The 110,582-nt window shown below is 35.8% G+C and overlaps 2 protein-coding genes across 4 annotated transcripts; one reads left to right on the top strand and one right to left on the bottom strand.

The window, feature by feature from the left end:
• The first annotated feature begins 8,014 nt into the window (after window positions 1-8,014).
• LOC106067321 (uncharacterized) lies at window positions 8,015-21,695 on the top strand. 2 transcript variants are annotated; one of them, XM_056037231.1, is made up of 2 exons: window positions 8,015-8,354; window positions 18,502-21,695. In XM_056037231.1, the coding sequence occupies exon 2, from the start codon at window positions 18,901-18,903 to the stop codon at window positions 19,516-19,518; it is 618 nt and encodes a 205-aa protein (XP_055893206.1). In that variant the 5' UTR covers window positions 8,015-8,354; window positions 18,502-18,900; the 3' UTR covers window positions 19,519-21,695. The 2 variants fall into 2 exon arrangements, with proteins under 2 accessions (XP_055893206.1, XP_055893205.1); XM_056037230.1 differs by lacking the exon at window positions 8,015-8,354 and adding an exon at window positions 13,512-13,763.
• A 2,454-nt stretch (window positions 21,696-24,149) lies between these two features.
• On the bottom strand, window positions 24,150-85,280 carry LOC106066895 (E3 ubiquitin-protein ligase RNF128-like). Of its 2 annotated transcripts, none has more exons than XM_056037228.1 (6): window positions 84,519-85,280; window positions 82,220-82,479; window positions 74,646-74,717; window positions 59,826-59,908; window positions 51,694-51,790; window positions 24,150-32,307 (listed from the first exon to the last, which is right to left on the bottom strand). In XM_056037228.1, the coding sequence occupies exons 1-6, from the start codon at window positions 85,042-85,044 to the stop codon at window positions 31,636-31,638; spliced, it is 1,710 nt and encodes a 569-aa protein (XP_055893203.1). In that variant the 5' UTR covers window positions 85,045-85,280; the 3' UTR covers window positions 24,150-31,635. The 2 variants fall into 2 exon arrangements, with proteins under 2 accessions (XP_055893203.1, XP_055893204.1); XM_056037229.1 differs by lacking the exon at window positions 84,519-85,280 and adding an exon at window positions 84,017-84,155.
• Window positions 85,281-110,582: the final 25,302 nt, after the last annotated feature.

Here is a 110,582-nt window from a genome sequence, read left to right as displayed (position 1 = left end):
AAGTACCATACGGAAAATGGCCGGCTCCTCTACCACCAAAGCGAAAGCCACCTTGACCTGCAAATATATGTGGACGGGAGTGTCTCTCCAAAATAGGGCTCCACAGTCACATGAAAAAGTGTTCGAGATGAACCATAGTCGTTCTACGACTGAAGAAGGCTAACTCTAATATTATACGACTTTCTGTGGCACGTCTTTTGCTTGTTCTCCTTCAACCTTCAAACATGTATTTCTTCCCTTAAATTACGACAGATGACCCTGTGGTTAAATAAGAATCTCTTTAGCCTACACATCGAAACGATTCACCCACCGCCTTTTCTCACGGTGACATCATTACACCAGAAATACAGTCCACGATGTTCCACTGTGTATATTTTCGGAACTTCCTATGAAATAATTTTTATTATATTTCAATATGACCTCATACATTTTGATTTGAGTTACTATCTTTCAGTTTTCTTGTTTATTCGTACATATAGTTCTTTTATTTGTTTGATTATGTATGAAACATGGGCATGTAATGAACTGACTAATTTTAATGACCGTTTCACTTGCTAGGCAATCATAGCCATGTTTTGTGTCCGTTTTTGGGGTGCATGTCAAACATTGAACGAACTTGGAGAAGTAAAGATTCATGTTCTTTGTCAGTCGTGTGGATGGTCCCTGGTTTGAACCCTTCTCGCCCGCCCTCTTGTTGGAGGTTTGGGATCGGATGTTATAGTCTTCCATTCTGAAGGAACTCCAGAAACATGTCAAACAAAACAAAAATCTATTGCAAAATATTTTTTATTGAATACCACCACATTCCCTACCTACTGTACTGATGACACATAAAGACTAGAATGGATAACTTTCAAACAAATTGAATATATTTGATCATTTCGCTTAGTTAATTTCTCAAACACTCAAACAAATCACTATTTGCATATTCTTTACTTTAATGAACCATATATGAACCTGTCCCCCCTAAAGGGCCGGCCTTAGGCATAGGTAAACTACGCAGCCGCCAAGGGCCTCCGATAGGTGGGGGCCTCGCACAGGACTCAAAGATATTTTATTTTTAGAAAAAAAAAGCGACACGTGGACCACATCTGAAACAGCAGAAGTCAAATAGTCTCTAGGTCTAGCTCTAAGTGTCTGCTAGGATCCAAGGTTTATTCCTTCATGTTCCTTTTGGTGAAATGTCGAAACGTTATTTCTAGTCTGATGATCAATAATTATCTTTGCAGAACATAAGTGCTATCGTTGCTATATGAATTTAACTTATTTTTTGATTTAGATATAGATACAGGACGGTGTATCATTCTTTGCTTATTTTTCGGTCTTAAGTTTTTGTTTTTCTATTTCATATGGGGCCATCCTATTCACTTGCTTAGGGCCTCGAATTACCTAAGGCTGGCCCTGCAACCTAACGCTTTCATGTCAATTCTTTTTATAACTCGTTTTATCTAATTCCTAAGGTCAACCTAACCTTTCTGAACTGATACATATCGTTATTCCTATCAACTTTCTAATGCCTTCGTCTGGTGTCTTGATCTATTTCTACCTTCAAGAGCGCATAGATTTCAGTTAACAAATCAATCACTTATGGGTAGAAGCGGGTTAAAATCTATCGATTTGTACATTGCGGCCATAAACAGGTAGATCGCAGTCTACAGACAAGGGCGAACAAATAAATACAATCTCTTCATGCGGAGACAACTCTGTCTCGCTATCGCCCTGTTACTGTAGCCAGCCATTGACGTATTGACGTGGAAATATTGATATCATTCAAGTGACATGTTTACTGTTATGTGTTCCGCGCAGCGTTCCCCCACCACAGCATGTGTTATTATGGTCAGTGACGAATCAATTCTTCAATTGAAAGGACATAACAAAGTGTGTCGTTGCAGTTGGGCATCAAGTGGGAGAGATCGTATCTAGACCAATTGGGCATCAAATGGGAGAGATCGTATCTAGACCAATTGGGCATCAAGTGGGAGAGATCGTATCTAGACATTTTGGGCATCAAGTGGGAGAGATTGTATCTAGACAATTTGGGCATCAAGTGGGAGAGATCGTATCTAGACCAATTGGGCATCAAGTGGGAGAGATCGTATCTAGACCAATTGGGCATCAAGTATGAGAGATCGTATCTAGACCAATTGGGCATCAAGTATGAGAGATCGTATCTAGACCAATTGGGCATCAAGTGGGAGAGATCGTATCTAGACCAATTGGGCATCAAGTGGGAGAGATCGTATCTAGACAATTTGGGCATCAAGTGGGAGAGATCGTATCTAGACAATTTGGGGTGATAGAACTTTGGTGATACGTGGAATGCCTTGTGACAGAAAAACTTTTTAGCAAAAGAAAAAAACAACTAGTAAAGATTCTTTCAGACCTTGCCATCTATAATGCAGATAATGTAAAGGTCATCTGTTTCTATGGCCGACGCTTAAAGTAAGTAGCATGTGGCTAACACAACGGCCATCCACCTTTCGTTCCCTCAACAAATGTCAGGTACTTATTATAGTAGAGTGGACTCAAGGGCATCCTAAAAATATCCAAATTTAAAATCACCTTCTTTACCGAGATCAAACCCGAGACTGTTCGGTTCGGAAGCTAATCACTCTACCGCTTAGATCCCACCAAGAGAGAAAAGGAAATAAAAAAAAAAAAAAGTATCAAATGACAAAAAAAGTAGGAAGTCGGGCGTGGTGGTGGTGGTGGTGGGGGGGGGGGGAGACATTAGTTATTTAGTGAAATGTAAACATTGTCTTTCTAAAAATGTATAGGACAAAAATTTTTTTTTTCGGGGGGGGGGGGGGGGGGGGTTGTATGACGGAATATAAAAGGAAGTTGGTTTTTTGCAAACAAACAGATACCGACAAATCCACTAATTATGTATAATATTTTGACCAATTTAATAAGCTGTAAGCATACAAGGTTGAACAATAAAACTTTTTTACTTCTATTGTGTATTGTTCAGGGACTACACACTTTTGTATTTAACAAATGCTCAAATCACTATAGTATGTGTGCATATTTTAGAGTACTGTAGACCGTAGTAAGCAACTGCCATTGTTAATCACATCTTCACCAGATAGTCTAACATATTGTATAATATACAGTAAATCATATAAAGCAGCATATTAAAAATCTTAAAGTCTACGATATAGTACACCTTATAAATCTTTACTTTTTTAATTAGTCAATGTCTTTAAAAAAAAACTCTATAATTATTATATATACAAAAAGGTTGATATAACGGTCTTCAAGATATATAACCTTGTTGAAATACATACGGATTAGAATACCTGTCCCCCGACAACTATTGTAAGAACAAAACTAATAACACACATTCGTTATTTACAAGTTGGCAACTGATACGAGATGCCATTTAAATATTGTATCTATATTTTATTTTCTAAACATAATTAAAAGCGTCTCTATGTATGTCAGTGAGAAACTGACGTTGTTAATGGGGCACTTGGCGCGTTAGTGAACAAATTATTGATAACTAATGTTAAACAATAAATAACATTTTAACAAAAACAAATCAATAGGCCTACATAAACATACATTATATAATATTTACTGCCTTTAAAATAAACTGTGACAAACTTTTACTGCCACATTGTATCCTGAATGAAACCATTTCATAAGTCTTTATCAACTTAAAAATAACGTGTGGAGACTAAGTTCTTCCTAGGCCAAGATTTCTAGAAGTCGTGGTGTTATAGCAGGACTGATACGAGAATTTTATTTCCTGATAGAAGTGGCTGTTTCATGAACCCATGGGAACGATTACAATGAACTGAATTGATAAACAGATACAAGAAACTCTTCAAACAGTCATTCAAAGCTTGAAAAACTATGATTCCACCTAATAAAAAAAATCAGGACAACCTTTGTAAACCTCATTAACAATAGAAAGGAAACAGTTCTCCAATGGATCCCAGTGTAATGCATTGTTTTTCTTATCTTATAAAATACAGACGTTACTTCAAACAAGAAGATGATTACGTCCTTCGCATGTTCCTAGGTCAATCTAGTCATGCGTTGTAATCAATGACTTAAATTCTGCCAAGTCTTTGGTTTTCCCGACTGACTCAGGCAACTTATTTCATGCTCTAATAGCACTAGGGAAGAAGGAGTATTTGACAAATTTGTCCTAGCATATGGAACAAGGAATCTATCTCTTTGTGTCTTTCTAAGTATTTTATTAGTTTTGTTTTTGTATTTGAGGACTATGGTTTAAGGTTTTATTTATAATTGCTACTTTACTTTTAAGTCTTATAATCTGGAGGCTTTCTAAACTTTACTAAAGGTGTGACTCTAGTCAAATGTGAATATTCGATTGTTATGAGTCCCACTGCTCTATTTTGTCTGTGTGCTAGTTTCTTAATATTTTCTTGAGTTGAGGGGTCCCAAACAGAGGATGCATATTCTATTATTGGCCTAACCAAGGTTAAATAACAGTTTAGTTTTATGTTCTTATTTGATTTGTGGAAATTTCTTTTAATAAATCCTAATGCTATGTTTGATTTTTTAATGTTTCTGATGCAATCAATGAGTACAAGTAGGCGGATTTGATTGCATAGGTTGAATAGTTTCAGATGTCACCACAAGGAAGTCGTAACAGAGGTTATAAAAAGGGTTTTAAAAGTTGAAGTGGGGAAAGAGACAAGTGACAAAGACGTGTACATGAATGTGATCAATTCTTTCAATTACCATTATTTCTATTGTGTTTCTAAACGCATCTACTGTGAAGTTCAAAGCTGCATGCATAGTATTGTATACTGATAAAAGTTACATTCAGTTTTGTTTATAAGAAAACGAAGTTGGTTCAAGTTCCGTAAGGCACACCGCACTAATAATATAACATACTTTAATTGGTTTAATTATATTAATTGTCTGGAGCTAAATACCAAAGTCTGATTATCAAATGACAAAATAAACACACTTGCCAATTATAGGATAAAGAATAAACTCTGTCCAGAAGAAATGAAGAAAATAATAGTGAGTAGAAAAAAAAGAAGCAAAATTTTAAAAGAAAGCTTATCTAAGGGAAAAAACTCCACACTTACAACTATATATTTCAATAATGTAGAGGTTATTTCCCTTATTCGAAAATCAAACAAAATAATTAATTACCAATAGTAAATTGACTAATTCGTTATTTTTAAAAATTGATTCATGTTTTGATGGAAGTTTCGACTTGATTCGATACTGGGTGTATATGAAATAACATGTTCAATTATCTAAGGGGACGGAATTCTACATATTTAGCCATATCTGTCAATACTGAAGGATTAATTTTCCTTGTTGGTATAAAAAAAATTTGATTTGTGGCTAGTCACCTGAAAGTTTGGACTAGTAAAATTCGATTTGTGGCTAGTCACCTGAAAATGCCGACCATGTCGTTTAAAACTACATTCTGTATCGTGATGACGGAACAAGATACTGACCCCTACAGCACCCCAATAGAAGAACAACCACATGGAGCCTGGTCTTAGAATTACTGCGCTGTTTATCTGAAATATCTGTGCTAGTGATAACAATGAGAACGCAGAAGATAAAAAAAATAAATTCAAAGTCTCGCGATACATGCGCATTACCACTGGACCATCAATTTCAAAAACTAAATTGCGTTTTAAAAGAAACACGTTCTGTCAAGATCTGCAGCCACTTCAGTATTACTCTAGCATAAGCCTTCCCAACTATGCTAAGAAGTGAAATGCCTCTATCTGTTACAATCGGTGCGGTCGCCCTTATTTGTGTAAACTGTTACTATGTATATCCTTCAGTTCCTGGGGGACCATTCCTTGCTCCCAGCACAAACTTAGCAGTTCACGGAGTGGTTTGATTAGGGCATGCTTTCCAGCCTGAATGGCTTCTGCAGGAATAGAATCTCCTCCTGGTGCTTTCCCATGTGCAAGCACGTCAATGGCTGTGCTCAGTTCCTTTACTGAGGGCGTTTCGTCTAATTCGTTCAAAACTGAAAGTGGTGGGAAGTTAGACAAAGCATTTGTCGAGATGACATTTTCAATCTGGTAAAGTTCTGCATAGTGCTCTACCCATCGCTCCATTTGCAGTGCACGATCACTGATGATTGAGCCATCTTTTGACTTGAGCGGGGCGCACTTGCTGGTGTGAGGTCCAAAGGCTTTTTTTCATGCCCTCGTATAGTCCTCTGATGTTACCACAGTCAGCACAAGTTTGGATGCTTTCACATAAGTCCTGCAATTCTTTGGGCAGCGTTTCGAGTAGATCTGAGCACTTGTAAGTTGCTGGGGGTGGGATCCTTCTTGTAGTTTAGCACGGCTTCTCTCTTGTTTCTACTGGCAGTTTCCATTTCTGTCAGACTTGCTTCAAACCAGACATCATTTTTCTTTGTTTTGTTCCCAAAGACCAGCGATGATGTTTGGCACATAGCATCACTTATGGACGTCCAGGTTTTTTCTACCTCAGTCACTGAGAAGTTTTTAAAAGCTTCCTCTCATTTTTTTTGTAAATTCGATGCAAAAATCAGGATTGTTTGTGTTTGCAGTATTCAGGCATGCTTTTCTTTTTCTCTGTGATGTGTGGATCTTAGTAGGCAGCAGTCTTGTCTGGCAGGACACTAAAGTGTGATCAGTATCACAGTCCACACTTTGAAAGCCACGAGTCAGCAGTATGTTTCCAGTGTATACATTTATAAACTTCTAAATATATACTTACATATGTCTCTAAGACGGTGCGTAAAAAGTTCATGAACGTCTACTAGTTGTTTTATTTTAACTTAATGAATAGGGCAGTGTTTCCCAAACTGTCAAGATATGCGTACCCCTTCAATAGTTTTCGTAACTCTGAGTACCCCTCGCCCCCCCCCCCCCCAAAAAAAAAAAAAAAATTACTTAAAATAATAAACGAAATATAAAACTATTCATAAAAAATATAAATAAATGTTATACTATAAATAACAAAAATTTGCATCAATGAATAAGAGAAGCACAGTTAATGAGTTTCAACGCGTACCCCTTTAACTTTTTCCAGACCCAAAGGGGTACGCTTACCCCAGTTTGGGAAACACTGCAAGAAGGACAACATGGGAAATACCCGAAGGTTTTGTCTGTTCAAGATAAGATTTTCTAGTCCTCTAGCCAAATTAAAATCATTCATTTTTAATACTTTGAAAAATTACAACGGTCAAAGTAGAGTTTTACCATAGTGGCCAAATAACAAGTAATTCTTTTCCCAACAATATACATTAACTGTCCAATTTCTTGGCACATCTTTTTTTTAGTCTAGCATTCTTATCTTATCTTATAGATCACAGACGTTACATCAAAAAAAAGAAGATAATTACGTCTTAGGCTTTTTATGTGCTAATCTAGTCATGCATGTTAATCAGTGACTTAAACTCTGTTAGGTCATTGGTTTTCCTGGCTGATTCAGGCAACCCATTCCGTTTTCTTATGGCATTAGGGAAGAAGGAGCACTTGTATAAATTTGTCCTAGCAAATGTAATTTCACAAATGCTATTACCTTTTTGTCGGTCTGAGTATTTTATTTGTCGATATGGTTCAGTGTTTAATGTATAATTGCTACTTTACTCTTTCTTTATTCTTCTGTCCTGAAGTGTCATTAGTTATTAAGAGCAAATAATCGCTCTATAAACTATATAAACATGAATTCTTTTTTTTTATTATTTATTTTTGTATATTTTTCCCTAAATATTCATGCAAGATAATTAAAACGGGTCTAGACTGAAGCGAAAGTGTAATATATTTCAACAATGTTGACATTTTTATAACTCTATACATTGAAACATGAAGCTAGATCTAGTTTCAAATGTCGAACAGTGGAAGTGCCTGTTCTGTCCTTAGCTCCACTCAGTTTCACAACATAGCCCCCACAACACATACACAAACACACACACATACACACAAACATTTATGACTGGTTGAGATCGAAGATCGAACAGAAATCTCAACATTTGTTACCCCAGGTGGGAAGGGGAGGCGCTTGAATGGGTAACGTTTTAGATTTTACCATTGATCTCAGAAGGAGGGGGGGGGACCGTTAAGTCCTTAATATTTTATCTGCCCTGGAGGAGTGTCGGCTCGGATCGTCAACTAATAATTTCTATTGACATGAATAATAACGTGTGGCATGTCTTGTAGGTCGTGTGTCATTCGTCTGGACAACTTACGGACCTGGTTGAACAGTCAACTGAAACACAGTGCTTTCAAAAGTCACACTTTAAGCAAATCTTAGTTCAAACGAGAGATGTAGAATAGAAATGTATTTTAAAACATGTACTTTGTTGTTTCTGACTATACCAGAAGTCTGTTGACGTAATCACAGTTTGGGCTATTGACAAAACGGTAGGTAGATAATTTTTCTACATTCACTGTGTAAGGTAGATAAAATTATCTTCATTTCTTATGGGGGTGGGGGAGGGTAGGAAGGTGGACATGGGAAGAGGGTGAGATTTAATTCCAAGCTGCATTGGACATTGTAATACATTATACACAGCAACCTTTTTCTTTTAATTATATGAAAGTGTTCTTAGCAATTTTTAGCACGGCCAAATCAGTTTTGTAGCGTTGATTTAGTTGGCAATATTGATGTTTGATTTAGTTGGCAATATTGATGTTTGATTTAGTTGGCAATATTGATGTTTGATTTAGTTGGCAATATTGATGTTTGGTTTAGTTGGCAATATTGATGTTTGGTTTAGCGTCCTTGACATTGTTTAGTTTCTCGAGAAAATCTCCAATGCACTTCTTTTTACATAGTAATGAGAATGTATGAATTTATCTTCATTCATTGTATTCCACTCATGGGCGTAGCCAGGATTTTTTTTCGGGGGGGGGGGGGGGGGTTTGGGGGGTGAATTTTTTTCTCCACCCCCCCCCCCCCCGCGAAAAAAAAATTATATGTATTACATTCTGACCCTTCATTCTTTCGGAAGACGTTTATTGTGCCCTAGAATAGGTTCTTCCATGAGTTAGTGAAAAAATTGTAGATTCCCAGACATTACTAGCAAAGGGGTCTGGGGGAGCGCTTGGAGCTCCCCCAGCGCGGGGCGAAGCCCCGCCGCCAATCACTATTTCTGATATTGAAAACCAACAAAATGCATATTCTGAGGTATCTACAGTGCATTTTCCTGCTATTAAAAAGTTCTATTTCAAAAACCTAATGTGCTATTCTTACTGACTTAGACCCTCCCTCGTCGTTCGGCGCATTTGCCATCAAGCTGTTTCCATAAAATTGTGGACTCCCCGCCATTACTAGCAAGGGGGTCTGGGGGAGCGCCAGGAGCTCCCCAGCGCGGGGCGAAGCCCTGTCGCCAAGCACTATTTCTGGTATTGAAAGCCAACAAAATGCATATTCTGATGTATCTACAGTCCATTTTAATGCTATTAAAAAGTTTTATTTCAAAAACCTAATGTGCTATTCTTACTGACTTAGACCCTCCACGCCGTTCGGAGCATTTGACGTCAAGCAGTTTCCGTAAAAATCTGTCACTGGTAATGTCTGAAGCCTCTTCCCACCTACAATGAGGACCTCCATGAATGAGTGGCGTCAAGTTGTACTATGATATCATTGCAACTTTTCTTATGCGTAATTCATTTTGTCGGAGAACATGTCCCGCAAACCTCATGCGTCGTTCTCTCACAATCTTACTAAAGGGTCGACTCCCAGTTCGGCATAGGATTTCCTTGATTTAGATCCGATCTCTTTAACTGACTCCTAAAATCTGTCTTAGCCATCTTTGTTGAGCCACATTTAGTGTTTTTCAATTTCGTCAGATGACTATTCACTGCAGTTTATTAATGGAGCCCTGCCACTGGTAAAAATGTGTTACCTCTCTTGAATACGCTCTTGGAATTAAGTGACTGTAGTTTGCTTTAGATTTTATATCGAAAAGAGAAGTTTTATCGTCAAAATCTTCTGTTGGGGGTTTTCCACCTCAAAATGCTCTGTAGGGGAATCTTAGACTTCCCATCTGGAGGGGTTTTAAATTTAAAAAAAAAAAAGCCATCTGTAGAAGAAACTCAAAACCCCCGATTGGCTTGGCTACGCTCAAATAATTTTAGTGTGTAATTTGCTTTTTTTATATTGAAGATGTATATATCACCAAACCCCTCTGAATGGGGGTTTAAACTCAAAACCCCTTTCGGCAACGCTCATAGCATTTTGAGTGCGTAATTTGCTTTTTTTCTTACACTGAAGATGGCGGGGGGTTTAAACTCAAAACCCCTTTGACTACGCTCATAGATTTTAGAGTGAGTAATTTTCTTTTATTTATATTGAAGAGGTACTTTTTAGCTTCAAACTCCACTGAGGAGTTTAAACTCAAAACCCCATAGACTACACTCATAACATTTTGAGTGTATAATTTGCTTTTTTTTTTATTATTAAAGAGGTATTTCTTACCTCAAAACTGAGTCAAAACCCATTTAGCTACGCTCATAACATTTTGAGTGCGTAATTATCTTTTTTTATATTAAAGAGGGGGTTTATCGTAAATTTTAGACGGGGTTTTAAATCAAAATCTTCCTTAACTGTGCTCTTGGAATTAAGGGATTTTCGTTTGCATTTTTTTTTGTTTTGTTTTATAGAAGAGGGGGAGTTAACTGCAAAAAACCCAGGTAGGGGGTTGAAAACTCAAAACCCCTGGTAGGGGGTTTTTAAACTCAAAACCCCTAGTAGGGGTTTTTAAATTCGAACCGCTCTGGTAGGGGTTTTAAACTCGAACCCCCCCTGGTAGGGGGTTTTAAACTCAAAAGCCCTTTGGTTGTGCTAGGGCAAGTGATGGTTTAGTATTAAAATCTGACCTAATATAAACAAAATCAAAGCAAAAAATCAGTCACTAAATTCAGACTCCCCAAGGGGGGGGGGGATTTCATTTCGGGGGGGGGTTTGAACCCCAAGAACCCCCCCCCCCGGCTACGTCCATGATTCCACTTATCCAGATACTGATAACTTCCGTTTTTGTTTCCATGTGTATCACTCAACATTCTTCTTGGTAGCAAACTTCCTACTTTCCAATTTTTTTTAAATCTCAACTTTTGTATAGATCAGTGATGCTCAAACCACGACCCGCGAGCCATACCCTGCCCATGATAAGGTGCTATATATCCAAGCATATAATCCGCATAATTAAATTTTTGTTTCCTATAAACTATAAAAAGTTATTAGCGCACAATCGCTTTCATGAATATCTGTAAGTTCTTTTACATGTGGATCCCATGTCAATGCATGAGCACAAAGTTATCAAAGATTTACCACAAAAGTAATAATAATAGTAATAATAATAAAGTTCGTTTTCCTTTACCGAAGCTCGACCCTGGAAGTGACATAGAATTAGAATTAATAAATTTTCAAATAATAATAGTAATAATAATAATAAGCGATTATGGACTATACTAACAATATACCCTATTGTTATGTCAGCCGAGTGAATAATCACTACGGACTTTTGAAGTCCTTACCATTCCTAAGAATAGATACTCGTTACCTGTCAGAGGGCGGTACTGCTGTTGACCTGCCACATCGCCAGAAAATTTCTCAGTGGCCACTATTAAAGGGAGACTACAATGAATTTTGTTTCCCTTTAGCGAAGCTCGACCCTGGCAGTGCCAGAGAATGAAAATTAATTCATAACTATTCATAATAATAATGATACTAATAGAAATAATAAATAGTTTAAATACCTGTTTTTATTTACCTGTTATTAGCAGACGACAGGAAATGACCTTGAATTCCATTACAACTTAATGTTGTTGTTTTTCACAATTTTAACACCACCAAATGAATTTCTAGATTTTTAGGGTGCCTCTGAGTCAAGGCGGTGGTCGTTGTGCCGGCCACATGACACCCTGGTTAAACGTAAAGAAAGATGATGAATAACTTCATCTGTCCTATAGATCACAATGTTTGAAAAAGGGTGGGGGGCATATGTATATATGAAAAGATATTCTGATGACCAGATTTACAATTGTTATATTTTTTACAGCATATAAATATCCCAATTAATGTTTTCCAATTACCTGTATTGATTCTATGTGAGTGGTTACGATAATCAAAACAAAAGTGTTTTTTATTTTATTGTCACTTTTGAAGTACCTTATATCACCTGTGAATCAATCTTAGACAGCAATAAGTAATAATAGAATACCTTTGATCTTTTCATTTTGAAATGTTTTTACTAACATTGCCGTGCAATCGATAGTAAACATCAAAAGAGGTCTTAACAAAAAGAAAACATTTCTTTGATTTTCATTACAAATGATCATTATGTGATCTAATGGATGTGTTTTATGAAGAGATTGAGTCTTTAAACACTAAAAGTATCAAATTAATTTGTTCTCAATAATATTCATGTTGTGAAAATAGTGTCACACAGATTGAACTCTGGATACATGTATTTAACTTTTAGAGGTTTCCATCTACGGCGACAAACTTTTTGAATACCTCGTATTTCGGTGTATCTGGTGTACAGAATAAAGGAAACTGGGTTGCTGCCTGGTAGTGCGATATGCGCGCTGGACTGTTGTTCGGATTTGTCAATGGTCCCTGATTCATACCCTGCAATCCCCTGTTGTCCTGCGGGAGGCTTGGACTAGGAAGATAGTAATTTTCAACTCTGAAGGAACATCAGAAACATGTAAAGCATTTTGCAAACAACATTTAAGCTTTGTTGCTGTTTTTTTATTATAGTTATTTGATAATTGTTGTCCATTTTGTATCACTGTAAAATCATATTTTCTAAGTTCTTTCGTTTTTAGCTCATTATTTGTTTTATTTCATTGGCAACATTCAAATTCAACTTAGCGTCCTTGACCTTGTTTAGTTTCTCTTGTAAATTCCCATAGTCACAAAAAAAAAAATAATAAAGGCCCGTGTCAAAATGCAAACGCGAGACTGTGTGTCATAAAATAAGAAATAGTTACGCTGAAACAATTGAAAAAAAAATCTCTAAAATTAAAAATTAATTTTTGTTTTTGATGAGAAACTGCTATTACTAGTATTTAAGACAGACACTAAGAGACCTACAAAAAAGAAACTTCTATCAATTCGCTGTCCTGCTTCAAAACATAGGTGTGAAACACTAAACATATCTGATACTAAACAATGTAAAGTCAAGCTTTAACTATCAGTAAATCTTTTTTAGTTGGCACTTCGATCACCCTATAACAATATATGGTCCTTCTCTATGGACAAGAAAAAAAGCTGCCAACTCTGTTACATTGCAGGGCTTTAAATCTGCTGATCCGGTATGACAGAAGATCATAAACAAGGGTTTAATTTTTCTCAGCTGCTAAACTAATTAACTTTTCACAAGACCTATAGGCTTTGTATACTTAAAAGCTACGTGCGTCACACCGATCACAGCACGGACTATCCAGGAACAGATAACATTATAAGGACATATCGAAAGGGGGTTGGTCGTGGGGGGCATGACTAACTAATCGCGATCCTGACTCGGCGCTCGGGAATAGGGGGGGGGGAGAGAAACTTTTTGAAGGAGAATCTTTGAATGGGGCTAACCTGGGTGCTTCAGAAGTTGACATGAAAAAAAAAAAAAGGTTTAAATACCTGTGTGTGTTTACCTGGTGTTTACAGACGAGAGACGATTGGAAATGGCTTTGAATTCCATTACAGTTAATCAATAGGTAATTAGAAACCCTTAGACAACTACAGTGTTTAGAGATGGAAACTCCTGTTGCCGTTGAAGATTTAAACAGTTTATAATGTTGAGATGGAGTTTATTATATTTTACGGTAACGTCATTACTATTTTATTTAACTTATTTGGGCTGCCACATCTATCTATCAATCTATAAATCTATCTATCTATCTATCTATCTATCTATCTATCTATCTATCTATCTATCTATCTATCTATCTGTCTGTCTGTCTGTCTGTCTAGCTATCTAGCTATCTAGCTATCTAGCTATGATAATCTATCTATTTATGATAATCTATCTATTTATGATAATCTATCTATCTATAAATCTATCTCTTTCTATAAATCTATCTATCATCTAATCTATCTCTTTCCATAAATCTATCTATATATCTCTTTCTATAAATCTATTTATCTATCTATTTATCTATCTATTATATCTATCTATCTATCTATTTATCTATCTATTTATCTATCTATCTATCTATTTATCTATCTATTTATCTATCTATCTATCTATCTATCTATTTATCTATCTATTTATCTATCTATTTATCTATTTATCTATCTATTTATCTATCTATTTATCTATCTATCTATCTATCTATCTATTTATCTATCTATTTATCTATCTATCTATCTATTTATCTATCTATTTATCTATCTATTTATCTATCTATTTATCTATCTATTTATCTATCTATTTATCTATCTATCTATCTATTTATCTATCTATTTATCTATCTATTTATCTATCTATCTATCTATTTATCTATCTATTTATCTATCTATTTATCTATCTATTTATCTATCTATCTATCAAGGCTCGGATTTCAGTAAGTGGAGGTCAAGTGGCAAATGTTATTTTCAAGTGATTATATTTATTAATTCTGTATGTGTATATCTGTCGAGCTCATCTTGAATCTTCAAGCCTTAACACGACACACACATCAGACACACTTCAGACAGACACACACATCAGACAGACACACGCATCAGACAGACACACACATCGGACATACATCAGTGTGTACACCTCAGAGATGAATATTACTTGGGTATAGATCTGGTTATATTTTGATGGCTGTAGAAACTTATAATAATAATAAACGTTGTGGCCAAAGACTCGCAACATTGAATTTTATATCTCCTTAAATCAATATTACGTATGTAACAAGAAATACTTCGATAAAGTATCATAAGCCATTTTGTTTTGTTTGTTTCATTTATTTACACTTTATCTACTGAGCATCAATAAGGTTGTACGGTTACATAAGCAGATCCTCAGGGCTCGCAAAGACTTTTCTGCAAGGAACAGCACCAGGACAAAGAAAGAGATGCAAACAGATGGGAAGAAAACGTTAAGGAATTGAAACACATTCTCTGATAAATAGTCTTAATTCTGTCAAAGGGCAGGAATGGAGAAAGACGGTAAACGGATCATCATTGGTATTCCAACGGTCCAATAAACTAACGACAGGTAAAAGGGAACGTTATCAAAAGTAGTGAAGGCTACCCAAAAGTTTATCTGGTCTACAGACAGTGACATGGAAGCACATTTGTCAACTTGAACTGGCATATTTGTTAACTATTGACTGAAATATGGATATAGTAGATTTATCTATCAGAAAAGATTTTTTCTGGGACCTGGTTAGGTATTAAACATACGAAACTAATAACTCTTGATTTAAAGTTTTAAATGATTTTTGTCTTGAATTTTTACATAACATAAGGGATTTTTTAAAAAATATTTTAAATCCTTTTTACAAAACATGTCGCGGCCCTGATTAAACATTTTCGAGGAACGGAGTATAAGTATATACAACTATTTCAATGCAATGAAGCACAATGTTTAGGTATATAAGAGTACAGGGCCAACAGCATGTGTGGGTTTTAAAACTGCTAAATAAACTTTCTTTGCTTCACCTTTTGGCAGGCCATGAGAGAGATGTAATTGTGTTCGAATTTTAAACAATAAATGTTTCGAAATAGTGTAGCTCTCAAATATGAATTATATCAAGCTATTAAAGATATATCTTTTGCTTTTCTCTGGTTTGTGAGGAATGGATTGACATTATAGTTGTTTTCGGAAAAAGGTTACTAACTGGTGGTGTTTAAATCTGATAATTGTACTTTGCAGGAAATGTTTAGATGTTTAAAATTTAAAAAATATTTTTAAGTCTTAAGCAGTCGTGATCTTTTGTTTTCCTATGATTTTATGTTATTTTTTTGGTACTTTTGAGTTTTATTTGAATTGTATATCCTGTAGAACTGACTTTGTGAGTAGGAAATGTGATGTCAACACCCAATCCCAAACTATTAGAAGTTGCAACGTCAGCGAAACAAGGCCTAAGTCCTAATATTAGTCTTTGGATCACTTGTGTCAGACATATCATTCAAAGCTTGAGACTGTGTGGGTATTGGTTGAAAACTAAAATCTTGGCACTAATACTTGAAACACCTGAATACGTTATCAACTCTTTGGACCTGAAGGAATGTCTCTCTTTGAATGGCTTTACTTAGTGAAGAACTTGACCACGTCTCAGCCTAGTGACGTAATAACACGGGCTTTGACCCTTTCGTTTCTTAGCTTCACCGTTGTGTACAGATTAAGATTACATAACAGCAAACATTGGAAGTCCAAAGGGGTTAGGGAAGTTACCGAGACTAAAGCCAATAGGTCTACCCTGCGAGCTGTTTGAGATCAATCGATTGAACAGTGGTGTCCAGCCACTGCAAACATGTTGGTCACGCTTGGCCAAGGCCTACAATGAGTTTAGACCTGCTCAGTGCTATGCCTGTGTATGTTTAGCGTTCAGGAATAAAGATTTGCTTAGCAGATTTTGTTCACAGTGAATTTGTTATGCGGGTAGTGTGCAATCGATAGAAAAAGTAAGGCAACCTTGTCTCACACAAAATTTTAGTTTCAGACTTCAGTACATGTATACCAACAAAACCATTATTATCTATACATGACTTAATATTCCCTTAATCCTCTGTTAGTCTAGATGTTGAACTTTTATATCATGTAAATGTGGCGTGACTCACTTGAATTTCATGTATTTTAAAACAAACTCCCACCATCACATTGTCTCCTGTTTAGTTCTCTCCTTCCTCAGTCTAAACTCTTTTCCTTTCACTATTTCCTTTCTTCGAATTCTCTCTTGGTATTGTCCCTCTCTACCTCCTCCACTACATCTCTTTTCTTATATGTATCTCCCGCCCTCCTCTCTCTCTCTCTCTCTCTCTTTCCCCTCCCTCCCCCTCTCTCTCTCTTCCCCTCTCTCTCTCCCTCTCCCTCCCTCTCCCTCCCTCTCTCTCTCTCTTTCTCTTTCTTCCCCACTTACTTTTGCAGGCTATGCTTTGGTTATTGAAAGCAAGGCAAATTTCTGTTTCCGTTTCAGATCTATCAGTGTCACGTGACTCAACTGTTCACTTAACCACGTATTCAGCTTACCAAAACGTTACATTGGTTTCTTGTACCGGGACATGTTGATCCTAACAAAAGTACCATTAGCAACTGTTGCATTTCCTAGTTGGTTTTCATTTCGGAGAAGTGTTCCATTGGAAAGTTGTATTTGAGCAGAGCCGGAGCTAATCCAGTTCTAGTCGTGGTGCGATACGAAACTTGATTATTGAAAATAAATAAACGTATAGTATTCCATTCATAGTTGTTAATGTTAGTAAGATTCATAACAAACGAATATTCAAATTTGACTAGAGTAACACCTTTAGTAAAATCACTAAATTTAGAAAGCTTTCAGGATAGAATAAGAAGATGTAAGGTAGCAGTCATACACAAAGCACTGAACCATAATCTTCATATAAAATAACAAAAGCTAATAAAATACTCAGAAAGACACAGAGATAGAGAGAATTACTTACTCCATATGCTAGTTCAAATCTGTACAAAAACTCCTTCTTCCCTGGTGCTATTAGAGCATGGAATGGATTGTCTGTATCAACCAAGAAAACCAGCGAATTGGCATTAAGTCATTGATTAATGATTAGCATGCATGGCTAGATTGACCTACGGACACACGTAGGACGTAATCATCTTCTTTTTTTTTTTAAAGTAACGTCTGTATTTTATAAGATAAGGTCAGAATAATATTGAATTCACTAAAGAGCTATGGAGGCGCGGTGGCTGAGCGGTAAAGCGCTTGGCTTCCGAACCGGAGACCGGGGTTCGAATCCTGGTGAAGACTGGGATTTTTAATTTCGGATCTTCTGGCGCCTCTGAGTCCACCCAGCTCTAATGGGTACCTGACATTAGTTGGGGAAAAGTAAAGGCGGTTGGTCGTTGTGCTTGCCACATGACACCCTCGTTAACCGTAGGCCACAGAAACAGATGCCCTTTACATCATCTGCCCTATAGACCACAAGGTCTGAAAGGGGAACTTTACTTTACTTTTACACTAAAGAGCTATACATAAAGATTTTGTTTACTAAACATAGTCATGTGTACAGTGGCGTAGCCCGGAGGGGGGGGGGGCATGACCTTTTTAGGGGCCCCTGCATTTTGACATTCGACATCATGACTTGAGATAATGACGTAATATTAAATGTAAAAACAAATTTCATTTGCGGACCCCTCAAGTGGGGGCCCGGGAGGATTTTCAAATTTGGACCCCCCTCCCCAACCCTAGCTACGCCACTGTATGCGTAAATTCCTTGATAGAAAACTTGATATTTGTAGTTGAAGGTTTTTGTATAACACAATGTTATAATATTGTAAAGTGTTTGTTATAATAAAGTGTTATTAATAGGCAAGGTGCATACATTCAATGTATTAAATCATTTACATTTTCCTTTTTTTTTCTTTTATTAAAGAGGCATTACAAAAGAGGCTTCAAGTCACTTTCAGAAACATCGACAGATTATAGTCACGTTTGACTAGATCGTCATAAGGCTTCAATTCACTTTTTAACTAGATCTTTATGAGGCTTCAATTCACTTTTTAACTAGATCTTTATGACGCCTCGAGTCACGTTCTCTTCATGAGGCTTCAAGACTCGTTCAGCTAGCTCTTCGTGAGGCTTCCAGCTACGATTACTAACACCTTCACCTTTTTAGTTGCATATTAAACAGGCGTCTAGCTAGAATCACAAATTCAAAATAGAACACATCGATTAAAAGGCAGGACCAGAAGAATGAAGCGTCTTACTTTAAAACAAGTGTAACGCCAGGTCACGCACCAATTAAAGTGAAAGATGCATTCAACCTAAAACTATGTCAACGCCGCCGTCAATCTATTTCGACGCATCCTCTGCCATTACTTCATCTTCAGTCAAATCTACGCCGCCTGTTATATCTAGTCCCAAGACCATGTGCAGAAGATCCGCACTTGTGCCAAAGGTGGACTCGCAGCTTGGCCGGGTGGTCGAATTTCCAGATTTGCCAGAAATTCATTCTGAAAGAAAAATGTCAAATGATCGTGATCCGCATCCATGGAAACATCTAGCGACAAACCCCTCCTTCTTTGGTCATCGTGTAACAAAACCCAGAAGACTGGAATCGATCAATTTAAGAGGGTCAAAGTGCATGAGACGTTCCTCCTTAAACAAGGCGCATTCCAGCTCCAGCAAACGCTCCGACTCTGTCACAAACTATTCCAGCCATACGCCCGATTCTCAGGATGCCTTGACGAGCACGAGCACAGACAAACTTCTTAGGGACTCAACACCAGCAGAACCTGCCGGCATCCGCCTCAGAACTTCGTCTTCATTGACAGTCGAGGACCAGGAGATGCAATGGACTATTGAGAAATGTATGAACTGGATAGAGAAGCTTCCAGACAAATTTTCTGGCATGCATATAGTACAGGAAAGAGCCACTGTGTACAAATGAGCCACTGTGTACAAATGAGCCACGGTTTACAAATGAGCCACTGTGTACAAAAGAGCCACGGTGTACGAAAGAGCCACGGTGCACAATCATTGCGTAACTACGTGAGACGATGCTGATAGAGTTATGGTATAATGACAGACTAGCCTAAAGAAGTGGGAACTAGATTGGATGAGCCTAATTTTGAAAAAGAGAATTTTTGTTCGGAGTTCTTACGTTTGGCTTCTATTTAAAAGTCTATTCAGTGCTGGGGAAAACAAAATGAATTCTCAAGGAGCTCTTATTCGGGCAGCAATTTTTATATTACACTTTCGAGAAATGTTTCGAGCCTGTCCTTGACCTACATACATTTGTTTATGTCACATTGACAGCTTCAACGTGTTTATTTATATCAACAAGGCCTGTTCTGGAGCAAGGCATGCTACAGGTTTCGGTCCGTGCAAATGTGCAAAGCAATTCAGACATCAAACCAATTTTCACTTTTACAAAACTGAAGAGTCTAGCTTGCTCTGGGGATGTTAGGTGTCCAAACATTTCTGTGATATTCTTATATGTCAAATCAAGAATGTTCTGAACTAAAGCTTGACCACAGTTTTGAGCATTGGTACCCAGTCTCACCGTCATCATTTATGTCTTCCACGGTTCAAAGAGAAAAAGAAAAATTAAATTTCTGACCAAAAAAAAAACGAAACAAAATCAGGCTGCAATTATATTGTGTATTTCAGCAATCAACCAGATGAACTGTTATTATGTCATTGTTTTGTTTTAAAGTAATATATTGATATTGTATGAAAAATATGTATCAGCTGGCTGGGATAAATCATTTCTCATTGTTGACGATTCCAGGAATATATAATAATACAATAACAAACTCAGCTAGTCATAGCATAAGGTGTACATATGAATGTACAAAGAACTTGAAAACATTATCATAAGAGTAAGATACTGTGTGTATATGCGTCTTAACAAAGATCCTAAAATGAATAGGTACGACAGTCTAGACACAATGCCCTATCATTCTAATTCTAAACTAAGACATTATTCTATCGATACATAGAAAAAAAAATCATTCACAGCTAATCTGTGTGGTTGTTGTTTACATTGGAGTGTTTGGTGAAAATCCTGACTTCATACTATATTCAAAAGTTATATCAGTTGCTGATATGTAAAATAGGTCGTTGTAGGCTACTGACTTCTCAATCCCCTAGTAAACATCTCTAGCAATTAAAAAAAATATAAGCTACTTTACTTGCTCAATAGACATTTAGGGTAGATTGTTTAAGTCGCAAATAGCTTAGTTTTCTATCAAGGGTTGAATCGAATCATTATTAGGGCTAGTAATCGTCCTCTTAGTCCTAATAGAGTTCACCCTTCAGACCTTGCAATCTATACGGCAGATGATGTAAAGATTTCTGTGGCCCACGGTTAACGAGGGTGTCGTGTAGCCAGCACAACAACCAACCGCCTTTATTTTTCTCCAACTAATGTCAGGTACCCATTATGGCTTAGAGGACTCAAGGCTCCCAAGGATCCCAAAATTAAAAAATCCCAGTCTTCTCCAGGATTCGAACCCAGAAACTCCGATTCGGAAGCCAAGCGCTTTAGCACTCAAACACTCTCCTACTTAGTCCAAATAAGTAGATGATATTAGTTTGATGGTGAGAAAGTTTAAACTTGTCTTTGTCTAAACACCAGGTCTGCCTCGTCTGCCAGAGCTGCAAGCCACATAAACCTTTGAACTTGTCACCATGGAACACCCACATCAAATATAATCAAAAGTAATGTAAACGCTATGAACGAGTTATGTCGTTAGCTGTCCCTATAGCTAAACCAGGCAGTGTTGGCAGTATGCTGTAGTTGTACAGAACACTGAAAGAACCCTAGTCCTACATAGATTGAACGTAATGTTTCCTTTAGAGATCTAGTGATAATGTAGCTCGTTATTAAAAGCCAACAAAATAATCATAAAGTCAAACTTGGATCATGCAGTATGCATTCATTGTAGTGTGTCCTTGTGATTAGAAAGATCTTTATCTTAAAGTGATTTTCTTTTCAAATCTTTGTTATGTGATTTTATTGGACGACACACTCAACCTGAGTTTTTAAGTATTCACGTCGACTCGACACTTCAAAGATTTTTGGAGGTGTAATAGGCAAAAAATAAATCAGTAATGACTGAATTTTTTTTTAAAGTTATAATTTGTTTGTGTATAGGTCAGATGTGTGTGTGTATCATAAATTAAAAAAGCGAAAGATGCGTGTTGAAGGCTTTAGTCTAAAAGAAAATGAAAGATTAATAGATGTTATTGTGAACTGATGCTATTAAAATAGCTACAATAAGACTTTATCGATTACATTTAATGAATATTTTAAAGTTTCAAACTTATTATTGTCAATTTGAGTTGGGGCCCAGTGTTAACAAATGTAGTAAAGCCCACCTTTCAGACCTTGCGATCTACGAAGCAGATGCTTTTTTTTTGGCCAACGGTTAACAAGCAAAACGACCGACCGCCTTAACCTTCCCAAACTAAAGTCAGATATCCATTAGAGTTCGGTGGACTCAATGGCCTTCTTAAAATCCCGAAATCTAAAAATCCCAGTTTACAATTTAAAGTATTAATGTCAACTCGACACTTTAAAGACTTTTGGAGGTGGAAAAGGCAGTCTTCAACGAGATTCGAGCCCGGGACCTCTCGACACTTCAAGGACGAGCACTTTACCACTCAACCACCACAAAGGTAGAAGTTGCGTCAAACTTTTATTTTTATTTTCATTTGTATATGTAATAAAAATAAATAGATGAAAAAAACGGAAAATTAGATAATACAATTAATTTGTATGAACCCTCACGAACTAAGCAACAAATGAAGACCTGTATTTTCTAGAACAAAATTCATTACAATAATTGGGACACAGGACTTCATCCAGGATGTTCTTAAAGCGAAATGAAATCAATTGCTTAGCATCACTTGACTTTCCATTGTAACAGAGTAACTGTCAATGATCACATCTCATCTGTCCCTTGGCTTGCATCGTAACCAAATCCTTCCATACTTCCCGGTCAGTAGCTGTCCTTAGCAGGATATCAAGAGAGAGAAGCTGGTCCATTCTTTCACTCTGTCCAGACAACTTTTCTCTGGACGGCCTTTTCTTCCTTCTACTTTTACTAAAGCTTGAAGGATGACTTTTAACAGTAAGTCATGTCTTACAATACGATAAAACCAGCTCAACTTTCGTCTCAAAAATTGAGAATTTCCTTATTTTTTGCCAGCCAGAGTACAAACTCTTTTGTCTTCTTTTCCTGGTCTCTGATACCCAACATTTTATGTAGCATTTACTCTCAAAGACCTGAATTAATCTTTCAGTCTCAAACTTTCACAATCATGTAAATGTAGAGAAACCACCAACTAAGAATACAGTTTTAAGTTCACTTGAAAGCTGATGTTACTCTGATACATTTTTCATTATTTACTCATGATTGCTTAAGCCAACCTAAAATGGTATTTTAAAATCTCTTTTAGTGATCCACAATCTCTTTATGTTTGACTTTAAGGTATTTAAATAAGTCAACTTCTGATGTATGGCCATATGGAACTGCTCTCACCACAAACTAGTCAATTATTAAGATAACAAAATCAATCATCTTTTTTTTTTAATCATAGCACTCACTGTTACTTCCACTATTGTTGAAAACATGATACTTTAGCCTTTTTTTTCAAAATCACAAGCTATTTGAGCATATTGACACTAGAATATTGTGTATTTCTTTTTCATTCTTGATTTTAGTTAATTTTTTGTATATTTTAAAAAATTAAATTCTTTAACAAGTAGCCACGTGACTCGGCTCAGTCACAGCCCAGCAAGCAAGGAACCAATCCAGATAATTGAATGCTTCTCTTAGCTGTTGTATCTTATAATTGATAGATGTTCCTTCAAAGAAAAAGATAAATACGTCCTACGTAGATCCATGTGTCATATCTAGTCGTTAATTAGAGACTTAAACTCAGCCAAGTCGATGGTTTTCCTGGCTGATTCAGGCAACCCTTTCCATGCAAAAATGGCACTAAGGTAAGAGCATTTGTACGAATATGTATATAACATAGTATGAGAAATAAGCATCCTACTTTATAATCACGTGTTTCCCATACTGCGAGGCCTGAATAGGTGTTCCACGAACTAAATGAAAAATTAACTAGTAGACCATCACACGAATGAATCTCTCTAAAAAAAACTAAGCAAAGTGTTCCGCTAACTCGGGGGTTCTCAACCTGTGAGTCACGACCCCCTTAGGGGTCGACGATTTGCCAGGGGTCGCAGAAGAGTGAGGCGTTGTAAAAAGGGTCGCCGAGCTTAAAAGGTTGAGAACCGCTGCGCTAACTACTCTGAAAGTGAGAAGTGTTCCGTGTAGGACAGTTGTTTGGGAAACCCAGTTCTAATTAATACAAGCAAGGTGATAGTTGCACCTATTGGTCGCTCTACACCCTATCATTCATTAAGTTAGCTATTTGATATTGAATTTTATCTCGGTAAACAAAAAAAAGGTTAAATACCGGTACAGTGAATTTCGAGTTTAAACCTAGCCAAAGCATGGATTAACGATTGTCAAGAACAAAGTCAATGAACAAGTACATAAATCTGTTTTGAAAGAATTAATTTTATTTCCAATGCAACGACAGAACTGAGCAAGGACTTCTGAAGTCAAATACAAGTCAAAGTCATCAACGCCTTCAAAGTCATGAATCAACTCCAATCAAAAGTCAATTAAAACAACACACATTTCCACACACAATAAAGAGATATGCATTTTCTTTGTGGAGTCAGCTTGATCATTTGTCAGCGTTTTAAAAGTTAACCACAATTTTGCCACTAACAGCTAAGGATGGCTTTTTTTGTGTGTTGAAACACTGAGTTGTAAATAAAGTTGCCGAATAGCTTATCATGGCTAGACAACTACACAAACTATAGAAGGTAAAAGTTTGGAAGTAAATATATGAACGTTTTTAGACAAATTTGTTTTAAACACACAAAAAAAATTGCAGCATTTTTTTGAAGCTCTCCAATAAATTTTCCATTAAGTCAGATAATTCTTAAAGTTCCCCCTTTCAGACCTAGTGATCTTTAGGCCAAACGATATTAAGGTCATCTGTTTCTTTGACTAATGGTTGATGAGCCTTTACTTTCCCCAACTAGTCAGGTATCCATTAGAGATGGTTGGACTCTGATAGTTCTTCAAATGTACAATATATTTTTTCTTCCAGATTATTTTCCTTGATACATTTCTATCACTATATATATCGTCCAATGATAATCTTATTAGAGAGAACATTTCTTCTATACAAATTTCCAAATGCTAAACAAGTAGTTAAGGTTATCCAGGATTTTCAGAAATCTTCTGACACTATTTAATGACAACAAATGTTTAATCAAGAAACTGTGTCCAGTGAAACATTTTAGAATTTTCAACATTTTTTTGTTCCTACCTGAAACTTAAAAGAACTTCCCAACATATTAGTTGTAACAATGAGTTTTAGCCAATGTGTGGCATCATTGCTAGTCAGCTAGGCCAAGTGAACTGTGGAAGTGATTTCCATTGATAAATTTTTGTTGGGAATTGGGGTAACAGTATTGTAGCAAATCACAAAGAAGAATATTTATAATAGTGTACAATCTTATTCTATGGTATGTTGTGTAACTATAAATGCTAGAATTAGTCTTTTAACAAGTTAACAATAATGTCTGGGTAAAATGGAAAAAATGTACAATATGATGTTATTTGTTAAAAAAAAAGGATTTTATCCTCAAAAAGAAAACATGAATAGTTTTGGTATTGTTCTGTCAGGTAAAATTTGACAACTGTCCAGCAAACAAACAATTTAAGTAACGTATTCTTAATTCCATAGAATGTGAGTATTAGCAGACAGGGGCATGTGGCTGGTGTGCACACCACACACAACAATACAAATCAAAATGAAAAGGGGAGGTAAAGGACAAACAACATAACATACAGTGATATTCATGCTTGCTTCCCTTCATTGCCAGATTTTTATAAGTTTAATTTTGTAAACTTTAACTTTGATAAAGTCTATGCCACATTAAGAGATCTAGTGACAGTTTTAAACTCATATTTAGACACCATGTAAATATGGAATTCATTGACTACATTCTAATTTAAACAAATAATCTATTTTACAATATTTCCAACAAAATAGTCAAGGTCAGTACTATACATTTAGCCTCCAATTACTATGTGACCAAACACTGCACTCTTCAATAAGTAAGGGATGCTTTTTGTACATGTAGTCACACTACTAATGGAGGAAGGCCAATAAAACAAAACAACAACTTTCTACAGCTTATGAAGGAACATAAAAGATGTCATTAAAATGTACATTCTACATTCTTTCATCTGCACTTCATATTCCCCCCCCCCCTTCCTAAAAAAAAAAGGAATGCTTTGACACTAAATATTGAGCCTCCACATTTGACATATAGTTGCCATTGACCAAAGACTTCACATACCAATAACTACTGCAGCCTGAGAAATAGTCAGAATTTATGATTATGCTCAATTTAACATGAACATCTATTCTAAACAGCTTCATTAATGTCATACATTTGTTCAACATGAAAGTCAACCGAGTATCCTATTAAGAAATGATTATGCCAAAGTGGTAAATCTTTACAATTATCACATTTTTACCAAGAAATTCTTTCACAAACTCTAAAATATATTTCTCTATAGCTGGTGTAGTCCAACAGTGAAATACTGAATGAATCTGTTATTACAATGTTCAATGAAAACGTCTGTACACTGAATGGTCAAATGAAGCAAATCAAAGTAAAACACTGAACCTGAATGGCCTGACCTAGTGATCACAAAGATGAGGGGAACAATGAAGACAACTATTTACACTCAAATCAACTATTTAGTCCAGAAAAAGAAGCATGTTGACTGAAGCATGTACAAGAATCAAATCTATTGTGTAGAACATATGGACAATAAAAGATGATTTAATGAATTACTCTTATATAGCCTTCATGTTATAAGCATGCTCAGTGCACTCAGACCCAATCTCTTGTGTGGACCTACAGGGGGAGAGAGCATCCGAGAGAAGATGTCCATTTCCATGCTGTCATTAGGTACTCAACAAACATAAAACTCAGCTCGAGTCAGAATTCAACACAAGCCCCCTTGCTTGGTTGCTAAGTGGTTAATGCCACAATGTCCACAAATCATGGGATGTGGTACCCAAAAGAGATGACCCCACGCATCATTGGACATGTTACTCAAAAGAGATGACCCCACGCATCATTGGACATGTTACTCAAAAGAGATGACCCCACGCATCATTGGACATGTTACTCAAAAGAGATGACCCCACGCATCATTGGACATGTTACTCAAAAGAGATGACCCCACGCATTATTGGAGATGTTACTCAAAAGAGATGACCCCACGCATCATTGGACATGTTACTCAAAAGAGATGACCCCACGCATCATTGGACATGTTACTCAAAAGAGATGACCCCACGCATCATTGGACATGTTACTCAAAAGAGATGACCCCACGCATCATTGGACATGTTACTCAAAAGAGATGACCCCACGCATTATTGGACATGTTACTCAAAAGAGATGACCCCACGCATCATTGGACATGTTACTCAAAAGAGATGACCCCACACATCATTGGACATGTTACTCAAAAGAGATGACCCCACGCATCATTGGACATGTTACTCAAAAGAGATGACCCCACGCATTATTGGAGATGTTACTCAAAAGAGATGACCCCATGCATCATTGGACATGTTACTCAAAAGAGATGACCCCACGCATTATTGGAGATGTTACTCAAAAGAGATGACCCCACAACAAGGTCTAAGGAGCACATCCTAGTCATTCCTTGTATCAGGAAGATAACAATAGGAAGGTACTACTTGCTATGATTAGTCCACAAAAAACATTTAACTTTGTTCTCTATCTAACAATTGCAGCTTTTCAGCCAAAGAATCATTAAGTTCCTTGACATAAAAATGTATCATCACTTTAGAATTAAGAAAACATTTCTAATCATTTAATATTGACAAAAAGAAACAAATCCAGTGGAAACTGATGGAATAGCATGACCACAGTACATTATCTTGTAATGCAATTAACCGGTAAAATGTTAATAAGCAGAATGTCTAACTTAATTAATGATACTAAAATTTTTTATGTGATTTAACAAATTGCTCACTTATGTAGTATTTAACTTTTATATCATGTCTACAATACTATACTAAGATTAAAACATTCATTAAGATTGTAACACTATGTTTAAACTATTACCTGTAAAAGAATGATTGCATTGATCTTTGAAACCTCTAGAGCTGCCATTATCTCATAACAGTTTTTTTTTTCTTCAAACAATGTCATATGTTTGTAAAACATTTATTTTAACTTTGCCGAAGTGATACATAGGAGAGCAAGTCATAGGAAATGTTGAGCTTATTGTGATATCTTTAAACAATACATCAATAAAACTGATTTCTTCCAATGTCAATGAAGTAAAACAAAACAGTCAATTCAGCTAAGAGACTGGGAGTTACACTTACATCATTAAGTGACACAAACTCTGGAAATATTTAGTAGACCAATGCTGTGGTTGGGAAATGTTCAAACTAAGTCAAAACCTAAACACAACAGGGAATAACAGGGAATAAAGGTCGAACTATAAAATCCTGACGACAGTTTGAAATGCATACAATAAGTTCATACTCAATTTTTTTATTTGGAACATTTTTTCGGGCCATGGTGTGCTCATTTAGACTCAGAGGTGTAGTGAGGGGGCGCCACACCCCAGAGCGGCACCCATATTTCTAAGTGATGTTCATGGTAAATGGGGAAGTATCTTGACTTGGGTGTAAAGTTTGCTCACTACCCCTCTGTTCAGCCTCTCGAGTCATAATGAATCCATCTACCCCTATAGACCCATATGAGAAATTAAAATATATTATTTAGGTTAGCTTTTAAATCATTTTGAAAATAATTCCAAGAGTATAGGTCAGTGCACTATAGGATTATATAAGTTATGTCAAATTTTCCCATTTGTCTACTTAGATAAACATGTTAACGAAAGAAAAAAAGGAGTTTAGAAAGACACGGAACTGAAAAAGTAGTTGCATACAAAAATGTAAAATAAGTCATAGTTTCATAGTCAAGCAAGTGTATTGTGGTTTACTGTAGTTACTCCCCTGCAACTGTAGTGAAATAAAATGCTTCATTATTTGTACAGTGTTCAAGAAAGTACTTGACATTTCAATGCAAAATGAATTTTTTACATTTATTACACTTTTTGTCATTCTTGGCTTTATTTTATGCTCTTAATTCTTACCTATATTCAACTTGTGAAAAAAAAACTTCTTGAAATGTTGTACCCTACTACTGAAATGTTGTCTAAAGATACTGAAATGTTGTACCCTACTACTGAAATGTTGTCTAAAGATACTGAAATGTTGTACCCTACTGAAAAGTTTTCATGTTAATGAAACTTGTCTCTTTGTTCAACACATTTCTGATGTTCCAGGGATAAAGATTATTACATTCTAAGCCAAACATCTCACAGGAAGGTGGGAGAGAGGTGCAGGCAGGGTTCGAACTCCTCAAGAACAGGCTTCTTAAGCCTTTGCAGTATTGAGCTTTACAAATGTATTATATCTGTACTTACATATACATTGAAGGTCATTTTAGTATTTGATTGACACCAAAATTATTCTCACAATTAAAACAAAAACAATAACAAAAAACACGTATACTAAAAAAAAATATGTGATTTTCCAGTTCATTTAGGACAAAACAAATATTACATGCATATATTAAAAACAAAACTTGTGCACCTCAATTTAAGTCTGCTTTGATATATATATATACACTGTATGGCAAGCTTCAATTTAAACCACAGCCTTAAAAAAAAACAACTCTTGTCTAGGACAATCAGGTACTGACATTACTTCAAGTATACACCTCACAGAAAATCTTGTGAATGTACAGGAAAGGTTGTGGCATCAATGAGACTCCACACAAAGAAACACAATCCACAATACAGTCATCCCTCCAAATCACACTCCACTTTCTATTCTTCCATTCTCCTAGCACATTGGCAATGCAAGATGCAAGAGTTTTCATTGTTAAGTATGTTGATATTTAAAACAATGACAAAACATTAAGACATAGAAATAGTTGCTATAATAATAACTAAAGATCAAGTGAATAAAGTTTGAAAGATGATTATAATAGCTTGTTGGCTAGTGATGTGGTATGAGCTTTACAACGTCCAAAAGCTAAGGTTCAAAAACTGAGGTGGTCAATTGTAGTCAAACTGAATTTCCATTTGATTGGACCAATATAAATTATCTTATCATTTCTAATGCCATTTGTATTCCTTGCAGTTCTGTTTGAGGTTTAGGCTAAACCAGTCTTTACACAAGGATTAGTTCTTCTGAAAAAAAAAAAATGTCTATCAAATATTTTATATAGTTTTAAATTACAATTCTAAACAAGAATTATCTTTACATTTCTTTCTAAAATCCTCTTCTTGTCCTATTAAACTTTTTAAACAAATATGTAAAAAGCACATTATCTTTTAATTAGTTAAGACATACAAATGTTTTCATGTAAGAAGTCAAATGTGTTACAGCCTCATGAAAGCAGGAAACATGAAGTATTCTGAACAGAGGTTACAGCCTAAATTAAACCCTGTTCATTAGGCATTCATGTCACAAGCTGCAATAACTAGGAAGTTTTTATTTCAAATGTAGGCCTAATGTTTAGTTTACATTCATTTCCTGCTTGATGAGTGTTTTATTTTAAACATTGAAATGGTAACATAAAGCATGATTAAAACAGGTTACACCCAAATTGCAATGGTAAAAAAATAACACAATGGAAATGTAACAGTTGAAGCTACAAGAAATGCTATTTGAACTAAAAGTACTTTACTAACAAAAACTTTGAAAGGATTATTTAAAGCAATAATTTACTAAAGATGTGCTGCTTTAAAGCATTGAAATATTTGACAAAAAAAAAATCCTCCAGTAAAATTGTAATTCTGATTTTGTAATTAGCATCCTAATAAAGTCATTGCCAGCGAAAGATTAAATGCCAATGTCTGTGTCTATTTACATTATAATTTATCATACAAAAGTACCTGTCGGCCACAAACCAAAGATGTGTCCTAAACTAGGCCAATTTAATTTTCTTAGCATATATATCCCAGTAAAGTCTGCCATCAATTGTAGGGGAGAACTCAAGTCACTTAGATCTTGACACATACATAAACACAATACAAAATTTCATACAATTATCACAATAGTTTTTAAAATTTAAAACCTCAACACATTGTAGAAAAGCATTTCTAACAGGTTCATCAGACATCATCTTCATTAATAAAAAAAAAAATGATCACAATATACCAGTTAAAACATTTTCAAATAGGCAGCAATCTACAGTGTATCTGTGAAGGTACTTTCTATGAATTTTGTTTTTAATACTGAACCTTGTTCTGAAAACACATTAAAAACATCAAATCAACAGACACTATTATATCTTATTGTTTTTTTTTGCAACAATGCTCATTCTTTGAAAAGACAAGTAGCCACTATAACGTCATCATCACAGTCCAATGAGAACATTTTTGTTAAAGCAGCCTGACAAATTAATTGAAAATATCCCTGAAGGCAAATAGGAAAACCAGCAAGTAGTGGGATGTAAGTTCAGGAAACCAAAATAAAAAAAAAAAGTTCTTGTTTATGTGTTTTGATATTTCCATATTAAGAAAGTAACTTTGGTTTTGTAGAGCAGAACGATATTTGTGTAGACACAGTACAATGAAGATACAGCTCTTTGCAAGCCAGATATCAAAAAGGTGTGTCACATCTATGCAGTTCTTTAAAGAAAACATTATCATTCAATTTGTGCTCTTGGGAAGAGAACTAGTCTCAGTTGGTTTTTGTTCATTTGAAACTCATTTCCACCTTTATCCTTGTATGGAACAAATGTTGTCAAACTTTCTAGCCTAGAATATTTCTATTGCAAAAGAAAGCACATTAGCAAACAGTTTGAAAATACTTTGGCGTATCATGCTGCAGGCTCCCTGCTGGAGTGTTGACACCCAGGACATTCGGTTAGAACACTTACAGTTTGATGTTCACCTCTTTGGTCATCATCTTCGCTGTCCCCTGTCACGCAGGAACAGGTAGACGAATCATCCCAGTCCTTGTCACATGGGGTCGGAGAGGTCAAAGCACTAGAGCCACGCTTGGTGGAGCCCACACGACTATTTGACTGCCTGCTACTATCCTGGCAGCATTCCTTATAAGAAATGTCAACGCTATTGGTGCTTGTGTCATCCCCATCGCATCGTGACCTTCCATTGACCTCTTTCTCACCACTGTTCTGCTGCAGCAGGGCCTTCAATTCAGAGCCACCACAGGCTGCCTCCTCATCACACCTTTCAACTCTGCTGTTGCATCCACCAGTTTTGAAGCCGCTCGAGCAAGACCGGTGGTCACCGGATGGCCCACCCGAGGCCCCAAAAAGGCTGGAAGAAGCCTCGTCTGGTGGCCTACTTTTCTCTTTGCCTGAATGAAAGTGGAGACACATGTGGGGGACCAAGAGAACCTTAATTTCATCATTATGAGCTTCCTCTACACTAGAACTGGCCTCAGGCTCACCCACATGTACAACAGTACGTTGTGGAACATGACTTGATTCTGGGTCAGGTCGAACAGACTCTTGGCTTCCACCAACCTAAAGTAGAAAACAGAAAAAAATTGTATTAATATTAAATGTTTTGCATTTGTAATATGTAATATAATACAATATTACAAATAATATAATAATATTAGATATTTATATATATATATATATATATATATATAAATATATATATACCCAAAAGCACTAGCTGATTCACTCCCATATTGTGTACTTAGAACAACTAAGCACATTTCCTAATCGAAACAACATCGATTTATTTTTCCCAAATAGATAGTCCTTGAAGGATTAATGGGTATGAACATGGCCTAAAAATGTTATGCATGTTTCAGATGTTGATTGAGAATTGAAGCTCTACCCCCAAGCCTCCCCAAAGATGGCAGTGTTTGAGCAGGCTTCAAACCCGGGACCATCTGGACAATAATACCACATGATGTGCCAATCAAACTGAAAGGAGAAAGGATGGGGAAAGGAGAAAGGTGATAATGGAATTCACTGACCAAAAGTAGGTACATGGATAATGGCATAATAAAGCGAGTCCATTTAATTGAATTAAAATCACTGATCAAAAGCATGTTAGGGAAGCAAGAAACTAGGTGGGCCATGTCATTGGAAGAAAAAGATAGTTGAGAGTAGGTTCTGTATAGAATTCAAAGTGGGAGAGCTGTAAAATCACAGGACATATAAACAAAAAGGAGGGGGGGGGGGTCTGCTATTTTATCAGAAGTGGAAAAGAAAAGTAACTGATAATACCTACTGGGTACGCCCATAGATTTATTCCAAGGCCATATATTGTTTATTTTGTCATGGACTTTTTTTTCAAACTTATAAAAACACTAGAAAGGCCAGAAGTAAACAGTGACCCATACATTCATACATGGCCCTCATATTTAAGTATCTATCTTATTGAATTGGAGGGGGTCCGTAGATTCCAGTATTACTTATTACCACACACACACGAAAACCTCTGCTTTAATAAATAATCTTATTCACACACTCTAACTGCTCTTCTGCTTTTCAATTCATTATTGAAATATTTTAAACAATATTATGCAAAGAAAAATAGAAAAAAAAAAAAAAATTTATTTTGAAAATTGAATTTGAAAAGTGGACCATTTTGTTGAAATAACTTTGTTCACACAAGCACATAGCTTTCATAACACACACACGTCCATGGAGCTAAGACAAGTTTAAAAAAAAAGAAAAAAAAGAAATGTCCGCAATAGCAAGTTGCAATAGCAAGTTATGCCAGGAAATGATTGAAAGTTACCCACCAAATGAGTTTAAAATGTGCTCAAAAATGGCAGAAAGTAAAATTTTGTAATTTATTAACATTAATATGTCAGCTTTATAATTTTGGTTGAAAATGCAAAGAAAAAAAAAAAAAAAAATTTTTGGGAAATATTCATGGTAAGTAATAACAGGTAAAGTTTTTGTATTTTTTTGCCCATTGCAATGGAAGAATTAGTGATACTTCATTCAGCTAGGGATAAGAAATAGACAAGAAATGTAATGATATTAAATGTCCGAGGAGCTTTAAGATAAAAGGCATAGCAGCACAATGTTGAAATGATTCCAGCACATTAAAACACAAATGTCTATGGTGGATATATGGTGGATGGTTAACTCGGTTTTTTTTTTTTAAGAAACACCTGCCAGAAAACAAATTCCCCATCAATGTCTGAAAAGAACCAAACAATAACCACAGAGAACACACTGGAATTTGTAATACAAACATAGTGCAAAGACCAACGCCAAACTCTTGTCAGGAACTGGAAATCCCATTCAACCCTCTCCTTCCAAAACAACATGTTGGAAAAAATGTGTACAAACTTTTGACCAGACAGAGTGAGTTGATAAGCTTTGTGAAAAAAAAAAGATTCCCTGGTGACAATATGAACAAACATTTCTATTAAAAGTTTTCCTGATTAACAAAGAAGGCCCTTGCAAAAAATTATTTAAAAAAAAAGTAAACAAAATGAGTCAAATTTAGCCTATGCAACAAGACAATGACTTATTCAATTGACTCTTGTCTGTCTGGTTCAAAGTGTGTACATGTAGAACTTCACACAATGTTTATAGACAAGACATGAATCAATTTAAAAAAAAAAAGTAACCAATTAGACAATTAATTACTGGTAATTCATTATTTTCTTTAATAGCAACAAGGGAAACTAGTATTCACAGATATGGCTAAATTTGTTGGGTTTAATTGTTAATGCTATTTCTCCCACAAGCCTTCTCCGATCAAGGTGATGCTTTATATGATTATTTATCGTACCTAAAAAAATATGAATCAATAAACAAAAATACTAAATTAGTAAATTAATTGTTGGTAATTGATTTTTTGGTTGATAGTGAATAAGGGAAATAACTTGTACGTTATTGGTAGATATAGTTTTGAGTACAGAGTTCTTCCCCTTTAGATAAGTTTTTTGTTTAAGAACTTTTTATATTTTGTTTGTTTTTATAGTTACAAGCGTTCCTTTAGATATGCAGCTTATTGCCTCCTAGCCCAGTACCACTCAGGGCAGGGGAGAGAAGCGGACAAACTTCGAACTCAGGACCATCGTGACGATATGGTGCATACAACAGAACAAGACAGCCGAAACCCGACCATGCAGAGGTCCTTATTCACCAAAGTCAAAAAAAATAGCACTTGAGTAAGGCCACTTAATGACCTGATTAATGAGCAGTCAAACTCTAGTAGAGATTGTGAACACACAAAGTTCAAGCTCAAGAAATAAGTATCTGCAACTGTGGGGTGACCCCGCACCTTAGTTGGGGCCCGCGATAAAGAGAATCTTGTCGCCGTCAGCCCATCGTATATCCGTGGCCATGATATGACACTCACCAAGGGTCCCGAGCAATGCTAAGGCCGCCTCTGGTGTCATCGGCGATAAACCCTTTTCATTCAACAAGGATTCCACCCTCAGCTGCAAGACAACTAGTGGGTCATGCAACTCCTACACAGCGTAGTCTAATGTCGTCAGCAGGCGTATGCTAACAGGACATGACAGTGTCATCTCCTATCGGCTGGCTCCGCCCACCATACATCTATACTGTTTATCTACACACTTACTGAACAGTAACTTAAAATAAGACAGAGAGAGAGAGAGGAAAAAAAAAAGAGAGAAAATTAATTAACTATCACTAATGGATGAAATAATTGGTTAGTGTTTGAATTGATTCATATGTTGACATCGACAATAAATAGTAGTACCAAATGTCAATTAGATCCGAGAATGGGAAGTGGGAGAAAACAGTGTTAAAGAATCCACCCAGACGGAAGGAGTTAATATAAGCTTGCTACAAAAAAGTCCAATCCAATTCATCGGATCACATCGGAAATTGATTGTTTTGGTCCTAATAATCGGCTAATCAAAGTAAACGAATGTATCTGTATTTGTTAAAGATTTATTCAAAATAAGCGGCTGGTACGATTAAACCAATTCGACTGTATTTCTATATATCAATGTGAGGGTGACTGTGGGTGTGAATGTGTGTGTGTGTGTGTGTGGGGGTGTGTGATTTGCCCAGAAAATAAAGTCTTTGCGCAATAGCAGACTCGTGTACGCTAAAAAATCTAGATTAATTGGATTGGAAGTTATATATAGCTACTTGTAAAGAGAGATCGATTCAGGCGACGCAATCTTTCGATTCATTTTGAATTCACAAGCAGTAACTCACGTCTTGATCGGAGTCTTTAAACGCCAAGAGCATTTCAAGACACGTCAAGATGAATACAAGATTTACTTATATGTAAAGACTCAAGAAGAAGAACAACAAAAAAAAAAAAACAGCAACAACGACTGCATTTTGACGTTGGATGAAATCAAGGGATCCACACAGCACTGGTCTACAAAATATTTGTTATAACTTGTGAATGTACTCCTTCAACCTAGGCCAACACAATTTAGCTAAAGTTTATACAAATTATGGAATGAAGTTCTGTCGATGCAAACAAGTTTGTTTTTCGAAACACCAACAGCCTGAGAGTGTTTTCCTCAATCCCAAGAGCTCTAGTTTTCTTTATATTTCTAATGATGTTTTGTTCTTTTATGAGGACGACATAGTTTTGTAATAAATAGACTCTTCAGTTAGACTTTAACTATTACATTTTTTTGAAATCAAACACACTTGAAATCTGGCATACATGCCGTACCGTCCAATTTCTCTGCAAAGAGGTAGCACTGTGGTTAGCTTTGTGGGCCAAGGCACGAAGGCGCTGGTGGTCCCTGTGATGTTGTGGGCCTAGCCACTCATGATAACAGAGCAGCTCTAATTTGGATTCATTAATTCCGTTACGGACACGACGACACGGACATCACAAAAACATGTAGACAACACAAACACTAGAGTGCAAACAACAAAAGACAAAACAGACAAAAGTCTGTTGCAAAGTACACCAACACAACCAACACTAAGTTAAAATGGAGAGGCAGAGGAACTAATGATTATAAAATTAATTAATAAATAGCTTTAGAGATAGGCGATAATCATTGGTGCTGGATCAATGACCTAACAGTTCAAAGTCATTGAGGACGTTCATTTATTTATTATTGATAAATTTTGTATTTAAAATATCAGGGCAGAAAAAACAACAACACACGATTTAATATATATATTTTTTTGTTTTCTTAAGGTCGCAAAGCGTTAACAAGTAACATCCTTCGAGGAAAAATATTACTTCTATTTTCAACCTGAGCCACAATAAAGGTACCCATTTCAGACCTAGCGATCCATGGTGGCAGATGATGTCCCTACAGCCAACGGTGTCCTTGGCCAGCACAGCGACAGATACCCATTAGATTTAGGTGGACTCCTGAACTTCAATAGACCAAGGATTTCTAGCTCGAGACCCAGGATAGGAAGCCAAGCGCCTCAGCAACAGCACCCCATCTATTTATTAAGCTTGTTACCAATGAACTAATTGTGTGTCTAGGACTTCGTTCCATTCGTACACTACATTATTATTATAAATGATGCAAGACTAACACTAAGACTACCTTATTGATCCTAATTGGGAATGTGCTATGATTAGCTCAAGTGGCCTTTGACATTATAGACGAACATGTAGCCCATACATGAGCTTGACTTCCGCATATTACTGATATAGTAAATTAGGTCTTCTAATAGTTTAAACAAGACAACGATCAAGTGTATTCCAAAGGTTCTCAGAAATGGGCTGTCACATATTCGTCTCTCAAAGTCGGTGGAAAGTGTTCTAACAGTAGATTTTAATTTTTGCCAAGTGTAATCTTTGGTCAAGAGAAAATCGTTTTCAGTGTAATCTTTGGTCAGAGAAAATCGTTTTCAGTGTAATCTTTGGTCAGAGAATATCGTTTTCAGTGTAATCTTTGGTCAGAGAAAATCGTTTTCAGTGTAGTTTTTGGTCAGAGAATATCGTTTTCAGTGTAGTCTTTGGTCAGAGAAAATCATTTTCAGTGTAATCTTTGGTCAGAGAAAATCGTTTTCAGTGTAATCTTTGGTCAGAGAAAATCATTTTCAGTGTAATCTTTGGTCAGAGAAAATCATTTTCAGTGTAATCTTTGGTCAGAGAAAATCGTTTTCAGTGTAATCTTTGGTCAGAGAAAATCGTTTTCAGAGTAATTTTTGGTCAGAGAAAATCGTTTTCAGTGTAATCTTTGGTCAGAGAAAATCGTTTTCAGAAAAGTCAAAATATGTTTAAAGTAAATGGAAACTTTTTTTTTTTAATTTACTATTCACAGAATGTTACTCAATCATGGATATAGTCCTGATAGTGACCATAGAGTTTAAAAGAAACAAGGTTTTATTGTTACACGTATGATTTGTAAATCATTCCTTTGAGTTTGTGGCAGTTTCATCTGGAGACTCAAGTGACCCTCAGACTGGACATTCCAAAACAAACTTTAATGGATTCTGAAACCATGCAAGTTGTACAGAGGCTGTAGCGTTGTCCCGCGTTGTAACGATTGGTTAAGCGGAAATACAAGCATAACAACGACTTTCGTATAAAACATGGAGCACAGATCACCGTCAAAACAAAGCGATAAAGGCAAATGATATGGATAGCATCTTGAAATCAAACTGTCTAAGAACCTTACCATGTCTAGTAACTGCCATGTCTAAATGCGTAGATTCGCCCACCAATGATGGCTTTGGAATAGCGCATGAATACAAATGCAATGCCAGTGAGACAACTGACGCGTCTACAATAGGAATGGATGAGATCACAGAGACCAAGGGCGCTGATTTTAGGGATGAGATTATGCCGATATGGGCGTTATCGATCTCACAAAAAAGGGCAATAGCCTAGTGAGAAAAAAATATTTATTTGTAGCTAGAATGTGTTTCAAACATCGCGGTGTTAAGACATATTCAACAGTTCATCAATCTATTTAAAATACGTGTATAATTTGTATATATTTTACGAGTCATTTGAAGCGCCGACAAAAGAATAAATAAATAAATAAACTACAGAAAGTCAAGTGTAGAAGTGAAATAACTCTCAGCACGTGCCACTTGATGTTAGATCAGTACGTTTGAGAATCCTAATGTACCGGGTTCAAGTCCCAAAAGAGATCGCGATACTAAAGGACGTTGCACAATGTGACCAGCATGTTCTAGTATACCTTCAAACACAAACACTTCACCCTAGGTCGTGCACTTTTCTTTTAGTATTAAAGCTCAACGCATTCATAGGCTAGGTGTTAGACCAGAACTATATAAACAGAGATCGTTTGTTTGTGTTCTCAAGTCAATCTACATGCTACACTAGACATAGAGACTCTACAAGCCACGAAGTAAATCTAGGTACTCTACAAACCACGAAGTAAATCTAGGTACTCTACAAACCACAAAGTAAATCTAGGTACTCTACAAACCACGAAGTAAATCTAGGTACTCTACAAACCACGAAGTAAATCTAGGTACTCTACAAGCCACGAAGTAAATCTAGGTACTCTACAAACCACGAAGTAAATCTAGGTACTCTACAAACCACGAAGTAAATCTAGGTACTCTACAAACCACGAAGTAAATCTAGGTACTCTACAAACCACGAAGTAAATCTAGGTACTCTACAAACCACGAAGTAAATCTAGGTACTCTACAAACCACGAAGTAAATCTAGGTACTCTACAAACCACAAAGTAAATCTAGGTACTCTACAAACCACGAAGTAAATCTAGGTACTCTACAAACCACGAAGTAAATCTAGGTACTCTACAAACCACGAAGTAAATCTAGGTACTCTACAAACCACGAAGTAAATCTAGGTACTCTACAAACCACGAAGTAAATCTAGGTACTCTACAAACCATGAAGTAAATCTAGGTACTCTACAAACCACGAAGTAAATCTAGGTACTCTACAAACCACGAAGTAAATCTAGGTACTCTACAAACCACGAAGTAAATCTAGGTACTCTACAAACCACGAAGTAAATCTAGGTACTCTACAAACCACAAAGTAAATCTAGGTACTCTACAAACCACGAAGTAAATCTAGGTACTCTACAAACCACGAAGTAAATCTAGGTACTCTACAAACCACGAAGTAAATCTAGGTACTCTACAAACCACGAAGTAAATCTAGGTACTCTACAAACCACGAAGTAAATCTAGGTACTCTACAAACCATGAAGTAAATCTAGGTACTCTACAAACCACGAAGTAAATCTAGGTACTCTACAAACCACAAAGTAAATCTAGGTACTCTACAAACCACGAAGTAAATGTAGGTACTCTACAAACCACAAAGTAAATCTAGGTACTCTACAAACCACAAAGTAAATCTAGGTACTCTACAAACCACGAAGTAAATCTAGGTACTCTACAAACCACGAAGTAAATCTAGGTACTCTACAAACCACGAAGTAAATCTAGGTACTCTACAAACCATGAAGTAAATCTAGGTACTCTACAAACCACGAAGTAAATCTAGGTACTCTACAAACCACGAAGTAAATCTAGGTACTCTACAAACCACGAAGTAAATCTAGGTACTCTACAAACCACGAAGTAAATCTAGGTACTCTACAAACCACAAAGTAAATCTAGGTACTCTACAAACCACGAAGTAAATCTAGGTACTCTACAAACCATGAAGTAAATCTAGGTACTCTACAAACCACGAAGTAAATCTAGGTACTCTACAAACCACGAAGTAAATCTAGGTACTCTACAAACCACGAAGTAAATCTAGGTACTCTACAAACCATGAAGTAAATCTAGGTACTCTACAAACCACGAAGTAAATCTAGGTACTCTACAAACCACAAAGTAAATCTAGGTACTCTACAAACCACGAAGTAAATGTAGGTACTCTACAAACCACAAAGTAAATCTAGGTACTCTACAAACCACAAAGTAAATCTAGGTACTCTACAAACCACGAAGTAAATCTAGGTACTCTACAAACCACGAAGTAAATATAGGTACTCTACAAACCACGAAGTAAATCTAGATACTCTACAAACCACAAAGATTGAAATCTGTTTCTGAATGTGTTTGGGTCGCAAAGATCTTAGTTACGTGTTAAACTGCGCTCGCTGGTTGCTAAGAACAACTAAAGCTGTTCTGTGATACTTTGTTTTCAGCTGAACTTTTTATTTCCTTCCAGTAAATCTGTTGGGTTGATAACTGAAAACATTGTATGCAGCTTTGTGTCACCATGGCAATGCCTAGGGTCCTAGTCCATGCACATTAAATCAAGTAGATTGCATCATCAAATTAATTTAGTTCTAAAGCCAAGCGTATGCGACAATCCGAGAAGGAAGTATTATTATATATATATATATTAGATCTAAGAGTGGAAAGGTCGAAGCAGGACGTTTTTGTCGCGGGACACTTTGTCGCATTCTATATGTTCATTTAACTACGTCCTTAGAAAGAAGAATATCTATCTATGTTTTGTATGTGTGTTTGGGCCTACTTTTATGTACAGACAAATATTTGTATGTCCATTAGATTTGCGTCTTAAGTTATAACGTACGTGTGCGGAAAAGGGGGGGGGGGGAAGAGGTTTTGCAGGTTTCGAACCCGGGACACAGAGATGACATGTCCCGAGCTCATACCATTCGACCAGGCAACCACCCAAAGTTCGAAATATGCGTTCAGGAAATTTTCAAAAAAATAAAACGTGTTTTTTTTTTGTTTTTTTTTTAAGAGGATGGAGAAGGTATACTTTGTACTATAGTAGATTATAAAATATTATGTACTATAATTATTTTAATTTAAAAGACTTATGGTTTATAAATTACCGTCAAAACCTCTCGCGACAAAATGGCTGCGTCAAAACGTCGCAGACCCTGGAAAGGCATTTCTATGAAACAGAGAGCGTATGGGAGAGATAGAGAAGATATTGATGATGAGAAGACAAAGCAAGAGAGTGTGTGTGTGAGAGAGAGAAAGAGAGAGATGAGGTGGAAGAGGATAGGCAAGGGAAGACAGTGCAAGAGGATAGAAGAAGAGAGGAAGGGGGAGAGAGAGCGAGAGGCAAGAAAGACAACTTGCAAGAGAAATAGAAAAGGAAAAGATGGTGGGAAAGTGCAATAGTTAGAGTTAGAGAGAGAGAGAGAGAAAGAGAGAAAAGTAAAGAACAACACGAGTTTCTCTAATTGCCTTTAAGCTCCTGCTATTCTCTCTTGTTGTTACTCATTCACGAGAAAGAAATGATTTTTCAAAAAAACTATTGATCTACCTGCTCCACAGAACCTAAAAATAAACACATAATTCTCGTGGATTAAAACCTAACCCACCAAGGCCAACCAACTAGACCACAATTAGAAAAAAAAACACAGTTCTCTACATTTTCACTTCACCCCTCCCCTTCCCCCCAGTCGTGTGTTACGACACAGCCAGAGCGGTGACGTGCACGGTGACATTTGCTAACCATGCCAGGCGCTAACTACAAAGACATGATGAGACAGACACAGGACGAAAGCAGACTGCTTCAAGATAAACACAGAACATTATCAATGAAATACTTCAAGACAGGTGGCACTGCGGTAATGCTGAGTCAGAGCAGCGAGGAAGAAGCGGTTGCAGCGAGAAAAATGTGGTTGCACGTGGTATAAAAAAACAACAACCAGAAAACTTTAATATACAAGTTTTTATTTGGCCTGATTAAAAATGGGCTATGCTGTTAAAAGTATACAATATGTACCACCCGCCATTTCTCGAATTGAATTATTGTTTTTGGAACACTAGGTACCAAATTTGCCATGAGAGAAAATGGTGAATCAAATATAGAGAAAAATGGACAGTCCAGACCAGGGCACGAACCATGGAACCTCCGACTCAACCTAACAGCAACACAGGACCAGGGGAACAAAACACTCCTCCATCCATCCCAAACGTCCTATGTTGCAGCTAAGTAAAATTTGGTCCATATATATATAGAGAGAGAGAGAGCGGGAGAGAGGATGTATGAACCATTCAATGTTTCAACACTGCTTCATATCGGCCCCCGAAGTGGTCCACACAGGAAGGTAAAAAGGCAGGTTTCAATATTTTCAGAAAGAACATCAAAATAAAATTCTATAAAAGAATAATGACAGAGAATGGAGCAAAAAGATTGACAGATCTTGTGTGGTGCCCCAGCGGTCCAGCAGACCAAGGAATATGTTAAAATGAATGTGTGGTTAGATGTGAACCTGGTCTAACTGATGTCTTAAAATGATATAATTGTTTTGTAAAGGTCAATCTCTTATTCAAAGCCTCAAGAAAAATAATTTCAGAAAAAAAAAACAGTTACAAAGACAGTTTGTGTGGAAACACAAACTCAAAATCGGCCCCCGAAGAGGTCCACCCAGGCAGGTAAAAAGGCAAGTATCATTATTTTCAGAAAGAACATCAGAATTAAATTATATCAAAGACAAATGACAGAGAATGGAGAAAGAAGGTTGACAGATCTTGTGTGGTACCCCAGCGGGCCAGCAGACCAAAGTTTAGGTGATAGTGAATGTGAAAAAGTTAAATGCGACACTGGCCTAACTGATGTCTTATAATGAATATCTAATTGATCTAATTGATTTGTAAATGGCCAATCTCTTATTTAAATCCTAAAAAAACAAGATTACAAAGAGAGTTTGTGTGGCAACACAAACTCAGAGGCGGCCCCCGTGGGAGACGGATCACTGTCGGATCCGCATATTCGCTGGTCGACTGAGGATGGCATCGAGCAGAGTATGAAACAAAGACCCTAGAGATAATCAGTTCTGCGCGCTAACCGCACGACCAGGCATTGCTTTTAATCTAATGACAAACTGGTTACAAACTAATAGCCTACTATTGATAATATACCTACACATTACGGAATGACAACTACCGGATATGAACAATATGTCAGAAGAGCGATTTTAGATAATCTTTTGGTATTGAGCATTTTCATTTAGGCCTAAATGGAACTAGAATGAGGATGTAGATCTACCTAAATTAAACTACTAATTTAGCACTCTAAATATCTATATCTACTAGATCTAGATCTAAAATATATATTTGGGATAATGTAGATGTAATTTAGATAAGATTTACATAAAAAAACACTAGATAATTAATTAATAGACTAATTGCAAATCTAAACATTAAAATAGTAGATTAGTTTTAGAATTTTATAACATTGCAATATTGACATATTGACAATCTAGACATTAGAAAAAAAATCTACACTTTAAGTCTAGAAATTTAAATTATAGATCTTGATCTAGTCTAAATCGTGGCTGTCTGGTCGTTTGGATTCATCGATGGTCCCAGGTTCAAACCCTGCCCGCTCCCATCCCCCGTCGTCCTACGGGAAGTTTGAAGGAACATCCGAAACATGTAAAACAACAAACATTCTAAACTAGACCAAGAAATTCTAGATCTAGATTCTATAATGAACTTAAATCTAAATCTAGTTTTAAAAATCTAGCTCTAGTGTAAAAAATAATCTGGATCTAGTGTAAAAAATCTTGATTAGATCTAAATCTATTATGTCTTTTTAAAATGCGAGTCACATTACGAGGTTTAATAAACATTACTATACCGAGTTGTTTTAGCATTTAAAGAATTTATTCCATATGACGTCAAAGGAAATAAAAACCCACTACGTCACACGGCCTAGTTAGACTAAAAATGTCATCTATACGAGCAGCTTGTCGAGTGTTCATAGACATTGGTGCACCGAGTGAGATCTTTTAGCATTTCATTTAAAGAATTAACTCCAAATGACGTCAAAGGAAAAAGATTCCATTACGTCGCACGTCCTAGTTAGACTAAAAAATGTCTTCTATACGAGCAGCTTCTCGATGGTCCATAGACATTGGTGCACCGAGTGAGTTCTTTTAGCATTTCATTTAAAGAATTAACTCCACATGACGTCAAAGGAAAAAAATTCCATTACGTCACACGTCCTAGTTTGACTAAAAAATGTCATCTATACGAGCAGCTTCTAGAGGGATCATAGACATTGGTGCACCGAGTTTGTTCTTTTAGCATTTCATTTGATGGGCTAGTTAGACTTAATATATATATATTAATATATATATATAAAAGGATTAAAGACGCTTTTTTTTGTGTCTGTCAGTTTGTCTATCCGTTATGTTAATAGCGAGAAAAAAAAAGACTAAAAGCTATTAAAAATCTGATTAAAATTAATTTCCCTTCCAAAACATCGCATTAGTTTTAAGTTTCTATTATAAAAATTGTTCCGGATGTTAATATATTTATAGTGAGAAAAAAAATAAGAATTCCAGGTTAATCAAATGCCGTTAATTAAATTTCTGGGATGGTCTGTTATGAAAATTAGATGTACCATACCCTTATGGAGATTTTATCAAACCATACTTTGGTGTTAGGAAGTTGTTTTCCTTAAAAATCAGAGCATAATATTAACGATAATTAGATTTTTTAACGTTTTAGATAGAAAGTTAAATGTGTAAGAGAGAAGTGCGATTTTACATAGAGTTAAACTATTTTTCATAAAAAATCCGGAACAACCAATTTTCGTAAATGAGAAAATTATTTGTTTTATTTATTAGAAGAGGGATTTCAAACATTTATTAGGCGTTGTTAGATTTTTCATATAAAATTCGGATCATTTTTGGCGACGATTTGTAAGAAAATTAAGGTAATGTAGGTCGATTTCTTTTTCGTAACAAAATCCGGAACATTCTTTACCGATTAAACAACTTTTATTATGTTTCGGCAAGAAAATTAACTGTAAAATAAGTCTAAAAATGTATTTTCAATAATCGTTTCTAGTAAATTACTTTCTTATTTTAAAATCCAGAATAACCTATTGTCGATATTTTTGAAAAAAAGATCATGTGTTTCTTGCAACGTTTAAGCATGGAAATAAAATCTACTATAACTTAGAAGAGCAAACAAATATTCATTGGCATTGATTTGTTTTTCACAAAACATCCGGAACAATCTATTATAGATACTTTAAACTATTGCAATATTTCTGAATGAAAAACTAAAGGTTAAATCAGATTTACAATAGCCTCTAGTGTTATTTGTTAATCTAATCGTGACGGACAGACCGACCAACAGACAAAACGCACAAAAATAAGCTTCTTTTATTCGGATGGGGGCACTAAACAAAAAAAAATAAAATCTGATTTTTTCAATAGTTTAAGGAATTGGTTTAGCAACTGGTCATGTTGCGACGTTACGCTACTGCACGAAAGTCGCTGCTTAAAAAGTCCATTTTTAAAAATGTGCATGATATCTACATACAAAGTGCATTATTAGCCTTTATAAACAAACAGAAATGTTTTCTTTTAATTTTAGCAGCTAGTTAACCAGAAAAAAAAACTTTAAGTATTATTTATATTTGTTGTAAACATTTCCTGTACATTTTATAAATATATTTGACTTAGTGATACTGAAAATACACAAACATTATTGATCTTTGTTAGCATATTGTAACATTGCTTCCGTTACATTTACGTAATTGTTTTAGAATTGGTGTATTTTATGAAAAAATCGCTTGCATAATTAATTTTATAAATTAAACGGTTTGCTTTTAGAAAACCAAAAGTAGCCGTTGCACCTAAACTTTTCAAGCCGGATTTAATGATGAAATAATATTTTTCATATCTCTTCTAGTTTTCGAGATCTGAGTGTGACAGACGGACAGGGGAAAAAAACAATTCCGTAAAAAAAAACAAAAAACTTTAGTTAGGTGTGGTGTAGCTGTTATTTCACGCGAAAAATATGAAAACCTAAGTTTTAATTGTTGTTTTAAATTATGTCTAACTTATATGCATACTAAATAGATTTTTTTTCCTTAAAAAAAACTAAAAATTTTTTTTTGCTAAATGTAATAGTTAGTAGGACAGAACTTACATAAAGTTGCAATGCAAATGTAAAATAAAATAATTTTTTAACAAAAATTATAAAACCGTTTGCATAAATAAGTTTAAAAAATTGTAAATTTTAATCTCCCATACTTAAGAGCCTCCCGTGTTTGTTACTATTAATAGTGAATAGTTGTAAAAGTGGTGTATTTTTATGAAGAAAAAAAAACTGCTTGCATAAGTGATTTTTAAAATTTGATTTTTCGCTTTTGGAAAATAAAAAAAGTAGCCGTTGCATCAGAACTTTGAATGGACTAAAATATGATGTCGGATTTTCACTATCTTTTCTAGTTTACGAGATCTAATCGAGAAGGACGGACGGACAGACATTTCACACAAAACTAATAGCGTCTTTTCCCCTTTCAGGGGCCGCTAAAAATCCATTTGAGATTTAGTTCCTTCGGAAAATATTATTACAACCGAGATCAAATATTGTAAACTGTTTTACGAAAACTAGTTACACATGGAGAACATCTGTTTTGCCATTGAATGTCGACAGGAGTTTTAGTGAAGCCTATCCAGAGACCTGACGCTCGAACATAAGGATGAAAGAAAGAGTGTGTGTGTGTGGACATAGGCATTGAACTGCAAGATAGAACTGAATATAATCTGTGTCAAGGAGGTATGCAAACTGCTGTTTCAATGAATCTGAAATGATTTCGTTAAATCTTCTCAACAGTTAATTTCCATATAGAATTTTTCAGATTTAAGTGCATTTATTTTTACATATTCCGAGAGAGTGAAATTTTCTGGTGGTTTTTAAGTGATGGAGTACAAAACAGATATATAAGGGAGTTACCCCAATAAGCTCGGACTTCGGCCCTGCCTTTAGCCCCATCGAGTAGGTATACAAGCAATCAGTAATAAAGAGATGTAATAAATGTATATATCTTTGGATCCCTTCCAGGCAGAATAGTTGTTCGGATGGAAGGGAGATTCGTTAAATATATAAACTTTTTTTTTTATTTCATAAAGTGACTTCTTTCTGTCCTTTTTAAATATTTATCTTCTTTTTTTTTTTCACATATAAAATATATCTATTTCAAATTGTGTGTGTTTTCTAAAGCAACAAGAGGACTCATGGCGACAAAACGGCCATCGCCTAAACGGGGGCGCCAAAAAGTCGCGTACCGGATCAGCATTCAGAACATATACAGAGATAACTGTACGTATGTCTCGACTGGTATGTATGTTAATCTATTTGTTTATTGCTGGTATCTTCTATCGGGACAGAAAGAATAAAAGTAAGATGTCATTTCTTAGTATCTATAATACATTAAATCTGTTGTATTTTTTTTTTCTAATTTATATTAGTTTTTTTTCTTCACTTTCTATGTAAGATTATATTTTCTTTTTTTTTTAAAGGGCTAGAATCAATATTCAATTATTTAGTATATAAGGTTGGAAAAAAAACATTACAAGTATATGAATACATTTAACTGATAACTATTAGATCTTTAGAAGGTAGATATTGTCACCATCTAGATTAATATTGAACAATAAAAACTCGGAAACATTCGAGAGCTATTCATCAACGCACCATAGTATTGTCAATGTTCTCTCTGGATATTCTATCTACATCTATTACAGTCTCCCACGCAAATGAAAAGATCGATGGATCTGACCAAAAAGGGAGGGGGGGGGGGAGGGAAGGTCAATAAAATTGTCCATTGAACAACAACAAGTGCTATGCAAGAACAACGACTTAATAGTGCTGTAGAGGACATTGTAACAAATTGTTTTGTTCACACTATCAACTAACTTGGGTCTCTCAAAGTAACCTAACATATGGCAAATCTCAGAGGATTCCGGAGGATTCTCTGAGACATGCTGAATACAATATCAGCTTTGGTATAAGGGCAGGATATACTAAACTGGAAATCAACTTGGGTTTAGTGGTAGGACATGGTGTATAGGACATCAACTTTATTATATAGGCAGGTTATGATATACAGGACTTTGGTATATGGGACAGGGTTAGTAGCACTTTTCCATGACAAAATTTTAGGAGATTTTAGGAGGTTTTTTAAGGATGAAATGTATGATGTGTGTGTGTGTGTGTTTCCTATCCATTTGTGTGATACATAGTAAAACATACACAAAACTAAGCATTTATCAAATCAATTATTGTTATTTGATTTTTAAAATAATAAATATCTTGCCAATATGCACAGAAACAATGTTATCAGCTGTTGTATGTCCACAGAAAATGTAATGAAAGTTATCTTTTAATCAAGTAACAACTTGACTGTCATCTCAAAACCTCAAACAAACATTTTTTTTTCAAAGATTTATTTAAAAACATAACAAATGGTTACTTTTCCATTTTTTTTAAATAAGAAGCATTCTTAGAGATGCCTTATTCATGATGTATCTTCTCTGTGATGGAAATGTACATTTTTAGTTCCTATGTGTATCTTATAGATACTAGAGTCATGGTGTGCATTTGAGGTAATGTTTTATTCTTTTATTAGTTAACTTAAATCCTTTTCATAAACAGAGCCAGTAATATATAGGGTAATAATGGCCTATTTGAATGTTTAGTTGACATTTGCTTACTAAAAATGGCTTTTGGGTTGGGGGGGGGGAATTAGACCTATTCACGTTTTTTTTCCTAGCAGAATCTTTTTCAACCATATAGGCCTAGTTTCCCTGGCTTTTATGAGTGAAATAATTTTTACGGACTTTTCATAGCTGTATGCGAAATATTTTCGTTAAATCTACAGTAGATCTAGACTCTTTTGATCTAAATCACTAATCACTTTTCACGGCTGTGTGAATATTATCTTCACTAAATTTACAGAAGATCTAGACTCTAAAGCTAATTCGGTAAAATTCGCGGACTTTAACTCTAAGTCACTAAATTTTGCGGACTTTTCACGGCTGTGTGAGAATTATCTTCACTAGATTCTAGTGCTTTATAGTTAATCTAGAGTCTATATATAATTTCACTAAAATTCGCGGACTTTTCGCGGCAGTATGCACAGTATGCAAATTATCTTCACTGGATATACCGTAGATCTAGAGTCTAGATCTAAGTCACTAAAATTGCGGACTTTTCACTTCTTTGTGTTAATTATCTTCACTAGACTCTAAGTGATTTAGCGTAAATCTAGAATCTAGCGTATTTCTAGAGTAATCTAGACATTAGATGTATCGAGATCATTAAATTGACTAAAATTCACGGAGTTTTCAGGTTAGATGCGAATTATCTTCACTAGATCTAATTTAGATCTAAATCTAAATCTAGATACTATTACAGTTACTAGAGATTAGCTAGATCTAGAAGATTTACCGACTTTCCGCGCGAAGTCACTCTTACACTTACAACAAGAAGATTTTAGGTGAGGGAGGGCCCGGAGGGATGTAGCCTACAAATTAGTCTGGTAATTGCTCTAATTATAGACAATAGTCACTACAGACTAGATCTAGCGCGTCTTTAGTGGTAACAATAAATGGAAACAAACATTTCTAAAATGACTTCAGAAAAATACTGCCAGGTGAAATGCTTGCTTGAGCCAAGGCCATCTTCAATCACGAGATCGCGCTTCACAAGTGGGTGAAAGGCGGTGTAGACGCGTCACTGGTCAGGTCATTAACACAGCCAGCCCGTAAGGTCATGCGATCAGAATGCCTAGTAACGCTGTTGTTATCCCCTCACATTTTTAGCAAGAAATAAGCAAAATTATATTTTAAAAAAAATATTGGGTAAAAATTTTAGGAGAGTGGACAAAATTTTAGGAGACTTTCGGCAATTTTTAGGAGAATTTTAGGATTTTAGGAGACTTTTCATTTTTTAGGAGATTTTAGGAGTTTTTAGGAGCGCTACGAACCCTGATGGGAAGGATATGATGTATAGGACTTTGGTATATGAGCAGGACGCCGCAGGACAGGATCTATTTATCGGCCCTTGCTCAATGTCAAGCATTAGTGTAAGGCATTACGTGTGTATGTATTAGCTACAGGAAGATATTTGTGTCAGTACAAGGAAGATGACCGACTTGAAACTAGAACGTTACAAAGTGCTCGTTGTGTGAACACTCCAGATAACGGGAGCTCAAGTTGAGATAACGAGACGCTGGCAGAGTCAAGCTGTGACAGCACAGAGAATAACAGTTCACAATTTGGCGTGACAGAGAAACATGAATGTGACTTGTGACATTAGGAACTTTCCATCCAAAAGAACTGAGAGAGACTCGCAACAAAGGGATTGCACCAACTTTCCATACTAAAAGTTCAGAAAACAATTATCTGCACCAATACTTTACACTTGTACACTTGGCACTTAAGAATAAAAAAAAAAAGGAAAAGCGCATTGGTGGTCTAGAAAGATCTCACGAAAGCAACAGCCCATCTGTATTGAATAACATTTACATAAATAAGAATATAGATATCTCTGAAAGAATTGAATCATATAAATAAATATCACAGACACACAAAAACATAGTCAAAGATAATAAGCTTTAATATCTTGCAATTGTATGTTTTCATCGATTACTCAAAATGACCACGGGCTATTTACTCGATCATCTACTTGTGTGATAGTCTGAACATAGATTTACACTAGATATTATTATGACATTTCAAACTGCCCAATACTTTAAGGTCATGAAAAAGGGTTACAGAATGCAATTAACTTAAAATCAAATCGCTATTAGATCAAAGTACTGAAGAGGTCCCAATGACACCTAATGCACTGAGGATACTGTAAATACCTTCAATCAATACGCTCAGAGCTTTACTAATCGGACTCTCAACTTAATCAATAGTTATACAACCCCCCCCTCCACCAAAAAAAATGTATATGAACCATCCATAAAAAATAGCCGCATTCAAACGGGACCTTACTTATGAAAAATGTATACTAAAACAAAAACACGCCATTAATTCTACTTTAAACTAATGATGTATAAAGTGACTTGGAGTTCTAGAACGAGGCTGAAAGAATAATCTCTTAACTATCTCATTTTGAAAAGGTTTATAGTTAATAGCTCTTGATGAATCCATAAAATGAGGCATAAATACAAACTTGTCATCTGAACATGACAGATGGGCATGGACAAAAAACAACAACACAGTAGCCTTACCTGCATGCCATAAGCCCTAAGTATATCCAACTTGCACATGGGACACGAGCGTTGATCCAGCAGCCAGGGATCTACACAAGATTTATGGAAAATATGCCTGCAGAAAGAAAGAATTTAAGTTAGCATAATAGACAAACTGCATGCACTGTATAGGAAATACTTCATAATTAGAATGTGCTGAGAAGTTATAAGTCCACTTGGGGACGCTTCTGTGGTTCTGTTTCATACCATTCATAAAATGAATTCAAAGTTATGACTTTTGATAGTGAGGTCATGAGTTCGCATCGCTGCAAGAAAAGTTTAAATAACCGCTGCTTAAAACAAGCAAAATATATAAAATCCTTTGTAAAAAACAAAACAAAAACTAAGCTTACCTAAAAGGGGAAGAACTCTGCCCTAAAAACTAAATCAATACCTGTAAAGTTATTTCCCTTATTCGATATCAAACAAATTAATTTATTAACTATTATTAATTGACTATTTGAGTATTTTTTTTTATTGATTTATGTTTTGCTATGTACAATACATAATTGTTTAAAGTATCAAGTTGATTGGAGAATGCGTGAGGGAGAAATAGCGTTTAAATTATTTAAGGGGACTAAACTCAAAAAAATTAACCATATCTGTGAATACTGAAGAATCAGTTTCTCTTGTTAGTATCAAACTAAATAATTAATTACCAGTAGTTAATTGTCTAATTGTTTACATTTTTTTTTTACTGAATCGTGTCTTGTCTATGCAAATGAAAAATTGTGCGAAGTTTCAACTTGATCCGAGAATGAGTGTGGGAGAAATAACTTGTTCAAAATTTGTACCAGACAGACAGAGCGAGTTGATATAAGCTTGTTTAAAAAAAAAGAGCGAGGATGAACATTGTGTTTAAAGAGGATGGGTGAACACAGCACAAAGAAGTATGTAGATGCAACCTGCTTTGTTAAAGGGAAACAAACTACACTTACTTATCAAGTTGAATGACACGAGCTACTTAGCCAGCCAGTGTTCAGGGATGAACAAAAAGTGTGAGGCCCATATATCAAAGTGTTGGGGGGTGGGGGGGTTAATGCAAAAAATAAATAAATATGAACCTCTCAGCTTGAGTCTGATGAACTTAAACTACAGACAGATGCAACGCGAACTCATCACCCAAAATACAATTGTCTTTCAAGGGCTAATTTGTTCGTGTCTTTCAAGGGCTAATTTGTTCGTGTCTTTCAAGGGCTAATTTGTTCGTGTCTTTCAAGGGCTAATTTGTTCGTGTCTTTCAAGGGCTAATGTGATCGTGTCTTTCAAGGGCTAATTTGTTCGTGTCTTTCAAGGGCTAATTTGTTCGTGTCTTTCAAGGGCTAATGTGATCGTGTCTTTCAAGGGCTAATTTGTTCGTGTCTTTCAAGGGCTAATTTGTTCGTGTCTTTCAAGGGCTAATTTGTTCGTGTCTTTCAAGGGCTAATGTGATCGTGTCTTTCAAGGGCTAATTTGTTCGTGTCTTTCAAGGGCTAATTTGTTCGTGTCTTTCAAGGGCTAATGTGATCGTGTCTTTCAAGGGCTAATTTGTTCGTGTCTTTCAAGGGCTAATTTGTTCGTGTCTTTCAAGGGCTAATGTGATCGTGTCTTTCAAGGGCTAATTTGTTCGTGTCTTTCAAGGGCTAATTTGTTCGTGTCTTTCAAGGGCTAATTTGTTCGTGTCTTTCAAGGGCTAATTTGTTCGTGTCTTTCAAGGGCTAATGTGATCGTGTCTTTCAATGGCTAATTTCTTCGTGTCTTTCAAGGGCTAATGTGATCGTGTCTTTCAATGGCTAATTTGTTCGTGTCTTTCAAGGGCTAATGTGATCGTGTCTTTCAAGGGCTAATTTGTTCGTGTCTTTCAAGGGCTAATTTGTTCGTGTCTTTCAAGGGCTAATTTGTTCGTGTCTTTCAAGGGCTAATTTGTTCGTGTCTTTCAAGGGCTAATTTGTTCGTGTCTTTCAAGGGCTAATTTGTTCGTGTCTTTCAAGGGCTAATGTGATCGTGTCTTTCAAGGGCTAATTTGTTCGTGTCTTTCAAGGGCTAATTTGTTCGTGTCTTTCAAGGGCTAATGTGATCGTGTCTTTCAAGGGCTAATTTGTTCGTGTCTTTCAAGGGCTAATTTGTTCGTGTCTTTCAAGGGCTAATTTGTTTGTGTCTTTCAAGGGCTAATGTGATCGTGTCTTTCAAGGGCTAATTTGTTCGTGTCTTTCAAGGGCTAATTTGTTCGTGTCTTTCAAGGGCTAATGTGATCGTGTCTTTCAAGGGCTAATTTGTTCGTGTCTTTCAAGGGCTAATTTGTTCGTGTCTTTCAAGGGCTAATGTGATCGTGTCTTTCAAGGGCTAATTTGTTCGTGTCTTTCAAGGGCTAATTTGTTCGTGTCTTTCAAGGGCTAATTTGTTCGTGTCTTTCAAGGGCTAATGTGATCGTGTCTTTCAATGGCTAATTTCTTCGTGTCTTTCAAGGGCTAATGTGATCGTGTCTTTCAATGGCTAATTTGTTTGTGTCTTTCAAGGGCTAATGTGATCGTGTCTTTCAAGGGCTAATTTGTTCGTGTCTTTCAAGGGCTAATTTGTTCGTGTCTTTCAAGGGCTAATTTGTTCGTGTCTTTCAAGGGCTAATGTGATCGTGTCTTTCAAGGGCTAATTTGTTCGTGTCTTTCAAGGGCTAATTTGATCGTGTCTTTCAAGGGCTAATTTGTTCGTGTCTTTCAAGGGCTAATTTGTTCGTGTCTTTCAAGGGCTAATGTGATCGTGTCTTTCAAGGGCTAATTTGTTCGTGTCTTTCAAGGGCTAATTTGTTCGTGTCTTTCAAGGGCTAATTTGTTCGTGTCTTTCAAGGGCTAATGTGATCGTGTCTTTCAAGGGCTAATTTGTTAGTGTCTTTCAAGGGCTAATTTGTTCGTGTCTTTCAAGGGCTAATTTGTTCGTGTCTTTAAAGGATTATTTGTTCGTGTCTTTCAAGGGCTAATTTGTTTGTGTCTTTCAAGGGCTAATTTGTTCATGTCTTTCAAGGGCTAATTTGTTCGTGTCTTTCAAGGGCTAATTATGTGATCATGTCTTTCAAGGGCTAATGTGATCGTGTCTTTCAAGGGCTAATTTGATCGTGTCTTTCAAGGGCTAATTTGTTCGTGTCTTTCAAGGGCTAATGTGATCGTGTCTTTCAAGGGCTAATGTGATCGTGTCTTTCAAGGGCTAATTTGATCGTGTCTTTCAAGGGCTAATGTGATCGTGTCTTTCAAGGGCTAATGTGATCGTGTCTTTCAAGGGCTAATGTGATCGTGTCTTTCAAGGGCTAATGTGATCGTGTCTTTCAAGGGCTAATGTGATCGTGTCTTTCAAGGGCTAATGTGATCGTGTCTTTCAAGGGCTAATGTGATCGTGTCTTTCAAGGGCTAATGTGATCGTGTCTTTCAAGGGCTAATTTGATCGTGTCTTTCATTGGCTAATGTGATCGTGTCTTTCAAGGGCTAATTTGATAGTGTCTTTCAAGGGCTCATTTGATCGTGTCTTTCAAGGGCTCATTTGATCGTGTCTTTCAAGGGCTAATTTGTTCGTGTCTTTCAAGGGCTAATTTGATCATGTCTTTCAATGGCTAATTTGATCGAGAAAATAAAATTAAAACATCCCTTTTAAAAAACAAAGCTTAGCAAAGGGGAAGACCTCCGCACTCACAACTATATATCTCAAACATAATTATTTGCCTTCTTCGATATCAAGGTAATTAATTAACAATCATTAATTGACTGATTGTGTTTTGTTGTTGTTATTGTTGATTTGTTAGGTACAATAAACTATTGTTTTAAGTTTCAACTGATCCAAGAATGATAGTTGGAGAACTAATGTTTACAATTATTTAAGGGTACCAAAACCTGCTTAGTAAGTCATATCTGTGAATACTAAAGGATTACTTTCACTTGTTGGTATCAAACAAAAAATATAGATTACCAGTAATTAATTGTCTAATTGGTTAAATTTCTTTTCATTCATGTCTTGCTTACTCCAATGAATAATTTTTGGTTACTTTTTCTTAATTGAGTAATGTTTTGTTAAGTCAAATTTGGAATGTTTCAACTGAAGCCGACAACAAGTGTGGGGGAAATAACGAGGACACACTTTTTACTAGACAGACAGAGTGAGTTGATATTAGCTCTGTAACAAAGGACTACAATAAAGAGTGAGTTGATATTAGCTCTGTAACAAAGGACTACAATAAAGTTTGAGTTGATATTAGCTCTGTAACAAAGGACTACAATAAAGAGTGAGTTGATATTAGCTCTGTAACAAAGGACTACATTAAAGTTTGAGTTGATATTAGCTCCGTAACAAAGGACTACAATAAAGAGTGAGTTGATATTAGCTCTGTAACAAAGGACTACAATAAAGAGTGAGTTGATATTAGCTCTGTAACAAAGGACTACAATAAAGTTTGATTTGATATTAGCTCCGTAACAAAGGACTACAATAAAGTTTGAGTTGATATTAGCTCTGTAACAAAGGACTACAATAAAGAGTGAGTTGATATTAGCTCCGTAACAAAGGACTACAATAAAGTTTGAGTTGATATTAGCTCCGTAACAAAGGACTACAATAAAGTTTGAGTTGATATTAGCTCTGTAACAAAGGACTACAATAAAGAGTGAGTTGATATTAGCTCTGTAATAAAGGACTACAATAAAGAGTGAGTTGATATTAGCTCTGTAACAAAGGACTACAATAAAGAGTGAGTTGATATTAGCTCTGTAACAGAGGACTACAATAAAGAGTGAGTTGATATTAGCTCTGTAACAGAGGACTACAATAAAGAGTGAGTTGATATTAGCTCTGTAACAAAGGACTATAATAAAGAAACAAAAAGACAGAGGTATTACAAGTTCACCAAGGCCTAGATCCCAGTACGAGTTAGCGAGCAATTGAATAAGACTGAAAGCAAAACATAAAGCAGATGTCCTGGACACATTTCATGGTGAAACTAGAGATGGCCAATCAACCAGCGAACACTACTCTTCCAATCGAACAGTTACGTTCTTCTTCAGCTATTTTAGTGCCGGCCATACGACCCTATTAAGCCCGTATCCAGGAAACATACATCAGATCGAACTTTACGAGTGAACAGAACAATATATATTCAATAAAAAAATTGTGAACATGTGACTGTGTCACTCCGAAAAGAAAGAAAAAACATGCGCAAGTAATTTTTTTCCTTCCTGGGGGTGGAGTGGGGTTTTGCTATATACTCAAAATTTCCATGCATAATTTCATAAATGAAGCGCCTTTAAAATAATTAGGTTAAACTTTTTTTATACGGTAAATTGCAACACTTTCAACTCATCTGATGGACTAATGGACTGTAATTATATGATTTTCTTTCTAATGATGTAGATTCCCAAAGATGTGTTTAAAAAAAAACTTTTCATTTTTAAATTATTGCTAAGCTTTTTAGGCCTGCCAACTCATTACGAGCTCAACACACACGCGCGCAACACAGCACGATGTAGAGTCAGGCTACCTACGTTTGAAATCTAAAGGCCATCTGTTGCTTCAAGAAATCAGAGTCTGGCAGGTAGTGGAAAACAATACAAGAATGCGATCAACACACCGGAGATGTTCTTCAAAGAAAAAATGAAATCAATACCTTCAGCATGTTGGTCCTAACTTGAAAGAAAGCACTTTAATTTCATTACAGGCTACAATTACCGTGTGTAGTAGTACGTCCATATAAATGGCGAAGCTAAATAAAGTCTGTGTACACCCAACCAATAGTTCCGACTTTCAAATTCTGAGAGAGAATGAGAATTGAGCTGATTAGTGGAGGTCCACCAAAGCTGTGGAGAGTTCTATTTCTAATAGATAGAAGAAAGAAGATTTTACAAGGGCGTTTTTTTTCAATAAAGAAACTACTGCTTCTTGACCTGGTTTTGACTGACCCAATACAAAGACTGCAATTCTTTCCAACAGCCTTTTTTTTTTTATTGATAAATCATAGTAACAAGGAAGCCCTGCATCTCACAACCCATGAGACCGCTCGACAAACTAAACGGGGATTTTTTTAAAGGAATTTTACCATAGGGCCAACAACTTTTCCGAATAATAATTTTTAAAAAAAGAGCTTTCTGTATATAACTAATATAGAATATCAACTGAAAGAGAAACAAATAGTATATAATTAGCATTTTGGTTTACAGAAAAAGTTAGTAAGACAATACACTTGATCAAAATATTTAGATCTAATTTAAAAAGTCAGAAATGAACAATAGTTAAAAATAATAGATACTAAATGTGTTCCATAGGTGGCTAGGGAAGAAAGAAAAATAAACTTTAGTGTCTCGACCTATTTGAAAAGGGAAATGAAAAAGCCTGCATTTTACCAGAAAAGAAAAACGAGAGATGTGAATGAATAGAAAGTACAAGACTGTTATAACTCTGCCATGCGCACCGCCACCCAAGCTAGTGCAGAAGGTGCGCACTGTTATAGACTAGACTAGGACGTTGACATGAGGAGAAGAAGAACGATTTCCGCTTAAGTCGAATGCTAGGGCTAGAGCTGTGCTAAAGGCAGACGTTTGATGTATTTGTGATGTCCTGTAAATAAACATCGTTGCCTCGTTGAGTTGCCTCCCTTAAGATATTACAATACTTTATACATTTTGAGTAATCTTCATGTTGATAAGAAAGAAAAAAAAACATCATAAAAGTATAAATCTATATACAAATATTGAAAGGTGATTTTCTTTTTTTAAAGTTGTAGAGTTCTTTAATAGCAGGATGCATGTAACTAAACACAATCCTAAGGAAGTAAGAAAGATCACAATGAATGTACCATTTGAGAACAGCCTGACGTTGTTTTGCAATGGAGGTACACACTCTTAGATTCGGAATACATGACAGTGCATTACAATAGTCAATCAGGATACTCCCAGACACTTTAGGTTTTAAAAAGCATGTAAGTGGTAACGTCCGTAGATCAAAGAGGAAAAAACTCAAACTATTTGATGGCCACAGCAAGTTGAATGCATTTGAGTGTGATATTTGTGTTCCTGGTCTAGAATATGTTCTCATTCAAAAGTTGGTTGGTGACCCCGCAGCTGAAGCTCCTTACAGGAGTGTCAGATCTTTATGTTCGGACGTCTTTGTGCACAGTGCACAGAAATGTTATCCTACTTATTGGGACACATATGTGTCTATGTTTTAAGAGCGCGCGTGCAAGTGTATGTGTATCATAGATAACACTATTAGTAGAAGGTTATCTCACTAACATTCCAATAGGTTTACGCAAGTTAAATTTAATTAATAATGACAATCTAGTTCCTTGTTTGAAAGCAAAAGAAAATAGTACTCTTTATTTAAACACATAAAAACAGGGCAGGGTAACTACATTTCCTGTCCGTTACAATGCTCTTTTTCTGTATTATATGCAATAACAACTTGTCTGAACGGGAAAAAAACCCAGTTATATTCATTATACTGCTGTTCATTATTTCATAGCGACCTTGCAACGCGTTCATGTGCCACACTTTGAACAAGAAATTGACGAATATTGGAATAGTGCAGAATGTGGAACATAACATGATCCACTTGAGTGACACACGTTTTGATTTTTTTCTAGAACTAAAGATTGCATTTTAATGAACACATGAACTCTTGCATAATTTGCTTTATTTTTGCCGCTAATTAATAGGCGTAATTAAAAAGTAATAATATTAATATATACATACTTTTACTGAAGTGACCTAAATTGAGAAGCACTTTCCCAAGCCATGCCATGACTATCTCAGCACTTCACACTCTAGTTGTTAATACGTGTTGTAATTCTCTTAATGCACTTTATAATAAATATTTTTTTAAAAATATACTGTTAGTTTCGTCTTGTTGGATCCATAATTGCTTTATTTACTAAAGAATTCTTTTCATGTCGCTACATTTGTTTGTAATCTGAATGTAGGAACTAGCGGGCAGAGTCTTACTAGTCAAGTGTGAATTTAATACTTCACATCATAATTTTACTGACATTTTGTGTTGCTACTTGATTAAGCACCAACATTTAGATCTGTTCATAGTAATATGGTGAGTGAAAAAAGAAGATACAAAGGAGAGAGAACAAATTTTTACTGGGTCACCAAACAAGTACTCACCTACAAGGCAGCATTCGTATGACGTCATGGGCTTTATAGGGCTCTATGCAGACGGCGCATTGGTCAAAATCGTTTTCCAGCTCCTGAGAAGAGAGCAGAGAAAAGAACGTCAGAAGAGATATGGTAATGCTGGAGTTCCTCCTGGTCAGAACTACTGACCCGTAATGATCGGTTCCGACTCTAAGACGTGGGCTGTCACAACAATTGATATGGTAATGGGGGTATACGAGGTGCTCAAGATTTCAGTTGAAGGTCGTCAAGGGCTACAACCCGAAGTTGCTTGTTACAAGTTACGGTGCATAAACACTGACAGTATTGTTATTTGGAGGGACCACATTTAGTTTTATGAGCAAGAATGAGATTACGTTAGGAGATATGTGCAACACGTACAAAACAAGTCTATCTCCTAATGGACAAACAAACCTATCTCCTAATGGACAAACAAACCTATCTCATAATGGACAAACAAACCTATCTCATAATGTACAGCATGTACAAACAAACCTATCTCATAATGGACAAACAAACCTATCTCATAATGGACAAACAAACCTATCTCATAATGGACAAACAAACCTATCTCATCATGGACAAACATCATAATGGACAAACAAACCTATCTCATAATGGACAAACAAACCTATCTCATAATGGACAAACAAACCTATCTCATAATGGACAAACAAACCTATCTGCAAATAAACACTACATCTATAGAACAAGTAAAGGCATATAAATATCTAGGCATTATCATCAACAACAAGCTTTCATGGGAAGACCACCTTGGAACTCTGACAAAGAAAACAGCCCAGCGACTCTTTTTTCTATACAAACTCAACAGTTTTAAATTAAATAAGAAGATCCTTGAGACATTTTACGGCGCGACTGTACAAAATCTGCTAACATACGGAATAAGTTGTTGGCAAGGCAACGCCTCATCTAAACTGTTGCAACGTCTAGAAAATATCATTAAAAAAGCATCAAAAATTACGCTCACAACATTATCACATTTAAAGGAACTTTTTGAACAAACGTGCCTAAGAAAAATCGAAAAAATCTTGGAAGACAACGGCCACCCGCTCCAGCAGAACTACGCCAGGTCGTCGCGAAGTGGGCGACTGCTGTCAATCAAAACAAGAACGGAGCGGTACAAAAACTCGTTCGTACCTCACTCGGTCAGACTCTATCACCGCCACTCATTGATCAGGGAACATGAAATGCACCAAGATACCTGTGTGTAGTCGCTGAATGAACTCTTTATGTTGTCTGTTGTATTTATGTGTATTTTTCTGTTGTGTTGTCTTTATATGAGAAACGAGTCCTTGTAATCACAACAAATTTCCGTAAGGATCAATAAAGCAGTCTTAGTCTTAGTCTTAATGTACAGCATGTACAAACAAGCCTATACTTATCTCACAATGTGCAAACAAACCTATCTCAAATTGTACATGTACAAACAAAGCCATCTCACAATGTACACCATGTAAAAACCAATCTATCTCATACAGTATGTTACTTTTGAGTAAAAAAAAAATACTTATCAATTTATTGAAGTTTTTACTAATATTTAAATATTGATTTCCCTTCTGTATTGATGGTAATTTTTTTTTCAGTTCTTTCTTTATTCGCACTTCTAGGTCTTAAACTAAATTCGTAAACCTAAATCACTCGTTAGTACTTGCCACTTAAAAGCAAAAACGACATAACTGTGTGTGTGTGTGTGTGTTTCTATGGTGACGGTGAGAAGTTAGCAATTAGTTGATGGCTATTTAATGTGAATGATGCAAGATAAACGTCACAGTCGTAAGCTGTCTTGGATACGCCACACGATTCCAGAATGCCAGAGTGAAAAGACGTTCAAAATATCATTTTATATTATTATTATTAATGTCAACAACATATATTCCATTTTGCCTCAAGTTAAATTTGGTCTATATTGTAATAAAAGTTACATTTAGTTTTGTTCCCAAAGAAGTTATTCAAGTTGTATAAGGTAAGATAGAATACGCCTACAGCGGTTTAGCTGTCTACCAGCAGTTTGGTGCTACAAGCCAACGACAGTCAACAGCAATAACAACAAGGCAATTAGTTTACATCGCAAAACAAAATGAGTTTCATTTCCAAACAAAGAAATGTTATCCAGTCCATGTGACTCGTTTGTCCAACACACTGTTGTTGTGTTACTTTGATCCTCAATACATACATTTCTTTATTTCTTTTCTTCTTGTCTTAGTCATCTATATTCTCTTTATACGTATTTTATTGTTTGATTTAAATACCGAAACAATACGAAAGTTGCAATATATAACAAACCAGCCTAACTACTATGAACTGGTCAATGTCCACTCCAGCACTTCAACCTACAGAATGTCTAAGATTTGATCCCGATGGAGATTGAACATCATGGCGTTTGAAAGTAGGGCAAATATGAAAATGTTCTATCACGTCTCAAGGATGGCTAGTGATCATATTTCAATATTAAAAAAAATGAAAAGAAACTACATCTAAGAATAGCCTGGACTGAAGCTAGGCGACAGACCACTAGCTCTAATGACACGCCAGAATTGATTCTCTCAGTTTAGCAGCACACTAACAGTGAGGGACATTCTAAGAAACCAACAGAAATGTGCCCAGTTGGCCCACGCTTCAGTTCGACTACATAAGCTCACCTGAGCCTCGGACAGAATTGGAGAGGGGATTTAGCAGCCTGACCGACAGCAGCGTAATTGGAACACATCGATTTCAAATGCGTCATTTTGAGGACTAGGTTGAAAACCAAATAGCTAAGCTAATGATCGCTAAAAATTAATAGAAGTCCTTCCAATACCAATAAGGATAATTGCATGTATATTTTCTGGCGGAAAACCAAATAGAAGAAAACTGGAAAGATCAGGGGCATGAATATGAACTTTAGGAGTCAGCGGCGCTTCTTAAAACTTCTCCACGGTACCCCTTAAATATTTTCTTTAATTGAAAGAGTTGAAACGATGAGGTAGATGAACACAGCACACAAGTACAGCGTATACGTGGCCATTACACTCGCATCAACTGAATGCCTACCGGTTAATATAGATAAGTTGTTAAACTTATCTTTAAAGTTCAATGAGGATGAACTTTTATTTCCGTTTAAATGTTTGCATGTTTTTATGCTGGACATTTATACAATTCAAAGCGACTGAATGATTTTGAAATGTTATGGAGAAAGTTGTAATGTTAGTGTGTATTTGATAAGGAGCTGAGAAAGTAACGATGTACCTTACAGTGCGATACGAAGGGCACCAGAAGTCGACACTACTTTACGATCTGTACTGTAGGCCCTGGGTCCATGGACACCTAGTAACGATAGTATCACCATAGGCCGACAGTGTTGACTCTGAAGTGGACAGAGTCACATAAGTGTGACTGGTGATGCCACTGCAGACTCTGGCTCGATTTGAGGGATAACTCGGATGACACCATCCACCAAGTTTATTATCTCCAGGTAAAAGCGGGAAGAAGAAAAGTTTGCCGGGACAAATCCCAAAAAGGTCCGAACAGTATGTGAGTGAGAGAGAGATGTGAGAGAGATGTGAGTGAGAGAGATGTGAGTGCATGAACCACCAGGATGCTATTCAGTCCTGAAAAACGCCATTGTCCCCCAGAGAAGGACGCGCCATTGTCCCCCAGAGAAGGACCCGCCCTTTTCCCATTGGTTCCTATTTTTGCGAGGTTCAGACTAATCTTCGACTCACGGTGACACTGCTAAGGGAAAGAATTTGATCCCATGGTTCATGTCGTTATGCCTGTAGCCGAATTCCAATTCGAGTAGGATCTAAACATGCACTATGAACAACATCAGTGGCTTTATCCCAGTCATTACAGAAGAGAGGATTAGAGTACCTCAACTTGTCAGAGTTTGATGATGGCGATGTGATCCCCCTATGTACCATGGCCAGATGTAAATCTGTATAACAGTACTATGTGCCGTGGCCAGATGTAAATCTGTATAACAGTACTATGTACCATGGCCAGATGTAAATCTGTATAACAGTACTATGTACCATGGCCAGATGTAAATCTGTATAACAGTACGAGGGAAGAAAACGTAAAGGTTGTGACAAAAAACGGCCACACTTAAAAAGACAAGACTTTGTTTTACATTCACACAAAATAAATGTCCATAGATCTAGAGCACAAGCAATCAATACGAGGACGTAGACACCGATGTTATGCAGCGGTACCATGGCTAATTGTGTTTTAGTTTGGATAACGAATGTTCTACTGAAGGACGTACTTTACAAAAGTACTTGAAACCATTCAAAGGAAACTTTAAACAAAAAGATATTTTAAAAGTTTTCTTGGAAAAAGACAATGATAGTTTGCTGAAAAAATCAGACAGTGGTCCCTCTTTGTCTTTTTATAAAATTAGGTAGACAACTGGTTTTTCATTGTGAGCGTCAGATTTGAAAGGTCTGTAAGGCTTGTGTGAAAACACGATTGCAAGCCTGGCTTTGACATAAACCACTGACCTTTTCATTGACAACGAACTTCTTTTTTTGTCCGTCTGAGTAAACGTCAGACTCCAGGGAAATGTTTCAATCTGGATCTGACAGCAAGTCGAAAGTAAGTGTTTAATCTAACATCAAGGTCTTAATGAAAGTATAGCCAGGGTTTCACTTTCAAGAATAATCACAAGACAGACAAAGTAAGAGCAAATTTCAATAAAAGTCGTGAATAACAAGAAATAATTGAGTTCAAGAAATAATAAAAACAACTTCAATAACATAACGAGGTTACAAAATAATTTGTGTGATACGAATCGGAAGTGCACTAGACAAGAAATGCACTGTATCCATGCATTCCACTTTTGAGTTGTAAAAATGGTGTATTATGAAGAAAAAAAAGCGTTCATATTTAATTTTAAAAATTAAACGGTTCGCTTTCAGAAGCCCTTGCACCAGAACTAAAATAATGTAATATCGGATTTTCAATATCTTTTCTAATTTTTGCGGATCTAAACGGGACGGACGGACCACACAATGCTAGTAGCAGCTTTTGAAGACCAACCTTATCCCTTTTCAGGGGCGGCTACAATGTGAACTTGTACGTCACTAACACAGAACAACTCAATAAATGTGATGACGTGCATTGGGACCAGAAATGCACTTCTTCCATGCACTCCTACTAACAGTAGGTTTGTACTTTCTGCTTGTTCATCATTTCATACTTACACTAGTACGAGGGGGGGGGGGGGAATTCAAGTCAATCTATGGATCGATATTTGTAGTGAACGTAAGACAAGAAGGAACGAAATAGTTTTTTTTTCGTATTTGGGTGAAAATGTCAATTCCAATCTAATCACAACGTTTGGGAGGTACAGAACTGTTCACATTCAAGTGAGCAATCAACTTCAAAAGATCACTTTGTTTAAATACACACAAAAAGGGAAGGTTTATAACACTTGCTATAAAGAACACAGTTTCTTCTTGTATGCCCGAGAGAATGTTAGACATTCTAACAGCCATGGAGATGAGTGTGCAGAGATAAGTATCGCTAATTGGGACTGCATGCCGTATGTTTGTAAAGGAATAGACAGCTAACACAGAAATGTAGAAGGCAAGGTCAGTCAGTAGGGCAACATGACATGACCCACAAGACTTGACGTTCCAGAAGAAAGGCAGCTAGAGGAATCCATGGGAAGAGCAAGAAGCAAGAGACGTGAAGATAGCAAGAGAAACTGGACGGCTCATCACAGTGCTGACCAAAACATATCACTTGGTGTGACCTAACACATCCGTTAGGGTGGACAAACGTAGACACCTTGTGGTGGCCAAACATACCCCCTTTTTAGTGCTTAAGTATATCCCTTGTTGTGGCCAAACATATCCATCGTTGCGGTCAAACATATCTATTGTGGTGGTCAAACATGTCCCTTGTAATGTCAAAGCATATCCCTTGTGATGGCCAAACATATCCCTTGTGATGGCCATATCACTTATAGTGGTCAAACCGTCAAAAAGATTTCGTAAGAAGTTATGGAAGTTTCTCTTCCAGACACCTACAGTTTGTTGCTGCCAGACAGACAACAAGTTTGTTTATGTTGATGACAACAGACAAGGCTATTACATGGCCAGCACAATGGCCAACAGCCTTTTGCACACACCCCTTCCAAAAAAAAAAGGAAGAAATTCAAGGTACGCATTACAGATGAGTGGACTAAGAGACGAGCTAAAAACAAACCGGTACTTTAATAAGAGTGAGAGAATGTACTTTTATTCGACTTTAAACATACATCAAAGTGAGAAAACAAATTCAACTAAATGTACAGGTATAACCAATCGGTGGGGGAGCTAATCAAGTAATGAATGAATTAGGTTAAGAATGTAGTGGTACTAACCTTAACCAAAGGGTGCCATTATACTTAAGAAAATCAAGAGAAATAACATAATTAACACTATGCACAGCCCAATGATGTGTTTATAATTAAATGACAACTTCATATATATATATATATATATATATATATATATATATATATATATATATATATATATATATAAATATCAAAAGATATAAGAATTGTAGTTACGAATGCCTAGCTTGTAAAAGTGCACGGATTGACCTTTCTAGTCACACAAGAAGTTGCAAAGGAATTTCCAAATGCTTCTCGGAACGTCAAATGCCACAGAATAATTACAATCACAACATCCTTTAATATGACAACATTTGCACATACACTTCATCAATACTACCCTTTGCTTTCCTTCACGACATTTGATTTAACATTTTATTTACTCAGCACATTTACATACACACATTATGTTTGCATGTGCGCGCGTGCGTGAGTGTGTAGTAGTTTCATCTCAGTTTAGTCTTTTATAAGATTTAAAATTTTCCTGTAATAATTTTTACAATAGTTTTGGGATGTGGGGGGGGGGGGGGGGTTAATGAGTTAATAACAGAAACGTATAGCAATGTTTCCAATGAAGGGAAATGAATGGAATACACAATTAGTTCGAAACTAAAGACAATACGAATATGAAACGACATGAAATCAGGACAAACATAAGGATTGGGGGGGGGGGGGGGACCGGAATACTAAAAAGGTCCATGAAGATCTGGCTGATCAAAGCTAGTATCAGTGGAATCAACAGGGCGGCTAAACCAGGAACTGACATCTCACTTTAACGCTCTACAGGATGGAGAAACAGACACACACAAAAATACATTTAAGTCATTAGAAAAACTAACTCTTTAAAAAAAAAAAAACTATTAAATACTGGGTATGTGATGCTTAGAAGTGTCCCAGCACGGGTAAACAAATGTAAATGTTGAAGCAATTTAAACAAAAATATTACAAACAACGCAATGTAAGACTGGTATACAGTTTTCAATATATCTATCTATCTATTATCTATATACATATATATATCATCTTCAAGTTTCCCTGTGTTTGTACGCTTAAGCCTTTAAAAGAATTCCACCCAATAGCAACACACACACACACACACATATATATAAAGGAAACAAGAAAAACAAAAAAAGTGGGAAAAAAAAGAGGGGGGTAGAGCTGGCGAAATCTTTCTTCGATAAAAAAAGAAATACTTCAGCACTAAGCCATAGGATAGAAAGAAAGTGCTGCCCGACTGAGTTTGAGTGTGTGTGTGGGGGGGGGGGGCATTGACGGTGGGAGGGGAGATGCGCGTGACAGTGGTATCGATCAGTACACACACAGAGCCCTCAGTCTCGCATAGTTAGCAATCATGTCTGCCTTCTGCTGGATGTACCGTTAAGTGGAAGGAATAAGGCAAATACCAGGAGGAGAAAGAGTGCGCAGTGGGGATCCATCCCAAAGTTGACACCACATTAGACACGAAGCATGCCATTAGGTTTTAATAGGCGCTGAAAATGGTAGGGGCCAGAAAAAGGAACAAAAGATTTGGGTGAGTGTGAGCGGCTATACCTGGATGACTTGGAGGTAGAGCAGAATCCATGACCAGAGCTAGAAAGTGAAAACGTTTTTTTACAAAAGAAAAAACAAGCAAAATATAGAACAAGAAAAACATTTAAGAAATACTTTACAAAACAACAACAACAACAACGACGCTTATACGAGATGTAATTGTATCAGTTAGTTTGGATCAGGCATGTCATTCAATGTGTAATAGATCAAGACCAATAACAATAAATCTGTGCGATTAGTCATATTTTTACCAATTGTTTTTGTTAAGCGCTATTTAATGCTTTTAGCTTTCTCATTACGCTATGATCTTATCACTTGTCTGGACCAGTTGGGAAATAATGGGAAAAAGGGGGGGGGGGGGAGGGGAGGAAAGAAAGGAATATCTGGGTCGATTTTACCGTCATTGGTTTTAAAAGCATTTACCCAAAAATAAAAGAGGGGAGGGGAGGGGGAACGACCTGAATTACATCTCCTGGTTCTTGTGTTGTCAGGTCAATGAAATAGTTCTGCAAAATATCAGCTGGATCCGAAATTGGGTGTCGGAGAAATAACCTGTACAAACTTTTTACCAGACAGATAGACTGAGTCGATACAAGCTTTGTAAAAAATATACTTTTTTTTAAACAAGGATTATAGAAGAGAAAGAAGTGCATATTTACAGCCATATATCTCAACGCTGTAAGATGTACTCCCTCACTTTTCTATATCAAACAAAATTAATTACCACTAATTAGTTAATTAATGTTTTTTTTTTATTAAAACATATTTTGTTATGGACACAAAAGATTTTGATAAACTTTGAACTTGTTCAGGGAATGAGAAGTGGGCGAAATAATGTGTACAAAATGTATACCAGACAGACGGAGTGGGTTAATATTAGCTTTGTAAAAACGAAAGGTAACACCGATACTAATCAAGAGAGAGCCATTATAGAATGACAAAAATAATCAAGTCTCGACAAGCGGAGAAGACTGGTTAAAAAAAAAAAAGTCGTAGCATCTTCAAAATCGATAGATGAAAATATTCTGCATCTTCAAAATCGATAGATGAAAATATTCTAAGTCAACAACTAATCAAAAGACACATTGCGAAACAGTCGTTGAGCACAGGAACACTCTTCGACTCGTGGAACTCATTCTATAAGACCAAAGCTGAGGCTGGCGGAGTGCTTCATGCACACAAAGCAGAACGTTGGGATGGTCTAGCAATAGGACTAACTCGTCAAACTAAGCAGAACGCTGGGATGGCCCAGCTATAGCACTAACTCGTCAAACTAGTAAGAACGTTGGGATGGCCCAGCTATAGCACTAACTAGACAAACTAGACAGAACGTTGGGATGGCCCAGCTATACCACTAACTCGTCAAACTAGACAGAACGTTGGGATGGTCTAGCTATAGCACTAACTCGTCAAACTAAGCAGAACGCTGGGATGGCCCAGCTATACCACTAACTCGTCAAACTAAGCAGAACGCTGGGATGGTCTAGCTATAGCACTAACTCGTCAAACTAAGCAGAACGCTGGGATGGCCCACCTATAGCACTAACTCGTCAAACTAAGCAGAACGCTGGGATGGCCCACCTATAGCACTAACTCGTCAAACTAAGCAGAACGCTGGGATGGTCTAGCTATAGCACTAACTAGTCAAACTAGACAGAACGCTGGGATGGCCCAGCTATAGCACTAACTCGTCAAACTAAGCAGAACGCTGGGATGGCCCAGCTATAGCACTAACTCGTCAAACTAAGCAGAACGCTGGGATGGCCCAGCTATAGCACTAACTCGTCAAACTAAGCAGAACGCTGGGATGGTCTAGCTATAGCACTAACTCGTCAAACTAAGCAGAACGCTGGGATGGCGCACCTATAGCACTAACTCGTCAAACAAAGCAGAACGCTGGGATGGTCTAGCTATAGCACTAACTTGTCAAACTAAGCAGAACGCTGGGATGGCCCAGCTATAGCACTAACTCGTCAAACTAAGCAGAACGCTGGGATGGCCTAGCTATAGCACTAACTCGTCAAACTAAGCAGAACGCTGTGATGGTCTAGCAATAGCATTAACTCGTCAAACTAAGCAGAACGCTGGGATGGTCTAGCTATAGCACTAACTAGTCAAACTAGACAGAACGCTGGGATGGCCCAGCTATAGCACTAACTCGTCAAACTAAGCAGAACGCTGGGATGGCCCAGCTATAGCACTAACTCGTCAAACTAAGCAGAACGCTGGGATGGCCCAGCTATAGCACTAACTCGTCAAACTAAGCAGAACGCTGGGATGGTCTAGCTATAGCACTAACTCGTCAAACTAAGCAGAACGCTGGGATGGCGCACCTATAGCACTAACTCGTCAAACAAAGCAGAACGCTGGGATGGTCTAGCTATAGCACTAACTTGTCAAACTAAGCAGAACGCTGGGATGGCCCAGCTATAGCACTAACTCGTCAAACTAAGCAGAACGCTGGGATGGCCCAGCTATAGCACTAACTCGTCAAACTAAGCAGAACGCTGTGATGGTCTAGCAATAGCATTAACTCGTCAAACTAAGCAGAACGCTGTGATGGTCTAGCAATAGCACTAACTCATCAAACTAAGCAGAACGCTGTGATGGTCTAGCAATAGCACTAACTCATCAAACTAAGCAGAACGCTGTGATGGTCTAGCAATAGCATTAACTCGTCAAACTAAGCAGAACGCTGTGATGGTCTAGCAATAGCACTAACTCGTCAAACTAAGCAGAACGCTGGGATGGCCCAGCTATAGCACTAACTCGTCAAACTAAGCAGAACGTTGGGATGGCCCAGCTATAGCACTAACTCGTCAAACTAAGCAGAACGCTGTGATGGTCTAGCAATAGCATTAACTCGTCAAACTAAGCAGAACGCTGTGATGGTCTAGCAATAGCATTAACTCGTCAAACTAAGCAGAACGCTATGATGGTCTAGCAATAGCACTAACTCATCTAACTAAGCAGAACGCTGGGATGGTCTTGCAATAGCACTAACTCGTCAAACTAAGCAGAACGCTGGGATGGTCTAGCAATAGCACAAACTCGTCAAACTAAGCAGAACGCTTTGATGGCCCAACGACAATAACAAAAATCCTAAAAAAAATTTATTCAGCATTAGGGGTCTCCTATAGTGAAAAGCCGTTTTTTTTTTAAATGCTACCTCACAAACTAAAAGCACTTTTGAAAACAACGTTTAACGTGCTCATATTGAGTGCTATTTTCAGACTTTACAAAAATATTTTAAAAATTACATTTGCATTTTTACTACAGTCTTCATCGAGTTGAAAGTACGTTCTAAATATATTTGTACTACTATATTTTTAAGTGTTTGCATTTCAAATGAAGTATGCTGAATGAATGCCTAATATAGAAACTTTAAAATAATTCCAAGGGTGGTATGGGATATGGAGATTGTCTGAAAGACGAAACAAAATGACAAAACTTTTCGACAACGATCTTGCAATTTCCTCCTTTACAAAAATATCCATTAACAACAACAACAACGATGATCTGGTATTGATTACTTCGGGGTGATTGTTATGAACCCTACTTAGAAGTGACTCTTTGAGCGTAACGTAATGTGTGAATACAATCGACCCGCTGGGCCCGCCTACAAGTTTGAGCTTTTTATACATCTTTACTTTTGGTTCCTGAAATACAATGTTCATGAAAATACCTTCACGTGGGTGACAGATTTAGATCCAGTTATAGCTATTGGAGAACGAAAAAAGAATGTCTTGTGATATCGCATTGCTAGAGTATTTTAAGAACTCTGACTTTTCAGTACAATTTCACTTCTAGCTAGATCTAGCATTTCAATAAGCTGAATTTAATACTAACCAAGCCAAGAGTAGGAACAATTTTAACTTGCAGAGCTTATTGCAAACTGATACAATAATGGGAGCTTTTATGTAGATTAAAAACAAAAATGAAATAATAATAAAAAGATGTGTATGTACGTGTGTGTGTTAAATAAATAAACTAATACGCCTCAAATTTATGAGTTAAAATTGTCTAAATAATCCAAGGATTAATTAGGTCACTGAAAAAAAGGTCATTGGAAATAGGACATTTACGTTTTGTTATGTTTTAGAGATGCTATTTTTAAAAGCGCTTCTTCAATAACTGTATAACTGTATGCACTCATTTCATGGTAAATTATGTGAATGTATTTGTTAATAAGAAAACCCTGTGACACCAACATGATGAGAAGTCAAACACTTCAGAAATAAATCACTAAAGTGCCTACAAAAGTAAAATAAAATCCTGGATTTGAGCGGAAAAAAAAAAAAGAGAAAAAAAAATTCATAAAAAAAAAAAAAAAATGATGGAGCAGCAAGACCCCATTTACTTCGTGTACGGGCTATTGTAAACCTTGACGTGATTACAGAGGTCAGCAGGAGAGACAAGAAACAGTACACTATTTATCTGCTTGGCTGGACATGTTCATCTCAAAACAATAGTCAGAAAAATAAAGGGGGTGTGGGGTAGATAGTCATTTTTTTTCTTTTTAAACTCATGTATAGCTTGAAACAATGTAGAAGACACACATTCTTTGTCTTCACATAGATTTTAGTTCAATGAGACTTGTGTAGACCCTGGTTGTAGCTTAGGAACAAACAACAACGTAGATCTGAGCTTTTCACAAAGCCTCTATCAACTCACTCTGTCTGTCGGGTAAACATTTTGCATAGTTATTTCTCCCACTTCCCATTCTCGAATCAGGTTGAAACTTTTGCACAATTATCCCATGTTTCTAACAAAAAATTAATTCAAAAAATTAACCAATTAATTAATAATTACTGTTTATTAATTAATTTTGTTTGATATAGAAAAGGGGAAATAAATCTTACAGTATTGAGAAGTACGACTGTAAATCTGCAGTTCTATCTCCTAAACAAGCTCTGTGGGGATTTTTGAAAGTATTTTATTTTTAATACTTTGCTTGTTTGATGTTTTATATTTACTAAACATAAAGCAAAAAAAAAAATCTTTGCCTAACAATGGTACAAGAAAATAAACAGCATGCATGTTGAAAGCATTTCAAAGGGAAGTCCTATGTAGCAAGTGGACTACAGGGGGAGGGGGGGGTGGAAGCCCTTATGGACACTAGCCCCCAGCTCAAGAAGGTGAACAGAACGTTGAACAAAAGATAATGCTGATAGTCCAACACGTTCAAGTTCGATCTCCAAACATATTTTGTTCTCTCTATATATGCAAAGCACACTGTCAGAGTGGCACTGAGTGCGTCACAACGATACGTTTTGGTAGGCTAAAACGGAGTGGGGGAAGCAAATTAACTAGCATTCATTAGAAATGACTATTTTGTTTTCCTTAGCTATAAGAATACGGATGTAAGTTACATGCTAGGGATTGGGTTAGGTACATGGTTACGATTTAAGTTAGCTTTGGAATTAGGATTAGTTTCACAATTAGTGTTGTGATATCAGGTTATTTTACTTCCTTTTAGGGTTAGTGTAGGACATGGCTTAAGTTCATGCTTTATTAAAAGGTTAAAATAATGGTTTATTATATCAGTTAATGTCATTCTAACATGAAGTTATAATAAAATATCCACACTTATTTGTGCAAATTGTGTGTGTGTGAGGCAGTGCGACTCTACTAAACCGCATCTATTAGTTCAGGCTTACTTGTTACACGATAAACGATATGCCATTTTTTAAATGCTTGACTTATGGAAATACTTGATCTAACATTAACCAACCGGCTACGACCAGTTTTCCTATAGTGATTTATTGCTGAATTTTTCAAAAAAAGAAGAAAAGCTCCATGAGATCATGACATACTGTCTTCCAATAGATTTAGACATATCCAACACACCCATGACATAATGTGTGCCAATAGCTACAGATATTTCCAACGCACCCACAAAGCCCTTTTCTGAAAGACCGTGCCAAGAATGACCCCCATGAACCACGTAAACTACAAGTGCTCAATGAACATTTATAATGATCCTTTAATTAGTAATGCAAATAAAAGTAAAGTAACCTTTTAAGACCTCACGAACACAAATGGGGCAGATGATGTAAATAACATGTTTATGTGGCACACGAGCAAGGTGTCATGTGGCCAATTCAACGATCCACCGCCTTTTCTTTCCCCAACCAACGTCAGTAACCCATTAAAGCTGGGTGGACTCATGTCCTAAACATCCCAGCCTTCACCAAGATTCGAATTCGAGACTCCCCCCCCCCCCCCAGCCAATTGAAAACTGTGCAAAGTATTCAGTTCAGTACAATGTACCAATGAAAATCAATTCAAGCGCACCGCCACAGCTCATTTGTTTCCCTGAACATTTACGCATTTACATCAGCAGGCATGTCGTCTCAGACAACTGGGTATGTATGGGCAGTACTGCACCCACCCATCTACTCCCACTCCAAAAACCTTCCTATAGGTATTATAAAAGTGTGAAGTGCGAGATACGAGTCAGCTAAAAAGACTAGATGACTTAGTTGAAGTAATACACAGTTCGATCAAACAAGCAATGTTACCCTAGAGCTCCGGGTTGTGTCAGCAATGTTACCCTAGAGCTCAGCGTTGTGTCAGCAATGTTACCCTAGAGCTCAGGGTTGTGTCAGCAATGTTACCCTAGAGCTCCGGGTTGTGTACGCAATGTTACCCTAGAGCTCCGGGTTGTGTCAGCAATGTTACCCTAGAGCTCCGGGTTGTGTCAGCAATGTAAACTTCCTACAGTGTGAGAGTTAAACAATACAAAGATGTTTGACGCTATACAATACTTATAAGGAGGTGCCAAACACACTCACAGCTGACAAAAAAAAAAAAACAACTTTTAATTGGTTTACTCATTAAATATCTTTGGAGGATTAAAATCATTTCTGTCTTACCTTATCTCCAGACTTGATAGTCTTTTGTGGAATCTTAGCAATAGCTTTCTTGGCTGCACAGGCCAATCTTCTCTGCCATTACAAAATAAAATAAAAATAGTTCAGTACAAGTTTAAATTAATAATATCGTGTCTTTCAAGTGCACAACTCAACAAGAAATGTCCAACAATATTATTCTAAAGGTGCAATTCTCAATCATCGTTTGGAGAAAGAAAAAGAAAAGTTAAATGTAAAAAAAAAAATGTAAAAGTAATTGCATCAATGTTTTGAAACAATCACGTAAGACGTTTGTAATGACTCAAAATTTAACTATATATTGGAGTACCATAATCATAAAGATTTGTTTTCCAAAAAGGATAAACCGTTAGGTTTATCAGTGCGCCCAGAGAGGACTATTAGAATTCGTCAAGTTAGTGTACGTATTTTGCCATCTTATTGGTACTTTTGCTTGACTTTTCTTTTTGGATGGAACTTGTTTAGTGAAAATTTCATGCTTATAGCATGCTCAGTATGCTATGATCAAATCACTTTTGTGCTAGGCTGCCTTTTCAAAAGCAATTGAAAAAAAAAGTTGCTCAAGTCTGAATTCAAACTTGAGTGTTTGCCAAAGAGCTATTCAAGTAGAAGGTTTTTATTCGTCTATTGTTATTTTAAAATTTGTATCTTGTTTGTCGGGGTGCTACTATGCCTGATTATTGTCACAGGTCGCCCGGCGCCGCTTTATTACATTTTCAGTATAAAAAAAAATAATTAATTACGAACTAATCGATTAACTAGTTGTTGTTTTTTTTTTTGTTGTTTTTTATTTTATTGGTTCGTGTGTTGTCATTGACAATGAATACTTGTGCAAAGTTTCAACTTGATCCGAGAATGCGAAGTGGAAGAAATTGCGTGTTCAAGTTTTTTACCTGACGGACGGAGTGGCTTGATATTAAAAAAAAACAAGGTTACAAAGACAGTTTGTGTGAGAACACAAACTGAAAATCAGCCACCGAAGTGGTCTACCAAGAGCCTTCACCAGCATCTCCATATATTCATTTAGCGAACACTTATATTTTTTATATAATAATAATAATTAACCTTATCCATACATTCAAAATTAATAACATGTTACATGTAATAAAGAGAAACTACAAAAGATTTATTCTTCTTACAAAATTAAATAAACTGGCAACACGAAAAAAAAATTCCTGACCTATTTTAGTTAGGTAGTGAGCTAGCTGGAACCATTGACACTTTTACCATTGTGACCTTAAATGCATTTTTTTTTAAATCTATGCGCGAATCTATGAATGAAGCTTGAGTTATTAATGAAGAAGTCCATGACCTTTTTAAAAAAAGTTACCTCCCCTGAAGTTTTTCATTGAAAAGTGGTGTAATTTTTTGAAAAATCTGCTTGCATAAATATTTTTAAAAACTAGATGGTAGTTGAAAGACTCTATTATTACGTTATAAAATGCAGAAAGGCACTATTTGGTATGTGATCCGTCCGTTTTCACACTATATCTCAAACACTAGAAATTTGAGTTGAACTATTTAACTTCGGTAAAAAGAGTATTGATTTTTTTTTCTCTGACCTAGTTATTAGTAAATTATATAAAATAATAGCATTAGATGTAAGTTTTCTTCCTGTAGAAGGCTGCTTGCACAAATTATAAATACAAAACGGCAGACTATGTCATCAGCTAAGTGTAGGCTTAAGACCTTGTTAAAAACATTTAAAATTCCGATTTCTTTATTTCGCTTCACTGTAAGAAAAGTTTATACCCACCGGCTATGCCCTGTAGTTTTGTAAACCCCTTTAATCAGTGTACTCTCATCAGTATATTTAGGACATGCCAACTCTCTTGAGAGTCCATGAATCCTTAACTGACATTCGTCTTAGAATTTCACTCATCGATACTCACGTCTATCATATCCCCACAACACTCAGCCAACAAAGGCCTTTTGTCTACGATCTTTTTGCAAAACTTATATCAACTCATTCTGGCTGTCTTTCTGTCTGGTACAAAGTTTGTACACGTTATTTCTACCACATTCAATTTGTCAATTAATTATTGGTAATTATTTTGTTTGATATAGAATAACGGAAATAACTTCCGCATTATTGAGAGATGTTGTAAGTGCGGAGTTCTTCCCCTCATAAAAGCTTTTTTTTTTTTTTTTTTAAATTTAGACGTTGCTTGTTTTCTAGAGTTTTATTTCTGTGCTTTTCACTGTAATCATATGATACTCTTTTGTCATTCGGTTCACTCCAACATTCAATACTGTAATCATGTTCCAACGTATCAGCGTACAAATTCACAAATCCATTGTTAGAAATTCATTTCGTATCTGAATAGAGCTTAGAAAACAAGGGAGTTTGATTAACTATGTACGTTGAAGTTCTAACCAAGAAAACATATTGACCACACAAAATAGGTCAGACACTAAGCGAATCATATTATCAGGCAAATAGAATTATAGCCGATGTTAAGATCCGCTTGGACAATGGACAGAAATCAATACATGCAAGCAACAAAAGCCCTCACACACAGAGACAAAGACGTGCCTGACCAGTCGTTTGTTACTGGCAAAAGATCTACTTTATTCCATCCACAATCCACACAGATATTGTCGAACAATAATGTTTGCATACAGTTAACACACACACACAGTGTGTTCATCTTTCAAAACGGAAATGAACAGTAAAGCAGAAATGAAAAGTAATTTTTTCGTTGACCGTAAGTAATCAAATGTTCTTTCGTTGCCATTTTAAAATGACGTGTAGGCAGAAATGAAATGACCACAAGAAAACTACTGAGAGAAAATTAGTGAAGATAATGGTAACAAAAATGTTTAAAGATTCATTCCGTGGATCACTGGACAAGCAGCACCAGCACAACAAGTGTACAATGAAGTCGTAAACGAAAGACGATCATTTCCATCGTATTGTTGTTCTGAATTGGAAAAAAAAAAAAAGTCCAACTAATCATACCACATTCTAAGTCTTCGTGAGTAGATATTGTCCCGTACATAGACCAATCTGTAAGCTATTTCCCTAGGCCTAATCTATTTTCTTGATGTTGTATACAATGAAAAAAAAATCGTTAGACCATCTGAAGACAAAGAATTCGTCGGGTAAAGGATCTACGTTGGTGAGGACGCATTGGTTGAGTCAAGTTGGAATGTCTAGTCATCCCTTCGCTTGCCGAGTCCAAAAAGGAACTATGGTGGTGAGGACATCATAAGGCTCCTGTTAAAAGTAGGCCTATGTTAGAAGTTTGTTTTTAGATCACTGTCAGTAATCCTCTAATAGACAGAAAAAACAACCTGAAAACAGACTACAGTTGCCACTAGAAAATCTGTCTCTATACAACCAATCAGCTAAACCACTGCTTTATTTCAAAGTTAATTCCAGTTTTGTTTATTTGACAGAATGCAAACAAAATACCTTGTAACTAAGAATTGTAACGCGTTGAACCTAATATTTAGAAAACGTATCATGGCAAAGGTCATTTATTGTGCCTGAAGCAAAGTGCTAACAAGCGGACAGTAAAAGGAAAAGAGATCACCTGTAGTTATTTATAGAAGAGCTAACAAAAAGATGTTTTTCCAAAGGTACTACTGTAGTACTTCTATCTAAAAAGAAGAACCACCAAAAGTGAATCCTGATGACTATGTATGGGTAGTTCTACATGATTAGGGTAACCTACATAAATGTAAGAAATAAAAATTTAATCTAGTCATCTTATTACTCCTTCATGACTGACTTCATTAAAAAAAAAAGATTCAGCCTTCAAATTGTTAATATAGTTTGTTATTTTACAATGACTTAATGATTTCTCTTGTTTGAAGTAGTGTACATTTTGTAAACATTGCTGTAGCTGACGGGGGTGGGGTAGGCTGCTGTCATGTGTTTGATGATTGATGACCAAACTTTTATTCACATTTCATCCCACCAGTTTAAAGTATCTAAATGTTTGTTTACTTCCCCTTGATGCATGACACCTTGAATAAGCAAACTGACAATATCACACGTACTTCACACACATACCGTCAACATTTACCTGCCTTCTGCACTTCTTGATTGAAGCAGTCAATTTAAGGAAAGTTTAATGCCCTGAATGTCACGGTCATGTTTTCATATTTTGATCTTGTTATTTTTTTTTTTTTGGCCATATGTCTGAAATTTCTCTGTTCTCAGAGACTAATGGTAAAATTTAAAGAGTGATCTTGGGATAAAGGGCCTAAAACAAAGCCAATAAGTGGCAAAAAAAAAATAATTAAGCCTTTTTTTTAATGCATTTTATGAAAGACATGTTGTAATCAAAAACATAGTGTAAACTATAATTTGTTGATAGTTTGAGGGAAAATGTTGCACAGAACAATTTGAATGAAAGACAAAAAGGAACAGACCCTTGCATTTAATTCCTGGTAAAAGCTAATGTGAAAGTAGACATGAAGTAACAGTGTCTATTCCTTTAATTTCTTTATAACAACGCTGCATAAAAGATTAATGATGGAACTCTTCAATTTGGAACATTGAAGAGGTCTGAATGTAACATTTAAACGATTTTCTTTAATATAATTCTAAAACAAACATCACCCCAGATTAACTTTCTTAGTCTGTAACACACTGGTTTTGCCAGCCGTTTTTTTTTTCTTTTTCTTATTTTTTTGTTATATAAATTTAGATTTCATAAACATGTTTAAAAAAAAAAAAACACATGAGAAGCAAAGGATCAAATTAGTTTGACTAGAATTTAATATGAGAAACTTTATAAATACCACATAACAGTTTTCTCTATATTTTCATGTCAAGTGAAGCATGACTAGATAGGTTTAGCCTAAAAAAAATAACATGAAGTTGAAATATAGAGAGCTATAATCACATCCTACAACAGTGAATAGTGTAGCCATAAGTGGAGCACAGTATCTTAGCTGCCCAACCATTTGTTCAGTGCCTCTTCAAAAGATAATGCCTATTAAGTGAATGTTTCTAAGCCTAGGTTATGATTTCAGGCTGGACCCAGCTAACCAGAGTGAAGGTTTACTTATCACAAACATCATAAAGTAGAGCAATTAATTCTGTGTGAATGAGTGCAATAGAAAGAAAAAAAAGGTTAATGAGGAATAATTGAAAAGTGTTCTCAAGGATAATTTAGAAAAAACAAAACAACAAAAATTATAAACTGTCCCTTTGAAACTAATTTCTATATTCATAATGCTTGATGACTGAAATCATTGATTTCACATCCATCTTTTTCATTATTGGTTACATCTTCTCTAAAATAGCTGAAATATTTTTTTTAAGTTTTATTTTGTGGAATTTATAAAGAAATTCCATGAAAAGAAACAAGAACACCTAAGAAAAAATTGTTTAAAAAATTTTGTTTAAATTATATAATAAACTAAACAATCATTAATATCATATATATGTCATTGAAAAAAAATTGGCCATCATGGTGTTATTAGAACAGTGCTCCAACAACTTAGGTAACATACCATACTACAGAAGGTCAAATATAAATATATAGAACTAGCTTAATATATAAATATCATCTAAATGAGTCAAAAATAAAATGGCTGCCGATTTTTTACTTCTATTCACATTTAGTGAAAAATGAATTTAAATATTTATAATTGTGATTTTTTATTTTTTTTATTTTAATAAAGTGTGTTGTCATAAACATGAGTTTATGAGCTAGATTTCTGCTGTATAGGATAATGAAAATTTGTCAATATAATTAATTATTTAAATAATTATTCAAATTTTTCATTTTTGATTTTTTGACAAAAGTGTAAGGCAATCGAAGGAATTGAAAACATGATAATGATAGTTATTAAGATTAAAAAGTTGGTCCTGAACCTAATGGAGTAATTTGGAATGTGTTTGCATTTCAGTGTATGACTTTTTAGTTTGTGAGTTCACAGATAAGTTGCTCACCTAGATGTACAAGTTTTCTAGTTAAATGGTGCAGCATGAAGAGAAAGGTCATCTGTTTCTTTGGCCAACAATTAACATGTGGCCAGTACAACGACCAGCCAACTGTACTTTCCCCCGACTAAAGTTAGGTACCCATTAGAGTTGGGTGGACTCAGGAGCGCCCTAAAATTCCATTTTAAAGCTCAAAATCTCAGAGACAGAGGACCCTAACATCTTCTGCCCTATACACCACATGGTCTGAAAGGGGAACTCTTACATTTTTTTTACACTATGAAGAAAAAGCTTTTTTTTTTTTTTTTTGGAATGGGGTGATCTAAAAATAGGAATACGGTCAGAGAAATAAAAGACAGCTTGAATGTTGGTCACCATTGTTTTTTTATAAGATTTTTTTTTATTGATTTCTCTTCTAACTACTATAGTAATGTGATTTATCGTAGACAATTGTTGTCAATTTGGATATTATAATATTATTGATCATCTCAAAGAGTCAGTCACTAAATAGTTTGTCATGTCTAAAAATTATTTTTTTTCAATGCAAACTTGATGCTCAAAGTTCAGGCATTTAAAGATCATCATCATCATCATCAAACTCCATTTGAGTGAGGGCTTGAGAGGCTTAAATCCTTTCTTGCAAAAGCCTTGGACAGAAACCCTGCTGTCTTGCGTAGTGCGTATATGTCATTTAAACATAATAATTTTACATTTTATCTATGAAGTAATTTTTATTTTTAACTTCTTTTACAGATACTTCTAATCAACCATTTGTTGTGGCTTACAATGTGTCAGGTTCCTTCCGCAGTCTCAAGCAACTCAAGAGTCTCTGCATTTAAACAGGGAAATGATCATACTCAAGGCCCTTGAGTTGATTTTTGCCTAAGGAAAGAGCCTGGCACAATGAAGTGTTATTCAAAAAGCTTTGGAAAGTTAATTATGTCCTGTATCAAAATCCTGATTTATAACTTGTTTAAAATCTTAAGATTTACCCACTTATTTGAAACTGAGCCCACTATATGGTCAAAAAAACTTTTTTAAGGTGATATTTGAGGAACACAAAGATTCATCAACATCTCATCATGAAACTCCATTTGAGTGAGAGCTTGAGAGGCTCAATCAACTGTTGCAAAATCCTAGACAAAAATAATGCATGCCTGCCACACAGGTAAAGAATTTTCGATTTCCTGGACCCATCGAGACTGAATTCAGAAAGGTCTGGGTTAAAAGAAGAATACATTTATATAACTTAGTTTCCTCTTCCACCCTGCAGCAGTCAAAGTTTGACATGAGCTGTCCTGCACAGTGCCCTAATAGCTTATTTATTCAAGAAAAACATTTAAATTTGTGCAGCATTGTGTGTCAAAGACAGTCAAAGTGCAGTACTTTATATTTAACACATTAATGATTCAGTAACAGTCATAAATTTATCAGAATTATAGTATTATAATATATATGAAAGAGTGAAACATTTTCTCATGAATATCTCAGTTAAGAAGTGATTACTAATAAGTATCAGATTATAAATTTTGTTAATGTTCATTCCATTAATTTTATGTACAGAAAAAGAAAAAAAAAAAATACCTACATACATTTTACACTAGATATATATATATATATATATATATATATATATATATAGTAAAATACTTACAGCAAGCCTCTCCTTTGCATGTGAATAACGAAATCTTTGAATATAATAAAATCCAAGCCAGGCCAAAGAAATTATCATTAGCACTATAAAAGATATTGAAACAAACAACACTGAAGTCTTGCTAATGGTGTTGGGCATGGTTCCTTCTTTCTCTTCCCCTGGTATAATATCCATGTGCACTGTCTGTTTACCTTTATCCATAGAATCGACGATGGTGCGTCCATTCTCTTTGGAAATGAGCACTGAAGTGAAGCCTAAAGCTACAAGAGATTAAGAAAAAAAATAGTTAATGTATGGTGAACAAAATACTTTGAGGAAAAGTTATTGTATTACAAATTTATACACACACTAAATCCAACTCTAATGGGCACCTGACAATGCTTGGGGAAAGGAAAGGTGGTTGGTCAATGTGCTGGCCTCATAACATGCTAGTAAACCGTTGTCGAAAGGAACGGGTGAACTTTACATTATCTGCCTTATAGATCTAAAGGTCTAAAAGGGGTCATTTTGCCTTTTTTTAAAAATAAAAATATATATATTGGTTATAAACAACATTTTATGAAAAAATATTTCTTTAGTCCTAATGATTTTAGCTGCATGTAAGTTTTGTGGTGTTAGTATAAGACCTGTGATTTCCTGATGATAGCAATAAGAGTTTAAAAACTGAAAGAAAAGACTGAACTCGTTAAGAATGTTCTCTATAATCAAACATTTGTGTCATATTAAATGATTCTTAGCATTTTTTTACATGGAGTGTTTGCATATATATATATATATATATATATATATATATATATATATATACATATATATCATATATAGATCTATAAAGTGAAAGGTGAGGAGGAGGAAGTAATTGAAAATAAAAAAGTCAATGAGTGATCAAAATCTTTTTTAATGAATTTAGCCCAGAACCCAGATACCTGGAGGAAGCTGTTTGGTAGGTTATGCATGCAGACCGTTCACATGTTCACAGACAGGAGATGATGAGATAGGGTCCTGTAAACTTTAAATCTAAGATCAAAATAGCAAAGTTTTCCCTTTAAGACATTGCGATCTGTGGGGCAGATGATGTTTCTTTGGCCAAAGGTTAATGACAGTGTGTTATGTGGCCAGCATAACGACCAACCACCTTTACTTTTCCCAACTAAAGTCAGGTACCTTTTAGAGTTTGGAGCCTTTAAAATCCCCAAATTCAAAGCCCAAGTCTTCACAGAGATTCAAACCCAGGACCCCAAGTTCGGAAGCCATTGGCTTAACCATTCAACCACCACAACCCAAAAAGCTTCGGTTTAGAACAAAAGTTTTTTCAAACTTTTACCACCACCCCCACCCAAATGGCATTTTGTTTGAATTAAGTTCACACCCCCTCTCTTCATCCAGCAAAGGGGGTTTGGGGAATGTTTTAAGCTCCCTCCTCTCCAGATGGTGTGGAACTGAGCCTTGGTCTCAACAGTTTTTCTGCGTTCTCAACATCAGAAATTCTTTCTCCTGAAGTCTAAAGCCCATTTTTCCAGTATTAAGAAGAGTACATGTCAAAAAAGGTCCAAAGTAAAATTTGGTGCGGCGGGTCAATATTAAAGTGTTGTCTGGTAGCCAGTGTGCATTATTAAACCTAGTTTTAAGAAAAGTACCTAGTCAAATTAAGCCTAATATAGAAGGAAGCAACACTGGCCTATACTGTTATATAAAGGCTAGATATTAGATGATTCAAGGTACATATATAGCAAACATACGTCTGTAATTTGGGTGATCATCCTAAGATTATCATTGTATTAAGTAAGCCTTGCTACTGACCTTTTTATCATGGCCACTCAAAATTTGCCTACATAACGACGACGACGAACAACAGATACAGGAAAATTTCTATCATTTAGTCAAAGGAAAATCTACAATTTAGTGGAGACATTTTGAAAAGTTTTCTTCAAAATGTTTGTCAATATAAACAAAAAAATTTATGTAGATGCCTCAAGATAAAATGGTAGACATTTTACAACACTTTATTAGAAAAAATTAATTGAGGTCTACGGCTTAAAATATTAAAACATTGATAATAATGTGGTTTTACTTGGTTAACATTCAAACATGAATAAATATAAACATTTTTGTTCTTTCAAAATGAAATTTACAAGCTTTAACCCCCCCCCCTTTTTTTTTTGTCAAGAAATCCTCTCCCTCTAGCACTCTAGCCTAACACTACAGTTTGAGAAATGCTGGTCAAGAATCTAGATATATCTATGTGACAAGTATGTGGCACTCACTGACTCAGATTAAATCTATTAAAGACAGGTGTACTTACGGTCGTGATTCATAACATCAAGATCTTTCTGTGAGCTATTATTATAAATAACAATTGCTGATGCATTGGCTTTCTGGGCCCAAATGATTTTATCTTTAAAATTACATTCTCCTCGTGCCACTAGTGATATCCATGGTCCCGACGTTGGTACTGGAAATTCATATTTTTTACAACCAAAATGGTCATTTTCTTTATTATATGTAACAGCATGCACAATAATACCAGAAACTTCCTTAACTTGGCTATGGACACCGAATTTCCCCACAATTTTGTAAGAATTCTGCTCTTTTTTAGGATCTCCCCCTGAAGTAGTCACAGTTATTTCTGCTTCACGATACGTCTTAGGTATAATATTACTAGAAGGCTGCAGCGGGGCCTCTTCACAACTAACAAAGGATAACAAAGTCGTAATAAATAAAACCACTATAAACACATCGGAGCTGAATGACCACCATTTTGAATGCAAACAAAACTTCATGCCCGAATTTAGAGATAAGATGCTTGAATGACTACAAGTGAACTTCATTTTTCGTAATTTTCCATCTAGACTACGCAGTCTGTGGTGTAGATCTAGACTTACACTAGTCTATAAAGATCTACTTGAACACATAATACACATGGTACGACAACAGCATTCGTGAAACACTCCACAACATCACTGTGCTTTCCAAACTATCAGTCACAACACATGTTATTTTCCAGTAGTGACCTCGAAAACACACAGAGACTATTCTGTATGTTCTGTTTATCGGCAGTGCATTTTTTTTCCTTCTTCGACGTCACACGCTAGCGCCCTCTGTAAACATTAGCGGATCATAACAATGTGCTGTAGACCTCAATGGTAAAAAAAAAAAAAAGGAGGTCCCACAACTACGCGGTAGCCTAGACCTGAGTGGGGTCTTAATCTCCGTAAAAGTTTTAGTTTATTTCACTCTTCACTGCTTATTAGTTGTTTTACCTATGTTTTTAATAAGCCTAATATATTTAAATATTTTAGTTTACATTACTAAATAATTTAAGTCATTCTACAAAAAAAGAGGGGGGGGGGGGGGGAGCGGCAATCATATGTGCCTTTAGACTTCAAGTTTAAAATACAACTGTGTAACACAATGATAATGTTTTCTTTAATTTCATCTTTTCTATTAATTTTTTTTTCAATCTCTTTTATATGTAGTCTCTTATGCCTAAACTGGGGCTTTATTTTGTAAAATATTCATTTCAATGGAAAATTAAAGTAGGCTAATGGGTAAACGTTTATAAAATAGGCAAAAGACAGAGAGAAATGGAGAAAGACGCCAACATATATTATGTGGAGCCCCATCGGTCCATTAGAATAAGAGAAAGTTGAAGAAAGTTTAGATAAATACGTTTGATTTGAACGCGATTCCTTTCATATTTGAATCTTCCATTTCATACAGACCAGTGACGTTAGCACCCATGGCCCGAAGGGGTTCAATGAACTCGGGCCCACGACCAACAGGGACCCACAGTCTGAAGCGTAGCAACAATGGCGCAAAGGGGCTTATTGCCCATGGGTCCATGACTCATGAACAGCTGGGGCCACCATGAAAACTTGGAGATGACGCCTAAGTGAAAAAATACCTATAATAAATAGAATTAAAAAAGTCCCCTCAAAATATTCTGAACGTTGTACCAAAATTTAGATAAATAAAAAAAAAAAAACACTAGTGTTTGAAGCTTTAATGTAAGGAACTGCTTTACATCAGGTTATTGTAAATTGTAATGGTGGCTAGTCATAATAGTGCGTTTGAAGTGATAATCGTTTCCATATCGTCACATTGTTTTCTTCCCTGTATGTTCCTAAAACCATTGATAGTAACACAGGTATGGGTAGGGAGAAGAGGGGATAGGGAGAGTTTGGTAGAATATTGTGTGGTACAGGGGAAAAAAGGGGAGGGGGCGACTATAACAATTAGGTCTATAGGGATAGTCCTGATAATTACGAATTAAAATTTAGATACAGCTGCTAATTATTCAATTTTCTCAAAGCTTAATCTGCTTTTTATTTTCTTTTGTATATAAAATATGTAAAATGAGTCTCTTTGAATCGACAAAGGTCAGGAATCTTAATATCGTCAGACCAGACATATAAGGAAAGCAAAATTTTCTTAAATTATATCTATTCCTATAAATTCCTCACGAGCTCACTGCAATGCTGTTTGGCCTTAATCTTGGGTTGACGAAAAGTTAGCATCTGGAAACGGTATCTCTGTCAACTTGAGGAGCTTTCTCTACTAGTGATTGGGGGAAAGCGGTAATGGTGATAATGTTCCTTTACTTTCAGCCTGTATATAATGTTGTGGGACCTAATGACAGAGTGATGTACAGGAACATTTTTGCGTTGATTAGCCCACTTTGTCGTAGCCTACATAAAAACAGCTCCAATAGGAATACAAGCTTGTAGGTAAACGCACCAAAAAAAAAAACATTTATATTTCTTGGAACCTTTGGACTTCTATAGGAAATAAGGACATATCCTTCGGAAAGAATCCCAATACCTAAGACTTCGTTCGTCTACAACAGAGGACAATGGACAACCTAGTGAGTGACCGTCAAGTTTGGACAGTTTCTGAACAATGTTAACCTTAAATGTTGTGAAAACATGGAGCTTACGTTTCCATCTTGTGTGTTGTTGGTAATGTAATCTCTTCTACTGAATACAAAATATATACTAATTGATGAACTCCAGTGGGTACCTTACAATGAACAGTGTAAATGATCATGAACTATATACAACTTCTCAATAACCTTGACTGTTCAACAGTATTATATAGTCTGGACGTGGATGCTTTAACCTGTTTGTCTTGTGTGTTATTGTAAGTGAAAGTATAATTCTGAATAAACCAAATTAAAAAAAAAAAAGACATGTCTCCATTGAACAACATAAAAACCAGGTTACAAAGACAGTTTGTGTGGAAACACAAACGCAAAATCGGCCCCCGAAATGGTCCACCCAGGCTGGTAAAAAGGCAGCTTTCAATATTTTCAGAAACAACAAATGACGGAGAAGAATGGAGAAAGAAGGTTGACAGATCTTGTGTGGTGCCCCAGCGGCCCAACAGACCAAAGGATAGGTGAAAATGAATGTGAAGTTATATGTGAATCTGGCCTAACTGATGTCTTATGATGAATTGCTCCAATTGTTTTGTAAAGGGACAATCTCTTATTCCTCAATTTCGTAAAAAAAAAAAGTTTGCTTTGGTTGTGTGTGTCATTTTGAAACTCACACGATAATATGAAAAACTACTTATTAATTGTTGTTTTAAATTATGTCCAACTTATATGCATACTAAATAGATTTTTTTCTCTTAAAAAAAGTAAACATTATTTTTGGGTAAATGTAGTAGTTAGTAGGACAGAACTTACATAACGTAGCAATAAAAATAAATAAAAAAATTTTTTACAAAAAATCTAATTTGTTAAAAATATGTAACCAGCAATGTCCCCTACTATAGAGCCTCCCGTGTTTGTTACTATTACTAATGAATAGTTGTAAAAGTGGTGTATTTTTAGTTTAAAAAAACTGCTTCATAAGTGATTTAAAAAATTAGATTTTTTTCTTTAGTAAAGAAAAAGTAGCCGTTGCATCAGAACTTTAAATGGACTAAAATATTATGATGTCGGATTTTCTTTTCTAGTTTACAAGATCTAAACGGGACGGACAGACGGACATACATTTCACACAAAACTAATAGAGTCTTTTCACCTCTTGGGGACCGCTATAAAAAGGGAAATCTTAATTAAATTACTACTAAGTTTAGTAGACATTGAACTGTCTAAATTGTTATGTTTCAATTACTATTAAATCCGACGAAGTTGACATTGTAAAATAATGTCAAACATTCAATCAGGACAACTGCGTCCGCGGAAGTCTTCATCACATGTTTTTGTTGTCTCCTGTATTGCGTAAAAAAAATCTGAATGTAATTAGAACCGAATAAAAAGTAGGCGACTTCTTTATATAAAAAAAATGAAAATAAAATGAAATATTTAGCAAGGAAAAGAAACACCAGAGTGTTACATAGGACTCGTTAAAATTAAATATGTTTGTGCTATAGCAATGAATGAGGAAACCGATTTGGGGAGCAGTTTTATAACAAAATCTAGAAGATAGAGAGATGACTAAATGAAAGGAATAGTGTCTTTCGCTGACCAATGCTTCGTGTTTGGTTGAAACTGGGTCCATAGTTCTTAAAGAAAGTTAACACCATTATTTTTATACAAAAACCTCAGAAAATTGCTATGAAGATTTAAATTTGGCAGGAACACAAAGCTCCACAGATTCAAAATAATAGACTGGGCAATGCAGCTCTAAATAGACCGTTGGGAAATGCAGTTATAAATAGACCCGTTGGGCAATGCAGTGCTGGCAAAAAAACGATACTATAGGACATCCATTCCGCACCATTTGTCTCTTTCATTGGCGGCAGCACTCAAAACATATAAAAAGTTGATTAAATAGCAATTAGATAGACATTTCTTGGTTTCCATATTTGGGAGAACCAAACGTCTGCAGAATTGGCTGTACAAATGTTCCAAATAATGAATAATCCCCATTTTCCTTAAATAAACTACGAGGCTAAAGCTATGATGGTGCTTCCTCTATCACTGTATACTAAAATGGCTTTTAAGCATTGTTTCATCAAACGAAGCCGATAGCGCATTTAGAAATAGATGCACTGGTTTCTTACTTTGCTACATAGAAGGCCAAAAATAATGGAAGTAAATAAGTATTCGATCTTTTTTTTTTTTTTGGGGGGGGGGGGGGTAAACAATAGACGTAGAACTAGATACTAGTTTGTATAAATGTTTCACAACTACTAGTGTTTTAGGAATGTAAATGTGTAGAATGGGAACTAGAACTCATAAAACATTTCTTTATATATTTGAAACTCCGTTAGCTCGTTTCATTCTGTTAAAAAATTGTACAAACATTGATTTTTAATTTGTGTTGGAGTTCTGATTCAAATGTAGTAAGATTATTCTACTCTAGTTGTATTGGAATGTCTTTTGATAAATATACCAATTCATTCAGATTACTCGATGGTTTAGTCACACATTACATTCGTCCTAATGGGGAAGGGGGGGGGGCACCAATATATTCTTGAACCCGGGCCCACGGGTACCTTGCTAAGCCACTGCTTCAGACCCGTATAAATAGTAATGGGCTCATAAAATGTTAGCGTAAGGTAGAAATATAGATAGATAGACAGCGGGGAGACATTCAAACCTTTTAATAGCGGTGAACTAACTTTTCTTACACTCAGTTAATTAAAGACTTCTTACAGGTAATAATATCAGGACATTAAATGCTTATAGCCTAGGTCTCAATGCTTATTGCCTAGGTCTCAATGCTTATTGCCTAGGTCTCAATGCTTAAACCCTAGGTCTCAATGCTTCATAGGTCTCAATGCTTACTTATTGCCTAGGTCTCAATGCTTATTATTGCCTAGGTCTCTAATGCTTATAGCCTAGGTCTCAATATGCTTCTTTTAAGTAAGAAACGATTATCTTTCAATGGCTCAGTTGAGCCCCTATTAGTGGGAAGCGTGGTCGAGAACTTGGCTTGGCTTGGCTACCCAGAAGGGGGCTCGAGGTTCGACACCCGACTCGGGCAGAGTTGTGTTTACTGAGCGCCTAAAGGCAGCATGGAAAACCAACTCCTAGATACCCCCTTCCCCCACTGGTCCACAAATGAGATTGGACCAAAAGCGCTCCTAGCATGCTATAAGCATGGAAGTAGCGCTATACAAAAGCTAAAATAATAGTCATGACCCTGGGCGCTACGAGTCCCGTCTCATCATGGTTGTCGCGCCAATTTGTGGGATTGCTATGGAGATTGGAGCAATAACGGTTAGGCAGTCACGGAAAGGAACAAGGGCGTATCAAGAAATAAGCCAATGCTTTTTCACTTTACTTAGTTCCCTGCCTGTGTGCTTTTCGTTTCATACCGTAAAAATTAACATTCGCCAAACGAATAGTGTACGTAATATCCCATCTCTGTACAGCTTTGAGGATAATCTTTAGTCCAGGGGTTCTCAACCTATGGGGGTCGATTGGCGATTTGCCTGGGGTCGCCTAAGACCATCGAAAACATGTGGGGTTTTTTGTCTGTTCTAACGTTTATAGTTAATAATAGTCTGTCATTTAATAGTCCATGTTATTAAAGTAAAATATTTCCATCATAAAACAACCCATGACAATGGATCTACCACAAAAGAACATGGAGAACAGATACTATTTTGTTGATTTATTTATGGTTTGGTTTTACTTGAATAGTCCAAGCAGGAATTGAAAATTCTCAGTGCGTCTTTTATAAAGAATCTCTATAAGACGAATCTAAGTTAGCCTAACTGCAACATTATTTCGATACTTAACATCCGAGTTTTCAAGTAACATCCAAGTAATCTAGAGGTACGATTAAGTATATAAATGATGACGATTTTAAAAACGAGTTTTACTTTGATAACCACTTGAAACGACTTCAACGTGAGATTTATATCAGAAAAATGTTTATTAATTTTGGAAAATTAGAAAATCTCAATGAAAACTATTAGTGGTGTCTGCACAGATGGTGCTCCAAGTTTGCTAGTAAGCCGGTCTGGATGCCAACATTTGGTACAGAATGAGTCACCAAATGTAATCGGAACTCACTGTATGATTAATTGACGAAAGTTAATAACGAAGACAGTGCTTCATGAAATATAAAAAGCAATGAAAAATTCCCCCTCATGGACCAAATGCAACATGCCTCGTTTTGTCTGGAAAAATATCCAAATTTACCAACAAAATTTGATGAAAGTAATATATAGATCTACATGTTGCACTTTTTCTTTCATTCTTGTAATAATATATTTTTCCGAAACATGGTTTTCCAGTTAGTTATTAAGTATAGCTAAATACAGAAAAAGACTTGATGCAGAAGGTGACATTCTTTGTGATCTTCCAAAAACTGTCTCGAAAATTCCTCATCTGGTGAAATAGAAACATTGTCAGGCTGTGGCAAAAAGTGCAGCAATGTAGTTTACTATCCGTATTCAGTGTTGCTTTTCAAATTGTATCAAATAAAAAAGTTGATAAATGCACATCATAAAAATCAAATTTCATTTTTTGGAATTTACTCTATGGAGAAATATCTATTTCAAGAATATACGGCAATTACATATTGTTTCGTGATAAAACATAAAACTTTGGCAATTCATACATCTATCAGATAATATACCATTAGCAAAAGCAAAGTTACTTAGGCTTACTAACGAAAATAGTTTTATTGGGGGAGGGGGTCGCCGCACATTTGGAAATAGTTAAAAGTGTCGCCGAGCTAAAAAGGTTGAGAACCGCTGCTTTAGTCTTTACTCCATAGTTACAAAACTTGAGGAGATCACCTATTTGCCCTTTTTAAACACTTAGAGCGTTAGGACCATCGTAATCAAAACCAGTTACATTAAGAACAGGGAATGTTATTGTCAGGTGTGAGACCATAAAGCTTACCTGCATGTGACAAGTCACCAATGATTGTCACTGCTGACTTCATTCAAGTTTCTGAATTCCACTTGTTTCGATACAGTAAGCGTAAAGCTAGTAGTAAAGCTAATAGTTTCTGCCACGGAGAGTTAGTGTTGACCTCAATTTTACAAAGCTTATATCAACTCACTCTGTCTGTCTGTCTGGTAAAAAGTTTGTACATGTTATTTCTATCACTCAATTTCGGATCAAGTTGAAATTTTCCACAATTACTTCTTATACTTGACAAAACAAGAATCAATAAAAAAAAACAAGGTTACAAAGACAGTTTGTGTGGAAACACAAACTCAAAATCGGCCCCCGAAGTGGTCCACCCAGACGTGAAAAAGAAGACGATTATATGTATTAAATACCAGGCAGGTAAAAGCCAGGTTTCAATATTTTCAGAAAGAATATCATAATGAAATTCTATCAATGGCAAATGACAGAGAAAAATGGAGAAAGAAGGTTGACAAATCTTGTGTGGTGCCCCAAAGGTCTAGCAGACCAAGGGATAGGTGAAAGTGAATGTGAAGTTAGATGTGAACCTGGCCTAACTGATGTCTTAAAAAGAGTATTTAATTAATCTAATTGTTTTGTAAAAGGTCAATCTCTTATTCAAAACTTCTATACAATAGTATTCTTTTGTGTCATATTCCGACTTCTGTTGTTCATGCGATAATATGAAAAACTACTTATTAGTTGTTGTTTTAAATTATGTTCAGCTTATTTGCATATTAAAAATAAAAATAAAAATAACATTTTTTATTGTAAATGTAGTATTAAGTATGACAGAACATACACAACTTAGCAATACAATTGTAAAAAATAAAAATTTTCGATCAAAACCATTAAACCTAAAACCATTTGCATAAATGTCTTATGAAATTGTAGATACTAATCTCCCCTACTGAAAAGCCTCCAGTGTTTGTTACTATTAATAATGAACAATTGTAAAAATGGTGCATTTTTATGAAAAAACTGCTTGCATAATGGATTTTAAAAAATTAGATTTTTAGACGGACAGACAGGCCAAACAAAACTAATAGCGTCTTTTCCACTTTCGGGGGGCCGCTAAAAATGTAACCATTAATATTAGTTCATTAACTATTGGTAATTATTTTGTTTGGTATCTCGAACAAGGGGAAGAAATTGTACCTGACCAATAAGGTAGTATAAGTTGAATTAGTCCCCTATATACTTTGTAGAGAGAATTGTTTGAAACTAAAATAGATAGCTATAGAACCATTTTATTTTCATAAGCCCAGTGGTAACCGTGTTAGCTGGAGGAGGCTGGAAAGGATTTAGTCCTCGAGTTCGAATTCAGGTTGTTCACCTTTTTTTTTTAAAATTAAATGCAATTAGAAAGCGATCACCCAGATAACTCTTTCTTTCTCTCCAGACCCCTTTCCACACGGTCAGGGCAAGTGATAGAATTATATCTTATTGAGAAAGCTAAAAGCATGAAATCGGGGTAAACAAAAACAATAGGTAAAAATATTTGTAATCGCACAGATTTATTATTGTTAGTCTAGATCTATTACAAATTTAATCATATCATTGATCCCAACTAATTAATACAATTACACTTAATATAAGCTTTTTTAAAAAGTATTTTCAAATGTTCATTTGGTGTGATATTAATTCCTATCTGACATTCCACTACTTAACTAGCTACGTATTCTCAGATGGTCAAGCCTTTTTTTTCTTTGGACATTATTATAATTAGCAAAAGTTAGACTTTGCCATTTGTGCGTAGAGCTTACTTATTTTGACTGTGCGAGATACTGACCATGACGTAACGGCCGTATTAATTTAACTCTATCAAGCAATTGGAAATATGCAATAGGCCCAGAAATGAAAAAAAAAAACATGTGGTAACGGCACTAAAAAACATATCAAGTGGTATAAATAAATACTTAGGAAGAGCTGTTCCTGCTTGCAATCTAGGACTGACCAGTCCATTTGTAAAACGTAATCCTCGTCATAGCTCTTTCTCTCTCTTTCAACAAAATCAACGTAGTGCATATCTTTTTATGAGTCTCAGGGGAATTAACAGTCATATTGTATTTTTCTTATTGCTTTACATTTGTAATCTCCCCTTTCAAAAATAATTGGCGCCCATGTACGAATTAATTCGAATTCTTACAAAATTATAAAAAGCTATATATAAATGGTTAGCATACTATTAGAGCGTTGTTATTTTTTGAATTTTTAAATTTAAAGCTGTCTTTTCTTCGTTATTGAGGTACACCATTTTTAGTATTTTGGATGAGTAGTCACGCTGCAAGTTGATGATGATCGGTTTTTGGCTTGTAGCTCCTAACAGCTAGCACAACTGAGCTTGTAGCTACTAACAGCTAGCACTACTGAGCTTGTAGCTACTAACAGCTAGCACTACTGAGCTTGTAGCTCCTAACAGCTAGCACTACTGAGCTTGTAGCTACTAACAGCTAGCACTACTGAGCTTGTAGCTACTAACAGCGAGCACAACTGATCTTTAGTGATGGGAACTAAACTAACTTTTAAAAGTTAAACTAAAACTAGTTTTCAACTAAAATATATTAGTTAAACTATTTTGTTTATCATGAATTTCAAAAGATAGTTAAACTAAACTAAAGAAAGTTAATTAAACTATAACAAACTTTCTGGGCAGGGAGGGTGTGAAACAATTTTAATGTAAAGATATAACTACGAACATGCTTAACTAGCCACGCCAGTGTGTTATTTTCTTGTCTGACCACTCCAAATTAAGCAAACACTATTGCATAACGCTTAATGCAGGGTAGTCTTGCAGTATTATCGACTACACACATACAGTACACTAGGCCTACATGTGGTCATGTGTATGTCTAGTTGACCAGGTTGTTAAAATCAGTTGGACACAGTCTATTTACTTTATGGTCAGAGAGGGTGTGGATTAAGATTTTTTTCTAATGCTTTTATATCTATATAGGCCGAGCTATTGATTTAGTCTTAATAGATCTCAATAATAAGTCTTAAGACTATAAAAAGGGTGTACTTAATGTTCCTGCAGTTAAAAAATATTGTTTGCCGCAAATGAATTGATTAAAACCCCTAAATATTGACCTAACTCGGTAATCAGATTCCCACTAGAATCAGAAATTAAACACCTCCACGTGGCTCACAAAAAAAATTCGGAACAACCTCATTCATAATACTGCAAAGCTTTTGGCAAATATTTACTCCCATAACTTCTACCAACATCTTATTTAAGACTAAGACTAAGACTGCTTTATTGATCCTTACGGAAATTTCTCATATAAAGACAACACAACAGAAAAATACACATAAATACAACATAATTAACCCTCTTCAAATGTGAGCAAATATATACTATCTTAATAGATTTTTCCAAAGCTTTTGACAAAGTTCACCACCATAGTTTGCTAAAAAAAATTAAAATATTTTAGCATTGCATCAGTGGATTAAAGATTTTCAGATAGGGAGAGAACAAACTGTAATAATAAATGTCTCTAAATCAACACCAATAACAGTAAACTCAGGCGTACCTCATGGAACAGTCTTAGGTCCACTACTATTTTTAATTTACATTAACGATTTAACACATTGCATTAGTTCTTAATATATAGAACAATGAAAACAACACAAGATACATACATTTTACAAAGAGAATTAGATGAATTACAGAAATGGGAATCAAATTGGAGCATGTCTTTCCACCCAGAAAAATGTCAGTTGTTAAGAGTAACAAAAAAACTAAAACAAATTAATTCCACTTATCTTATTCATGGCAAACCAGTAACACAGACTAAAAACGCAAAATACCTAGGTGTTATAATAAATGAAAAACTGTCATGGAATCCCCATATTGATGAAACTATAAAAAAAAATCAAACAAAGCATTAGGGTTTATTAAAAGAAATTTCTATAAATCAAATAAGAACATAAAACTAAAATGTTATTTAACCTTGGTTAGGCCAATAATAGAATATGCATCCTCTGTTTGGGACTAAGAAACTTGAACAGACACAAAATAGAGCAGTGAGATTCATAACAAACGAATATTCACATTTGACTAGAGTAACACCTTTAGTAATATCATTAAATTTAGAAAGCTTTCAGGATATAAGACTTAAAAGTAAAGTAGCAATTATACATAAATCACTGAACCATAATCTTCAAATACAAAAACAAAATTTAATAAAATACTCTGAAAGACACAAAGATAAAGGCGCACTCCTCATCCCATATGCTAAGACAAATTTGTACAAATACTCCTTCTTCCCTAGTGCTATAAGAGCATGGAATAGGTTGCCTGAGCTAGCCAGGAAAACCAGTGACTTGGCAGAATTTAAGTCATTGGTTTATATGCATGACTAAATCCATGACGCGTAGGACGTAATCATCTTCTTTTTTGAAGTAACGTCTGTATTATATAAGATAACGATTACTATTACTTTCTTCTTCAGATTAGGGTACCAGACGTCCTTTTTAAGGTTGTGTCCTCCAGCCGGCCGGAGTTAGCCTAAAGTGTGAAAATGTCCGGAAAATGGCAGTGCTTGTTCGCTGGGTGTTTCTTAATACATCAAAAATAGTACATTCGATGATCTATTGTCATAAAAAGTAAAGAGCGTTTAATGTCAACACTGTTCAATTGTTTGACCTGTAAGTCAATTTGAAGTCAGGACAGGAAGGTAACATATTTTTTGATAAGCTTTTTCGTGAACAGTGCTGTGGCTATAAACAAAGTTGTTCGAACGAAAATTTTATATATAAAGTTAATGTTTGTTGTTGTTTTGTCTTTGTCCTCCTCTGTGTATGTAGGTGTCTGGCAACCCCACTTCATAAACACTTTCTGTTTGTTAATTGAAATACCTTTGTTTTTTCTAAATGTCTAGTCTTAAACTATATCTTCATATATAGAGCTTTAAAAATATAATTGGACAATAAAATCACAACATACTCTTATATGTGTGTGTTTTTCATATTTGTATTTATTTTGGGTCTCATTCCTATTTTCGGTTCTTCTTCCTCATACCGTTTTGTTTAGTTTGAGATCTACCGCCGATATTAATAGTTTCCTAATAATATCGTGCAGATTGAAATCTATATGCACTATTTGTCAATTTACATGTGTATTTATTTTAAACATTATTTATTTTAGTTAAACACTAATAAAACTAATAGTTACATTTTATTTTTTAACAAGAGAGACAATTAGAACAAGAAAGATGGAAAGTGCTAATTTTTTTTAAGGTTGCATCCCTTTGATAAGATCGCATAAGACAGTGTTTCCCTAAGTGGGGTACGCGTACCAGTGGCGTAGCATCCCTGGCGCAAAGGGGTTCAATGAACCCGGGCCCACGGCCAATAGGGGCCCACAGCTGTGGCGTAACAACCATGGCGCGAAGGAGCTCATTACGCTTGGGCCCATGACTCATGGCCAGTTAGGGCCCACATTAGAACTTAGGTTGAACATTTGTTTGTTCATTTGAAACACTTTTAACTCTTTCTCTCCGTATTTATTTACCACATTCTTGTGGAATCAACGTTGGTATCGTCATTTAGGAGAGAAAGAGTTAAGTCGTTTTACTCTGTTAAGAAGTTGTAAAAACATTGACTTTTAAGACACTATTACTTATATGCAGTCCTAACTGAATCAAACGTTATGACATAATTACTTATTTTAAAAAAAAAGGTACGATCTTTACATTGGAATGTCTTTACATTTAGATTACTCATTTTTTTGTCACACACTAAATTTGTCTTATTAGCTGGAGAGGGGGGCCCACCAAGATGTTCTTGAACCCGGGCCCACGGGTACCTTGCTACGCCACTGCTACTAGTGTGATACCGATATTTACTTGTGTAGCAGGCAGTGGTTACGCCGTATAGATCTACCGTCTCTGGCCGTCACCTAAATTAAAATTTAACGTAACACTGATAGTCCAATATTTAAATTACATGCTTACATATTACTTCCTAATGTGTCTTAAAACGAATAGATAGTAATTAATAATATCGTTTTATCCTGTGCTTTTAAGAATGTGCGCTTATAATACTGTCTTTAATTCAGTCACAAGAAGCACTGGCCCTTGATTTCCAACATCAATTCGGTCCAACACCAAGCCGTGTTTATGTCATCTCCCTTTTAGCTCGAGCCTGTCTTTATGGTCCCTTAAGCTATGTCTCATTCAGTCTCTACTGTTTGTGCTATCACCCAGACTGCTACCACATTTGATAAACTGTTAAACTCCAATCAACAGTTATACCACACATGCGATTTTCTTGAAAGAACTGGATATCGCTTTAGTAAATCGTCTAAACGTTTATTTACAGGGAAAATGGTCTTCGAGTCTTCTACTCAAAGAGTCTCTATTCTACCCTCCCTTAAATCCGGCCCTGCTGCGATAGTTTACAATTAAAGCAAAAGATCCTGCCTGCTAACCCGTGTCTGAATAGATCCGACGTAAACATTACCTATATGGTTTTATAGTTTTAGACTTTAAACAAAGAGACAGCAACATTATGCGTTTCATTTCATGTTCATACCGAGGATGGACGAACAAAGATAGACTTGAATAATAAATAGCACTGCCTAGAATTAATCTTGTTTTAAGAAGCACACATAACTGAAATTAAGTTACTTGCCAAAATATCGTACGACAAAGTAGTGCTGACAAAATGGTGTCTTTAAAATAGCGCCGACAAAAAAAAAGCGACTGTATCTCATATCAAATATGCCTTGATCTAAAAATCATATTTATCTGGAGGCAGCAGAGGTTTAAATTCTGAGTTTTCCTTCTCCCTCGGGCAGGAGGAACTCGTTAGTTTTAGGTTGCAACCAACCTTTTGTCTTACACGCTAAGCTCCTAAACAGATGGCTGCCTGGTCGTGCGGTTTGCGCGCTGGACTGTCGTTCGGATTTATCGACGGTCGAGGGTTCAAACCCTGCCCGCTCCCATCCCCCGTCGTCCTGCGGGAGGTTTGGACTAGGAAGTAAACTATCTTCAACTCTGAAGGAACATCCGAAACATGTAAAAACAAAAAACAAAAACGTTATCACCGACAGCACCTCGGGGGTGGGATGGGGCTGGGGGCGCGAGTTGAAAATCTGCAAAATCACCAACTCAGATTTGACAATATGTTTCAGAAGAGAAAAGAAATAAAGTAGATTCTAGAAACATTTTAGACACATGCAGATCTAGGTATTATAAAAGACTAAAGACTGAAGCATTTATTTCAAAGATAAAATGCTGCACGTATTTGAATGTCTGGTTGTTGAGCGTCTCGCTAGTGACACACGTCCTAGGTTCGATACTTTTACTAAACAATTTTGTCAGGGACAAATGAAATATAGATGTTAAATGTTTTCTTGGAGGTTCAACGAGTGCCGATTTAAATTATTCCGACAGCGGATTCCAGTGGTGGTTGATTTTGAAACCAATACGATGCCAATCCCACTCATTCTCATCGTATGACCTCAAAACCATCCATTTGAAGTTGTTTGTTTTTTTTTTGTTATCGGTTTGAAAGTCTAACCTACAAGAGTACAAAAGAAAGTTTGTTTTTCTGTCAAGAACTTAATACCTGCTCTAGATGGTTAGAGTGGTTCTCACTACTTCGACTAATATAATGTATAAAGCCAATATCAGAGATGAAGATAAAGTAAAGAAACACAATTGTCAATAATTGTATCAATTATTATCTCTGACTGCGGACACAAATGTGTATTTGACATTGATAGGAGCTTTTGTGTAAGCTGATTGTCTGTTTCCCCGTTTTAACGGTACTTAAGTACGTAGGTTTATTACGTTGGCTGATCTTTCGGTACGGTTGTCGCTATTGAAAAGTTCTTTGTATGTAGCGGCATCGCTAGGTCTAGGTTTTCTTTTCGTTTCAGGGTGCTAGGCTTGGGGCTATGGGAAAGAGTGTCGCCTTTCCGCCCTTGGAGACGTGTCTTTAGCTAGCACTGTTTGAGGTGTATAAAGTTGCTGTTTTGTAGGGCGCCAAGATGGAGTGTGGCGTGTGGAAGGTGTGTTATTGTTACTTGAACAATTATTAATGTCCTGTTCGCCACCATGAAATTGATACATATGAAATATCTTGTTACTTTACAATTATCAATTATTAATACACATTGTTCGTTTTGGTCAATTGTTGTTTGATCGGTGATTTAGTTCGATCTTATCTTCGATGACATTTATTTTTATTCAATTTATATTTCGTGGTTCATATGCTAGTATTCATTATTTTGGTTTACACTGTTCAGGTGTGTGTGTGGGGGGGGGGAACCCGGGAACTCAAAGCAAGTGTAGTAAGCAGCTTATCCTAGACTTGCCCCCCCCCCCTCCGACAGCTACGATGGACTTTGTCTGTCTGTCTCTCCTGCACGGATCCTGGATCCAATGTCACAGTCTGCGCAGTAGCCTTCTAGTCAGTGGCGTAGCATCCATGGTGCAAAAAGGTTCAATGAATCCGGGCCCATGACTAATAGGAACCCACAGCTGTGGCGTAACAACCATGGCGCGAAGGAGATCGTTACGCTTGGGCCCATGATTCATGGCCAGTTAGGGCCCACATTAGAACTTAGGTAGAACATTTGTTTGTTCATTTGAAACACTTTTAAGTCGTTTAACTCTGTTAAGAAGTTGTTAAAACATTGACTTTTAAGACACTATTACTTATATGCAGTCCTAACTGAATCAAACGTTATGACATAATTACTTATTTAAAAAAAAAGATACGATCTTTAAATTGGAATGTCTTTACATTTAGATTACTCATTTTTTTGTCACACACTAAATTTGTCTTATTAGCTGGAGGGATGCCCACCAGATGTTCTTGATCCCAGGCCCACGGGTACCTTGCTACGCCACTGACGCGTACCACCAGGGGTACGGGAAGAGTTTGTAGGGGGTACACGTTGCATATGGTTAACTATACTAATTTCTTTTTTTTTTTTTTTTTGAATACCCATTTAGTTTATAAAATAGAATAAAATACCATAAATTTTAAATCCTTTTTATTATTTGTTTAAGTTTTTACAAACTCAAATACTGCGCTATTTTACACTTTAAGACGAAGTTCTACAAAGATAATAATAATAATTTTATTTATAAAGCGCTGTTAACAAACAAAATGTAGGCTCAAGGCGCTGTAGACGTAACAAAAGCTTCTGGACCAGACAAAATTAGTGGCAAGCTGATCAAGCTATGTGCGGAGCAAATCTCTTCTATCTTCTGTCATATCTTTAACCAGTCATTGCAAACGTGCGTAATTCCACACATCTGGAAAACTTCAGAAATCATACCAGTGCCTAAGAAACCAAAAATAGATTGCTTAAATGATTTCCGCCCAGTAGCACTAACACCTATTGTTATGAAATGTTTTGAAAAATATATGCTTAAACAACTTGTAGCAAAAGTCAATAACAGCCTAGACCCTCACCAATTTGCATACAAAGCAGCTAGAGAAACTGAGGATGCCAATCTATTGCTTTTGGACCAGCTTTATAAGCATCTCGATATACCCAAAACCTATGCACGAGTCCTCTTCGTAGATTTCTCCTCGGCTTTCAATACCATACAGCCACATCTAATGATAAACAAACTGAGTAACTTAAATGTAAGCCCTTACTTACAAGCATGGGTTCTAAACTTTTAAACCCAACGGCCCCAGTATGTTAAAGTCAACAACACCAAATCGTCAACTCGAGTACTATGTACGGGTGCTCCACAAGGTTGTGTACTTTCTCCTGTACTATACACTCTTTACACTAATGACATAAGAAACATCTATGACTCAGTTAAACTCATTAAATTCACTGATGATACTGCCATAGTCGGTCTTATTTCAGGAGACGAAACTCAGTATCGAAGCTCGATAGAAAAGTTTACAAACTGGTGCACCGACAACTTTCTAGAATTGAATGTAACAAAAACTAAAGAACTTATAATAGATTTTAGAAAGAAAAAACAAACTATACGTGAACTGCAAATAAACACTACATCTATAGAACAAGTAAAGGTATATAAATATTTAGGCGTTATCATCAACAACAAGCTTTCATGGGAAGACCACCTTGGAACTCTGACAAAGAAAACAGCCCAGCGACTCTTTTTTCTATACAAACTCAACAGTTTTAAATTAAACAAGAAGATCCTTGAGACATTTTACGGCGCGACTGTACAAAATCTGCTAACATACGGAATTAGTTGTTGGCAAGGCAACGCCTCATCTAAACTGTTGCAACGTCTAGAAAACATCATTAAAAAAGCATAAAAAATTACACTCACAACATTACCACATTTAAAGGAACTTTTTGAACAAACATGCCTAAGAAAAATCGAAAAAATCTTGGAAGACAACGGCCACCCGCTCCATCAGAACTACGCCAGGTCGTCGCGAAGTGGGCGACTGTTGTCAATCAAAACAAGAACGGAGCGGTACAAAAACTCGTTCGTACCTCACTCGGTCAGACTCTATCACCGCCACTCATTGATCAGGGAACATGAAATGCACCAAGATACCTCTGTGTAGTCGCTGAATGAACTCTTTATGTTGTCTGTTGTATTTATGTGTATTTTTCTGTTGTGTTGTCTTTATATGAGAAACGAGTCCTTGTAATCACAACAAATTTCCGTAAGGATCAATAAAGCAGTCTTAGTCTTAGTCTTAGTCTTAGTCTTAATAACATTACAAACACAAACACAACAGCGGATATCTAAAACTAATCTAAAAAAAGTTTTAAACAAGTAGGTCTTAATGTTCTTCTTAAAAGTGGTATAGCATGTTGTCTGTCTGAGATCAATGGGGAGTGAGTTCCAAACCTTTGGATGAGGAAGTGGATAGGGATGTTACAACTTCCGCCGACACGCCCACTTTTTTACTGTAAAAACTATGTTTCCATGTATTTAATCTGAAGCATGCAAAAAATAAATAAATAATTGTGATAGAGTAATTATTTCTTTGTGTATGTAGGTCTGCAAAAAAAAATTTCAATGTCATTAAAATATTTATAAATCCTTTTTTTTTGGGGGGGGGGGGGAGGGGGGGTTACTCAGTGTTACTAAAATTCTAGAAGGGGTACGCATAAGTCAAACGTTTGGGAAACACTGGCATAAGACGGCAGGACATGCATTTCAGAGTTACGGACTTCACAATTTAAAAAAAAGACAATTTAAAAAATGCTAAAATATCTAATCAATATGGACATAATAGTTGTATATACTATTTGCTTCAATGTTTTACAAACTTATAATAATAATCAAAAGAGATTGAAAAAAGACTAAACTTGTTCATCAAATTATAAATAATAAGCTGAATCTAATATGAGCTATACTCCATATATATCCCTGTCTCCTTCTACATAGATAGCAGTACCGGTGTAGTACTATTGTGGAAAACCTATTGACTTATTAGATTAATAGAATCATCTAGTAGGCCTATATTGCAATAAAAATTATAACTATATAATGTCGACTAAATGAACATAAACAGGGCATATCAACACAAGACTGAAATTGAATTCTTTAATACTAGTTATTGTTGCAAATTGAAATAAAATGCCAAAGATGTGCTTTTAAATGGAAACTTGAGATATTTGTGTTTCTATTGTTGCAGACTGCCATTTGTCTTCTGGTCGCTGTGTAGAAAAGGGAAGTAATCCATAAGATACCTGGTTATAATCTTTGTTACTTTATGCTGGGTTGCTGACCTAAAAACCTACATTTCTAAACAGTGAAACGGCAGGTTATCGACTCAATAGACACCACAAATATGCCATGTTCGTATTTTTTTTTCTGTAATGGCGTCAGCAATAGTTCTAAGTTTCCATTTCATTCCATACTTAGGCTTTCAAATCATCATCCACCTCAATTGCCCCTCATGTCTTCTATAACTCTTTTCTCTAGTTCTTGTCTCCAAACACAATTCTTCAAACTCTTTCTGTTCAAAACCCTCGAGGTAATATTCTGTTTTGGAATGGGTCACAAGGCATATCGAGAATTCAGTGATAAATACAAACTTGAAGGACCTCATACAAATCTAGATCTACCTAGCTTTAAGGAGGCGAGCTTGATGGCTGAGTTGTAAAGCGTTTGGCTTCCAAACCTAGAGGTCTCGGGATCAAATCTCAGTGAAGACTGGCATTTAGAATTCTGGATTTTTAGGACGACCCCGACTTCACCCTGCTCTATTGGGTACCTGGCTTTATCTGTTGACATTAAAGGCGGTTGATCGTTCTGCTGGCTACATGACACCCTGGTTAACCATCGGCTATAGAAATAGATGACCTTTACATCATCTGCCCTATAGATTGCAAGGTCTGAAAGGGGAACTTTTTATCTTGAAAGAAGTAACAGTCCAATTCTATATGTATAAATTCAAGGGCCCTGATTGACTGACATGTCACTAATTCTCACACATGATGTGAATGAAAATAAAAACGAACAAATGAAACAGTTCCTACTTCCTGTGTGCCCAGAACAACTAAACAGCTTTCACGAGCAAAACCGCAGAGATTAAATTTACCGAAAATGTTTCTTTTATTCGTATTTTGTATTCAGGTTAATTCGTCATATATAAAAACAACACATTTATAGTTTCGTTTTGATTTTGTAAGTCATTTCCAAAGACTACACGAGGGTTTTATTTTGAAATATTTTTTAAATAGTGCTTTTGAGCAATTTAAATGAAGTAATTCGATCTACGTAAAACTTGAAACATAATTTATAACCTTGATCCTAAGATACGTTTTAACACTTAATTAAACGTAACATAGACCAGAATACCTGACCAAACGAAGTTTGTTGAAATGCGGATAGTTTTATTGAAAATTTAAAAAAAAAAAATAAGGCTGGGGGTTTGGCCAAAGTATTTTTTAGCATTTGCAGGATGTGATAAGAAAATAAACGGGCGTATGTATAATACTAGTAATAAAAATGTATAATACACGTAATAATAATGTATAATACAAGTAATAATAATGTATAATACTAGTAATAAAAATGTATAATATAAGTAATAATAATGTATAATACAAGTAATAATAATGTATAATACTAGTAATAAAAATGTATAATACAAGTAATAATAATGTATAATACAAGTCATAATAATGTATAATATAAGTAATAATAATGTATAATACAAGTAATAATAATGTATGATACAAGTAATAAAAATGTATAATACAAGTAATAATAATGTATAATACAAGTAATAATAATGTATAATATAAGTAATAATAATGTATAATACAAGTAATAATAATGTATGATACAAGTAATAAAAATGTATAATACAAGTAATAATAATGTATAATACAAGTAATAATAATGTATAATACAAGTAATAATAATGTCTAATACAAGTAATACATAAAATCATGTATTGGAGAACACGTTCACCTGTCCTATAACCTATTAGGTTGTTGGTTAGAGCCTCACCTGATCTGCTCACCGTCTCCCTACTATTGTAGTCGTCTCATGCCGAGATTAGATTCTTTTTGATACACACACACCCGTCAATACCTGAATGTTGTACAAATGTTTGACATGTTTCGGATGTTCCTTCAGGGGAGGTATCCCTGAAAATCTTATTTTTGTTATTTCTTAAGCTAGGCCTTTGAAATTTGTTATGGTTATATATAATGATATTCTAAAATAAATAATACTAAAAAAAAGTTTTTTTGAATGATGGTTGCCATGGTAACGGCGGCCATCTTGTTTATTGTATACAAATTAAAACTCAGAATTTTGTAAAAACTATTGATCAGAAATAGATGAAATTGAATTAAAAGATAAGAAAAAAGGATCCTCTAAATTGATACAACGTCAGAATTAAAGATTTAAGTATGTTAAATTTTTTACAAATTTTTGAATTTTTAGTATCTTTTAGACCTTAAAAACAGGATAAATATTAATTAAAATTACTTTAAAAAAAAAAGGAAATAAAATATTGAAAAAAAACTCATTGTACGAGTAAAGTAAATGATGTCCTTAAGAAGTGTTTCAAATTTCATCAAAATCTATCAAGTAGTTTAGGAGAAATTCCTAGTAAGGTATAATGACATGTGCAAAAACTAACATTTTGAGAAAAATGAGTTTAAAGTATAAATTTTATTAAGATTTTGTCTCATAACCCTTACAAAAACATTAAAAAACCATGTTTTAGAAACAGATTTAAGCAATTAAAATGATTGTAATGTAATGAAAAATGATTGATCTACTTAATTATGTTATTAGTTAAAAATCGATATTCTAGACCCAAAACTCGATTTTCTCTAGGGATACCTCCCCTTCAGAGTTTACTTCCTAGTCCAAACCTCCCGCAGGACGACGGGAGATGGGAGCGGGCAGGGTTTGAACCCTCGATCATTGATAAATCCGAACGACAGTCCAGCGCGCAAACCGCACGACCAGGCTGTTATTCTACATCTTCTTATATCCTCCTTGCTCCATAATGTCCAATAGGTATACGTTATAGAGGCAAGAAAAAAATTCTTCTTGTTCCATAATGTCCGCCAATACACCATATAGGTAAAAAAAATACCAACAAAAATTTTAATGACGCAATCTAGATGCAGAAATTATCTCTGGCAGAGACAAACTATGAAAACAACTTGGCATTTAATTTCATCGTATGTGTCATTCTTTTGGGTTAGTGTTCGTAGTGCGATCAAAAGTTAATTAGTCAGCAACAGAAGGTAAATAAGTAGCAGATGTCAATTTCAAACCTAGTATGTAGTCATTTCGCTCAGACTAATTACTCCCAAGGAAGATTTTTTTTTTAGATAGTCAGAAATGTATTAGACTGGTGAACTGCTAGAGTTTTTTAAAGCTCTTTCTAATTAAGTTATATAAATGAATTGTGAAAAAAACACAAAGGTCTTAAATCAATTTTTTTTTCTTTTCTTAAAGAAAGCAAGCGAGCTTCAGATTTAGGAATCTAAAGTATAAGATTTATGCAAAGATAGTAGAAAGATAATAGAGAGATAGGCTACTTCCAAGAATTGCTGCAAATGTGTGGAGATAGAAAGACAGAAAGAGAGAGAGAGAGAGCTCAAGTTGCCTACATACACAAAGAAAACAAGAAAGCAATTAGTGTTAAATACAGTACTCGTGTATTGAAAAAAAAAGACAAATCGATTGCAAAAGAAAATACCCAACATGTAAAATCAGAATTTATAGTACTTAAAAATAGAAAGATAAATCGATATGATTTGTTCCTGATGTTTATTTGCATTGAAAATGTCAGTTGTTCTTACAGATCTCTGTTTTTCTCTAACATGAGGACTTTAAAAGATTTGACTGATTTCTTTTCTGTTGTCTTGATAAGAAAGTTGATTCAGATTATAGGTTTAACCAGTGCTAAACTCTCGGCTCTAGAACCGGGGACAACAAACTCTTTTCTTCGCATTTATTCTGTTCTAGTTTTTTTAGTTTGTTCGTACGATAACAAGTTCCTATTTTAGTCTCTACAGATAACAATAAAAGATTTTTTGATATGAATAGATTTGTTTTTAGATTTTTTGTGTGATAAATATTTGTTTCAGTCTAGATTTTGTCGTGAAATGTCAAAACAAAGCATTGCGGTCTATAGTTAATTTCAAACGTAAGGGTGTTATGTTTTGAAAAGAAATCAGTTCGTCTAAGACTTAAGTCTTTCTTGGTAGATTATAGTCACACATTAGTTCGAGTTAAAAATATATAAGACGTGTAGTTTACAGCGACATTCTAAATATAGAAGTAGGCACTGGCACTTAAAGACAATATCTTGAGGTAGAGAACTTTGATGTTCAGAGAAGAACTTTAAAAAGGGCTAGATCGTTGTAGCGTCGCTTGACTTCCTAGTAGTGTAGAAGCCATCCCTAGATCCAGTCACTTGACCTAATGATAGTGTAGAAGCCATCCCTAGATCTAGTCGCTTGACCAAATGATAGTGTAGAAGCCATCCCTAGATCCAGTCGCTTGACCTAATGATAGTGTAGAAGCCATCCCTAGATCTAGTCGCTTGACCAAATGATAGTGTAGAAGCCATCCCTAGATCTAGTCGCTTGACCTAATGATAGTGTAGAAGCCATCCCTAGATCTAGTCGCTTGACCAAATGATAGTGTAGAAGCCATCCCTAGATCTAGTCGCTTGACCAAATGATAGTGTAGAAGCCATCCCTAGATCTAGTCGCTTGACCAAATGATAGTGTAGAAGCCATCCCTAGATCTAGTCGCTTGACCTAATGATAGTGTAGAAGCCATCCCTAGATCTAGTCGCTTGACCTAATGATAGTGTAGAAGCCATCCCTAGATCTAGTCGCTTGACCAAATGATAGTGTAGAAGCCATCCCTAGATCCAGTCGCTTGACCAAATGATAGTGTTGAAACCATCCCTAGATCCAGTCGCTTGACCTAATGATAGTGTTGAAACCATCCCTAGATCCAGTCGCTTAACCTAATGATAGTGTAGAAGCTATCCCTAGATCCAGTCGCTTGACCTAATGATAGTGTTGAAACCATCCCTAGATCCAGTCGCTTGACCTTATGATAGTGTTGAAACCATCCCTAGATCCAGTCGCTTGACCTAATGATAGTGTAGTAGCCATCCCTAGATCCAGTCGCTTGACCTAATGATAGTGTTGAAACCTTCCCTAGATCTAGTCGCTTGACCTAATGATAGTGTTGAAACACAAACTCAAAATCGGCCCCCGAAGTAAAATGTTTTACATAATTCGGATAATCCTTCAGAGTTGAAGATAGTTTACTTCCTAGTCCAAACCTCCCACAGGACGACGGGGGATGGGAGCAGGCAGGGTTTGAACCTTCGATCGTCGATAAATCCAAACGACAGTCCAGCGCGCAAACCGCACGACCAGTGGTCCACCCAGGTAGGCTTCAATATTTTCAGAAAGAACATCCGAATGAAATTATATCAAAGACAAATGAGAGATAAGAATGGAGAAAGAAGGTTAACAGATCTTGTGTAGTGCCCCAACCGTCCCGCAGATAAAAGGATACGTGAAAGTGAATGTAAAGTTAGATGTGAACCTGGCCTAACTAGTTTGTGGTCTATAGGGCAGATGATGTAAAGTTCATCTGTTTTTGTGGCCTACGGTTAACGAGGGTGTCATGTAGCCAGCACAACGACCAACCGCCTTTGCTTTTCCACAACTAATGTCAGGTACCCATTAGAGCTGGGTAGACTCAGAAGTTGAAAATCCCAGTCTTCACCAGGATTCAAACCCGGGACCCTCGGTTCGAATTAAATAAGTTAATTGTTTTAAAAATGCTCAAACTCATATTCGAATCCTCAAAATAAAATAAAAAAAAAAATTCCGCTGTATAGAATAAATGTTCACGAAAATGATGTTTATAAGATTACTATTCGTCTTAAATTAGGTCTAACATATTGTAATAACTTAAGTGAGGCAACTCAACGAGGACATAGACGTTTATTTACATAGTGACATGACAAACACAAAGGGCATCTGCATTGAGTACAGCATCTCCATATTGGCTCTCTACTTGGGCGGAAATCGTTAGTCTCTTATGTCAACATCCGACTTGTCTGGTCACTGATAGTGCGCACCTTCTTTCTGCACTATCTTGGATGGCGGTGCGCATGGCAAAGTCATAACAATATAATGCACACTAATTAGCTTTTTCTTATAAAAAAAAATGCTTGCATAATTGATTTTAAAAATGAGAATTTTCGCTTTCAGGAAAAAAAAAAGTAGCCGTTGCATCAGAACTTTGAATGGTCTAAAATATTGTGAAGTCGGATTTTCAATATCTCTTCTAGTTTACGAGATCTAAACGGGACAGACGGACAGACGGACAGACATTTCGCACAAAACTAATAGCGTCTTTTCCCCTTTCGGGGGCCGCTAAAAATGGATTACAAAAATTAGCTCACGGGTACCGAACTCGTGATAATGACACCGTCATTGGCACAAGACCTAGTCTAGATCGAGATCTACTTCTAGATCTAGAATCTATATGTAATCTATATTTGATTTACTTAAAAAAATAGAATCAAAGTTAAGATAATCTATGGGTACACTGATTACGCCATATTTTTTACTCCAATGTATAGCCAAATTTATTTATTTTTTTACTTTGAAAAAGTATAACGGTCAAATTAGAGTTTCCCCCATGTGGCTATTGAGGCAGTAAATCTTTTCTCAGCGCTTTACATCAACAGTTCTATTTCTAGAAAAATCGTTACAACCTTTTTTTTTTTTAGATCAGCGTTCAGGTTCCGGCCTCCATAAAGTTATGACTTGAACAATGTTACAATAAAATACGTTTCCATAAAGTTCAATTATACAATTAGATTATTAGATTCTAAAGGAGGAGGACTCTATGTCAAAGTTGTTGGGTTTTTTTAAGAGATCGTTTTGTGTGAAGACACATTCCATTCTTTTTGTTTTTCACTGCTGTGACCATCACAAGTACTCCGTTATTTAGTTTCCTCTAGTCTTGCCCTTATATCTATTCCAGGCTATTTGACTGTCCACTGCTGACCGTTCATATTATTGACCTTTGACTTTTCTTT

The sequence above is a fragment of the Biomphalaria glabrata genome, chromosome 8, assembly GCF_947242115.1.
Source record: "Biomphalaria glabrata chromosome 8, xgBioGlab47.1, whole genome shotgun sequence".
Taxonomy (NCBI): Eukaryota; Metazoa; Mollusca; class Gastropoda; family Planorbidae; genus Biomphalaria; species Biomphalaria glabrata.
This window is presented reverse-complemented; position numbering and strand designations above follow the sequence as displayed.

What these genes read in the sequence shown, in the direction of transcription:
- LOC106067321 (XM_056037231.1), top strand. Translation starts at nt 18,901, where the DNA reads ATGTCAACGCCGCCGTCAATCTATTTCGACGCATCCTCTGCCATTACT.
- LOC106066895 (XM_056037228.1), bottom strand. Translation starts at nt 85,044, where the DNA reads ATGAAGTTCACTTGTAGTCATTCAAGCATCTTATCTCTAAATTCGGGC. An exon ending in CTATCAAGTCTGGAGATAAG is followed by an intron (nt 59,909 to 74,645) that starts GTAAGACAGAAA and finishes CTCTCTTCTCAG; the next exon opens with GAGCTGGAAAACGATTTTGA. An exon ending in ATACGAATGCTGCCTTGTAG is followed by an intron (nt 51,791 to 59,825) that starts GTGAGTACTTGT and finishes TTCTTTCTGCAG; the next exon opens with GCATATTTTCCATAAATCTT.